The sequence below is a fragment of the Hordeum vulgare genome, chromosome 4H, assembly GCF_904849725.1.
Source record: "Hordeum vulgare subsp. vulgare chromosome 4H, MorexV3_pseudomolecules_assembly, whole genome shotgun sequence".
Classification (NCBI taxonomy): Eukaryota; Viridiplantae; Streptophyta; class Magnoliopsida; order Poales; family Poaceae; genus Hordeum; species Hordeum vulgare.
This window is the reverse complement of record NC_058521.1, coordinates 30,136,708-30,280,886: the sequence shown is the minus strand read 5'-3', so window position 1 is coordinate 30,280,886 and position 144,179 is coordinate 30,136,708.

Genomic DNA, 144,179 nt, shown 5'->3' with positions numbered 1-144,179 from the left:
CCAGAGATCAACCCAGAAGAAGTAGCGGCGGGCTTTCCTCAACTTAAGGATGATGGGTCAGAATTCACCGAAGAGGACTATCAGCGTGTTGTCAAGGACTCCCGTCTGGCAGCGACTTAGCTTGCTGCAAGCCTGGACTTATCAAAATACCAGGCCGCCTATGACAATAAGAACAAGAAGGTCAACCTGCCAACCTTTGTGACGACCAGCTTAACTCCGCGCGGACCCAAGAATCCTTTTGACTTGGACGCGGATCTTTCATCAATCCTGACCGATGAAGATGAATTTGCCGCTCTGTCCAAGTGTAACTAGGTACTGGGTGACTTGCAGATTGAAGTTGGCCAAAGCTCGCAGCAGGCTGATCCAAGGGCGTCAGCAGAATAAATTTTCATTGAATTGGCCATGAGAGCCATGTAATAGGTCACCTTTAGGAATCGATACTGCCTTTGTGATACCTTTAGAAAATCCTTATGTCGCCCTTTAAGGCGATTTGAAATACTTGATCTGCCGTTTGAGGCTTTTTTATGAGGCTTAATCCGCCATTGATAGAGTGATTTTGATCATCAACCTGTTCTAAGCTTTGAAAAACATATGTGAAACCATCTCACTGAATAATAAGTGATAACAAATAGCAGTCGCCACAAAATATTTTGAAGCGAATCAGAAAAAAGTCTGAAAAACCTTGCGGCAATGCTTAGGAAGGTAAAAAATAGTAATTTCGTCGGCTCATAAGGTCGCGACAGGATAGGGCGAGTCAAAAAACTCAAGCGCCACCCAAGATAGCAGTTTCGTCGGCTCATAAGGTCGCGACAGGATAGGGCGAGTTAAAAAGCTCAAGCGCCACCCATAAATGATTTCGTCGGTTCATAAGGTCACGACAGGATAGGGCGAGTCAGAAAGCTCAATCGCCACCCAAGAATGATTTCGTCGGCTCATAAGGTCGCGACAGGATAGGGCGAGTCAAAAAGCTCAAGCGCCACCCAAGAATGATTTCGTCGGCTCATAAGGTCGCGACAGGATAGGGCGAGTCAGAAAGCTCAAGCGCCACCCAACATAATAATTTATAGGCCAAAATGATAATAAAGCTGATCTCAATAAGAGTAAGCCCCCAAGTCGGGAGGCATTTTAATTTTATTGCTTTATAATAAGGACTAAAAAACTTACAAAATGCACAGCTTAAAAGCTCAAGTGTAGTAAGGCCGCAAGTGGGCAATATTCTAGGGGCGAGTCGACTCAGCCTCCGTGGTTGGCCGGTCAGGCCGGAGATCCACCAGATAGTAAGAGCCGTTGTGAAGATTTATGCTGATGACGAACGGTCCTTCCCATGGTGGTGATAACTTATGCATGCTAGCACAACCCTGTATCAGCCGACGCACTAAGTCGCCTTCCTGAAAGGTTCGGCTCTTGACCCGACGGTTGTGATAACGCCGTAAATCCTACTGATAAATGGCCGATCGGGCCGCAGCCAAGTCACGCTCCTCCTCTAAGGCGTCCAAAGAATCTTGACGCGCCAGTTCGTTGTCCTGTTCCACGTAAGCGGCAACTCTGGGCGAGTCATGCCTCATGTCAGTGGGAAGAACGGCTTCTGCCCCGTAGACCAGAAAGAAAGTGGTAAAACCCATGGACCGGTTCGGGGTGGTCCAGATGCTCCATAACACTGAAGGCAACTCCTCAACCCAACATCCCGGGGTTTTCTCCAAAGGAACCATGAGCCGGGGCTTGATTCCCCGTAAAACTTCCTGATTCGCCCATTCCGCGTGCCCATTAGACTGCGGGTGAGCGACCGCAGAAACATCAAGCCGGATATGCTCTCGACGGCAAAACTCCTGCATCGCCCCTTGAGACAAATTAGTACCATTATCAGTAATGATACTGTGTGGATATCCGAACCGGAAGATCAGCTTTTTCAAGAATTTGACCGCCGTCTCCGCATCGCAAGCTCCAACAGGCTCTGCCTCGACCCACTTGGTGAACTTATCAACCGCCACCAGCAAATGGGTTTTCTTGTTAGATGACATTATAAAGGGGCCAACCATGTCTCACCCCCAGACCCCGAAAGGCCGAGTGATGGGAATCATTCTTAGTTCTTGAGCCGACACATGAGCTTGTCGTCCTTAACGTTGGCATCCCCCGCATCGACGAACTATCTATTCTGCATCTGCATGAGCCGCCAACCAAAAGAAACCATGACGGAATGCCTTTGAAACCAAGGAGCGTGACCCGGCGTGATGCCCACAATCACCGGAATGAATGTCATTTAGGATTATGCATCCTTCTTCGAAGGAAACACATCGTTGAAAAACCCCAGAGGCACTCCGATTATATAATTCGCCATTGATGATCACCATGGATTTGCTTCGCCGAACAATTTGGCGGGCGAAAACTTCGTCTGTTGGTAACTCGCCCCGGGCGAGATAGGCCAGATAGGGAAGAACCCAATCCGGCGTGACGTGGAGAGCCGCCACGAACTGAGACTAAGGATCTGGTATCGCCAACTCCTCTGATGTCACACTTACGGAGGGATTATGCAAAATATCCAGAAATACGTTGGGGAGAACCGGCTTTCGCTGGGAACCAAGACGTGAAAGGGCATCAGCTGCCTCGTTAAGGCGCCGGTCAATGTGATCAACCTGATAGCCATGGAAATAACCCGCCACATCGGACACAGCTCTTCTGTAAGCCGCCATCTCGGGGTCTCGAGAATCCCAAGTGCCTGAAACTTGCTGCGCCACCAGATCAGAATCGCCATAACATCTAACCCGCGTAAGGTTCATCTCGTTGGCGAGTCGCAAGCCGTGAAGCAAATCTTCATATTCCACAGCATTGTTAGTGCACGGAAACATGAGTCGGAGGACATAACAGAATTTATCTCCTTGAGGGGACACCAGTACCACACCAGCCCCCGAGCCCTCCAGCTGTCTGGATCCATCAAAATAAATAGTCCAGTATGTAAGATCAGGCCTGTCTTCCGGGGCCTGCAACTCCGTCCAATCATTGACGAAATCAACTAAAGCTTGAGATTTGATGGCTGTGCGAGGGGTATATCGCACGTGATGCGGCCCAAGTTCAATCGCCCACTTGGCAATCCGCCCTGTTGCCTCCCGATTCTGGATGATGTCCCCAAGGGGGGCGAAAGTAACCACCGTGATGGGATGCTCTTGAAAATAATGCTTAAGCTTCCGACTCGCCATAAATACTCCATACACTAACTTCTGCCAATGTGGGTACCGTTGTTTGGAAAGAGTTAGCACTTCGCTGACAAAATACATGGGGCGCTGCACTGGGTATTCCTTCCCTTCCTCCTTCCTTATAATGACCACCGCCACACTTACTGCTTTAGAGTTTGCCGCAATATAAAAAAGCATGGGTTCTTTCTCAGTCGGGGCGGCCAAGACCGGCGGGTTGACCAGTTGCCGTTTCAAGGCTTCGAAAGCCTCATCTGCCTCATCTGTCCAAACAAAATCGTCAGATTTCTTTAGTAATTGATAAAGGGGAATTGCCTTTTCTCCCAGGCGGCTTACGAAGCGACTTAAAGCTGCAATGCGACCCGCCATTCGTTGACTTGGTTAACATTTGCCGGTTTCCCAAGGGACGTGACTGCTTCGATTTTGTCCGGGTTAGCTTCAATGCCACGCTCCGACACCAGGAAGCCCAACAATTTCCCTCCAGGAACACCAAAAACACACTTGGTGGGATTCAGCTTCATCTGATACACCCGCAGGTTATCGTAAGTTTCCTTGAGATCCTCCAGTAGCGTCTCCCCCTGGCGGGTCTTAATCACAATGTCATCGACATAGGCGTGGACGTTGCGTCCGATTTGGCTGCGGAGGCAGTTCTGGATGCAGCGTTGATAAGTCGCCCGTGCACTCTTGAGCCCAAACGGCATGGATACATAGCAAAAAGCCCCAAAGGGGGTTATAAAGGCTGTTTTCTCTTGATCCTCGATGGCCATCTTGATTTGGTGATATCCAGAGTAGGTGTCCAAAAAGCACAAGCGTTCGCATCCCGCCACCGAGTCAATAATCTGGTCGATGCGGGGAAGAGCGAAAGGATCTTTTGGACAAGCTCTGTTGAGGTCCGTGTAATCAATGCACATACGGAAAGTACCATTCTTTTTGAGTACCAAGACCGTGTAAGCCAACCATTTGGGGTGGAAAACTTCCACGATGAATCCGGTGGCTAAGAGACGGGCAATCTCTTCCCCGATTTCCTTGCGTCGTTCCTCGTTAAACCTGCGAAGATACTGCTGGATAGGTTTTGCCTTTGGGTCAACATTAAGATGGTGCTCAGCGAATTCTCTCGGCACACCAGGCATGTCAGAAGGTTTCCATGCGAAGATGTCCCGATTCTCATGGATGAATTCGATGAGCGCGCTTTCCTATTTAGGATCCAGACCCGTCCCAATGGTGAACTGCTTGGATGAATCGCCAGGAACAAAATCAACTGTTTTAGTGTCATCCGTTGTTTTGAATTTGAGGGGCGGCTCAGCATCTGTCGTTGTCTTCTTTAAGGGTGACATGTCAGCAGGATCAACATTGGCCCGATGATACTTGAGCTCTTCTGCAGCGCAGGCGACTTCTGCATAAGCCGCGTCCCCTTCTTCACATTCCTTTGCAATTCTTCTATCACCGTCCACCGTGATGGGTCCCTTAGGACCAGGCATCTTGAGTTTAAGGTAAACATAGCATGGGCGAGCCATGAACCGGGCGTAAGCCGGCCGCCCAAATAGCGCATGGTAGGGGCTTTTCAATTTGACCGCCTCAAACATCAGCGACTCACTCCTGTAGTTATATGCTGTTCCAAATGTGACTGTGGGTCTGACTCGGCCTATGGGGTACGCCGACTTGCCCGGGACGATTCCATGGAATACCGTGGTTGAAGGAATCAAATCCTTCTCCAATAGATTCATCCTTTGGAAAGTGTCAAAATATAAGATATAAATGCTGCTGCCACCGTCCATTAGCACCTTCAACAGGGTGTACCCCCCAACTTGGGGAGCTATGACCAACGCTAAGTCGCCAGGATTGTCAACTCTTGGCGGATGATCCTCCCTACTCCATGATATGGTCTGCTCGGACCAGTGGAGGTACCTGGGAAGTGTCGGCTCAGACACACTGTATGCCCGGTGGCTCACCTTCTTATCACGCCTGCAAGCATTGGTGGTGAAAATGTGGTACTGCCCATTGCTTAACTGTTTGGGGTTGTTGCGAAAGCCGCCGTTGTCATCCTGACCCTGCGAAGCCCCCTGTGGGCGTGGCTGCTGAAAAGCTCCAGGCGGGTTATACCGCCGCTGGTGATGCACTGGATACTGGCCGCTGCTTGGCTGCGAGCCCCCCTGAGCCCCCAGCTCGGGAAAAACGCCAATGGGGTTCTGACGTTGGTTGGGTGCAGCAAACTGCTCCTTTCGTTGGTCCGGGTCACCATTTTGGCTTTTCTTGATCGCCTCCGCCCGAAACTCCCGCATCACGAAGCAGTTCTCCCAGGGATGATTCGCCGGTCTGCCTGCCATGGCATGGTGCAGGCAAGGGCCCTTGAGTAACTCTTCATAGTTACGCGGCTTCTTACCACTGTAACCCCTATTTTTCTTCTGGCGTTGGTTGCCATTGTTGGTGTTGGTATTGGCGACTAAATCCGAAGATTCCTCTTGCTACCTTCTCTTGCCATTGGCTCCCTGATTGTGGCGGTTACGTCCCTGGAATCGGGTATGATTTTTAGATGACTCGCCCTTCTTTGGCGAGTTAGCTTTACTATCCTCACCGGGATCTTTGGTGTCGTTCGCTTCAGCGTATCTAGTGAGGGTATCCATTAGCTCCCCCATGTCTTGGACCTTTTTCTTGAGTCGCCCCAACTTCTGCACCAGGGGTTCGTAGTGGAAATTCTGCTCGAGGATCAACACAGCCTGAGCCGCCGTAATACCGTCTGATGAATGGATAATTTCCGCGACCCGCCGTGACCAGTGGTGGGCCAACTCATCGGGGCGCTGAACGCAGTGCTGCAGATCAACAATCGTCATTGGACGTTTGCAGGTTCCTCGGAAGTTTTTGATGAAGCGCTCTTTCAATTCAGCCCAGGTCTGGACGGAGTTGGGGGGTAAGTTTTTCAGCCAAGTACGTGCTGACCCTTCAAGCATCATTGTGAAGTATCTGGCGCAAACTGATTCGTTTACGTCGAGCATGTCCATGGTGATTTCATAACTCTCGACCCACGATGCCGGCTCAAGGTCCGGGGTGTAGTTAGGCACCTTTCTTGGTCCTTTAAAGTCCTTGGGCATTCGTTTGTTGCGAAGGGCGGGGGCCAAGCATGGCACCCCCACTCGTCCACCGCCCCCCACGAGAGGGACTGGGGCGATTTGGATGTTCGGGAGATCCCAGCCCGGCGGGTTTTGATGATCAGGCGGGTTGTCCCGGGGGACGAGTCGCGGTCCGCTGTTTACAGCGGGCTGGTCCTTTGGCCGACTCCTGGTGTGACTCGCCTGGGGAGTGGAATGCAGCCTATCTAGGCTATGTGAGAACTGGGCGTTTTGAACCACCGCCGTCTTCAACATCTCAATGGTGTTGCTTGCTTCTATCTCGGCAGGAGTATTGCCGTGAATCGGAAGAGATTCCAAATGGCGAGTTGCAGCAAGGACGTTGTCCACTGGGTTGGAAAAGTGACCTTGAGGTGTCCGAAATCGGGGAATGCGATCCTCAATTGGTTGAACCGGCGGGTTAGGTGGTTGGCCCGGTCCTCCCCCTGGGGCGGCTCCCGCACCGGGAGTTCGCAGAGTATCGAACAGGCGGGTTGGGTTGAGATCAGGAGGTAGGCGACCCTGGTGCCTCCGCTGATGGACGGCGTCAGATGCGCGCTGATGTCTTTCGAGCCACCAGTTGTCAGTATCTAAGCGAGTTCTCTCGACGGTAATTTGAGCTTGCCGGGTCTCGATCCTGGCGGACTCCACCTCGGCATCCCGATGAGCCTTTGCCACAGCTTCTCTTAGCTTTGCCAATTCCGTGTTTACTGCCTCCTGGTTTTCTGGTGTGATGGGGGTCGCCATAAGCCTTGTAATTTCCGCTGCTAACTCCACCAAGACAGCGGCTGGGCTTCTAGATGTCTCGCCAGGCCCATCCCCGCTTGCCGGGTTTGGCGAGGGTTGAGTCGCCCCAGCCATGTAAATGGCGATCTCGCGGCGGGTTCGGTCAAGGACTTCGGGGTCCATGGCCAACGAAAAGCCCCCAAGACAATCCCCATGTAGAGACCGGATTGAATCTGAATCGCCCATGGATGATTCGTCATCGGTGTTGACTGGTGTGGTTTCCTGGGTCGCTGAGTGTTCTGGTTCCTCCGATCCCTACGTGAATCCAACAAAGACCGGGCGAGATAGATTTGGCGTCGTTAGTGGGCGGACGTACCTGGCCAGCTCGACGATGTCGGTGGAGATGTCCGGCTCAGGCACGGATGATCCAATCATGCCGATGAAGACGTTGATCTTGCCGAAGGGGACCCTGTAACCAGATTCGATCGAATCCTCCTCAGGCCCCCATTGCAGGTTGTCGATGTAGTACTTCCCACGACGGCTCCGGGTCATGAGCCCCGTCGCGTAGCTCCCAAACCCTGGTAGGGCTCCCTTTGAGAAGTCAACTCCACCGTGCGCAGGCCCCACGGTGGGCGCCAACTATCGTGGTTTTGTCACGGCAGATGTCCTCGTGAAAGGACTTAGTATTGGAGTCATCGGACTTTGGTGGCGACTCAAAGGGGTTGAACGGGAGTGAGACAACGATTTACCCAGGTTCGGCCCCTCGTGAGGAGGTAAAGGCCTACGTCCTGCTTTGAGTTGTATTGATGGAATTTCGATTACAAGGAGGGCGTAACTCGCCAGACCTAGCACTCGATGATTTCTAACCTGCCCTCTTCTTCCCTGGGACTCACCTTTATATACAGGTCGAGTCCCTAGGGTTCACAAAGGTACTTTCCTTTCTACAAACCGTGACTCTTACGATCTCTAAGTCGCCATCTTCCAAAGTTTGGAAACCTTCCCGAAGTCGTAAACCGCCATACAACCTTCAGTCTTGCCAGGCCAAGGCCCGAACCCTGCTGAGATGAATCACCAGATTTGGTGACCCAACCCAACTAGGGTGGGTTATCAATAGATAATATCCCCAACAGGTGCGGTTATCAAAGCCTTCTTAAGTATTTCAAAGGCTTCCTCACAATCCTCATCAAAAACAAAAGGAACATCCTTCTGCAAGAGGTTGGTAATAGGCCTAGAAATCTTAGAGAAGTCTTTAATGAACCTTCTATAGAAACCAGCATGACCTAGGAAACTTCGTATACCTGTGATATCTGTGGGGCAAGGCATTTTCTCAATCGCATCAACCTTAGCCTTATCAACTTCAATGCCTCTTTCACAAATTTTGTGTCCTAAGACGATACCTTCATTAACCATAAAGTGGCACTTCTCCCAATTCAAGACGAGGTTGGTTTCTTCGCATCTCTGTAAGACTCTATCAAGGTTGCTGAGGCAATCATCAAAGGAAGACCCATAAACGGAGAAGTCATCCATGAAAACCTCGACAATCTTTTCACAAAAGTCAGAGAATATAGCCATCATACATCTTTGGAAGGTGGCAGGTGCATTACATAAGCCAAAAGGCATACGTCTATAGGCAAAGGTACCGAAAGGGCAGGTGAAAGTTGTTTTCTCTTGATCAGATTGTGCAACAGGTATTTGCGAGAAACCTGAATAACCGTCTAGAAAGCAGAAGTGGGTGTGTTCTGAAAGCCTTTCTTGCATTTGGTCGATGAACGGCAGAGGATAATGATCTTTCCTGGTTGCCTTGTTCAGTTTCTGGAAGTCTATCACCATTCTATAGCCGGTAATAATCCTTTGTGGGATTAGTTCATCCTTATCATTAGGAACAATGGTGATACCTCCCTTCTTAGGTACGCAATGTACTAGACTTACCCAATCACTATGAGCGACAAGATAAATGATTCCTGCTTCCAGAAGCTTTAATATTTCTTTTCTAACGACCTCTTTCATCTTAGGATTTAATCTCCTTTGATGATCAGCAACTGGTTTAAAGTCAGGATCGGTTTTAATCTTGTGCTGACATAGAGTAGGACTAATACCCTTAAGATCATCAAGAGTATATCCAATAGCAGCGCGGTGCTTCCTCAGAGTTTTTAGTAACTTCTTCTCTTCGCGCTCTGAGAGGAGAGCACTAATAATGACAGGATATATCTCCTTCTCATCAAGATAGGCATACTTAAGTGTATCAGGCAACTGTTTAAGCTCGAACACATGATCACCCTTTGGTGGGGGAGGATCTCCAAGCAGTTCAACAGGCAGATTATTCTTGAGAATAGGATATTGTTCTAAGACAATTTTATCTATCTCATCTCTCTCCTCCATATGCATATCATTTTCATGCTGAAGCAGATATTGCTCTAAAGGATCCGTAGGAGGTACGACAATGGAGGCAAGAGCAATGATTTCATCTCTACCAGACGACTCTCTTTCATGGGTTTGTCTTCCAAACTTGGAGAAGTTAAATTCATGAGACACACCCTCGAAACTAACTGTGAAAGTCGGCTTAATGCAATCAATGTGAGCATTGACAGTGTTGAGAAAGGGTCTACCAAATATGATGGGACAAAAGCTCTCTTGTGCAGTACAAAGGACGAGGAAATCAGTAGGATACTTCATCTTACCACACAGGACTTCTACGTCTCTCACAATTCCCAGAGGGAAGATAGTGTCTCTATTAGTTAGCGTAATAGTGACATCAATGGGTTCTAACTCAGCAGGTGCAATCTCATCTTTGATTTCATCATATAGAGAACGGGGTATTGCACTAACACTAGCTCCCATATCACATAAACCATGGTAACAGTGATCTCCTATCTTAACAGAAACAACGGGCAGGCCAACTACAGGTCCGTGTTTGTATTTCGCGTGAGGTTTAGCAATTCTAGCGGAGTCCTCACAGAATTTGATAACATGCCCATCTATGTCTTCGGCTAAGAGATCTTTGATAATAGCAACACTAGGTTCAACTCTAATCTCCTCAGGGGGTGCAAGTGGTCTAATGTAACCCCTACGTATCACAATTGGAGCTTTAGAATAATCCTTTATCCTAGCAGGGTATGGTGGCTTCTCAGTGTAAGCACAAGGAACAACAAGATCACTAAAAGCTATGATTTTCTCCTCAACTCGATTGGTTTTGGCTATGTTGCTTTCTACAGGAGGGTGATATTTAAACCACTTCTCTTTGGGAAGATCAACATGAGCAGCAAAAGATTCACATAGAGAAGCTACTATCTCAGAGTCAAGTCCATACTTAGCGCTAAAATCTCTAGAAGTGTTTGTCTCAACAAAAGATTTAGCGCAATCAAACTGGAAATTCATACCTGACTCCTTACCTTCCTCCAGCTCCCAATCTTCAGAGTTGCATTTGATTCTCTCCAATAAATTCCACTTGTGATCAATATACTTCTTCATAAAAGAACCAGCACAAGAAGTGTCAAGCATGGTACGATCTTCATGGGAAAGCTGAGCGTAAAAGTTTTGAGTGATGATTTCTCTCGAGAGCTCATGATTGGGGCATGAATATAGCATTGATTTAAGCCTCCCACAAGCTTGAGATATGCTTTCCCTCTCACGAGGCCAAAAGTTATAAATAAAGTTCCAATCACGATGTACTAAATGCATAGGATAGAACTTTTCATGAAATTCCAATTTCAACCGATTGTAGCCCCATGATCCAGCATCATCACATAGCCTATACCATGTCAATGCCTTATCCTTCAAAGATAAAGGAAATACTTTCTTCTTTACCTCATCCTCGGGCAAACTTGCAAGCTTAAATAAACCACAAACTTCATCTACATAGATTAGATGAAAGTCTGGATGTGAAGATCCATCTCCTGTAAAAGGATTAGCCAGCAGTTTCTCAAGCATACCCAACGGAATTTCATAAAAGATATTTTCAGTAGGTACCTCAGGTTGAGGAGAAACTCCTCGTGCTTCTGTTCGTATTGAAGATACCCTGAACAAACTGCTCAAAGGAAATGTTTCCATAGTGACAAGTGATGGGGAACGTTGCATGGGAAACAAAAATTTTCCTACGCGCACGAAGACCTATCATGGTGATGTTCATCTACGAGAGGTGATTTCCGATCTACGTAACCTTGTAGATCGCACAGCAAAAGCGTTAGTGAACACGGTTGATGTAGTGGAACGTCCTCACGTCCCTCGATCCGCCCCGCGAACCGTCCCACGAACCGGCCAGCGATCCATCCCACGATCTAGTGCCGAACGGACGGCACCTCCGCGTTCAGCACACGTACAGCTCGACGATGATCTCAGACTTCTTGATCCAGCAAGAGAGACAGAGAGGTAGATGATTTCTCCGGCAGCGTGACGGCGCTACGGAGGTTGGTGGTGACCTGATCTCGGTAGGGCTCCGCCCGAGCTCCGCAGAAACGCGATCTAGAGGTAAAACCGTGGAGGTATGTGGTCGGGGCTGCCTTTGAAAAGTTGTCTCAAATCATCCCTAATTGCTCCATATATATAGGAGGAGGGAGGGGAGGCTTGCCTTGAGGCTCAAGGAGCCCCAAGGGCTGTGCACCAAGGGGAGGAGGAGTCCTCCTCCAATCCTAGTCCAACTAGGATTGGAAAGTGGAGTCCTTCTCTCCTTTCCCACCTCCTTTTTTTTCTTTCTCTTTGATTTTCTATCCTTGGCGCATAGGGCCCTCTTGGGCTGTCCCACCAGCCCACCAAGGGCTGGTGTGCCACCCCCAAGGCCTATGGGCTTCCCCGGGGTGGGTTGCCCCCCCCCCCCCCGCGGTGAACACCCAGAACCCATTCGTCATTCCCGGTACACTCCCGGTAACTCCGAAAACCTTCTGGTAATCAAATGAGGTCATCCTATATATCAATCTTCGTTTCCGGACCATTCCGGTAACCCTCACGACGTCTGTGATCTCATCCGGGACTCTGAACAACATTCGGTAACCAACCATATAACTCAAATACGCATAAAACAACATCGAACCTTAAGTGTGCAGACCCTGCGGGTTCGAGAACTATGTAGACATGACCCGAGTGACTCCTCGGTCAATATCCAATAGCGGGACCTGGATGCCCATATTGGATCCCACATATTCTACGAAGATCTTATCGTTTGAACCTCGGTGCCAAGGATTCATATAATCCCGTATGTCATTTCCTTTGTCCTTATGTATGTTACTTGCCCGAGATTCGATCGTCAGTATCCGCATACCTATTTCAATCTCGTTTACCGGCAAGTCTCTTTACTCGTTCCGTAATACAAGATCCCGCAACTTACACTAAGTCACATTGCTTGCAAGGCTTGTGTGTGATGTTGTATTACCGAGTGGGCCCCGAGATACCTCTCCGTCACACCGAGTGACAAATCCCAGTCTCGATCCATACTAACTCAATGAACACCTTCGGAGATACCTGTAGAGCATCTTTATAGTCACCCAGTTATGTTGCGACGTTTGATACACACAAAGCATTCCCTCCGGTGTCAGTGAGTTATATGATCTGATGGTCATAGGTACAAATACTTGACACGCAGAAAACAGTAGCAACGAAATGACACGATCAACATGCTACGTCTATTACTTTGGGTCTAGTCCATCACGTGATTCTTCTAATGACGTGATCCAGTTATCAAGAAACAACACCTTGTATATAATCAGAAGACCCTCGCTATCTTTGATCAACTGGCTAGCCAACTAGAGGCTTGCTAGGGACAGTGTTTTGTCTATGTATCCACACATGTATATAAGTCTTCATTCAGTACAATTATAGCATGGATAATAAACGATTATCTTGATACAGGAATTTTAATAATAACTATATTTATTATTGCCTCTAGGGCATAATTCCAACAACAAGTGACAATAAATTTCAGCACAGTATATAAATGTTTCCTTACCAAAGGCACTTCACTCCCCGGCAACAGCGCCAGAAAAGAGTCTTGATGACCCACAAGTATAGGGGATCAATCATAGTCCTTTCGATAAGTAAGCGTGTCGAACCCAACGAGGAGCATAAGGCTCTAATAAACGGATTTCAGCAAGGTAATAACTGCAAGCACTGAAAGTAGCGGTAACAGGTGATTGTGTAGCGAGGTGAAACGTAGCAAGCAAAGAGTAACAAGTAACAAGTAGTAGCAACGGTGCAGCAAGTGGCCAATCCATTTTGTAGCAAGGGACAAGCCTGAACAAAGTCTTATAGGAGGGAAAACGCTCCCGAGGACACACGGGAATTTCTGTCATGCTAGTTTCATCATGTTCATATGATTCGCGTTCGTTACTTTGATAGTTTGATATGTGGGTGGACCGGCACTTGGGTACTGCCCTTACTTGGACAAGCATCCCACTTATGATTAACCTCTCTCACAAGCATCCGCAACTACAAAAGAAGAATTAAGACAAAGTCTAACCATAGCATTAAAGTAGTGGATCCAAATCAGCCCCTCACAAAGCAACGCATAGACTGGGGTTTAAGCTTCTGTCACTCCAGCAACCCATCATCTACTTACTACTTCCCAATGCCTTCCTCTAGGCCCAAATATGGTGAATTTTATGTAGTCTACGTTCACATAACACCACTAGAGGAAAAACAACATACAACATATCAAAATACTGAACGAATATCAAATTCACATGACTATTATCAGCATGACTTATCCCATGTCCTCGGGAACAAAAGTAACTACTCACAAAGCATAATCATAATCATGATCAGAGGTGTAATGAATAGCATCAAGGATCTGAACGTAAACTCTTACACCAAGTAATCCAACTAGCATCAACTACAAAGAGTAATCAACACTACTAGCAACATTACAAGTACCAATCGGAGTCGCGAGACGTAGATTGGTTACAAGAGATGAACTAGGGATCGGTGAGGAGATGGTGCTGATGAAGATGCCTCCCCTCCGACGAGAGGAGTGTTAGTCATGATGATGGCAACGATTTCCCCCTCTAGGAGGGAAATTTCCCCGGCAGGATCGTCCTGCAGGAGCTCTAGATTGGATCTGCTCAAGTTCCGCCTCGTGGCGGTGGCGAAACCACGAAAAAGCTCTCGATTGATTTTTTTCCAGACCAGGACGCTTCATATAACAAAAGAGGGGGCTAGTGGGCCTTGAGGCAGCCCACAAGCCTACCCTGCGCCACAAGGGGGGGGTGGCGGTGGGCAAGCTTGTGGGGCCCTGGTGGCCCCCCTCCGGTAGTTCTTTCGCCCAGTATTTTTAATATATTCCAGAAAAAATCCACGTAAATTTTCAGGGCATTTGGAGATGTGCAGAATAGTGGACTAGGATTTGCTCCTTTTCCAGTCCAGAATTCCAGTTGCCTGAATTCTCCCTCTCCAAATAATCCTTGCAAAATAAGAGAGAAAAGGCATAAATATGGTACCACAAGTAATATAACAGCCCAAAAATCAATAAATATCAACATGAAAGCATGATGCAAAATGGATGTATCAGCTGTCTCGAGGCAAAACTTGTTAGGAAATGTAGTAATCATTCAAAAAAATTCCTACATGTCAACAAGATCAATCTAGGAGATGCTAGCAACGAGAGAGAGAGGGAGTGCATCTTCATACCCTCGATGATCGCTAAGCGGAAGTGTTACAAAGAATGCGGTTGATGGAGTCGTACTCGCGGCGATTCAAATCGTGGAAGATCCTATCCAAGCGCCGAAGCAACGACACCTCCCCGTTGAACACACGTACAACCCGGGGACGTCTCCTCCTTGATCTAGCAAGGGGGGGAGTATAAGTTGAGGGAGAGCTCCGGCAGCACGATGACGTGGTGGCGGTGGATCTCATGGTTCTCCGACAGAGCTTCGCTAAGCAATACGGAGGAGGAGGAGGTGTGGGAGGGGGAAGGACTACGCTAGGGGTAAATGGATCAGGGGTGCCGCAGCCCTCTCACCGCCCATCTATTTATAAGGGGGAGGGGAGAGGGGGTCGCCCCCCTAGTAGAGGGGGCGGCGGCGTCCAAGTGGGGAGGCTTTCCTCCCAAGTTGGTGGGAGGAGCCCCCACTCCCTAGGGTTCCAAACCATAGGTGCCTTGTGCCCTTTGGGGGGCACTAGCCCACTAGGGGCTGGTTCCCACCCATATTAAGCCCAAGTGGTCCTCCGGAGCAGGTGGCCCCTCCCAGTGGACCCCCTGAACCCTTTCGGTGGTCCCGGTACAATACCGATAAACCCCGAAACTTTTCTGGTGACTGAAATTTGACTTCCCATATATAAATCTTCACCTCGGACCATTCTGGAACTCCTTGTGATGTCTGAGATCTTATCCGGGACTCCGAACAACTTTCGGTAACCACATACAATTGCCATTACAACTCTAGCGTCACCGAACCTTAAGTGTGTAGACCCTACGGGTTCGGGAACCATGCAGACATGACCGAGACACCTCTCCGGCCAATAACCAATAGCGGGATCTGGATACCGATATTGGCTCCCACATGTTCCACGATTATCTCATTGGATGAACCACGATGTCAGGGATTCAATTAATCTCGTATACAATTCCCTTTGTCCATCGGTATGTTACTTGCCCGAGATTCGATCGTCGGTATCCCTATACCTTGTTCAATCTCGTTACCGACGAGTCTCTTTAATCGTTCTGTAACACATGATCACGCTACTAACTCCTTAGTCACATTGAGCTCATTATGATGATGTATTACCGAGTGGGCCCAAAGATACCTCTTTGTCACACGGAGTGACAAATCCCAGTCACGATTCGTACCAACCGAACAGACACTTTCCGAGATACTTGTAGTGAACCTTTATAGTCACCCAGTTACATTGTGACGTTTGATACACCCAAAGCATTCCTACGGTATCCGGGAGTTGCACAATCTCATGGTCTAAGGAAATGATGGTTGACATTAGAAAAGCTCTAGCAGACGAACTACACGATCTTCTGCTATGCTTAGGATTGGGTCTTCTCCATCACATCAATCTCCTAATGATGTGATCCCGTTATCAATAACATCCAATGTCCATGGTCAGGAAACCATGACCATCTATTCATCAACGAGCTAGTCAACTAGAGGCTCACTATGAACATGGTGTGGTCTATGTATTCACACATGTATAACGGTTTCCGGTTAATACAATTATAGCATGAACAATAGACAATCATCTGTTGGGTAACGTAGCAAAACTTCAAAAAAAAATCTATGCCATATTCAGATCTTCCTATGGAGAAACCAGCAACAAGAGAGGGGTGAGTGCATCTTCATACCTTTGAAGATCACTAATCGGAAGCGTTGCTAGAACACAGTTGCTGGAGTCGTACTCGCTGCGATTCAGATCGCGGTGTGATTCCGATCTAGTGCCGAACGACGACACCTCCGCGTTCAACACACGTGCAGCCCGGTGACGTCTCCTGCACCTTGATACAGCAAGGAGGAGGGAGAGGTTGGGGAAGAACACCGACAGCACGACGGCGTGGTGGCAATGGAGCGACGAGGACTCCCGGCAGGGCTTCGCCAAGCACCGTGGGATAGGAGGAAGAAGAGAGACAGGGCTGCGCCGAGAGAGAGAGAAATTGTCGTGTCTCCAATGGCCAAAACCCCCACTATATATAGGGGGAAGGGGAGGGTGGCGCCCCCTTAGGTTTCCCACCCCCAAGGGGTGCGGTAGCCCTAGATGGGGCACGAGGTGGCGGCCAGGAAGGGAGGAGGGGGTGGCGCACCCCTTGGTGGGCCTTAGGCCCACCTGCGCTAGGGTTCCCCCCTTTTCCTCTCTTAAGCGCCTTGGGCTGGGTGTGGGGGGCGCACCAGCCCACCCAGGGGCTGGTTCCCTCTCACACTTGGCCCATGTATCCTCCCGGGGCTGGTGGCCCTGCCCGGTGGGCCTCCGGAACCCTTCCGGTGGTCCCGGAACGTTGTCGGTGGTGCCCGAATCATTTCCGGCATCCAAACCCATCCATCCTATATATCAATATTTACCTCCGGACCATTCCGGAGCTCCTCGTGACGTACGGGATCTCATCCGGGACTCCAAACAACCTTCGGTAAACTCGTATAACAATTCCCTATAACCCTAGCGTCATCGAACCTTAAGTGTGTAGACCCTACGGGTTCGGGAGGCATGAACACATGACCGAGACACCTCTCCGGCCAATAGCCATCAGCGGGGTCTGGATACCCATGGTGGCTCCCACATGTTCCACGATGATCTCATCGGATGAACCACGATGTCAAGGATTCAATCAATCCCGTATATAATTCCCTTTGTGTGTCGGTGTAGAACTTGCTCGAGATTCGATCGTTGGTATCCCTATACCTTGTTCAATCTTGTTACCGGTAAGTCTCTTTATTCGTTCTGTAGCACATCATCCCGTGACTAACGCCTTAGTCACATTGGGCTCATTATGAGGATGTTCCATCGAGTGGGCCCAGAGAAACCTCCCCGTCACACGGAGTGACAAATCCCGATCTCGATTCGTGCCAACCCAACTGATACTTTTGGAGATACCCGTAGTGCACCTTTATAGTCACCCAGTTACGTTGTGACGTTTGATACATCCAAAGCACTCCTACGTTATCCGGGAGTTGGACAATCTCACGGTCGAAGGAAAATACACTTGACATTAGAAAAGCTTTAGCATACGAACAACACGATCTAGTGCTATGCTTAGGATTGGGTCTTGTCCATCACATCATTCTCCTAATGATGTGATCCCGTCATCAATGACATCCAATGTCCATGATCAAGAAACCATGATCATCTATTGATCAACAAGCTAGCCAACTAGAGGCTTGCTAGGGACACATTGTGATCTATTTATTCACACATGTATTACTGTTTCCTGTTTATACAATTATAGCATGAACATTAGAAGATTATCATGAATAAGGAAATATGATAATAAACATTTTATTATTGCCTCTAGGGCATATTTCCAACAGTCTCCCACTTGCACTAGAGTCAATAATCTAGTTACATTGTGATGAATCGAACACCCATAGCATTGTGGTGTTGATCATGTTTTGCTCGAGGAAGAGGTTTAGTCAACGGTTCTGCAATAATCAGATCCGTGTGTACTTTACAAATATCTATGACTCCTCTCTAGAACCTAGTCCTGGATGGAGTTGTAGCGGCGTTGGATGTGCTTGGTCTTCCGGTGAAATCTGGGCTCCTTGGCTATAGCAATGGCTCCAGTGTTATCACGGAAGATTGTCATCGGACCTGACACGCTTGGAACCACTCCAAGGTCGGTGATGAACTCCTTCATCCAGATCCCTTCATGAGGTGCTTCTGAAGCAGCTATGTACTTCGGTTCACATGTAGATGCTGCCACGACGTCTTGCTTGTTGCTGCACGAGCTCACTGCCCCACCATTCAAAACATACACGTATCCGGTCTGTGACTTAGAGTCATCCAGATCTGTGTCGAAGCTAGCATCGGCGTAACCCTTTACGATGTGCTCCTCGTCACCTCCATAAATGAGAAACATCTCCTTAGTCCTTTTCACGTACTTAAGGATATTCTTGACCGCTGTCCAGTGTGCCATACCGGGATCACTTTGGTACCTTGATATGTCTCCATCGTATCTACTTTTCTAAACTCTTTTGCCCTTGTTTTGGACTCTAATTTGCATGATTTGAATGGAACTAACCTGGACTAACGCTGTTTTTAGCAGAATTGCCTTGGTGTTGTTTTTCGTGCAGAAATCAAAGTTCTCCAAACGTCCTGAAAATTTACGAAGATTATTTTTGGAAAATATGAAAAATACCTGCGCAAAGATCCACCTGAGGGGTTGGGCCAGTGGGCCACAAGCCCTGCCACCGCCACCCCCCCTGGTGGCGGATGGCAAGCTTGTGGGGCCCACGTGGCTCTGCCGCCCCCAATCTTAGCTCTATAAGTTCACTTTCGTCCTAGAAAAAATAAAAAGAGAAGATTTCGTCGCATTTGCGATACGAAGGCGCCGCCATAACCTGTTCTTCATCTGGAGGGCAGATCTGGAGTCCGTTTTGGGCTCCGGAGAGGGGAAATCATCGCCATCGTCATCATCAACCTTCTTCCCTCTCCAGTTCCATGAAGCTCTTCATCGTTCATGAGTAATCTATTTGTAGGCTCGCTGGGCGGTGATGAGTAGGATGAGATCTATCATGTAATCGAGTTAATTTTGATGTGGATTGATCCCTAGTATCCACTATGTTCTGAGATTGATGTTGCTACGACTTTGCCATGCTTAATGCTTGTCACTAGGGCCCGAGTGCCATGATTTCAGATCTGAAAATATTATGTTGTCACCAATATATGTGTGTTTTAGATCCGATCTTGCAAGTTATAGTTAGCTACTATGTGTTATTTTCCGGCAACCCCGGAGTGACAATAACCGGAACCACTCCCGGTGATGACCATAGTTTGAGGAGTTCATGTGTTCACCAAGTGCTAATGCGTTGGTCCGGTTCTTTATTAAAAGGAGAACCTTAATATCCTGTAGTTTCCTTTTGGACCCCGCTGCCACGGGATGGATGGACAATAGATGGCATGCAAGTTCTTTTCCCTAAGCACGTATGACGACACACGGAATGCATGCCTACATCACATTGACGAATGGGAGCTAGCCACATATCTCTCCGTGTTATAACTGTTGCATGATGAATATCATCCAAACAAATCACCAACCCATTGCCTACGAGTTCGTCCTACTACTGCTGTTACTTGTCTTGCTCTGCTGCTGTTACTACTGTTGCTGCTGTTGTTACTTGCTCTACTGTCGCTTGCTACTGTTGCTACTCGCTACTGTTGTCACTACTGTTGTTCCTTGCCACCGCTATTACTCGTTACACTGCTGCTACGTGCTATAATAATTTTTCTCGCGCCGTTGACGGGAAAGAATAGTTTCCGTCCACGGGCAACTTCTGGCGCCATTGATACGACAGTTAGGAATAGTCTGCCGTCAACAGTTTGTTTCTGACAACGTTGTTATCATACTACTTTGCTGCTAATACTTTGCTTGCAAATACTAATCTTTCAGGTGTGGTTGAATCTGACATATTCAGCTGCTAATACTCGAGAGTATCCTCTCACCTCCTCCCTGGCGAACCAACAAATTTGGTTCGAATACTCTACCCTCCAAAACAGCTACGATCCCACGCGCTGGTGGGCCATCAACAACATTCTTCTAGTTTCGATTGCCGGAGAGTGCTAGCAGCATTCTTCTGGTCCCGTTGCAGGGGAAGGTCTGCTGCCACGGAGTCAGCATTTTTCTGGCGCCGTTGCCATGGAGGTATTGCTATATTCTCTGAGTCACTTGGGATTTATATCTGCTGATCACTATGAAGAATCTGAAGGATCTGAAGACCAAAGTCTTGCCATCTAGCTCTACACTTGATTCACCTTCTGTTATGAGTAAGTTTGCGACATCACCTCCTGCTAGAAATCTTGATATGTCGCATGTGCTTGATGATGCTTATGATGCTACTGCTAGAGATGTTATGCTTGATACTATGCCTGATGATGCTATGCTTGATACTATGCCTGATGATGCTATGCTTGATACCGCTAGAGATGCTATGCTTGATACTGCTTTGCCTGATATTGCTAGAGGTGCTATGCTTGATACTATGCCTGATGATGCTATGCCTGATGCTATGCCTGATGCTATGCTTGATACTGCTAGAGATGCTACTTTGCCTGATGTTCCACTAGGGGTGTTCCTTGATGCTCGTATTGCTAGAGTTACTGCCAATGCTCGTGATGCTTCTGATACTGCCGATACTATTGAGATAGAAGTTGCTTTTGCTCCTGTTAGATCTAGCTCTCCTAGATATGAATTGCCTGATATACCTGAGGGTTACGTTATGGAGGGAGAGATCGCTGAGGATTTTCTTGCGTGTAAGGATGCCTATGACGCTGAGAAATTACTTCTCAAGTGGAAGGAAAAATCTCTGAAAGCTAGGATGAAATACGACCCGAAGTTTGCCACTTCACCTATCTTTATCACCGATAAGGATTATGAATTCTCTGTCGACCCTCAGATAATCTCTCTAGTCGAATCTGATCCTTTTCATGGTTATGAGTCTGAGACGGTCGTAGCCCATCTTGCCAAACTACTAGATATAGCCACCCTTTTCACTAGTGAGGAGAAGATCCACCATTACTACATAATTAAGTTGTTTCCTTTCTCTCTAAAGGATGACGCCAAAGCCTGGTTCACCTCTCTTGCTCCTGGATGTGTGTGTAGTCCCCGGGATATGGTCTATTACTTCTGTGAGAAATATTTCCCTGCCCATAAGAAGCAAGCTGCCTTGCAGGAAATATACAACTTTTCTCAAATCCAAGAAGAGAGTCTCCCACAAGCTTGGGGGAGGCTTGTCCAGCTACAAAATGCTTTGCCTGATCACCCTCTTAAGAAGAACGAGATACTTGATATCTTTTATAACGGACTTACCGATGCCTCTAGAGACCACCTAGATAGTTGTGTCGGTTGTGTTTTTAGGGAACGAACTGTAGAACAAGCTGAGACCCTACTGAATAACATCTTGATCAACGATAATGCTTGGACTATTCCTGAACCACCTCCTAAGCCAACTCCTAAGAAAAGAGGTATTCTATTCCTCAGTCCGGAAGATATGCAAGAAGCCAAGAAATCTATGCAAGAGAAAGGCATTAGATCTGAAGATGTCAAAAATCTACCACCCATCAAAGAGATCCATGGTCTCGATAACCCGATACAGGTAGTAGAAGTGAATTCTCTGCGTAGGTTTGATGAGAGTCATATTCCTTTTGACAAACCTGCTAGCCTATGCTTTGATGAATTTTACAACTTTGTTGCCAAACAACAGAGTTTCAATGATTATGTTAGCAGACATTTGGAACAAAGTACTCGTATGCTTAGCCATTTAAGTGCTTGTGTAGACACAAATGTCAATGATCTGAAGCTTCTGAGTAAACATGCCTCTATGATTACTACTCAGGTAGAACAAGTACTTAAAGCTCAGAATGACTTGCTCAATGAATTAAATGACAACTCTGTCAGAGTCATTACTAGAGGAGGCAAAATGACTCAGGAACCTTTGTATCCTGAAGGTCATCCTAAGAGAATTGATCAAGATTCTCAAGGAATCAATGCTGATACACCCAGTCATCCTAAGGAGAAGAAGAAGGATGATAGAAACCTACATGTCAGTTCACCAAATACTGTTACACCCGAAGAACCTAATGATATTTCTGCGTGTGATGCAGAAACACAATCTCGTGATGAACATGAACCTGGTGACAATATGGACAGTGATGTTCATAATAATGCTCAACCTAGCAATGATGAGGATGTGGAGATTGAACCTACGGTTAATCCTGATAACCCACAACCTAAGAAATACGATAAGAATGATTTCACTGCTAGGAAGCGTGGTAAAGAAAGGGAGTCATGGGTTCAGAGATCTATGCCCTTTCCTCCTAAGCCATCCAAGAAAAAGGATGATGAGGATTTTGAGCGCTTCGTTGAGATGATAAGACCCATCTTTCTGCAGATGCGGTTAACTAATATGCTCAAAATGTCTCCGTATGCCAAGTACATGAAAGATATCGTGACCAATAAACGGAAGATACCAGATCTTGAGATCTCCACCATGCTTGCCAATTACACTTTCAAAGGTGGAACTCCTAAGAAACTTGGTGATCCCGGAGTGCCCACTATACCTTGCTCCATTAAAGGAAACTACGTAAGAACTGCCTTATGTGACCTTGGAGCCGGTGTTAGTGTTATGTCGCTCTCTCTTTATCATAGACTTGAATTGGATAAGTTGACACCCACTGAAATTTCTCTGCAAATGGCCGACAAATCAACTGCTTTCCCTATCGGCATTTGCGAGGATGTGCCTGTTGTGGTTGCTAATACCACTATCTTAACGGACTTTGTTATCTTGGATATTCTCGAGGACGATGCCATGGTCATCATCCTCGGAAGACCCTTTTTAAACACAGCAGGGGCTGTTATAGATTGCAACAAAGGCAATGTCACTTTCCATGTCAACGCTAATGAGCACACGGTGCACTTTAGGAAGAAACGATATCAAGTACATTGCATCAATGCTATCGAAAAGACTTCATCGATTCTTATTGGGAGCTTTGAATGCCCTATTCCTCGTGTCAAGATGAAGTATGATTTGCTTGTTGGGGAGGTACATATCCCCATTGAGGTGACTTAGTGGCTATTCAAAAATTCTCCGTTCTCTCTTGCGATTCGAAAAGGCTTTGTCATGAGGACTTGATCAACCCCATTGACGGAATTCTTTCGATAACCATGAAATGGATGAATCAAAAAGTCACATATCTCTATTATCAGCTTTCATTTTATTTTGCTTAGAAGAAAAAAATGATAGAATTAGTTTAGTTTTCCTGTTTTTTGTTTTAGCGTCCCGGAGAAAAATACCTCGAAAATAAAAGTTATCCGATGGTCCTGAAAATTTTAGTATGATTTTTTTTTGGAATATTTGAAAATTACTGGGCCTGAGAGCTGGCCTAGGGGCCAGACCAGTGGGCCACAAGTCGTGCCACCGCCACCCCCTTGTGGCGGCTAGCAAGCTTGTGGGGCCCACCGGGACCCCCTCCACTCATTCTATCTCGCATCCTCTTCTTCCACCTCCAGAAAAAGTTGTTTCGCAGCTCAAACCCGTGTTCTTGCTCTTTTGGTTGTGATTTTCGATCTCCTTGCTCAAAGCACCATTCTCTGAACCGTTTTGGGGAAATTACTCCTTGGTAAGTGACTCCTCCATTGGTCCAATTAGTTTTTGATCTAGTGCTTTATCCTTCGCGTATTGTTACTACCTTGGTGACCCTGCTCTTGAGCTAGAAATGTTCATTTTAGCTGGTCCCAAGTAGTTTTAGCGCATGTTACGGTCTCTAGGCACTAGTAGGAGTAGTTGCTACAAGGTGCGGTTGGTCTTCATTCACTTTTCTCTTGAACTTCAAAAAATTTAGCAAAAGGAAATTATGTTCAGGAGGAAGTTTCATGGTGGTTCCTCAAGTAAGAAGGGTCCCCGTCTTTCTTTTCGGGAGCCTGAACCTTTCCAACTAAGGGACCCAGCAGTACAACCATGTGAATGGCCTTCCGATGAGTTCATGATCGAAGCAGGTTTCAAGGATGAGTTTGATACACTCGTCCGCAATGCCGGGTTAGAAGAATTCCTCTCAGATAAATGTGAACAGTATGCTATGCTCACTGCCTCTTTTGTGCGTAGATTTAAATTTTCAGTTGGCCGTGACTCATCCATACTGTTTGATCTGTACGATAAATCCTACGCCATGGATTTGGAGGATTTCAATAGGATTTGCGAGATACCCAATGGGGGTAGTATTAATGATCCTTCTAAGTTTTCGGTCAGAGACTTTGTCTCCAGTATAACTGTTGGAGAAACCAAAGATATCATGCAAGCCACCATAGGAAGCATCCATTTCCCTGCCTTGCACTACTTTGCCCTCTTCATAGGTAGGTGCATTAACGGCAAGGGTGCACATTGTCACCTATGCGCTTCTGACCTTAGTATCCTTAAGAGCGCAGTAACAGGTGACAGGAGCTTCAATATGGGAGCTATAATAGCAAGGAGGCTGAATAATAATGCCAGTGAGGGGGATTTCTTTTGTGGAGTTTATGCTACACGCTTAGCAAACTTTCTTAGAGTATCCATCCGTTCAGAAGACCCTCTTCTCCGTACAACATACCTTGATCGTGTCGCTCTAACACACTACCAGTTCCTTGAGAGAGATCATGGATCCCTCCTATACCGCTTGATATTTAACCGGCAACGTGTTTTCCATATTACCCTTCCTGCTCCTGCTTTCTTTGACTTTCAGGTAAAACGAAGATACTACATAACCATAGGAGAGGCAGAGGAGTATGAGAGGGACGCGACGGCTCCTCGACTACGTGAGGCAGCTATTCAGGCAGTGGCTGTAGCGCTCCCGTATAACACCCATTATGATTTTGGGTTTCGCCAGGACCATCCATGGGAGTAGACCAAGCTAGGCCAAAAGCGTAAGATTGGGGGAGAACGTGTTCTCACCGACTTCATATTCATGCTTATGCTTTCACTTTGTTAGCCGGTGTTTACACTTTGCCACTGTATTATCCATGCTAGTTTATTTTCATTTTCTTGTTTTGTGTCCTTTTGAGAAAACCCAAAAAGATTTTTCTTTCTTCTTTTGCATGTTGGGAGCTTTCCCGTGTAAATAGTTTTCTTTTTCTTTGGGTCAAGGTAGAAGATATTGGTTACAATGTTTAGTGGTTCTTGCTTGCATACCTGTTTAGCTTTCAAAGAGCCATATTACTTTGTCTTCTCCTTTGTGTTTGCCTGCAGATTCAGCTTAGTCCAATGCTCTTATTATTGTTCACATCGTTCGATCATGCAAATGAAAGGCAATAATGATGATATATGATGAAGTGACTGAGACTCAAAAGATGGTTGAACTCTATCTATTTTGTTTTTGTAAATATGACTAGCTTGTCCTAGATTCATCTTTGTTGTGAGAGAACCATGTTTGCAATGACAACTTAGAGATCATAGTTTCTGATGCCATGCTTATTTAGCTGAGATCTTATAATGGTTTGTCTTGAATGCCAACAAAGATTTTGAGATGACTATGATGTAGTATGATAGGATGGTATTCTCCTTTGAATGTTTCAAGTGGCTTGACTTGGGGCATGTTCATGCATGTAGTTGAAACAAAATCAACATAGCCTCTATGATGTTCGTGTTCATGGTGATTTGTATCATGTTCATGCTTGCATTTAATGTTAGTCAAACTCATTGCATCTTGATGACTGTTGTCGCTCTCTAATTGGTCGCTTCCCAGTCTTTTGCTAGCCTTCACTTGTACTAAGCGGAATACTGCTTGTGCATCCACTTCCATAAACCCAAAAGTTTTTCCATGAGAGTCCACCATACCTACCTATTTGCGGTATCTACCTGCCGTTCCAAGTAAATTTACATGTGGCACTCTCTAAACCTTCAAGAAATAATCTGTTTTGCATGCCCGACCCGCTCATGTGGTGACAGGGGGCTATTGGTATCTTCCATGCTAGGAGTGTTATCCTCAACATGTGTTTATTCACTGTCATTCACGAGAAAGGGGCCGGTAATTGGAATGCCCAGTTCCACGCTTAAATCGAAAACATAACTATAAAACAAGACTCCCCCCGGATTGATGTTAGTATGGACGGTACCCGATGATTCGGCTAGCCGTGGAGTGTGATTGATTGGTGGTGGGGGAGTTAAAACTTTACTTTTTTGTTTGGGAACCGCCTATAGCATGAGTAGCATGGAAGATATTGAGAACTATTGGTCATTGCATTGACAATGAAAGCAGGCCACCCAAAATTATTATCTCTGTTTTCAAAGCTTGAGCTCTAGCACCTCCGCAAATCAATGCTTCCCTCTGCGAAGGGCCTATCTATTTATTTTCCTGTCGAGTCATCCTCCTCTTATATAAGCACCAATTAGAGAGCACCTCTGTCATTTTTATGCTTTGCTTTTGATTGATATTGAGTATGACTATGACTGGATCTTCGTTGCTATGAATTACAATGTTTAGTCAGCCCTTGATCTTTGAAAGTGCTCTGCTTTTATGTTTTGCGGACTCAGAAAGAGCTAGCGAGGTACCACCTATTCATATTGCTTCATGTTTATTTTTATAGAAGTGTTGGTATTTGAAACTCATTATTATTTGCTCGTTAGCTGATTATGCCATTGATATTAGTTTACCGTGAGACCTTTGTGTCACTTGCTTATGTGGTTAACTTGTGATCTTGCTGAAATTCTGGTTATGAGTTAGACATAGTTGCAACAAAAGATCAAACAGAGTTTGTCAAAGTTTTTATTTCTCTCTCAGTTTGTCAACTGAGTTGCTTGAGGACAAGCAAGGTTTTAAGCTTGGGGGAGTTGATACGTCTCCATCATATCTACTTTTCCAAACTCGTATGCCCTTGTTTTGGACTCTAATTTGCATGATTTGAATGGAACAAACCTGGACTGACGTTGTTTTCAGCAGAATTGCCTTGGTGTTGTTTTTGGTGCAGAAATCAAAGTTCTCCAAACGTCCTGAAAATTTATGGAGATTATTTTTGGAAAATATGAAAAATACATGCGCAAAGATCCACCAGAGGGGGTGGGCTAGTGGGCCACAAGCCCTGCCACCGCCACCCGCCCTGGTGGCGGATGGCAAGCTTGTGGGGCCCACGTGGCTCTGCCGCCCCCAATCTCAGCTCTATAAGTTCACTTTCTTCCCAGAAAAAATAAAAAGAGAAGATTTCCTCGCGTTTGCGATACGGAGGCGCCTCCACAACCTGTTCTTCATCTGGAGGGTAGATCTGGAGTCCGTTTCGGGCTCCGGAGAGGGGAAATCGTCGCCATCGTCATCATCAAGCTTCTTCCCTCTCCAATTCCATGAAGCTCTTCGTCGTTCATGAGTAATCTATTTGTAGGCCGATGGGCGGTGATGAGTAGGATGAGATCTATCATGTAATCGAGTTAGTTTTGACAGGGATTGATCCCTAGTATCCACTATGTTCTGAGATTGATGTTGCTACTACTTTGCCATGCTTAATGATTGTCACTATGGCCCGAGTGCCATGATTTCAGATCTGAAATTATTATGTTGTCACCAATGTATGTGTGTTTTAGATTCGATCTTGCAAGTTGTAGTTACCTACTATGTGTTATGATCCGGCAACCCCGGAGTGACAATAACCGGAACCACTCCCGGTGATGACCATAGTTTGAGGAGTTCATGTGTTCACCAAGTGCTAATGCATTGGTCCGATTCTTTATTAAAAGGAGAACCTTAATATCCCATAGTTTCCTTTTGGAGCCCACTGCCACGGGAGGGATGGACAATAGATGTCATCCAAGTTCTTTTCCCTAAGCACGTATGACGACACACGGAATGCATGCCTACATCACATTGATGAACGGGAGCTAGCCACATATCTCTCCGTGTTATAACTGTTGCATGATGAATATCATCCAAACAAATCACCGACCCATTGCCTACGAGTTCGTCCTACTACTGTTGTTAATTGTCTTGCTGTGCTGTTGTTACTACTGTTGTTGCTGCTGTTACTTGCTCTACTGTCGCTTGCTACTGTTGCTACTTGCTACTGCTGTTCCTTGCCACTGCTACTACTCGTTACACTGCTGCTACCTGCTATAATACTTTTTCCCGCGCCGTTGACGGGAAAGAATATTTTCCGTCCACGGGAAAATTCCGGCGCCATTGATACGACAGTTAGGAATAGTCTGCCGTCAAGAGATCATTTCTGACATGGTTGTTATCGTACTACTTTGCTGTTGATATTTTGCTTGCAGATACTAATCTTTCAGGTGTGGTTGAATCTGACATATTCAGCTGCTAATACTCGAGAGTATCCTCTCACCTCCTGCCTGGCGAATCAACAAATTTGGGTCGAATACTCTACCCTCGAAAACTGCTACGATCCCACGCACTGGTGGGCCGTCAACAACATTCTTCTAGTTTCGATTGCCGGAGAGTGCTAGCAGCATTCTTCTGGTGCCGTTCCAGGGGAGTCATACCTCCCTACCAAACTTATGGCAAGGTTTATATCAGGTCTGGTACACAACATGGCATACATTACAGAGCCCACGGCTGAAGCGTAGGGGACAGTACTCATCTTCTCTCTATCTGCTGCCGTGGTCGGTGACTGAGTCTTACTCAATCTCTTACCTTGCAAAACTGGCAAGAACCCCTTCTTTGAGTTTTCCATATTGAACTTCTTCAATATCTTGTCAAGGTATGTACTTTGTGAAATACCTATGAGGCATCTCGATCTATCTCTATTGATCTTGATGCCTAATATGTATGCAGCTTCTCCAAGGTCCTTCATTGAAAAACTCTTGTCCAAGTAGGCCTTTATGTTCTCCAATAACTCTATATTATTCCCCATCAATAATATGTCATCCACATATAGTATGAGAAAAGCTACAGAGCTCCCACTCACTTTCTTGTACACACAGGCTTCTCCATAAACCTCTATGAACCCAAACGCTTTAATCACCTCATTAAAGCGAATGTTCCAACTTCGAGATGCTTGCACTAGCCCATAGATGGAGCGATGGAGCTAGCATACTTTGTTAGCAATCTTAGGATCGACAAAACCTTCTGGTTGCATCATATACAACTCTTCCTTAATATACCCGTCAAGGAACGCTGTTTTGACGTCCATTTGCCAAATTTCATAATCATGAAAGGCGGCAATTGCTAACATGATTCGGACTGACTTCAGATTCGCTACGGGAGAGAAAGTCTCATCATAGTCACCTCCTTGAATTTGTCAAAAACCTTTTGCGACAAGTTGAGCTTTATAAACGGTCACATTACCGTTCTCGTCAGTCTTCTTCTTGAAGATCCATTTATTTTCTATGGCTCGCCGATTATCGGGCAAGTCCACCAAAGTCCATACTTTGTCCTAATACATGGATCCTATCACGTATTTCATGGCCTCAAGCCATTTGCTGGAATCCGGGCCTGCCATTGCTTCTTCATAGTTCGAAGGTTCACCGTTTTCTAACAACATGATTTCCATCACAGGGTTGCCGTACCACTCTGGTGCGGAACACACCCTTGTGGACCTTCGTGGTTCAGTAGCAACTTGATCCGAAGCTTCATGATCATCATCATTAACTTCCTCTTCAGTTGGCGTAGGCGCCACAAGAACAGTTTCCTGCACTGCGCTACTCTCCGGTTCGAGAGGGGGTACAATTACCTCATCAAGTGCTACTTTCCTCCCACTTACTTCTTTCGAGAAAAACTCTTTTTCTAGAAAGGATCCGTTCTTGGCAACAAAGATTTTACCTTCGGATCTAAGATAGAAGGAATACCCAATAGTTTCCTTAGGGTATCCTATGAATACGCATTTCTCCGCTTTGGATTCGAGCTGCTCTGGTTGAAATTTCTTCACATAAGAATCGCAGCCCCAAACTTTTAGAAACGACAGCTTAGATTTCTTGCCAAACCATAATTCATACGGTGTCGTCTCAACGTATTTAGACGGTGCCCTATTTAAAGTGAATGCTGCAGTTTCCAATACGTATCCCCAAAACGATAGCGGTAAATCAGTGAGACACATCATAGATCATACCATATCTAATAATGTGCGATTACGACGTTCAGGCACTCTGTTACGTTGCGGTGTGCCAGGCGGCGTCAGTTGTGAAACAATTCCACATTTCCTTAGGTGTGTGCCAAACTCGTGACTTAAATATTCTCCTCCACAATCACATCGTAGACACTTCATTTTCTTGTCACGTTGATTCTCAACGTCACTCTAAAATTCCTTGAACTTTTCAAACATCTCAGATTTGTGCTTCATCAAGTAGATATACCCATACCTACTCAAATCATCGGTGAGAGTGAGAACATAACGATAGCCACCGCGAGTTTCAACATTCATTGGACCACACACATCAGTATGTATTATTTCCAATAAGTCGGTTGCTCTCTCCATTATTCCTGAGAATAGATTCTTAGTCATCTTGCCCATGAGGCACGGTTCACATGTGTCAAATGATTCAAAGTCAAGAGACTCTAACATTCCATCAGTATTGAGTTTCTTCATGCGCTTAACACCGATATGACCAAGGCGGCAGTGCCACAAGTATGTGGGACTATCATTATCAACTTTACATCTTTTGGTATTCACACTATGAATATGTGTAACATCACGATCGAGATTCATCAAGTACAAACCATTCAACAGCAGAGCATGACCATAAAACATATCACTCATATAAATAGAGCAACAATTATTCTCTGACTTAAATGAGTAGCCGTCTCGCATTAAACAAGACCCTGATACAATGTTCATGCTCAAAGTTGGAACTAAATAACAATTATTAAGGTTTAAAACTAATCCCGAAGGTAGATGTAGAGGCAGCGTGCCGACGGCGATCACATCGACCTTGGAGCCATTCCCGACGTGCATCGTCACCTCGTCCTTAGCCAGCCTCCGTTTATTCCGCAGTTCCTGCTTTGAGTTGCAAATGTGAGCAACAACACCTGTATCAAATACCCAGGAGCTACTACGAGCGCTGGTAACATACACATCGATAACATGTATATCACATATACCATTGACGTTGCCGGCCTTCTTATCCGCTAAGTACTTGGGGCAGTTCCGCTTCCACTGACCTTTTCCCTTGCAATTGAAGCACTCAGTCTCAACCTTGGATCCATTCTTTTTCTTCTTCCCGGCATCTGGCTTACAGGGCGCGGCAACGGCTTTGCCGTCTTTCTTGAAGTTCTTCTTACCCTTGCCCTTCTTGAAACTAGTGGTCTTGTTGACCATCAACACTTGATGCTCCTTCTTGATTTCTACTTCTGTAGATTTCAGCATCAAGTACAACTCGGAAATTGTCTTCTCCATCCCTTGCATGTTGTAGTTCAGCACAAAACCCTTGTAGCTTGGTGGGAGATACTGGAGGATTATGTCAATTACAGCGTTATCCGGAAGTTCGACTCCAAGCTGAGTCAGACGACCGTGCAACCCAGACATTCTGAGTATATGGTCACTAACAGAACTATTCTCCTCCATCTTGCAGCTAAAGAACTTATCGGGGACTTCATATCTCTCGACCCGGGCATGATCTTGAAAAACTAGCTTCAGCTCCTGGAACATCTCATATGCTCCGTGTTGCTCAAAATGCCTTTGGAGCCCCGATTCTAAACTGTATAGCATGCCACACCTAACCAAAGAGTAGTCATCACTCCGCGCTTGCCAGACATGCAACATCTTGGGCTGCCACGGGAATAGGGGGTTCACCTAGCGGCACATCAAGGACATAATCCTTCTTGGATGCAATGAGGATGAGCTTCAAGTTGCAGACCCAGTCCGCATAGTTGCTACCATCATCTTTCAGCTTTTTTTCTCTAGGAACGCGTTGAAATTGAGGTTGACAGGTGCGTTGGCCATTGGATCTACAATATTTGTAAAGACAACTTTTAGACTAAGTTCATGATAATTAAGTTCATTTAATAAAATTATGTATGAACTCCCACTTAAATCTACATCCCTCTAGGCATCTAAGTGTTACATGATCCATGTCGACTAACCCGTGTCCGATCATCACGTGAGACGGACTAGTCATCGATGGTGAGCATCTTCATGCTGATCGTATTCAACCATACGACTCATGTTCGACCTTTTGGTCTCTTGTATTCGAGGTCATGTTTGTACATGCTAAGCTCGTCGAGTCAACCTAAGTGTTTCGCGTGTGTAAATCTGGCTTACACCCGTTGTATGCGAACGTTAGAATCTATCACACCCGATCATCACGTGGTTCTTCAAGACAACGATCCTTCGCAACGGTGCACACTTAGGGGAATACATTCTCGATTTTTTTTATGAGGGATCATCTTATTATGCTACCGTCGCTCTAAGCAATAAGATGAAAAACATGATAAACATCACATGCAATCATATAGTGACATGATATGGCCATTATCATCTTTGCTCCTTCGTTCTCCATCTTCGGGCATCGCATGATCATCATCATCACCGGCGTGTCACCATGATCTTCATCATAATGATCTCCATCATCATGTCTCCGTGAAGTTGTCACGCCAACTACTACTACTACTACTACAGCTAACCGTTAGCAATGAAGTAAAAGTAGTAAACACATGGCGTTGCATCTCATACAATAAATTAAGACAACTCATATGGCTCCTGCCGGTTGTCATACTCATCGACATGCAAGTCGTGAATACTATTACAAGAACATGATAAACTCATACATCACACATGTAACATCACATCCTTTGTCCATATCACATCACATGTCAAACCCTGCAAAAAACAAGTTAGACGTCCTCTAATTGTTGTTGCAAGTTTTACGTGGCTGATTTGGGTTTCTAGCAAGAATGTCTTCTTACATACATGACAACCACAATGATGATATGCCAAATCTATTTACCCTTCATAAGGACCCTTTCATCAAATCCAATCCGACTAGAGTGGGAGAGACAGACACCCGCTAGCCACCTTATGCACCGTGTGCATGTTCGCCGGTGGAACCTGTCTCACGTAAGCGTACATGTAAGGTCGGTCTGGGACGCTTCATACCACAATACCGCCGGAAAAGAATAAGACTAGTAGTGGAAAGCGATTGGCAAAATCAGCGCCCACAACCTTTTTATGTTCTACTCGTGCAAAGAATCTACGCATAGAAAACCTGGCTCGGATGCCACTGTTGGGTAACGTAGCAAAAATTCAGAATTTTTCCTATGCCATATTCAGATCTCCGTATGGAGAGAGGAGTGAGTGCATCTTCATACCTTTGAAGATTGCTAAACGGAAGCGTTTCTAGAACGCGGTTGATGGAGTCGTACTCACTGCGATTCAGATCGTGGTGTGATTCCGATCTAGTGCCGACCGACGGCACCTCCGCGTTCAACACACGTGCAACCCAGTGACGTCTCTCGCACCTTGATCCAGCAAGGAGGAGGGAGAGGTTGGGGAAGAGCTCGGGCAACATGACGGCATGGTGGTGATGGAGCGACGAGGTCTCCCGGCAGGGCTTTGCCAAGCACCGTGGGAGAGGAGGAAGAAGAGAGATAGGGCTGCGCCGAGAGAGAGAGAAATTGTCGTGTCTCCAATGGCCAAACCCCCCACTATATATAGGGGGCAGGGGATGGTGGCGCCCCCTTATGGTTCCCACCCCCAAGGGGTGCAACAGCCCTAGATGGGGCAGGAGGTGGCAGCCAGGAGGGGACGAGGGGGTGGCGCACCCCTTGGTGGGCCTTAGGCCCACCTGCGCTAGGGTTCCCCCTTTCCCTCTCTTAGGCGCCTTGGGCTGGGTGTGGGGGGCGCACCAGCCCACCCAGGGGCTGGTTCCCTCTCACACTTGGCCCATGTAGCCTCCCGGGTCTGGTGGCCCCGGCCGGTGGGCCTCCGGAACCCTTTCGGTGGTCCCGACACGTTGTCGGTGGTGCCTGAAACATTTCCGGCATTCAAACCCATCCATCCTATATATCAATCTTTACCTCCGAACCATTCCGGAGCTCCTCGTGACGTCCCGGATCTCATACGGGACTCCAAACAACCTTTGGTAACCTCGTATAACAATTCCCTATAACCCTAGCGTCATCGAACCTTAAGTGTGTAGACCCTACGGGTTCGGGAGACATGCTGACATGACCGAGACACCTCTCCGGCCAATAACCATCAGCGGGGTCTGGATACCCATGGTGGATCCCACATGTTCCATGATGATTTCATCGGATGAACCACGATGTCAAGGATTCAATCAATCCCGTATACAATTCCCTTTGTCTGTCGGTGTAGAACTTGCCCGAGATTCGATCGTCGGTATCCCTATACCTTGTTCAATCTCGTTACCGGTAAGTCTCTTTATTTGTTACGTAGCACATCATCTCATGACTAACGCCTTAGTCACATTGAGCTCATTATGATGATGTTCCACCGAGTGGGCCCAGAGATACCTCTCCGTCACACGGAGTGACAAATCACGATCTCGATTCGTGCCAACCCAACAGATACTTTCGGAGATACCCGTAGTGCACCTTTATAGTCACCCAGTTACGTTGTGACGTTTGATACACCCAAAGCAGTCCTACGGTATTCGGGAGCTGCACAATCTCACGGTCGAAGGAAAAGACACTTGACATTAGAAAAGCTTTAGCATACGAACAACACGATCTAGTGCTCTGCTTAGGGTTGGGTCTTGTCCATCACATCATTCTCCTAATGATGTGATCCCGTCATCAATGACATCCAATGTCCATGATCAGGAAACCATGATCATCTTTTGATCAACAAGCTAGCCAACTAGAGGCTTGCTAGGGACACATTGTGATCTATTTATTCACACATGTATTACTGTTTCCTGTTAATACAATTATAGCATGAACAATAGACGATTATCATGAACAAGGAAATGTGATAATAACCATTTTATTATTGCCCCTAGGGCATATTTCCAACATCATCATGAACAAGTAAATATAATAATAACCTTTTTATTATTGCCTCTACGGCATATTTCCAACAAAACCTAGGCAGGAGCACTTTTGCCCTCTGGCGGAGCGATTCCGCGAGAGGAATTTCCCTCCCGGAGGGGGAAATCGTGGCCATCGTCATCACCAACAACCCTCTCAGCTTGGGGAGGCCAATCTCCATCAACATATTCACCAACACCATCTCCTATCAAGACCCTAGTTCATCTCTTGTACTCAATCTTGTACGAGAACATTGGATTGGTACCTCGGTTTTGTCTAGTAGTGTTAGTTACATCTTGTAGTTGATGCTTTATGGTTTATTTGGTGGAAGATCATATGTTCAGATTCATTATGCTATATAGTGAATCTCTGATTATGAACATGTTTATCACTTGTGATTAGTTACTTTTGTTCTTGAGGCCACATGGGAAATCATGTTGCAAGTAGTCATGTGAAGTTGATATTCGTTCTATATTTTGATGATATGAATGGTGTGATTCCCTTAGTAGTGTTATGTGAATGTCGAGTACATAACACTTCAGCATATTTTGGGCCTAAGGTAATGCATTGTGGAGTAGTAATTAGAGGGTGGGTTGTGAGAGTGCTAGAAACTTAAACCCAGTCTATGCACTACTTCGTAAGGGGCTGATTTGGATCCCTAAGTTTAATGCTATGGTTAGAATTTATTCTTAATAGTTTTCTCATAGTTGTAGATGCTTGCGGGAGGACTAATCATAATTGGGAGGTTTGTTATCGTATGAACAATACCCAAGCACCGGTCCACCCACATATCAAATTATCAAAATACCGAACACGAATTAACCCAACATGACGAAAGTGACTAGATGAAATTCATGTGTACCCTCAAGAATGTTTTGCATATTATAAGAAATTGTTCTCCCCCGTCCTTTGCCACAATAAGATTGGGCTATCTTGCTAGACCTATTGTTACTATTTCTACTTGTCACTTGTTATAATTAACTTGCTATCGAACAACTTGTTACCACTATTTTAGTGCTTGCAGAAATTACCTTGCTGAAAACCGCTTGTCATTTCCTTCCGCTCCTCGTTGGGTTCGACACTCGTACTTATCAAAAGGATTAGGATTGACCCCCTATACTTGTGGGTCATCAAGACTCTTTTTTGGTGTCGTTGCCAGAGAGTGAAGCGCCTTTGGTAAGTGATACGTCTCCAACATATCTTTAATTTTTTATTGTTACATGCTATTATATTATCTATTTTGGATGTTTTATATGCATTAGTATGCTATTTTATATTATTTTTGGGACTAACCTATTAACCTAAACCCTAGTGCCAGTTTATGTTTTTTCCATGTTTTTGAGTATTGCACATAAGGAATATTAAATGGAGTCCAAACGGAATAAAATCTCCGGAATGATTTTTCTTGGACCACAAGAAACCTGCCACACTTGGAGAAGGGGGCAGGAGACGCACCGAGAGACGACAAGCCTGCACGGCCCGCCCTAGGGGGGCTGCGCCCCCTAGCTTTTGGACCCGTACAAGCCTCTTAACCCTAATCTTCGTCCTATAAATTCCCTAATATTCCCACAATACCAAAACGACACCTAAAAATACTTTTCTGCCGCCGGGAGCCTCTGTTCCCATGAGATCCAATCTGGGAGCCTTTTCCGGTAATCTGCCACAGGGGGAATCGATCACGGAGAGCATCTGCATCATCTACATTGCCTCTCCGATGATGCGTGAGTAGTTCACCACACACCTACTGGTCCATAGCTAGTAGCTAGATGGCTTCTTCTCTCTCTTTGTTCTTCAATACTATGTTCTTTATGATCTTCATGATGATCTATCGATGTAATACTCTTTACCAAAAAAGCCTTCGGAATGGTTTATCTTTTCCACACATGGTTGCTAAGGTGCAAGTGTGCATAATTGTTTTTTGCTTCATTATCAAACATAGCGTTTGGGACATCAATAGAGATAAGTTTCTTTCGTGACAGAAGGAACTTTAGTGAATAGAGATAAAACATATGTGATTGGAGGAAACATGCTTGGAGAGCAATATGTAGCAGTTTCTGTTTCTACCATTTCAAGATTGGATATGAGACACTTGTTAGACCTTATGGCAAGTTCCAAATAGTAAGGGATCCTACTCGTCATGATATTGCATGGCCTCTATCACACGTAAGTACACTTCCAAAAAGTCATTGATTAGGCTCCAATGTAAATACTTAAGGTTTATTATTTATGAAGAAGATTTGTGTTTTTAGGTCAAAAAACCTATCCCAACCACTCCTACACAGCCTCAAAACAAGGCACCGAACACTGTTACATCTCTGACAATTTCATCAACGTAAATTTCTTCTCACACTACTCTTAAAGCTTATATACTAATATCTTGTGTGTTATCTTTCTTTGACAAGGTAGCCCAAGATTAGAAAAGCAGTGCATTACAAGAACGACGAGAACCTAGAGAAGAATTAGTTTTTAAATGGACAAATATTATGTATTATATAAAGGATTTTTAGCTTCATAGGAAAACTTGGTTCTGGTTGTGTGATCTTTTCTTAATTATTTACAGTTTTCATATGAATATCTAATTTCACAAAGTTCTGAACTAAAGGTGTTTGTTCCTACCAACTGAAATTATGCGAATGAGATGCTTGTGAATGCAATTGGTGATATGGGAGGATCCCTTTATACAATATTTCTTGTCTATGAATGGATGCCTTTACATAACAATATTTCTTGATCATTCTGCACAAGCACGTGTTGTGATAAAGTAACTCGGAAATGATGAAATACAAATTCAAAATAAATCAAATAATTTTTATACTTCAATATTTTCTAGTTATTAAGAAGCTTGTGTATATTTAGAGACAAATATATCGTCTCTGTATTCGTGTGTACAAGAATGAGTTTATGGCCCATGATGAATGAACCGGCTCTATGATTAAAGACGTAATAAGCGCATCTAACAAAACGACTATCCATATCTCAATATGCTTTTGAACCTCCCAATATAGCGATGCATACCTAGATATGCTTTTGACATCCCAATATAGCGTCTCATATCAAGGGAGGCTTTTGGACGTCCCAATATAGTGTATCATATCTAGGGACGCTTTTGGATGTCCCAATATAGCATCCCATGTCATGTACACACGGTTAGCTAGCGTGTCTACATTTTTTCAGACGATCCATAGGGAGACGCTCCAAAGACGCTTTATTTGGTCAACTATATGGTTGTAGAGATGAAATAACACGTCTCTAGCTATGGAATATTACGTCTCTACATTTAATATTTCTTGTAGTGATTAAACGGAGTCCAAACGGAATAAAATCTCCGAAATGATTTTTCTTGGACCAGAAGAAACCTGCCGGACTTGGAGAAGGGGGCATGAGACCTGTTGGGAGACGACAAGCCTGCACGGTGTGCCCCCTGGCTTGTAGGCCCCCTGAAGGCCTCCTAACCCTAATCTTCGTTATATAAATTCCAAAATATTCCCCCAATACCAAAATAACACCAAAAAATAATTTTCTGCCACCGGGAGCCTCTGTTCCCGTGAGATCCAATCTCGGAGCCTTTTCCGGTAATCTGCCAGAGGGGGAATCGATCACGGAGAGCATCTACATCAACTCCATTGCCTCTCCGATGATGCATGTGTAGTTCACTGCAGACCCATGGGTCCATAGCTAGTAGCTAGATGGCTTCTTGTCTTTCTTTGTTCTTCAATACCATGTTCTTCATGATCTTTATGAAGATCTATCCGATATAATACTCTTTTGCGGTGTGTTTTTCGAGATCCGATGAATTGTGGGTTTATGTTCAGATTATCTATGAATATTATTTGAATCTTCTCTGAATTCTTATATGCACAATTTCATATCTTAGCAAGTCCCTTCGAGTTATTGGTTTGGTTTGGCCAACTAGATTGGTAATTCTTGCAATGTGAGAAGTGCTTACTTTTGGGTTCAATCTTGTGGTGTCCTCACCCAGTGTCAAAGTAGGGGTAGCAAGGCACGTATTGCATTGTTGCCATCGAGGATAAAAATATGGGGTTTTCATCATATTGCTTGAGTTTATCCATCTACATCATGTCATCTTACCTAATGTGTTACTCTGTTCCCCATGAACTTAATATTCTAGATGCAGGCAGGAGTCGGTCGATATGTGGACTAATAGTAGTAGATGCAAAATCATTTCGGTCTACTTGACACGGACGTGATGCCTATATGCATAATCATTGCCTTGGATATCTTCATAATTATTTGCTTTTCTATCAATTGCTCGACAGTAATTTGTTCACCCACCGTATTATTTTCCTTCATGAGAGAAACCTCTAGTGAAACCTATGGCCCCCAGGTCTATTTTCCATATTATACTTTCATATCTATAAACCAAAAATAAGAAAAATATATTGCTTCCATTTGTTACTTTTGTTTTACTTTTAGTTCTAGCAATGTTTTATATCTATCTCTATCAGATCTCATCCTTGCAAATAACCATGGAGGGATTGACAACCCCTTTTTAGCATTGGGTGCAAGTGTTTGATTGTTTGCGTAGGTGCTAAGATTGGGGCCTTGCTTGTTCCTCCTACTGGATTGATACCTTGGTTCTCAACAAACTGAGGGAAATACGTATCTACTTTGTTGCATCACCCTTTCCTCTTCAAGGGAAAACCAACGCAAGCTCAAGAAGTAGCAAGAAGGATTTCTAGCACTGTTGCCGGGGAGGATACATAGGAAGATCAAGCCTAGCAAGTACCCATCACAAACTCATCTATTGCATTTACTTTATTTTCCATTTTCCTCTCGGTTTCCTCTCCCCCACTTCTAAAACGATTTTTAGAAAATACCAAAAATATTTGCCTTTTTATTCGGCCTTGTTCCGTTCGTCTTTTCGTTTGATTGCCTGTGTGCTAGATCTGTTCGTTGCCACCATGTCTGAATCTAGGGAGGTTTACATTGAAAAGGATACTAATAATCTTGAAGAGAATAACGATTCTCATAGAGAACCTACTATCAATAATACAGAAAAAATCCGTATAGGTAGCGGCAATATTATTGGAAAATGTGTTATTCAAGATTTCTTTACTAGTGATGGTACACTACCTACTTTAGGAGGGTCTATCCACAATAAAACTAATTGTCTTGCTGACGCCATAACACTACTAATAATTGAACTTGAGAGGCAATTTGTTCGTATGCATCCTTGCATACAAAGGATTTTCCTTGAGTTCTCTAATATTCAGCTTGCTTCCGTTAAGCATGCCGCCACTATATTTCTAGCCCGTGAGTTTAGATTCATCATGAAAGAGGCTAGTGAATTTGTTTCTCATTATAAAATTAATGGTGTATGTCCCCCCATAGAGGAGATCCTTTTTAATCAAGAAGAAATAATGAGATTGTAGTCTCCGGATTATGTTGCTTATAACAGAAATTTGAGAAAAAAGGGTTCCTATTGAGGTTTTGGTTGTTGAGATTTCTAAACCCAATGATAATTTTGCTATACAAAATAATGATTAGAGTTCATACTAAGAGATAGACTTATGACCTTCCACCAGAGGAAAGCCTACAATGATGAATTGATTATACACTATAGAGGGCCGAAGGAGGAACCTATTCCTCCCGCGCTTGATCTTAAGGATCATTATCCTATTAAATTTATCCCTTTTAATTACTTTTGCTTTACACAAAGGAAACTTGTTGCTGAAAGAAGGGAGTATGATATGAGCATTGATGATCTCCCTTACTATTATGACAATAACTAAATGTATTGCATTGCTAGGGGCGTTAAACAATAGCGCTTGTTGGGAGGCAACCCAATTTTATTTTTATGCTTTTATTTTTTCTTATATTTTTTGAGTGTTGCACACATTATTACCTTTGTAATAATTGTGTCTTATTGTTTTAATTAGTGTTTGAGCCAAGTAAGACATTTGGGATGGTCTACGGTGTTTGCAAGTTCATTTTGCCGAAAAAGAAAAAAATTCGCTCTAAGTCCAGGAATTTTGTAAATTCACTGGACAAGGTTTTGATCTAAAACTTCTACACAACATTGATATACAAAATTCCCTTATTGTCCTAATTTTTCAGAATTTTTGGAGTTATATAAGTATTCGAAGTTTATGGATTGCTACAGGTTGTTTTGTTTTCGACAGATTCTGTTTTCTTTGTGTTGTTTGCTTATTTTGATGAATCCATGGGTTGTATCAGGGGGTATGAACCATGGAAAAGTCGGAATACAGTAAATATTACACCAATATAAATAAATAATGAGTTCACAACAGTACCTAAAGTGGTTATTTATTTTTCTTATACTAACACATCTCATGAGTTTTCTTTTGAGTTTTATGTTGTGAAGTTTTCAAGTTTTGGGTAAAGATTTGATGGACTATGGAATAAGGAGTGGCAAGAGCCTAAGATTGAGGATGCCTAAGGCACCCCAAGCCATATTCAAGGATACCAAAGAGCCTAAGCTCGGGGATGCCCTGGAAGGCATCCCCTCTTTCATCTTCAATCCATCGGTAAATTTACTTGAGGCTATATTTTTATTCACCACATTTTATGTGTTGTGCTTGGAGCGTATTGTATGATATGAGTCTTTACTTTTTAGTTTGCAACACCTTTATGCACACATCTTTTGAGAGTGACATGCTGAATCGTGAATTTATTAGAATACTCTATGTGCTTTACTTATATCTTTTGAGCTAGGCAATGTTGCTCTAGTGCTTCATTTATATCTTTTAGAGCACGATGGTGTTTTATTTTATAGAAATTATTAAACTCTCATACCTCACTTATATTATTTTGAGAGTCTTTTAAACTGCATTGTAATTGGTTTAGGTTATGAATTTAGTCGTAATATAATAGGCATCCAAGAGGGATATAATAAAAAAATTCATATTAAGTGCATTGAATATGGTGAGAAGTTTGATTCCTTGCATATAGTTTTGAGATATGAAGATGGTAACATGAGAGTCATGCTAGTAAGAAATTGTGAATTGGAAGAAATACTTGTGTTAAAGCTTGTGATTCCCGTAGCATGCACGTATGGTGAACCATTATGTGATGAAGTCGGAGCATGATTTCTTTAATGATTGTCAACCTTTGTGTGGAGGTCGAGATCGCGCGATGGTTAACTCCTACCAAGCCTTCCCCTAGGAGCATGCGTCTAATACTTTGCTTCGATAACTAATAGGCTTTTGCAATAAGTATGTGAGTTCTTTATGACTAATGTTGAGTTCATGGATTATACGCACTCTCACCCTTCCACCTTTGCTAGCCTCTCTAGTACCGCACAACTTCCGCCAGTACATTAAACCCACCTTCCTCAAAACAACCACCATATAATTTCCTCAAAACAGCCACCATATCTACCTATTATGGCATTTTCATAGCCATTCCGAGATATATTACCATGCACCACCACCGTCCCGTTTTTTTATGACACGCACCATCACTTCCATATTGCTTATAGAGTCATATTTTGTTCTAGATATCGAGTTGTAATCTTTGAGTTATAAGTAAACAAAAGTGTGATGATTTGCATTATTAGAGCATTGTCCCGTGTGAGAAAAGGATGATGGAAGCTATGATTCCCTCACAAGTTGGGATGAATCTCCGGGCTTTACAAAAAAATAAAAGAGGCAAGTGAAGCCCATAAAAAATAAAATAAAAAAGAGGCCGAAGATGCCCACCAAAAAATGAGAGAAAGAGAGAAGGTACAATGCTACTATCTTTTTTCACACTTGTGCTTCAAAGTACCACCATGTTATTCATAGAGAGTCTCCTATTTTTTCACTTTCATATAACTAGTGGAATTTCATATTTTGCACAACCACTTATTTTTCTTTTTGAGCTTTCATGAACTTATAGCTCTAGTGCATTTGTTGCATGGCAATCCCTATTCACTCACATTGATATCTATTGATGGGCATCTCCATAGCCCGTTGATACGCCTAGTTGATGTAAGACTATCTTCTCCTTTTTTTCTTGCAACCTCCACCATATTCTATTTCACATATAGTGCTATATCCATGGCTCACGCTCATGTATTGTGTGAGAGTTGAAAAGGTTTGAGAACATAAAAAGTGTGAAACAATTTCTTGACTTTCATCGGGGTTGTTCATGATTTAGATACTTTGTGTGGGAAGATGGAGCATAGCGAGACCATATGATTTGGTAGGGATAACTTTCTAATTCCATGATATTTCAAAAGGACACAATTGCCTTGTTAGTATGCTTGAAGTGTTATTGTATTTATGTCAATATTAGACTTTTGTTTTGAATCTTATGGATCTGAATATTCATGCCACAATAAAGAATAGTACATGGATAAATATGTTAGTGTCGGGACCCCGATCCTAAGCCATAGGAATCCAGCATGTAACACACAACATCACTTTGCGGTCTCACGCACAGTTAACCCCACGACTGCCACCTTACCTTGGTCGGGACCGTTTGCGTCTTTTGGCTCACGTATGCAATGTGTCGCCGGCATTCCAATGTCAAAGAACTCGGGTCGACATAACTATTTATAAACCCAAGTGGCACATCCGTACAGAGACAGGCATACATAACCCAGCAAAGCAGGTGTCGGTCATCAACGTGTGTAGACGAGTCATAGCAAGCTACAAGGACTCCATTACACCACGAGACATTTCCCCGGAGGGACAGACACAGCAGCTAAGAAGGATACATGCCGGTCAACCAATGTGTCCGAAGCAGTAGGAAGCTACCAAGGCTCAGTGGAATCACAAAGGGGCATTTCTCTGTAAAGAGTACTACTAAAGGTGCACAACTAGGTGTCGAACCCCATACATATCACATCACATCACATGTACACATGACATACTCAATATGCATAGATACAACAATGGCATCACAACATAACCATACAACATTAAAACATTTATTTAGAAGACTCGGATCCTTGCATAGTAAGTTCATAAAGGTAGGGGTCACATAACCCGACACTCAAGTCATACAAACAAAGTCATACAAGCCATGCGCAAGCATTAAAGTTGTCTGAGTACAGACAGATGAAAGTAAAAGGCATAAAGCCTGACTATCTACAGATCCCTTCCGAAAGGGCCAGGTCGTAGCCGGGACACCAGCTACTCGTCATCATCGACGTCTAGATAGAACCCACCAGATGGTTCATGGGTATCTTCTGCAACATTTATTAAGAAAACATGATTACGAAAGTACTCACCAAGACTTTAAGTCAGAACTATCTACTCATGCACAAGTATCAACAAAGGGGGTTGTGGGGTTTCATGAAGCAAGCCAGCTTTGACTCTTGGCTAATCTATACTACGACTTTAATTATTTTTGAACAAGTTTTGATAAGTCGTACACGAGTCCACTACCACCACAACAATACACTATCATGGTTTCTTTCCTGTCTCCCTATGAGAATGCCATCCATGATACTCACATTTATCTTGATAATTTTATGACTAGCAATTAAAGTTATCTATGAACAACATATGTCTCCAAGTAGTCCATATCAGCGGACGCGGCTATTCGAATAGATCATAACCCTGCAGGGGTATACTTCTTCAGACATGCTATCGCCACTTATTGCCATGTGCACTTTACACACCTCGGCAACCTTCAAGCGGAAGCCCAGCGAGGGAGTCGCCCATGATCGTTAACCACGCTAATACCTAGTCCAGATTTATCGCATATTTGAGACTGAACCCGCACGGAAGTCCGGCAGAAGTTTCCGCTACGGCCCCAAACGATGTGCGCAGGGTTCCCAAGCCCATCATCCGAGTGCTACTTGGTACACCGTGCCACTGCCTACCGCGTCACAGTCCACCTCTAAGGTCGGCACCGTGCATGGCCTCCAGCATGACTACAAACACCAGAAACTACTTGCAACTCATGGACCGAGTACTAGGCGATTAATAAGCCGAGCGGGGTCATATTTCAGGGCACAACATGTGGTAGTAGCTAGTCTTGGGTCACATACACAGAACTCAGTTCCTAAGAATGGTTCCAATGAGACAACCCGCCATGTACTCCTACACAACCTCTCATCGGTACCTTTACCAAATCAGGTTCAACACTTAACCTTTGTCACTAGAACACATTTATTCACTCTAGTCCATCACCGAGATTAAACCGGCCTGACACAAATCTAAGCATAGCAAGCATAGCAGGTAAGCACATCATGGCTCAAACATCTACCAGGTATGCTAGGTTACAAGGTTTAGCTATATACTATGACAAGGACAGGTCATGCAGAGGAACGGGTTCAACTACCGAGGCGAAAGCATTTATCATGATGTGTCCTAATGCAATAAATGAGAGCAGGAGCGAGAACATGGGTATTTATCGGAATGCTCAAAAGGGGTGCTTTCCTTGTGGATCAGCGGAAGGATACACTCCTTTAGTCGGATACTCCTGAGTATCCTGTCGAGCGGAGCCTACCGAAACAAAGAATCACAATCAATACACGAAAAGTGCAACAATATGATGCATGAACATGGCATGACATGGATATGATGGATGAGCTAATGCATCTTTAAGTAAGTTGATTGCAGCTGATTTCAATCAAAGATTCAAATGCCACTTCAAATAAGGTATTTTCATATACCCTTTTAATTGATTTGACCTGATGCTTAGGCATAACTTGTTCTATCATGCATGAAAATAGCATCATTGGATTCTTTGGATTTTTTTGATAAATTTTCATATATATATATATATATATATATATCACTTTATTCTGAGTAACAGATTAATTTCTATGATTTTCAGAAGTTTTGAACTATTTCTGAAATTTTATTAATCACAGAAATTCAATTATTGTGCCAGCATGACATCGGCATTGCATCATCTGGTCAATCTGGCCGTTGCTGGTCAAACCTGACCAGTGGGATCCACTGGTGAGTGACTCAGGCCTTAACTGAAGTTAGATTTAAACTAATTAGATAGTTAACAGGGCTGGGCCCACTGGTGAGTGACTGTTTAGAGTTAAACTAATTAAATTATTTAGTTAGCTAATCATTTGACTAACTAGAGGTTGGCCCACCTAGCAGTGACCCATGGAGGTCAAACCCCCAGTCGCTGGGGTCAACTCCATTGGCAGCTCCAGGGACGGCAGAGGGGATCGGGATTTCTCCTGAGGCGACCATTTGGCCGGCGGAGGCCACATTTAGAATGGTCACTCGCCCGCTCGTCTAATGGGACACGCTAGAGGGCTGAGATGGCCGGAAATGACTCCGGCGACGAGCTCAGCAGCTGCCGGAGCTCGAGCCTCGTTGGGCTCGTTGAAGCAGAGCAAAAAATGGCCGAAGCTAAGTACCTACTTTACCTACACGACGTTGTGAAGCTGTTGGTGGCCTCGGTTCGACCAACCGATCACCGGAGCCTCACCTGCGATGAGCTCCCGCGGCAGATCTCGTTGGGCTCCGATGAAATCAATGTCTATGGCTCGGGGTTGAAGGGGAAAACGAGGGGAATGGAATCTAGGGCTCACGAGGGGTGCAGGGGCGTCGAAAATGAGCTCGTGGATGGCCTGGAGACAGCGAATCAACGACGGCGACCTCGGTGACCGGAGGTAGACGACGACGGCGTGGCGGCGATTTTGGCAATGGAGAGCTTCTGGCGTCATGTGGCTTGACGAAGAGCAGTAGCAGGTCATGGCAGAGCTTCTGAGCGGCTTGCTACCTCTTGAGCTTGCGTTGGTTTTTCCCTTGAAGCGGAAAGGGTCATGCAGCACAGCAGCAGTCACTACAACAGGACAGACCTTTGGTAACACCGTCTTGTGTTACTACAGGCCCAAAAGTGTGTTACTAGGTCAGAGAATAACACAATTTGAAATGTGTTCCATTAGGCCATGTTACTGAGTGATGTTGACTGTTACACATAGTAATTGTTACCATATGTTAAAAATAGTGTTACAATTATAGTATAGTAACATGCATATTATGTGTTACCAAACACACTCGTAACACATTTTTGTAGTTATAGTAACACCCAGAGTAACACATTTTCACAAATGTACAACATTGATGGTAACATGTTTTTCTAACTCTAGTAACACAAGCAGTACACATCAACTAGTAACATAATATCGGACTATCGTAACACTATAATTTATAGTAGTTAAGTACTGTAGTAACAAAATTTTGTAACTATGGTAACACTACTATATCAATATGGTAACATAATTGGTGTATTTTTTATTATTAATCACAAAATTCAGTACCTCTTTTATTGAATATAAATTTATTTAATAAAATTGATGCAATTGCACAAGTGGTTGATCAGTTTATCATTATGCCAGCAGCATCAAAATGGTATAGAAATAGAAGCACAACACATATAGAAATCCTCAATATGAAGATACTGATTAAGAATATACAAGTGTATGATACATATGCATTACAATAAAGATATCATTCATATCATTTTGAGCATAGAAAACACAACTATGAAGAATATTACACCATAGAATTTGCATCAACAGGACGAAAGAAAAAGAACTTGTGGATGATATTACATTTTTCAATATATCAATCTAAACTACGACTATTGATAGATAAAATCTTCAGATTTTATTTGCTTCCGCATCCGAGAATTCAACCGTAACTCAATTATCCTTCTCTCGAATCTGTAAAAGAAAATTGCACGTTAGATATATGTGATTAAATACACACAAATATGATTTCAAAATGTTGAAGAGAAGCTTTAACTTACAAAAGTTGAAGGCCATGCAATTAAGTATCCTGAAGAGAACGCTTCACCAATTGTCTTGCAATCAGAAACTTCCCTTACCAACTCCTCATTATCAAGCAAAGGTTGATCTATGCGCACAAGGGCAAATTCAGCACCTAACTCAATACCACACACCTTAGTTCTTGGATCAGTACTACAAACAGTACCATACGCAACATTCCTCTTGTTGGGATATATTGAAGTCTTCAAAACTACTTTGGCACCAGCCTAAATTATGATCAATATTAGCATTCAATGACAATGATAATACAATTTACATGAACAATGTGAACCAGTGGCGGAGCTAGCACTTTTGTAAAGCCTGGGCACGTCGCAAACGCAAGGGGCTGAATGCATTATTTGAAAATGATAGTCACTATTTTTTTGTGGAAGCACGGTAAAAAAAGCATGCTATACCACCGCTAATAGTGCGCTATAGAGTATAAAGAATTGTGTTGCTAAACTGACCAATGTACAATGTCTTGTTAATAGCATGCTATAACACGATATAATATGCTAATAGGATATTTTTAGGGACGACACTATTTTGTATAGCATATTATTTTCTTTGTTTGAAAACACACACACACACATACAGACCTTGTACGAAAGCACGCCACACTCTCAAATTCGCCTTAGTGAATCTTTTAAATACAGGTAGAATGGCATTAACCATGGTTAAATATGTAAATTATTTAAATTCTTATTGAGTAATCTAGTATCTCTAATATCTGCAATAATATTCAAAACACAAACATGTCTTATATTTGAACTAGAAGAAATATTGCTACGATGCATCACCATGTGAACATTTGTTGATGTAAATGAAAGTAAGGAATGGGGTTCTGATTTTTCTTCTTCTAATTTAATATAACATCATTTGGATTTCAAATTGAGGAGCACAAAAAAAGAACTAATTGAGGAGCCCAGCCAACACAGTTATGATCGATACATTGATTTTTCCATCTACTGTTTTGGGTACACCTGCATATCGGTCGCAACTCCCACATCCAAGCCACCACGTTTTTTAAGCATCCCAGCCACTACGTGAGCCCTTGCAAGGTAGATCATGTGGGCGCTCCTAGGGAGATATATGACAAGTTGCTAAGCCAGCAGATCGTGTGCATTTAAAAGTCTGAGCTTTAGTTCGCTCATCATGGAGCCTAGGCACATTCTGACCATGTTCCTACGTTTTATTCCACTCCTCTATTTTCTATTCCAGTGTTCCGAACAGGGTGAGCTGGTTGTGCATTCAAATCTACGGGGTGAATAGTAGCATCCTATTTACCCATAAATAAATTGGTAGTTGGAGCACACTTCTACACAAGACTACAGGAAACTGACTTTGTGCATGACCATGTAACTGTAGGTGATTAATCTGGTCGTACACTACCATACTTGCATATAGCAGATCAAACAAATACATTGGTTTTTTAAAAACTGTGTTCCAAACTAAGCCTTACTTGCATATAGAAGATCAAACAAAACTTGTATCAAAATTAAATTCTCAAGCAGGCATGATAACGTGGTTTGGGTTGGGAATTTGGCTGCAGTAAACCATGGCCCCTAGCGGATATTTACCTTGATGGTAGATGTATGCCTTTTTCTTGAGCGAGCCAAGTGCGGATGTTCAGTTCTAGTACCCTGTTGGTTCTGTCTTGAAAAAGATTCACCCGTAGGATCCCTCATTTCCCTCACCTACCAAGAGACAATATATTAGATGGAAGGGTATTGATATCTTGAAGCTACAGAAACTTGCAACTTCAAACTCAACAGTCCATAGAAATAACCTCTGGCACGGAATCAATAACAAGGTTGTGTGGCGATGATGAATTTTCTTGAATTTGTAATTGGTTAACATCATGGTCGCCAGCCTAGTTCCATGATACAACAACGGTAAGCAAGTAACTATCTTATATTCTATCTTTGTGATATTAGTGGGAGTAAGTGTAGGTATAACCTTTTCGTGCAAACAAGGTAAATTATTATCCTCAAAAATGTCGTGTTGCATAGACGAGCGCGCCTCAACAGGTCCATTGCATTGTATTCTCTACAAATTGAAATATTAATACAAAGGTTTCAATTGACAAGCAATGATATAGACATGTATTAACATTACCTTTCTTTGACGATGTAGTATTGGTAACCGAGAAATACCATTAGCATTTGATTGGAGGGTTTCCTACAGAACTAACAAATCTGAGTAAACTATTGACAAAAATGCATACAAAAAGTGGGATAAAGAAGTCCTTTACCTCTTCTGCTTCATTATTCACATTGCCTTCTTTGTTTTTCATATGTTCAATAATTTGGTCTTGCCTTTTAATATGTCCCTTCATCTTTGCTATTTCCTCCCAAACATCATGTTCAACTTCATATGGTGAACCATCAATTGTAGTCATATTGATGTTCTTCAGATACCGTGGTGTCCAACCATATACTTGCTTAGGAGTTGGAAGCAAACCCATGCCATGCACTTGTCCAATCTTTTCTTTCCCTAATACTTCCTGCAGGGCATCACCTTCCCATGCAACTCTTCCATTCAAATTTTGTGCCAACTCTGGTCGCTCAGTTATTAGATTCTTTGATCGATCCTATAAGACAAGAATCATTCATATACTGCTTGTTAGATTGAACTGTAAGTTGATCCCAAGAGCAATTAGATAATTTCTATATTAATTATGTACCAGACGCTCATTTCTATCTATATTTTCAGCATTAGCATCATCCTTCTTCTTGTGAGTTGCTAAATAAACCTCTGATCTGTGTGGTCATTTCTTTTCAGGATCAGCTTGCCTCTACAAAACAGAAAGAACACCCATATGACAAAAGAGACAGAGAAAAACAATTCAATAATGAAGATTACTCACCATGTCTTCACTCCAACAAGCAAAACTCTTTGTGCCAGCATTATGTGTATTCTTCACGAGGGAACGACTAATTATGTTCTTCTCAGCAAGGGCATGTTATGATGCAATCATATCATAATTGCAACTTATAAGATCAGCCCAAGAACTCACATTTAAATTTCAAAACAGGAAAGTACAGTATCACATTCATTACCCTTCCTTTTTTCGATTTCCAAAATTTAACAAGCCCACGCCATTGATCGATGTTCACATCTTCTGGACAGAGCTTATACAAAGCCTTACGCTTGATGTTTGGATTTTTTTCAATGGCGGGTTTGAAGAAAGCATCTTTCAAACTAGACTTATATTTCCTCCAGTCTCTTCCAATCGATTTGAGTATCCATTTTTCACATGAACTAGGATATACAAACTTTCTCTGGAAGTACAAAATAAAGAATGAATGTAAATAGACATGTAGACCACATTACAACTAAAGTGGACAAATTAGATATAAATAGAAGGACAACAAATAGCATATTTGTTTCCTTGTCAATTGTGAAGTACCTGCACACACTGAAGTATTGTTTCCTCACCACTATTCTTCTTGACACCACGCCAATCATTTATGTTTAGTGGGCAAAATCCTCCGTTTCTAGCTATCGTGCCCAGAAACTTCCCCAAGATTGCACCTTCATCTCCTATAGGCTGGCTATTTTCATTGCATTTTACAACTATTCTTTGCCCCTTTGGCATGTTCCAGACAATTGGCAAGCTTGTTCTCTTGCGCTTGCGTACTTCCTTGTCTACTACAAGATTAATGAATAATATTAGTAATTAAATGACGTCCGCCATTTATTCTATCGATACTCAGCATATACAAGTTAATTAATAGAAGTAAAATATGTAATAGGTAGTTACCTTGATTGTGATCTTGACCCTGTTCATTGTCCAATGCTTCTGATTCATGACCTGGTGCAAATTCCTCACCATTGTTGCAACCCCCATCGTCATCATCACACTGGTCAGTAACCTAAATCACATTCAACCTTTTTGACCTACGCAACGGTCCTGCAGAACAACCATTCAACTTTTATTACAACAATTATAACAGTCAATACAGATATGTAATAAATATGGTTCAAGAGGGATACTTTGCGGCCTTTTCATAGTAAGTTTCCATGTCCCTTCCCCTTCAGCATAGACACCACCTTCCCGTAAGAGAACACTCTCATTCGAATGGTTAGATAGAGCAATATCAAATTGCTTGCTAGGTGGAGCAACATCATCACCAGCTTTCTCCTTAGACACATACAGATGGACATCTTTCACAATCTCAGGGTCAGACAACATCTTCATTACATGACTTTGATCATACATGTGAACAAAGTAGGGGCTACCTAGATGGGGTTTTATCACATAATACAGAAAATGAATTTCCTGAAAGCCAACTTCCTCGATCATCAAGATTAAGTCATAATACGATACATCACGCCTCATCATGGATCTTTGTAAAATTTTGGTTTCCTGATTTGCATCTTCATAGTGCAGGTATATGGCCAACATGTCCCTCGCCATCCTAGATATATATTAACATGTCAATCAAAGGAACTCAAAAAAGCTTGCATCGGTGCAACCAGAAATAATTAGTACAAGAAAAATAACAATTCTCCAAAAGAAACATAATTACTTCAAAAAGGTATCGATGTTCTCACTTCAGCAAAGAAATCAGTAGTTGCCATACCAACAGAATTCTAGGTTGCTTCCAGTAATTAAGGAGCTGGTGAGATTACTTCCGAAAACGTCTTATGAAATCTCTCTTTGCAACCGAGATGTTGTAACCTTTAACCAGATTAGTTACTTAATGTTGAACCTATTTTATCCATTTACATGTAGCATAATCCGAAAAGGTCTTAAGATTGTTTATGCAGTAACCATTTTATAGATTTCGGAGAATATATATGTACAAGTAAATTTAATGTACTGAAGTCAAGCATGTGGCTACCTCCATTTTCCACTTTGACCTATATGAAAGCACTTGGATATTCATGCTGGGCGGAGGATTTGCTGAAATTTGTCATTGATAATTTTGTGAGGAAGCTGCTACTAGAACTTTTGCGATGGTGCAAGTATTAAGCATTTTCTCTGATCCTAATTTCAGTCATTTGATCTAATGGTTTAATTTACACGGGCAAAACTGTTGCAGTAGATCGGCTGCATCCAGAATCGACGAGCAGAGTACACACTACAGAATCAACGAGGAGAGTACATCCAGAATCGACCTAATTATTTGTCTATGTATGGGCTGATCACACAATTAGCTACGGCAATTAGGCATCTGCAGTACAGTGCCACCCCTGCGTCGGTTCAACAAATGAAAAAAACAGATCATGGGATAGGGTATGACTGCCGCCCCTGCATCTACAGTACACACTGCTGCCGTCAAATCCAATGAGGAAGGAGGGGGTGGTGCTTCCGCTATCAGATGGCGGACATGTGCGACGACCATGGGCGGCAGCCAGCCTGGGAAGGTGAGGGCGCGGGGTGGAGCCGCCTAAAGGAATAGATGAGGAGGATGGCGGAGAGGATCTGACCTGCGTCACTGGGAGCTCCCGCGCCTGTGTTCGCCTCCTCTGTCGCGCCTCTGTTCGCCTCCTCTGTCGCGCCTCTGACGCAGATGGAGGAAGCGGCCCCGATGCGTGGGTTGAGGCGGGGGTGGGAGGGGCGTTGCGCAGGTGGCGGCCGCCCTGAGCGCTGATTGTGGATGGATTTGAGACACAGTTTATATAGCGTTTTTAGTTAATTGGAGGGAAAATAGGCGCGAAAGGTATAATTTTTGTGCAATGGGACATGGAAAACTGGAGGGAAAATTGGATCTATTTTATTTATCCAAGGAGAATTAGAGGGTTTTTTTCCCGTATAGTGTTGTTGACATTGAAAAATAAAGTATATTTTACATTTTATTTATTATTGATTGAAAGATAAATTAGATATATTAAATAGTAATGAATTTACAAAAGCATCGAGCTTGTCGTGTACGGACATTGATTGAAAGAGAAATTAGATAACATGTGCTAAATAACCTATAACGTGAGTTTTCTTGGATAACTAGTTGATAAAAAAGCATCGAGCTTGTCGCATATGAACATTGGATGATGAACGCAGTGCAATGGTGTTGTCATGAACAACGACGACCGGCTGACAAATCTCGCTCATGATCAGTCATCTCGACCAATATCACGTCATTCGTAGACACCTTTCCATTAAAAATATGACTGGCATGCAACACCCACGGTTTAAAAACTCGATCATATCACAAAAAGAAAACTTGTGTCCTCGTACGTTGGTTCAAAAGACTCGACTTACCGATCTGAGAGTGGCATGGCAGAAAGGTGTGACCACAAGGCCGACATGGAAGAAAGTTACGACCACGAGGTCGACGACTAAGAGCACAAGAGGTGGTGCTAGAAAGTGGCGACGAGGATATCTGTCGGGTACGACTGGCTACCGATGGTGTTATCATGATAGATATGAGAGTTTGGCACATCGAACCAGTCCCCTTCCACAGCGGCGGAGAATTCATGAATAGGAGACCAAGTACACCCATGGTCTAAAAACTGATCATGCTTACAACAAGACCAAAAAAATGAGAACACCCTACCTAGATGGTTGGTTAAAGAAAAAACATTAAAATTTGGCCGATTGATCTCACTTCAGATCGGTCACCTCGAACAAGACCGCTTCATTCCCACAAGACTGTTGGGGAACGTCGCATGGGAAACAAAAAATTTCCTACGCGCACGAAGACCTATCATGGTGATGTCCATCTACGACAGGGGATTTCCGATCTACGTACCCTTGTAGATCGCACAGCAGAAGTGTTAGTGAACGCAGTTGATGTAGTGAACGTCCTCACGTCCCTCGATCCGCCCCGCGAGCCGTCCCACGAACCGTCCCACGATCTAGTTTCGAACGTACGGCACCTCCGCGTTCAGCACACTTATAGTTCGACGATGATCTCGGCCTTCTTGATCCAGCAAGAGAGACGGAGAGGTAGATGAGTTCTCCGGCAGCGTGACGGCGCTCCGGAGGCTGGTGATGATCTAATCTCGGCAGGGCTCCGCCCGAGCTCCGCAGAGACGCGATCTAGAGGTAAAACCGTGGAGGTATGTGGTCGGGCTGCCTTGAAAAAGTTGTCTCAAATCAGCCCTAATTGCTCCATATATATAGGAGGAGGGAGGGGAGGCTTTCCTTGAGGCTCAAGGAGCCCCAAGGGCTGCGCCAGCAAGGGGAGGAGGAGTCCTTCTCCAATCCTAGTCCAACTAGGATTGGAAGGTGGAGTCCTTCTCTCTTTTCCCACCTTTCCTTTTTTTTCTTTCTCTTCTTTTGGTTTTTTCTTTCTCTTGCGCAAGACCGCCTTGGGCTAACCCCACCTACTTCGTGCGCCACCCCCAAGGTCCTTGGGCCCTCCCGGGTGGGTGGTCCCCCCTCCCGGTGAAGATCCGAAACCCATTCGTCATTCCCGGTACATTACCAGTAATGCCCAAAAACCTTCCGGTAACCAAATGAAGTCATCCTATATATCAATCTTCGTTTCCGGACCATTCCGCAAACCCTCGTGATGTCTGTCATCTCATCCGGGACTCCGAACAACATTCGGTAACCAACCATATAACTCAAATACGCATAAAACAACGTCGAACCTTAAGTGTGCAGACCCTGCGGGTTCGAGAACTATGTAGACATGACCCGAGTGACTCCTCGGTCAATATCCAATAGCGGGACCTGGATGCCCATATTGTATCCTACATATTCTACGAAGATCTTATCGTTTGAACCTCAGTGCCAAGGATTCATATAATCCCGTATGTCATTCCCTTTGTCCTTCGGTATGTTACTTGCCCGAGATTCGATCGTCAGTATCCGCATACCTATTTCCATCTCGTTTACCGGAAAGTCTCTTTACTCGTTCTATAATACAAGATCCCGCAACTTACACTAAGTCACATTGCTTGCAAGGCTTTTGTGTGATGTTGTATTAACGAGTGGGCCTCGAGATACCTCTCCGTCACACGGAGTGACAAATCCCAGTCTCGATCCATACTAACTCAACGAACACCTTCGGAGATACCTATAGAGCATCTTTATAGTCACCCAGTTACGTTGCGACGTTTGATACACACAAAGCATTCCTCCGGTGTCAGTGAGTTATATGATCTCATGGTCATAGGAACAAATACTTGACACGCAGAAAACAGTAGCAACAAAATGACACGATCAACATGCTACGTCTATTAGTTTGGGTCTAGTCCATCACATGATTCTCCTAATGATGTGATCCCGTTATCAAGTGACAACACTTGCCTATGGTCAGGAAACCTTGACCATCTTTGATCAACGAGCTAGTCAACTAGAGGCTTACTAGGGACAGTGTTTTGTCTATGTATCCACACATGCACTGTGTTTCCAATCAATACAATTATAGCATGGATAATAAACGATTATCATGAACAAAGAAATATAATAATAACTAATTTATTATTGCCTCTAGGGCATATTTCCAACAGTCTCCGACTTGCACTAGAGACAATAATATAGTTCACATCACCATGTGATTCCAACGAATCCAACACCCATATAGTCATGGGGTCTGATCACGTCTTGCTCATCAGAGCGGTTTTAGTCAACGGTTCTAAAACATTCAGACCCGTGTGTTCTTTACAAATCTTTATGTCATCTTATAGATGCTGCTACTATGTGCTATTCGGAAATACTCCAAATATCTACTCTACTATACGAATCCGTTTCAATACTCATAGTTATTCGGATTAGTGTCAAAGCTTGCATCGACGTAACCCTTTACGACGACCTCTTTAACCACCTCCCTAATCGAGAAAAATTCCTTAGTCCATCAGTTACTAAGGATAAATTTTGACCGCTGCTAGTGATTCAATCATGGATCACTCTCTGTACCTCTCAACAGACTTTGAGTCAAGGCACACATCAGGCGCGGTACCCAGCATGGCCTACTTCAGATTCTACGGCCAAGGCATAGAAGACGACCTTCGTCTATTCTCTTTATTCTGCCGGGGTTGGGTTTTGAGCCTTACTCAAATTCACACCTCACAACGCAACCAAGAACTCCTTCTTTGCTGATCTATTTTGAACTCCTTCAAAAACTTGTCAAGGCATGGATCTTGTTGAAACTTCCATTAAGCGCTTTCGATCTATCTCCATAGATCTTTGATGCTCAACGTTCAAGTAGCGCAATCCAGGTACTGCTTTGAAAACTCCTTTCAAACAACCTTGTATGCTTTACAGAAATTCTATATTACTTCTGATCCACAATATGTCAACCACATATACTTATCAGAAATTCTATAGTGCTCCCACTCACTTCTTTGGAAATACAAGTTTCTCATAAACCTTGTACAAACCAAAAATCTTTGATCATCTCATCAAAGTGTATATTCCAACTCCGAGGTGCTTGCACCAGTCCATTGAAGGATCGCTGGAGCTTGCTTACTTGCTAGTATCTTTAGGATCGACAAAACCTCCTGGTTGTATCACATACAATGTTTGCTCAAGGAAACCGTCGAGGAAACAATGTTTTGACATCCTATGTGCAATATTTCATAAATAATGCAACAGCTACTAACATAATTCTAACAGACTTTTAGCATCGCTACGAGTGAGAAAGTCTCATCATAGTCAGCTGTTTGATCTTGTCGGAAACATCTTTGCGACAAGTCGAGCTTTTCTTAATAGTGACTTATCACCATCATCGGCTGTCTTCCTTTTAAAGATCCATCTTTACTCAACAGTCGTATGACCATCAAGTAGTTCTTCCAAAGTCTACACTTTGTTTTCATACATGGATCCTCTCTCGGATTTCATGGCTTCCAGTCATTTGTCGGAATCCGGGCCCACCATTGCTTTCTCCATAACTCGTAGGTTCACTGGTGCTCAACAACATGACCTCCAAGACAGGGTTACCGTACCACTCTGCAGTAGTACGCGACCTTGTCAACCTACGAGGTTTGTAGTAACTTGATCCGATGCTCGATGATCACCATCATCAGCTTTCACTTCAATTGGTGTAGGCACCACAGGAATAACTTCCTGCACCCTGCTACACACTGGTTGAAGTGATGGTTCAATAACCTCATTAAGTTCTACCACCCTCCCACTCAATTATTTCGAGAGAAACCTTTCCTCGAGAAAGGATCCGTTTCTAGAAACAAACACTTTGCTTTCGGATCTGAGATAGGAGATGTACCCAACTGTTTTGGATATCCTATGAAGATGCATTTATCCGCTTTGGGTTTGAGCTTATTCGAGTGAAACTTTTTCACACAAGTGTCGAAGCCCCAAACTTTCAAGAAACGACAGTTTAGATTTCTCTAAACCTCAGTCTATACCGTGTCATCTCAACGGAAATACGCGGTGCCCTATTTAAAGTGAATGCGGTTGTCTCTAATGCATAATGTGACGCCCTCGATTTAATCGTACGCTAATCATACAGGCAAATGCGTACGATCAAACCCAAGGACTCACGGGGAGATATCACAACACAACTCTAGACACAAATAAAAATAACATCAGCTTCATATTACAAGCCAGGGGCCTCGAGGGCTAGAATCCGAAAGCTCGATAAACACACGAGTCAGCGGAAGAAACAATTATCTGAGTACAGACATAAAACAACATGGGGTGCCTTAGAGAAGGCTAGCACAAAAGATACAACGATCGAACGAGGCGAGGCCTCCTGCCTGGGAACCTCCTAACTACTCCTGATCATCAGCGGCCTCCACGTAGTAGTAGGCACCGTCGGGGTAGCAGTCGTCGGCGGCGGGGACCTCCATCTCCTGGGCTTCATCATCTGGTCGCAGCAAACGGATCCAGGGGACAAGGGGGAAGCAAAGCAGCGGTGACTACTCAGCCAAAGTACTCGCAAGTCTTACATCAGAACTATTCTAATTATGCATCAGTATCAAAGAAGAGGGTTATGTGTGGACTGACTGCAGCAATGCGAGAATAGAGAGAGAAAGCCTAGTCCTATCAAAGACTAGCATCTTCAGGGTCTTGCAGCAATAGACGAGAGTAGAACACGGTTAAAACATTAATAGTCATATTGTTACAGCAATATTAAAGTGAGGTCACGCCTAAAGATCCTCCCTCGACTCCCTGCGAGGAAGCAATCCCGAGGTAACTAATTCCAGTTAAGTAACAATTGTAGTTGTATAAGATCGGGGCACAACTCCAAGTCGTCCAGTAACCGTGGACACAGCTATCCGAATAGTTAATTTTCATCCCTGCAGGGGTGCACCACATGTCCCGTCACGCTCGATAACACTCTGGCCGGACATACTTTTCTGGGTCCTGCCCGGCCTCGGAATATCGACACGTCGCAGCCCCACCTAAGACTAATCAGAGAGGCCAGCCCGCCGGTCTAAATCCTAAGCACAAAGGGTTCGTGGGCCCAGTTCCCCTTCACGCTCCTGCACGTGGCGTGGGCGGCCGACGTCAGTCCTAGCATCCCTTAATCACAAGCGCGATGCATCTCGGGATCACTCGGGCGCGCGCCGCTACACTGCTCGCATCTGAAAAGCTTCGGCTGATACCGCGACGCCGAGTACCCATAATTCTTCCCGCGTAGCCGGTTAGTGCGAAAAGGTCTCCGACCAACCCAGATCAAATACCCAAATCCATTAGCATTTTAATTAGGCCAGCAACACAGTCTCGCGGGAAACCACCCATCTTACAACTAATCACCGAAGATCCCAGTAACATGGTCGAGTAACTGTGTGGTTGTAACATCGGGGGGAATCCGAGGTATCACCCTCGTTGGATTCCGAACGATGTACCCGTCAAGGTGGGCTTAGAGGAATCACCCTCGGGGGTCCCACACTCGCGGGGTTGGACGACAGAGGCATCATCGGGAATGGTGAAAGAGGAATCACCCTCGATAACCACGACCGACTAGCTATACTACAGAGATATCATCAGGAGTACTTAGCGAGGTGTCACCCTCGGTACCCGATAGTATCCCTGTAGCGTCATACAACGAAGGGGGGTGAACGTGCTGTGTCGGGTCTGGCTCGTCGATCAGAGATCGAGATTTGAAAACAAGCGGAGCAACTGAACTACGGGGTCAGAGGGGATGACTGCTCCACCTATACTAAGCATATTAAAAGTACAGGACTGAAAGTAGCAGTTCATCAAAAACAGGCTATGCATCAGATATAGGAGCTAACTACAACAGTAGCAAAATACTAATGCAAGCAGTAGGAAGAAAGACATAGGCGATATAGGAATGATCAAGGGGAGTTTGCTTGCCTTGCTGCTCTGCGGCAAAGGACTGATTGACAGGGTCGTAGATGTACCCGGCAGCAGCGTCAGTCTCGGGGTCTACCGGTAAGAAGAGGGGGAAGAAACAATAAATAATAGCACCGATGCAACACAAAGCATGACATGGAAAGAAGCAGGCTAGACATGAGCTAACGCAGGAACATCCGTCATAGACGGGTCGGAAGAATATCTGACGATATTTTCCGGGTCTCGGGCTACTACCGGTTATACTGGAAACGAAGGAAAAGTTCCAAGTTTGCTATGCTAGGGACGCGTGACAGACGAACGGACCGTGTATCCGGGTTCGTCTCGCTCTGCTGATCAACTTTCATGTTGAAATTATTTCGATCTGACTTACGGATTATTTAACATTAATTTTCAAAGTTTTATTAATTATTTAGGAATTAAAAACAGATTTAAAAGATTTAATAAAATCCTATTATGACATCATCGCGATGTCATGCTGACATCAACATTTGACCGGTCAACTGACCTGCGGGTCCCGAACGTCATAGGCACAAGTTTTTATTAAGATTAATTATTTATTAATCAGATTAATTCAACGAGGGACCCACGTGTCATACTCTAATTATGTTAATTAATTATTTTAACTAATATATCTATTTATTTATTTATTTCAGAAAAAACATTATTTTTATAATTTATATTAACTCTCGCGTGGGGCCTCCCTGTCATAGACAGCGGGTGCATTGGCCCCACCGGTAAGTGACCCTAGGCCATTTACTCATCTTTTTTATTAGATACCTAACCGTGCAAATACCGTATTCCTCTAAATATCCATATACGCAAATACATACATCACATCTCATACATACATACATACATACGCATTTAATACATCATTTATTCTTTTTATTTTATTTTTTCTCTCAAAACTCTCATCTTTCTCTCTATTAACAGAGACACAAAACTCTCTGCTAACACAACCTAGAGGAACCAAATATTCAAATCCTCCTACCGGAGTCTACCGTTGACGGATCGAGGCCCCGTTTGCCGGAACGGAACCGGGGCGGTGAGGAGATCGACATGGTGGGAGGAGCCCGAGGAGGGGCTCACCGACGGTGACGGGACGGTCCGGTGAAGCCGGAGTTCGCATGAAGGTGACGGTGGAGACGGGCGTGGTTCCGGTGGTGAAGAGGACGGTGATGATGGTGGTGACGTGCCGGCGAGGAGGAGCCGGCCGGAGGTTCGCCGAGAGGGGCCCCGGTGAGGAGGGGCCCCCGGAGATGGAGCCACCGATGGTGACCGGCGGGAGGAGGGGCTCGGCCGACGGGGTTCCGGGGGGCGGCCGGCGAGATGGAGGGCCGAGGGGGGGGCGGCTCGCCGGCCGAGAGGATGAGGGGCCGCCGGGGGAGGATGATGAGGGGAGGGGGTCGCCGCGGGAGGGAGGGGGCCGTGAGGTGGGGCGGCTCGGTGGAGGATAGGTCGTGGGGAGGGGGGCCGCCGGGGGGGAGGAGGAGGCCGTGGGGAGGGCTGCCGGCGGGAGGAGGTGGAGAGGCGGGGCCGGTGCGAGAGGGAGACCGTGGTGGGAGGCGAGGTGGGGAGGGATCTGGGGGAGGGAGACGACGTGGGAGGGAGACGAGGGGCGAGTGGGAGGTGTCGGTGGGGTATCGTGGGGGGGGCTGGGGCTCGTGCGCTCGGGAGGGAGAGTGAGCGAGCAGGGGAGGGAGTCCCTGGCGGCGGGGTGGGGGAGTAGCGAGGCAGGGGGGTTCGCTAGGGTTTGGCCCCCCAGTTGGGCCGGTCGGTGGTGGCTAGCTGGGCCACCTCGCCCAGCTGGGCCGGGGGGGAAGGGGTTGGTCCTTTTTTATTATTATTATTATCTATTCTAATCCCTTTTATTATTCTATTCTTATTTACTTTCTTTTATAATTTATAATTTATACTTTTAGTCCTTTCTTTTGTTTATTTATCTTCATTTACTATATTTCTTTACTTATTTTGTTAAAGCTCCTTTCTTAATATATCGGGATCATCAATGATTCCAAAAGTACCCGACTTGATATTATAATCTGTTAGGGAATCTTTATAACTCCCCGACGTTGTTATCTCAACAACATAAAAATCTTTTCACGTTTGACTTAATCCCGAAGCTTCGAATTATGATTCGATTTCAACCATCACGAGAACATTGATATAGTTATCGATGACGTGGCACCATTAGCGTAGGATCACTGTAGCTTAATTACAATAATCACTGTAGCAAAAGTCGAGGATGTCACAATTCTCCCCTACTAACAAGAATTCTCGTCCCGAGAATTAAGGGGTAGAAGGCAAGAGTTCGGGGTATCCATCACGAAGATGATTCTCGCGTTCCCAAGTGGCTTCTTCTCTAAAATGATTTGACCACTGCACTTTAAGGAACTTGGTGACTTTGCGACGAGTCTTACGTTCAGCTTGGTCGAGAATGCGGACCGGATGCTCTTTATAAGAGAGGAGCTCAAGCATGTCACGATCCACTGCTCAAATGGGATCCCTGAAGCAGCGGCGGAGCAGAGACACATGGAAGACATCGTGAACATGACAAAGGTTTGCCTGCAGTTCCAATTGATAAACCACTTTTCCACGCCTTTCGACAACAGTGAAAGGACCAAATAGCGAGGAGCTAACTTATCCTTGATCCCAAAACGATGTGCATCTCTCATTGGTGTGACGTGAAGATCAGCCTTTACGCCAGGTTGATATACCATATATTGATGATGACGGTCATACCGACTCATCTGACGAGACTGAGCAACCTTCAGATTGTCATGAAAAATGTGGGACTTGATCTTTAGTATGTTGGATAATATCCGGACCGAAGAGTGATCGGTACATTGAACGGTGGCTCGAGAATTTCATACGAAGCCAAGTGTAAAGGGTACTTTGGGGTCAAAGATGTACAGGAGAGTCAGGTTTCAATCCTGTGGAACTTTGGGTTATGGGTCCACCATGTGGGCCGAGAGTAGACAGAGGGGTGACATACTATACGGTCTTGGTAGCAAGACATGTTAGAGGGTAACCTGTCAGTAATGTTGGTAACAACGTCAGTACCATGGGCGGGGAACGAATAGAACCATTTTCCTGCTCGTTGAAACGAGGCGGGCCAATAGGCAAGGTTCTGTCCACCGGCGGCTACCGGAATGTTATCCACAATAGTAACACGGTCTTACTGACAGAGTTGTACACCAAGAATTTTACCTAAGCAGGTAATTAACACTGCTTAGATAAGTTATGCCACAATAAAAATCAAACAGACCAATGGGAAGGGAAAATGTGTTCACACACACAAATATTAGAGTATACCATCCCCGAGGAAATCATAGAGTATGGTATACATGATAGGTCATCCAGCACATAACCATCTTGGTAAAGAGACAAGAAGAATCAACATGTTTATCCATACCATGCGGTTTGGATAATTGATCAGGAACAATTTAGCATCGCGCTTCCAATGTTCCTGTTGAAATTTAAATTACCACATCCATGCTTTGGGGTAGTATCGACATGGTCATCAGATAAAGGTTGGACTTATGGGTATACAAGAGGAACCAGGAGGGACAACTTATAAAGCTAAGTCATACAATTTCCTCATGGTAGAATGGCGAACCTTACATATGGAATGATTTATAACAATAGGTCCTCCGACCCAGTGTGCCAGACAAGACATCACTGTACCGGTTTACCTAAAGACCAAAGTTATAATTATTGGGAAAATGCCACGACCATCATATCTGCCCGAGATTCCGATCTGGTTGGGGTTAGGATTCCTCAGACTCAAGATGCCTGAGGAGAAAAATGAAGATGCAAGATTCTCATGATATGAACTACACAAGCAATTCTTGAATCAAGAGTTTGATTTAATACATATGAACACAATGTCAAGACATTCGTGCCCACATAGAATTTGTACGTAAAAATGCAACTGGGTTCTCATTTGGACACCATCATCGAGGATAACAAGGCTCCATGTGTAAGTATGGATTAGCTCTTATGAAAGAACTTCTTTTCCTTGATCAAATCAGTCAGTAGCTTGACGTGCTAAGAGAAATTATATGGAGTGAGGATAGCAAATCTTCAAAACATATAACACTTCGCACATGCGTGAATGATTTGGTATTACACGAGAGGAAGCGAAACAAAACTTTCCATATTCACGGCGGAAAGAGTGCACGTGAACTTTGGGAAATACACTCCTACTATCCACATATTCTTCATGAGCTAGGCACAAGGATAATGATTTCAAGAGCTTCATCGTGGTACATAGAGGAGTTGAGGGTGTGGCTGATAGGCTCAACAGCAATCCCTTAAGGTTTTACCAGTGTTGAACTTCCAAAATTTATAATATTAAGGAGATAGCATTTATCAAATCAAATGGTATAATGTCGTATGCTCGAGGGAACAACAACAATTAAACATTGGTCGAAGGGTGCACTCGGAAATACGGGTTGAGTAGCACAACCAATGCTAAAATGATGAGTCAACACCCAACACACCAAGAAGGAAACAATCAGTTGTTAACCTCAAGGGGATAGGGTTGACAGAAGTATGGGAACCACACATCAGAGTTCATTTGTCGGTATACCGGTTAGAAACAACACGGGACCAAGAAATGAATGGTGATGGCAAGAAGTATTACTATATCAAGAATTCTTAATACGCGTGCAATTTTCACGACATTCTTGACATACCAGATAGTAATACTCCAAGGTAGAAGATAACATAAGCTGGACAGTGAGTAACACAAAGGACAACATAAAACATGAACACGTTTGTGTTGGAGGGAAAGCAACACGGGTGTCGATGATAATACAATCATCGAGGGAAAAGGATGGTATTTCTCGACATGCATTCAATTGATACCCTCCAAGAGCTCCAAATGCTGATGGTGATCACGACACATTTGTCGAGAAATTTTATGAAGATGTAATCGTTTAGCGACGACATCAAGCAAGGGAATGATGAAGCAAGAGGTTGTCGAAAACACAGATAAGACTGCTCGCTTAGAATTGAGATTGCCTTTCAAGACAACCAACATGAGGTGGAAAGCTCGATGCAAGCTTAACGCACAGTTGGTATTGTGTTCCAGGGATGAAGGGTATAGATAGCAAGGTCGAGCTACAACATGACGATGACGATGTAGCTTAACAGCTTGGAATGACATGATCAAGTACAAACTCGTAAACAAGGAAGATTACTAAAAATTGTTGAATCGTAATGCGTACTCGATTCAGTTATCGATGTACTCACGTGTCCAACAACTCAAACACGAGGCACCTGGAACTAAGAAAGATATCATAGTTGATGAGGAGCTCACAAGAAGTTCCATAGCTCCACGATATCCTCGAGCTACAAGGAATAATACTCGAAGGTAGATCAACTTTACGGTTTGGACCGGCGTGTCGATCTGAAGAAGACAAGTACTTTAACTCGTCCGCGAATGAAATCAAGGTACGACAACATGGTCGGAACCACGACTGCAAAGGATAATATCACAGATCCCATATTTAAACTACAGAATGAATTGATTATTTATACGAGAAGTTTCTATGATAGGATCAGCGTCGTTTCCATGGGCATGAACACAAAGTTCAAGGTCGACTCCCACTTCATCAATGCATCACCTGCCATTTATCCCTCGCCTTGGATCAAGTTGTAGCTTGAAAGAACATTTGGCAAAACACCAGAAGAGCAAGACTTGTGAAAATTCTTCAGGTCATATTGATTAAGGAAGGCACAGGTTCAACCCATCGGGGCATCTTAGGAACATATACCACAAATTTCAAGAGTACATAACACATGCTTGAAGAGCATGGCTAACAAGGCAGATGATGCAACTCGTCAGAAGGAGGAGACACAATTTACCAAATGCATCATGTGTCAAGGGAAACAATCACAAGAATTTTCTAAAGCAAAGGATGTCGTCGGATAATAACTCAAATGAGTCTGGCAATCCACAAATGATCTGATGTGAGTATCGGTACTCAATCAGAGGGGATAAAATGCAAGGCATCGGATTATAGAACACCTGAAAAATACTGATACTTAACTACCAAAGGAATTAAGATTTCCAGTTTGGTGTATCATAATCAGATCCTCCGATCAAATACAAGTTGAATAGATTTAGATGGACAACCAATAAAAATTGATTTGTCGAGAACCAGCTCTGTCTGGAAGGACGTCTGAGCCGATAGATAATTTATGAGCCACAACAGATGATCGTGTGCATTCACAGAAAGGTAGAATCAATCAGATCACAGGGAAATCACAAAGGATTTTAATGAATGCTGCTAGAAATATGGATTTAACCATAATGCAAGCAGGTGAGAAAGGCCATGAACGTTAGGCTACGGAGGATTTCGGAAGACCGAATAGTAAGTCGAAGAACTTTCGAAACCCATGACAACTGATGATAGACGAATCCCCGATAAAATAATTCATTGCATCTCGTAAACAAGAGCAATAGGAGAAAAAAAGTATGAACGACATTTGTATGTAGTCATCCGTAGTGGTTGACGAAGGAAGGGGAAATTGCAGAAACAATGAACACAACAGCTCAAGAGAACATCGAAGAGTAACTGCAGTTCTTCTAAGGGATAAAGCCATCGTCTGGAATACGGGGCTCTTCGGGATGAAATATTCACGAGAACCTAATGTTAGAGTTAGTAAAATCTTTAACCCAAAAGAGAAGAGAGAGTAGAGCCCAGAGTATAGGAAAGGAGTAAAAGATACTAATACCACCCAATTGAGATGTGGGCCCATAACCCACAGGTCCCAGGATCGAAACCTGGCTCTGATACCAACTTGTGACGCCCTCGATTTAATCGTACGCTAATCATACAGGCAAATGCGTACGATCAAACCCAAGGACTCACGGGGAGATATCACAACACAACTCTAGACACAAATAAAAATAACATCAGCTTCATATTACAAGCCAGGGGCCTCGAGGGCTAGAATACGAAAGCTCGATAAACACACGAGTCAGCGGAAGCAACAAATATCTGAGTACAGACATAAAACAACATGGGGTGCCTTAGAGAAGGCTAGCACAAAAGATACAATGATCGAACGAGGCGAGGCCTCCTGCCTGGGAACCTCCTAACTACTCCTGATCATCAGCGGCCTCCACGTAGTAGTAGGCACCGTCGGGGTAGCAGTCGTCGGCGGCGGGGACCTCCATCTCCTGGGCTTCATCATCTGGTCGCAGCAAACGGATCCAGGGGACAAGGGGGAAGCAAAGCAGCGGTGACTACTCATCCAAAGTACTCGCAAGTCTTACATCAGAACTATTCTAATTATGCATCAGTATCAAAGAAGAGGGTTATGTGTGGACTGACTGCAGCAATGCGAGAATAGAGAGAGAAAGCCTAGTCCTATCGAAGACTAGCATCTTCAGGGTCTTGCAGCAATAGACGAGAGTAGAACACGGTTAAAACATTAATAGTCATATTGTTACAGCAATATTAAAGTGAGGTCACGCCTAAAGATCCTCCCTCGACTCCCTGCGAGGAAGCAATCCCGAGGCAACTAATTCCAGTTAAGTAACAATTGTAGTTGTATAAGATCGGGGCACAACTCCAAGTCGTCCTGTAACCGTGGACACGGCTATCCGAATAGTTAATTTTCATCCCTGCAGGGGTGCACCACATGTCCCGTCATGCTCGATAACACTCTGGCCGGACATACTTTTCTGGGTCCTGCCCGGCCTCGGAATATCGACACGTCGCAGCCCCACCTAAGACTAATCAGAGAGGCCAGCCCGCCGGTCTAAATCCTAAGCACAAAGGGTTCGTGGGCCCAGTTCCCCTTCACGCTCCTGCACGTGGCGTGGGCGGCCGACGTCAGTCCTAGCATTCCTTAATCACAAGCACGATGCATCTCGGGACCACTCGGGCGCGCGCCGCTACACTGCTGGCATCTGAAAAGCTTCGGCTGATACCGCGACGCCGAGTACCCATAATTCTTCCCGCGTAGCCGGTTAGTGCGAAAAGGTCTCCGACCAACCCAGATCAAATACCCAAATCCATTAGCATTTTAATTAGGCCAGCAACACAGTCTCGTGGGAAACCACCCGTCTTACAACTAATCACCGAAGATCCCAGTAACATGGTCGAGTAACTGTGTGGTTGTAACATCAGGGGGAATCCGAGGTATCACCCTCGTTGGATTCCGAACGATGTACCCGTCAAGGTGGGCTTAGAGGAATCACCCTCGGGGGTCCCACACTCGCGGGGTTGGACGACAGAGGCGTCATCGGGAATGGTGAAAGAGGAATCACCCTTGATAACCACGACCGACTAGCTATACTACAGAGATATCATCAGGAGTACTTAGCGAGGTGTCACCCTCGGTACCCGATAGTATCCCTGTAGCGTCGTACAACGAAGGGGGGTGAACGTGCTGTGTCGGGTTTGGCTCGTCGATCAGAGATCGAGATTTGAAAACAAGCGGAGCAACTGAACTACGGGGTCAGAGGGGATGACTGCTCCACCTATACTAAGCATATTAAAAGTACAGGACTGAAAGTAGCAGTTCATCAAAAACAGGCTATGCATCAGATATAGGAGCTAACTACAACAGTAGCAAAATACTAATGCAAGCAGTAGGAAGAAAGACATAGGCGATATAGGAATGATCAAGGGGAGTTTGCTTGCCTTGCTGCTCTGCGGCAAAGGACTGATCGACGGGGTCGTAGATGTACCCGGCAGCAGCGTCAGTCTCGGGGTCTACCGGTAAGAAGAGGGGGAAGAAACAATAGATAATAACACCGATGCAACACAAAGCATGACATGGAAAGAAGCAGGCTAGACATGAGCTAACGCAGCAACATCCGTCATAGACGGGTCGGAAGAATATCTGACGATATTTTCCGGGTCTCGGGCTACTACCGGTTATACTGGAAACGAAGGAAAAGTTCCAAGTTTGCTATGCTAGGGACGCGTGACAGACGAACGGACCGTGTATCCGGGTTCGTCTCGCTCTGCTGATCAACTTTCATGTTGAAATTATTTCGATCTGACTTACGGATTATTTAATATTAATTTTCAAAGTTTTATTAATTATTTAGGAATTAAAAACAGATTTAAAAGATTTAATAAAATCCTATTATGACATCATCGCGATGTCATGCGGACATCAACATTTGACCGGTCAACTGACCTGCGGGTCCCGAACGTCATAGGCACAAGTTTTTATTAAGATTAATTATTTATTAATCAGATTAATTCAACGAGGGACCCACGTGTCAAACTCTAATTATGTTAATTAATTATTTTAACTAATATATCTATTTATTTATTTATTTAAGAAAAAACATTATTTTTATAATTTATATTAACTCTCGCGTGGGGCCTCCCTGTCATAGACAGCGGGTGCATTGGCCCCACCGGTAAGTGACCCTAGGCCATTTACTCATCTTTTTTATTAGATACCTAACCGTGCAAATACCGTATTCCTCTAAATATCCATATACGCAAATACATACATCACATCTCATACATACATACATACATACATACGCATTTAATACATCATTTATTCTTTTTATTTTTATTTTTCTCTCAAAACTCTCATCTTTCTGTGTGTTAACAAAGACACAGAACTCTCTGCTAACACAACCTAGAGGAACCAAATATTCAAATCCTCCTACCGGAGTCTACCGTTGACGGATCGAGGCCCCGTTTGCCGGAACGGAACCGGGGCGGTGAGGAGATCGACATGGTGGGAGGAGCCCGAGGAGGGGCTCACCGACGGTGACGGGACGGTCCGGTGAAGCCGGAGTTCACACGAAGGTGACGGTGGAGACGGGCGTGGTTCCGGTGGTGAAGAGGACGGTGATGATGGTGGTGACGTGCCGGCGAGGAGGAGCCGGCCGGAGGTTCGCCGAGAGGGGCCCCGGTGAGGAGGGGCCCCCGGAGATGGAGCCGCCGATGGTGACCGGCGGGAGGAGGGGCTCGGCCGACGGGGCTCCCGGGGGCGGCCGGCGGGATGGAGGGCCGAGGTGGGGGCGGCTCGCCGGCCGAGAGGATGAGGGGCCGCCGGGGGAGGAGGATGAGGGGAGGGGGTCGCCGCGGGAGGGAGGGGGCCGTGAGGTGGGGCGGCTCGGTGGAGGATAGGTCGTGGGGAGGGGGGCCACCGGGGGGGGGAGGAGGAGGCCGTGGGAAGGGCTGCCGGCGGGAGGAGGTGGAGAGGAGGGGCCGCTGCGAGAGGGAGACCGTGGTGGGAGGCGAGGTGGGGAGGGATCTGGGGGAGGGAGACGACGTGGGAGGGAGACGAGGGGCGAGTGGGAGGTGTCGGTGGGGTATCGTGGGGGGGGCTGGGGCTCGTGCGCTCGGGAGGGAGAGTGAGCGAGCAGGGGAGGGAGTCCCTGGCGGCGGGGTGGGGGAGTAGCGAGGCAGGGGGTTCGCTAGGGTTTGGCCCCCCAGTTGGGCCGGTCGGTGGTGGCCAGCTGGGCCACCTCGCCCAGCTGGGCCGGGGGGGAAGGGGTTGGTCCTTTTTTATTATTATTATTATCTATTCTAATCCCTTTTATTATTCTATTCTTATTTACTTTCTTTTATAATTTATAATTTATACTTTTAGTCCTTTCTTTTGTTTATTTATCTTCATTTACTATATTTCTTTACTTATTTTGTTAAAGCTCCTTTCTTAATATATCGGGATCATCAATGATTCCAAAAGTACCCGACTTGATATTATAATCTGTTAGGGAATCTTTATAACTCCCCGACGTTGTTATCTCAACAACATAAAAATCTTTTCACGTTTGACTTAATCCCGAAGCTTCGAATTATGATTCGATTTCAACCATCACGAGAACATTGATATAGTTATCGATGACGTGGCACCATTAGCGTAGGATCACTGTAGCTTAATTACAATAATCACTGTAGCAAAAGTTGAGGATGTCACACATAACCCATAAACGATAGTGGTAATTCGATAAGATACATCATAGCATGCACCATACCAAATAGTGCATGGCTATGACGTTCACACACATCATCACACTATGATGTTCCAGGTGGCATGAACTGCGAAACACTTTCCACATTGTCTTAACTGCGTACCAAAACTCGTAACTCAGATATTCATTTCTATGATCATATCATAGACAGTTTATCCTCTTGTTGCGACGAACTTCACTCCTGAGACAGAATTGAACCTTTCAATATTTCAGACTTGTGATTCATTAAGTAAATACTCTTGTATATGCTGAAATCGTCATTGAAGTAAGAACATAATGATATCCACTGCGTGCCTCAGCACCCATTGGACTGCATACATCAAAATGTATCACTTCCAACAAGTTACTATCTTGTTTCATCTCAATGAAAACAAGGCCTTGCTCCTGTGGCATGATTTGCATGTCACTAGTGATTCAAAATCAAGTGAGTATAAAGATCCATCAGCATGGAGCCTCTTCATGCAATTTATACCAACATGACTCAAGCGGCAGTGCCACAAGTAAGTGGTACTATCATCATTACCTCGTATCTTTTGGCACCAATATTATGAACATGTGTAACACTACGATCGAGATTCAGTAAACCATTGAAGGTGATTTATTCAAGCAAATAGAGTAACCATTATTCTCTTTAAATGAATAATCGTATTGCAATAAACACGATCCAATCATGTTCATGCTTAACGCACGTACCAAATAACAATTATTTAGGTTTAACACCAATCCCGATGGTAGATGGAGTGTGCGACGTTTGATCATATCAACCTTGGAAACACTTCCAACACGTATCGTCACCTCGCCTTTAGCTAGTCTCCGTTTATTCCGTAGCTTTCATTTCGTGTAACTAATCACTTAGCAACCGAACCGGTATCCAATACCCTCGTGCTACTAGGAGTACTAGTAAAGTACACATCAACATCATGTATATCAAATATACTTCTTTCGACTTTTGCCAGCCTTCTTATCTACCAAGTATCTAGAGTTGCTCCGCCTCAGTGACTGTTCCCCTCATTACAGAAGCACTTAGTCTCGGGTTTGGGTTTAATCTTGGGTCTCTTCATTAGTGCAGCAACTGTTTTGCCGTTTCACGAAGTATCCCTTCTAGCCCTTGCCTTTCTTGAAACTTAGTGGTTTTACTAACCATCAACTATTGATGCTCCTTCTTGATTTCTACTTTCGCAGTGTCAAACATCGCGAATCGCTCAAGGATCATTGTATCTATCCTTGATATGTTATAGTTCATCACGAAGCTCTCACAACTTGGTGGCAGTGACTTTGGAGAACCATCACTATCTCATCTGGAAGATTAACTCCCACTTGATTCAAGCGATTGTCGTACTCAGACAATCTGAGCACACGCTCAATGATTGAGCTTTTCTCCTTTACTTTGTGGACAAAGAATCTTATCGGAGGTCTCGTACCTCTTAACAAGGGCACAAGCATGAAATCACAATTTCATCTCTTTAGAACATCACTTATGTTCCGTGAAGTTTCAAAACGTCTTCGGCGCCTTGCTTCTAAGCCATTAAGTATTTTGCACTGAACTATCGTGTAGTCATCAGAAACGTGTATGTCGGATGTTCACAGCATCCACAGACGACGCTCGAGGTGCAGCACACCGAGTGGTGCATTAAGGACATAAGCCTTCTGCGCAGCAACGAGGACAATCCTCTGCAAAGTTTGCTACTATCAACTTTCTACTAAATTTTCTCCAGGAACATATAAAAACAGTAGAGCTATAGCGCAAGCTACATCGTAATCCGCAAAGACCATTAGACTATGTTCATGACAAATAGTTCAATTAATCATATTACTTAAGAACTCCCACGCAAAAAGTACATCTCTCTAGTCATTTGAGTGGTACATGATCCAAATCCACTATCTCAAGTCCGATCATCACGTGAGTCGAGAATAGTTTCAGTGGTAAGCATCTCTATGCTAATCATATCAACTATACGATTCATGCTCGACCTTTCGGTCTCATGTGTTCCGAGGCCATGTCTGCACATGCTAGGCTCGTCAAGCTTAACCCGAGTGTTCCGCGTGTGCAACTGTTTTGCACCCGTTGTATGTGAACGTTGAGTCTATCACACTCGATCATCACGTGGTGTCTGGAAACGAAGAACTGTCGCAACGGTGCACAGTCGGGGAGAACACAATTTCGTCTTGAAATTTTAGTGAGAGATCACCTCATAATGCTACCGTCGTTCTAAGGAAGATAAGGTGCATAAAGGATTAACATCACATGCAATTCATAAGTGACATGATATGGCCATCATCATGTTCTTCTTGATCTCCATCAACGTGTCGCCATCGGGGTTCTCGTGCTACTCATGCTATTACTACTAAAGCTACGTCCTAGCAATATAGTAAACGCATCTGCAAGCACAAATGTTAGTTTAAAGACAACCTTATGGCTCCTGCCGGTTGCCGTACCATCGACGTGCAAGTCGATATTAACTATTACAACATGATCATCTCATACATCCAATATATCACATCACATCATTGGCCATATCACATCACAAGCATACCCTGCAAAAACAAGTTAGACGTCCTCTAATTGTTGTTGCATGTTTTACGTGGTGACCATGGGTATCTAGTAGGATCGCATCTTACTTACGCAAACACCACAACGGGATGTATGAATTGCTATTTAACCTCATCCAAGGACCTCCTCGGTCAAATCCGATTCAACTAAAGTTGGAGAACACGACACTTGCCAGTCATCTTTGAGCAACGGAGATACTCGTAGCGATGAAACCAGTCTCTCGTAAGCGTACGAGTAATGTCGGTCCAAGCCGCTTCAATCCAACAATACCGCGGAATCAAGAAAAGACTAAGGAGGGTAGCAAGACGCACATCACCGCCCACAAAAACTTTTGTGTTCTACTCGAGATTACATCTACGCATGAACCTAGCTCATGATGCCACTGTTGGGGAACGTCGCATGGGAAACAAAAAATTTCCTACGCGCACGAAGACCTATCATGGTGATGTCCATCTACGAGAGGGGATTTCCGATCTACGTACCCTTGTAGATCGCACAGCAGAAGCGTTAGTGAACGCTGTTGATGTAGTGGAACGTCCTCACGTCCCTCGATCCGCCCCGCGAACCGTCCCACGAACCGTCCCACGATCTAGTGTCGAACGGACGGCACCTCCGCGTTCAGCACACGTATAGCTCGACGATGATCTCGGCCTTCTTGATCCAGCAAGAGAGACGGAGAGGTAGATGAGTTCTCCGGCAGCGTGACAGCGCTCCGGAGGTTGGTGATGATCTAATCTCGGCAGGGCTCCGCCCGAGCTCCGCAGAGACGCGATCTAGAGGTAAAACCGTGGCGGTATGTGGTCGGGCTGCCTTAAAAAAGTTGTCTCAAATCAGCCCTAATTGCTCCATATATATAGGAGGAGGGAGGGGAGGCTTGCCTTAGGGCTCAAGGAGCCCCAAGGGCTGCCCCACCAAGGGGAGGAGGAGTCCTCCTCCAATCCTAGTCCAACTAGGATTGGAAGGTGGAGTCCTTCTCTCTTTCCCCACCTTTCCTTTTTTTTTCTTTCTCTTCTTTTGGTTTTTTCTTTCTCTTGTGCAAGACAGCCTTGGGCTGACCCCACCTACTTGGTGCGCCACCCCCAAGGTCCTTGGGCCCTCCCGGGTGGGTGGTCCCCCTCCCGGTGAAGATCCGGAACCCATTCGTCATTCCCGGTACATTACCGGTAATGCCCGAAAACCTTTCGGTAACCAAATGAAGTCATCCTATATATCAATCTTCGTTTCCGGACCATTCTGGAAACCCTCGTGACGTCCGTGATCTCATCCGGGACTCCGAACAACATTCAGTAACCAACCATATAACTCAAATACACATAAAACAACGTCGAACCTTAAGTGTGCAGACCCTGCTTGTTCGAGAACTATGTTGACATGACCTGAGTGACTCCTCGGTCAATATCCAATAGCGGGACCTGGATGCCCATATTGGATCCTACATGTTCTACGAAGATCTTATCATTTGAACCTCAGTGCCAAGGATTCATATAATCCCGTATGTCATTCCGTTTGTCCTTCGGTATGTTACTTGCCCGAGATTCGATCGTCAGTATCCGCGTACCTATTTCAATCTCGTTTACCGGCAAGTGTCTTTACTCGTTCCGTAATACAAGATCCCACAACTTACACTAAGTCACATTGCTTGCGAGGCTTTTGTGTGATGTTGTATTACCGAGTGGGCCCCGAGATACCTCTCCGTCACACGGAGTGACAAATCCCAGTCTCGATCCATACTAACTCAAAGAACACCTTCGGAGATACCTGTAGAGCATCTTTATAGTCACCCAGTTACGTTGCGATGTTTGATACACACAAAGCATTCCTCCGGTGTCAGTGAGTTATATGATCTCATGGTCATAGGAACAAATACTTGACACGCAGAAAACAGTAGCTACAAAATGACACGATCAACATGCTACGTCTATTAGTTTGGGTCTAGTCCATCACTTGATTCTCCTAATGATGTGATCCCGTTATCAAGTGACAACACTTGCCTATGGTCAGGAAATCTTGACCATCTTTGATCAACGAGCTAGTCAACTAGAGCTTACTAGGGAGAGTGTTTTGTCTATGTATCCACACATGCACTGTGTTTCCAATCAATACAATTATAGCATGGATAATAAACGATTATCATGAACAAATAAATATAATAATAACTAATTTATTATTGCCTCTAGGGCATATTTCCAACAAAGACTACCCACGTAAGCTATGACAGGCATGGGAGAAAGCCGAGACCACAAGGCCAACGACTTTCGATGGGTGGTAAGAGCAAATGCAGTGGTGCTACAAAGTGGCGATGAGGTGTGGGTGAGCGTCGACGGTGCTACAACAACATATATGGGAGGTTGGCACATCAAACCGGTCCCCTCCTTCCTTCCACCTACATGGTGATAGTGAATAAGGAAAGAGGATAATAACTACACCCATAGATTAAAACAATAACCGTATTTGCAGTTGACCAAAGAAACATGCAACCTTGATGGTTCGTTAAAGAAAAAACATTCCAATTCTGTCGAGGAGGTAAGTCGGTTGACTTTGCATCCGTCAACCGAGTTCATGGACGAAAGCTAGGCAGCTGTCACGATTATGGGTCACGGCAACCATCTCTCCGTGGACCTTAGTTTAGAAAAAGGACCCTGACTGACCACATGGTTGGAAAAACCAGAACCAATAACCTACAGTTAGACTAAGCTCCATGCACCTTCTGCACAATCCATGTGAATAATTTACGGGTTTATCCCGAATAGGTGGATGTTCATCTACTTTCGTCCCTTCCGTCGCCGCCTTTGCTTCCACTGTCACACACAATTGCCCTTTCCGCGATGGTCATCGCTATGTCTCGTGTTCAGTAAGTCGAGCCTTCCGACTCGTAGAACGAGCGAGCATATGGGCCGGTCCAAGCGCGCCGGAAACACCTACCTGTTCCCTGGTTTTTTTCATGGTTTTTTCGCTTTCTTTTTTTTACCATTTATGTACTTTAAAAAAATACTTCAAAAACACATTTTAAGGTCCGGAGCAAGGAGCCTCACGTCAGTTAGTTTCGATTTAGATTAATTGTGATTTACCATTTCGTCCGCTCGCATCCGTTTAAATCGGGGTCGATAGAAAAATCAACCCAACACGCCGACCTAAGAGGACGCATGTCCGCTTTTTGTTCGCCGGTCGACTAAAATCATTAACAGAGCGAACAGCCGACCGAAACGGACAAAAAATAGACAAAAGCGTCGTCCCTTTGGGTTGGCTGGTTGGTGTTGCTCTATAAACTCCCTTAAATTATGGCTAATTAACACAAGATGTAATCCATCGTTAGTTTGCATGTTAAGCCATGAGCTTCCAAAGTACTCCCTCCGTTCCTAAATATAAGTCTCTGTAGAGATTTCACTAGTGGATTACATACGGATGTATATAGACATACTTTAGATTGTACATTCAATCATTTTGCTCCGTATGTAGACACATAGTGAAATCGCTTAAAAGACTTATATTTAGGAACGGTGGGAGTAAGATTTGTTAGCCATGCAAAAAAAAATGCACGGAAACGATGGTGTAGCTTCGACCAGACATGATAGGAATCTATCAAATGTATGACACGAGACACGCACATGACCAGACTGTCCCGATTCAATCGACCCCATTTCCCTAACCTAGCTGCTAGCTCCCTCCCCTGATTCAGCCTCCCTCGCCTCGTCCCTCAGTCCGGCTTAGGCGGCCAGGTCGGCCCTCTCCTTCCTCTCTCGCCTCACCGCTCGGTCCCCTCCCCTCCGGGCTTCGACCTTTCCGCTGCAGCTTCCAAAATCGGCCGCCGCCGCCCCTCCGCCCCTTCTGCCCGCCCTAGCCCGGTGCTGCGACACCGCCCCGCGCTGCCGCTTCCAAAATCGGCTGCCGCCGCCCCTCCGCCCCTTCTGCCCGCCCTAGCCTGGTGTTGCGACGCCGCCCCGCGCCACCAGGAGCCCAGGACCAACACGCCGGGGCGCCGTGCCACCAGGTGCTCAGGGCCAACACGCCGCGTCTCCAGCATCCAGCTATTCCAGCCATCCCTGTGGCTGCCTCCCTCCGCTCCTGACCAGGATGTTGGTATATGAACTCTCTCTTCTCCACTCTGTTTACTAATTCTACTATTCTATAACTGCATCTTTATGTCATATGTCAACTTGTGAAGTTTGTCAACTACTGGAATTAGAGATATCAGGGAAAGGAACTAGAGATTATTAGTGTATATGATGAATGATGCTGCTGTTCACATTGTCTTGATTGTCCGATTGGAGCTGATGTTTGCTAATTGCTAGTATATGTGTAGTTGCTGGTTACTCTGTATTTAATTACATTTTTTTATCTATTGATTGGAGTTTTAATTAGTAATATGGCTTAATAAGTCTGTTTAAGGAATTATAGGAATACATGTTAGTTTTGTCCCTTGTCACTCAGAGCAGAAACTGAATATCTTTTTGTTGGACCGCACTACCGAGCGGCGCCGCACCCAGGCCTTCCCGTGTGGTGGCCACGTTGCCAGCCTGGCATCCAAACACACCGCACGGGGCAGGTGTCGCAGCCCACCCTTTCCTCCTTTTCTGTCTGAAGCCCCCACCAGCACCATAAATATCTACCTCCCCACCACCAATCCCAACCCCATCTCAGATCCCCCTACCCCCCCCCCCCCCACCGTGATTTCTTCCCCCCCTGTCTTCTTCCTCCCTCCACAAAAGCCCACTGGCATGAACATACCCAGCAAGAAACAATACCAACAGAAAAACATCAAGAAAGAGACAATTTCTGGAATTGTCCAAGCTTAGTTTTCAGATTAAGTATTACTTAGTTGTCAGGTTACTAAAAGTAGTTGTCAGGTTACTGATTACCAGTTTTCGAGAAAAATATATGCACAAACTGTGATTTCCTAAAAAAATGTAACTAAAACTGGTTCTGTATGTTATGCAGATCGTGAGACTGTCGGTACATCACGCACTGTGTTGCCGGCAAACACCGACCAAACGCTGGATGCATCGTCTAATCACACCCCAAACGATGACAATGCAAATGAGGATGAAGGAATGTCGGAGGTGATGTCCATGCCACAGCAACCCACAGCCATGATGAGATTTGACACTCTTGAGGATGGTGAGAAACACTACAAAATGTATGCGAGGCAGAAAGGTTTTGGAGTAAGGTATTGTTTCCGAAAAAAGTCATAGGCTAGTGGTGAACTGATAAGAGCATCACTTGTCTGCCATAGAGCTGGGTTGAAGATCAAGAGGAAAGTAGACACCCAAAACCCGCAACCTATTGCACCTGAGAGGAGGAGGAATACAACTGAAAGAACAAACTGCCCAGCCCGTATGTTTGTGAAGCGAAGAGATAATGCCTGGGTTGTAACAGAAATAAATGACGACCATAACCACCCTCTCATAAAGAAATGGTCGCTGACAGGGTACCTACGATCACATAGACATATCCCTGAAGAAGAACAACAGTTTGTGAAGTTGCTTCATTCGTGCAATCTAGAACCTTCTAGACAGATGCAGTTGTTGACAGAGTTGCATGGCCAACGTGAAGCCATTGGTTACACTGACAAAGACTTGGCAAATTTGCTGGCAAAGTTCCGGGCTGAGCACAAATACACTGATATGCAGGACACGATTGAGTACTTCAAAAGTAGTCAACAGCTTGATAAGACTTTTTTTACAAGTACAAGCTTGATGATGAAGATAAGGTCTAATGCATTTACTGGATTGATGGTTCAGCGAGAAGGACTTACAAGTTTTTCAGTAATTGTGTCTCTTTTGACACAACATACTTGACCAATATATACAAGATGCCTTCTGCCCCGTTTATTGGTATAAACAACCATGGACAGTCAATTCAGTTTGGGTGTGGTTTTGTTAGGAACGAGCTATCGACAAGCTTCGTTTGGCTATTTGAGACATTCCTAGAGGCAATGGGTGGTTTGGCTCGAACCAATATCATAACTGATCAAGATTTTGCCATGAGGTCTGTTATTCAGGATGTTTTTCCCAATACAACGCACCGAAACTGTTGTTGGCACATAATGCAAAATGCAACTGAGAAGCTTGGTGCATTCCTAGCGAAACAGCCAGAGTTGCAAGCTGAGTTCAATGATTGTGTCAACGACAGCTATGCTCCTAAGGAGTTTGAAGCAAGGTGGATTGCAATGGTTCAACAACATGGGGTTGCAGAACACCCAGACTTTGTTTATTTGTATGAGAAACGAAGGTGTTGGGTGCCTGCCTACTTTATGCACAAGTTCTACCCCTTTCTCCAAACCACACAAAGGAGTGAAGGCTTCAATGTTGTGCTCAAAAAGTATGTCAGCCCACAAAACTCAATAATGGTCTTTATTCGCCAATATGCTGCCATACAGGAGAAGATAATGTGTGCTGAGAGCAAGCAGGATGCAGACACAACAATCATAACAGCTAGGAAGTGGAGTTACAACCCAATTGAGCTCCAAATGTCAAGTATCTATACGCGCAATATTTTTCTTAGGTTCCAGGGGAGATGCAGTCGCTGTTGTCTTACAGCTGTAAGCAAATGGGTGCCCAAGAATACATGGTTGACTGCATTGCTAAGTTTGTCCCAGGATATGGCAACAAGTCCTTTAAGGTTCATGCAAATGTTGAAGAAGGGTTTTATATGTGTGAATGCTCCAAGTATGAGCGTGATGGGATCGTCTGTTGCCATATACTAAGGGTAAAAACACATCCTGCTTCCTGCGTTTTGTTTTCCATAATTGTCATGTTCTCCCACCTGTTTTCCTACTTGTCAGATTTTGTAGGCTGTTTTGTGGGATTTGCTAGGTTCTCCAAAAATGACTTATGTATTTACTACCTTGTACATTTTTGCAGATCATGGTCCAGCTTGGTGTTACCACGTTGCCAGCGGCATACATACTCAAGAGATGGACATGGCTTGCGGAGGAAATGCTCGTTGATATGTCATCACAAGTCCCTGGCAAGGTGCATGAGATGCCTGAGGAGTCGGTGATTCTGATGAAAACAACCCTCATGAAGAATGAGTTTGTCTCGCTTGCTAAAGTTGGGTGCCGAACAGCTGATGGTCGGAAGATAATAGGTACACACTTGAAGGAGATTAAGAGGGAACTTGTTGCGCTTGCGAAAGAATAGAAAAAAAGAGGATCAAGGGTTGATTTTGCTGCAGTTTCTTCAGCAACTGCTGCGAGTGCACCATCTATGTCAAAGTATGCTGCTCAACCTGCTCATTCTGCCCTAATTCATGGCTTCAACAACCAAGGCCGTTCTTCCTGTGGAGTGCCTTTCGAGCCAAGCATTATGGGGCATGGTGCTACAGCTGCGAGTACACACACTATGTCAAACACTGCTACTCCATCAGTCTATACTTCCCCAGCTGCTGCTTCCTCCAACAACCAAGGCCGTTCTTCTAATGCAGCTGCGTTCGACCCTCAAATTCAGGGCCAAAGTGCTTTGTTGGCTGCTATGAGTGCACCAGTTATGCCAAATCCTACTGCTCCGGGTGTATACTCTGCCCAACTTGGTGCCTCCACAAGACAAGGGCATTCAACCTATGTAGCTCCTGCCGAGCCAAACATTCTAGGCTACGGTGCTACAGCAACACCTGCAACTACACAACCTGTGTCGAGATCTGCTGCTCTAGGTGCATATTCTGCCCGAAGTGCTTTGCCGGCTGCAGCAAGTGCGCCAGCTACGCAACCTATGTCGAGATCTGCTACTCCAGGAGTCTATACTGCCCAAGCTGCTCCTTGCTCCAACAACAAAGGCCATTCTTCTCGTGCAGCTGCGTTCAAAACCCAAAATCAATGCCAAAATGCATCCATGAGTGTTATGAGTGAGAGTGCATCCGCTTGGCCAATGGCTCCTGCTACAACTGTTATTTCTACCCCAGTTGGTGGCTCGAACAACCAGCATCATTCTTCGCATGTAGTTGCTCCTGAGCCTATCCTTCGTGACCCAAAGAAGTCAAACACAAAAGGCCGCAAGAGGAAGAAGTCGTTCCAGCACCCATTGAACATTGGGAAGAGAGAGAAAAGGACTTGTCGGCTGTGTGGATCGGTCACGCATGATGCGAGGACATGCTTAACGAGGGAACCCCCCCCTCCAAACTGAAGAAGACATGTTTTTCTTGATGCATTGTGTAATTTTCATTTTGTTTATATATAATAATATTCTGGATGTTCTTTATATATGTAATTCTGAATGCACTATGTTCTGCGAGGGGATCGAACCTATTCTGGATGGTTGTAGCATGGCGTACACGAGCCATGTAATCTGATAAATATATTTCAGCTGGCAAGCAAGTACTACTTGGTGGCTGAGTGTAAGCACTCGTGCATCACATGACAATGCTTTACGAGACAAAACACGATAATTAGGTTAGAATTAAAATGACAAACACATTAAATTTCCGTGACAAGTGTTTGTAAGCACCGACAAAAGATTTATGCGATAACATCAAAAAATATGGCAATTAAATTAGTTTTTTCAGGCAAGTAAGTGCATAATAATATGGCAAAAGTGAATGGAACAATGTGGCAAGTGTTGTCTACTCTGGTGCATGACAGTTTTAACAAAAACAGATGATTACTAGTCAACTCATGCAAGGAATTTAAATGAGTTACTTACCTCCAAAATAAAAAAGGTACTAGTTCATACATTGTGTTTTACTTACCTCCCGGACAGTTGTTGTCAAGCCGTTGTTTCCACTTTTTGTTTTTGTTGAAAGGAGCGGTGAGCCATTTGTTGGCTGTTATCTTCTTTATTTTTTGGATTTCCTCTTTCCGAATTCGAGGCACATTTACACCATCCCACTTATCAAGATATTCCAGCATGTAGAAGCCACAGTGCACACTCCTATTTGTGCTTGCAGTTAAAAAAAACCAGTGTGAGATAGCTTTTTCCAAACTTATGAGTGAAAATGATATTTGCAGTTTGTAGTTGCAAAAAATGAAGGGCTCAAGATTTACGCTCATGATATACCAAGTTCAAAATTGATTAGTTGTCATATTGTTAAAATAATAGTTAACTGATTACTATTCTTAGTTGTCAGATTTTACATTAAACATTTTACACATAACAAACTACTTAGTTGCCAAAAAAAGTTTGGCATACTGCGATTGTTCAGTTACCAGATTTAAACAAAACCTTACTTTCCAAATTATAAAAATAAAAAAGATAAAAAAACATTTTACTCACCTTACAGCCTGTTTTGGGGCGTCAATGATCTCGAGTTCGTAGTTTTCAATCTGAACCCTCGACTTATGGTAGTATAACTTCCATGCTTCCTTGATTATTCTCATTACAACGTTTGCGTGGTAGATGAGACCAATGTTTCCTTTGCTGCGAAGTGAATCTAACGCCTCAAACCTTTGAGCAGTATTGTTGATGCATAAAACATACCAGTGATGTCCTGCCACTTCTTTCCCTCCCATTTCTTCAATAACAGGGAACATGATCTGTGGGAGCACATGAAGAAGAACAAAAAAACATTAAACATATAGCATTTGTATTTTATATAGCTAACTAAAAAGTAAAAATTTGCAAACACATGCATTTTTGTCCCACATCATGTAGAATTTGTTTCAGGTTGATGAAAAAAATGAGTTACTTACTAAATTCTGGCAGCTAAGAGCAAAGTCCTACTTCCTTTCGAAAATGTTAGTCACTATCTTCTTACTATGCGTGCCTTGCAACAAGAATTTGGCCACTAAGTGTGAGAGTATCAACTTTCCCTCAACTTTGTTTGTTTCCTGCAGATACTCTAACCCAACTTCGGCACAATTAGTAGATAACTCCCCTGTGATGTAGGTTGAATCAGCGAGATCCCATGTGTACACCCAGTTTTTTTCATACTTGATGATGATCACGCTGCATATTTGTGGTGAACCAGTCATCAAAAAAAGCAGCATAAAAAAATACTATAAAAAGAGTGAGAAAGGCAAGAAAAACAGAAATGGGGAAGCAAAAAAAAAAAGAAGCAGACAATTACTTTTTGATCGATGAATTTCCATTCTTTTTATATTTTCTGCTCAACATTAGCTTCTTATATATCTTCTTCTTCGCTGGTGACATTGATATCATCATCGTATGGCGATAGCTTAAAGCGAGACGGCTTCTTCACTCTTCCCTTATGGGGGTTGGTCTTTGGTGTCACACTTTGAACACCAGTCTCGCCTTCCATGTTATTGCTTCTCGCTGCTCCAGCTGTTGTTGCTGTTGCACACTTTTTCTTAAAGAAATCTTCGAGATGCCTCTCATAGTCGTCAAGCTCTTCAGCTAGATCAGCATTGATTTCGTCCTGATCTCCAGTGGCTAGAAATGCAGTCAGCTTGTCTGACAATGGATACTCGACCATCTGCAGGCCTATTTCAACTACTACAAGGAACAAAAAAAAGCAGGACAAGCATAATATTAATATGGGAACTAGGTATTTTTGTAGCATGGGAAGTAAGAACTTTTAGCAGGGCAGGCATAATATTAATATGGGAACTACGTATTTTTGTAGCATGGGAAGTAAGAACTTTTAGAACTGGAAACTACATATTTCTCGCAACTAAGAACTTTTTAATCTGGAAAAAACAAGCTATTAATTCTGGCAACTAAGAACATTTAAATCTGAAAAAACAAGCTATTAATTCTGGCAACTAACAACTTTTGTATCTGGAAAAACAAGCTATTAAAACTGGCAACTAAGAAGGAACTAGGTATTTTTGTAGCATGGGAAGTAAGAACTTTTAGCAGGAGAGGCATAATATTAATATGGGAACTACATATTTTTGTAGCATGGGAAGTAAGAACTTTTAGAACTGGAAACTACATATTTCTGGCAACTAAGAACTTTTTAATCTGGAAAAAACAAGCTATTAATTCTGGCAACTAAGAACTTTTAAATCTGGAAAAACAAGCTATCAATTCTGGCAACTAACAACTTTTGTATCTGGAAAAACAAGCTATTAAATCTGGCAACTAAGAACTTTTTAATCTGGAAAAACAAGCTATTAATTCTGGAAAGTAGGATGCGTTTGTAATCTGGCAACTAAGCAAATTTTGAGCTTATTTTTTGATGAAAAATAAAAAATGGCGACTCAGCACAAATAAAACTGACAAAAAGTGAATTATGTATGATCATGTTCCGAATACCTGTTGGTTGGGCCCATGATAATGGCATTATTTCTAAAGGATTGCCTGCATCAAGATGCTCATAATCTATGTTCACTTCATTGGTTGGATTTGATAGAATAGGTGAGAGACCAAGGGAGAACGAAGGAGGTGTAAATGCCCCAGGACGGTTATCTCTAGCCTTGTCTGATGAAGAACCATGACTCCTCTTGTTTGCATTCGTTGCTTGCGTCTTCGGAATAGCTCATGTTGAATCATATTACTTGCCTTGAAACATCCCTAGCCTTTTTGCAGATTCTGAAAGATCTTTTATTACATTTAATACATGTTCTGGAATGGGAGTTGACTTGCCATCATTAGTCATGTGCCGCGAGATCCTTTTACCAAGTGGCGATATCCTAGTTGAGCTTGAAGAAGATCCGGATCCAACATGCACATTTGTATTGACTGCTGGAGAAAGGATAATAGCTGCAGACTTGCTTTCACCGATTTCTGCGGGTTGTGTTGTTTGGCTGATTTCTGGAGAAACTACAATAGTTGTGCTACTGCTACTTCCATCTTTGACTAATGAACGCATTCGGATTCTGGCTAAGTGTGTTGTAGCCACATCAACTCCTACTTTGTTCCCGCTGTGCATGTTTGTATCAACAGTTGGCGACAAGATAATGGTGGTGCACTTACTTTCTCCAATTCCAGTGCTTGGTTGCGTTCTTGGGCTCATTTTTGGAGAAATTGTAGTAGGTGTGTTGTTGCTGCTTCCATCTTTGCCTGGTGAGCGCATTCGGATCCTTCCTGAGCGTGTTGTAGCCAAAAAACTTGTTGCTTTGTTTCACTGCTACATGATGATGATTGTTCCATTGGTGCGTGAGAGACATCAGCGCCGGTGACGTTTGAGGATGTTATCCGTGCAAGCCGTGGTGATCTCCTTGTTGCCTGTCGTTTTGGTGAAGGCTGCTTCAATGTTGCAGTGCTTTTTCTGTGAAACAAAAACATGCAAAAAAAAGAAAAGAAAAAAGTGTTAGAAGAAACTGATAGTCAAATGCATTTTGAAACACCTCTTTTAGTTGATGGCAAACTATACGTGGTTTTCGGAAAAATAGTGTTGCTGACCTCTTTATTGAAACATTCACTCCAGCTTGTTGTGCATGTTTGCGCTTCTTCTCCCCATCTTCTTGCGTGGATTCAGGACACTTCCTGTCGGATAAAAAAAGGAAAAAAAATATATAAGTTGCCTTAAAAAGCAGATTCAGGCAAGCTTTTGTAAACTAACGACTTACAAGCTTATATAAGACAACTGAGTGTAATTAATACTAATAAACATAACAAAAAGAACACGTAGCATTCAGAGTACTCGAGAAAGACTTTTATGAGACAACACGACAACTGGATAGAATTCAGACTGACTAATCCAGCAAAAAAACACCGCAAACCACTAGTTTTTTACAAAAACAAGTGACAAAGCATTATGAGACAATATGACAACTTGGTACAATTAAGATAACAAGTACAACAAATCATTTGTGGCAAGTGGACTTTATAAAAAAAGCATTGACAAGCTTCATGAGAAAATATGACAACTAGTTATTATTAAAATGGAAATTACAAACAAAGTGTTTGTGACAAGTGGATTTTATAAGCAATGAAAAAGCATTATGAGACAACAAAAAAGCGAGTTTATAAAAAGACTGGCAACTGAGTTGTCATTTTTTAATGCCAAGCATTGACAAAAGCTTATATAAGACTACACGGCATCTAGGTAGCGTTAAAAATGACAAGCACATTTTTTTTGTGGCAACTAGATTGAAAAGAACCAACAAAGCTTTGTATGAAACAACACTGAAAAATATGGTAATTTGGTCATTTCTCTCAGGCAAGTAAGTGGTTGATAATATGGAAAGTGGGTTAAAGAATGTGGCAAGTTCAGACTTGACTTCGCTGTTGCCTACAGTAAACAAGTGCATGCAGTCTGCCATGCATGCTTCAGCGAATTAAAATCTATATATGACAAGTAAACACAAGAAAAACTACCTCCTTGGCGTCATCTTTATAGGACGTGCATTGATCTTCCTTAAGTCTTTGCGAGTATTTCTCTCCTCGAATTGCTACCCACATGTTTCTTTCAGTAGTCCGAGCTCTTTCACAATGATGCGCTTAATCTCTTCATGTGTTCTCCCATCACCCTGTTCTATATCAGCCGGTCTTGTGCTTTTCAGTTCGCACAGCCTATTAGCAAGCCCTGTTGCGCTGTCTCTAATCTTTTCCTCCAACTCCTGGCTGTTCCCCTCGGATATAAGTGAAACAAGTGTATCTGCAGGGGAATTGTTATCTGGACTGCACATATCGCTGTCAGATGGGAGGTTCAGATGTGATGTTGATCTTAATGGAGGCTTGGTGTCAAACTGTGCAGATGGATCCCCACTTGATGTGTTGTCACAAACTTCTGTCTCACGAGCACCACCAAAGAAATTTGCTCCGTGAGATGGATCATACGTCGTGTTCTCCATTTCACCTCCAAATCTCTCACATTTTTTGTCAATGGTGATTCGACATTGCCTCTAGTGATGTCCTCCTCTCTGCATTAGTGTTTTGCGGGGAAAAAATGGTAAGTGTGAAAATGACAAGTGGCACACTAATTACAACTTACACATTTTATATGGCTAGTTGTCGGGTTACTTTACCTTGTCACCCTCTTCTTTTTGTCACGTTCAATATCCATGTTGTGCTCATTTGTGTCATTATCAGATTCTGATGAATCTTTGGACGATGTATCATCACTTTCTCTTGCCTCGGTGCCCCTTTTTATTCTACTTGTAGTTGTATTTCTGGTTGCGGGTGCCGTCAGTCCCTGCACGAGCTCTATAAGGAGTGTGTCAACCCCTGATGCAAACTGATTAAACAATGTGCCAACCCCTGATGCAAACTTGGTGATAACTGTGGTAGCTTTGAGCTTATCTTGTGAGGAGAAAAAATACAAAAAAGCATTATTTTTAGAGAAAAAAATACACAAAAAATACACATACATATGAACTCAAAAAGTCCTTGCCGCAGAGAAAAAATGCACATCCATATACACAAAAAAAATTGTTACACTTTCAGGGCAACTAGGATGTATATTTTGCTTCATCCAGGTTTCGAAGGCCCCAGGTCCCCCAAACAGATCAAATCTGTTGTGACTCTCCTCTCTAAATTCTCCCTTCAACTGCATGTGGGTGCATAAAAAATGTAAAAAACAGTTGATTTTCCATGAGACATTTATCCTATGGAAGTACAATTCTAAAAATGAAGCTATTGTCATAAATGTGGAAGGAGACAAAAAAGAACCTGAAAGTTGCCAAAACTGGGTGGATCATGCTCCAGCATGTCCATCTCAGCGACAACATCGACATGTGTCTTGGACCATGCATTCACTGTGTACGGGGTGTCAGGTAACTCAAGCTCCATGCCATCGCAATCCAAAGCATCAAGATACTGTAGCTGTGGATGCAACAAATAATACGAAAAGAAACAAATCAGTTAAAAACTGATTGCCAGATTCAAATAAACATAGTTGTCAAATATATATAAGCTGGTTGTCACATATATACACACTAACTGCCAGATTTTAAAAAAATCCATAGTTGCCTGGTTTTTGGGTACAAAAACAGATACAAAAAAAAGACAAAATGTAGCTGGTCCACGACAAAATTATTCGTTGGGTTTGTACTTTTGATTTTGGATTGTCACTCACCATGCAGTAAAGAAGGCATCCTTTTGTGAACTTGCCCTTTGAGAGGTGCTCATGTAGCTGGGCCACAACAAATTTGCACAAGTTGAGCCTGTTTGCCTGGTAAATGTGTTCCTTTTTGAAAAAACAAAACAAAAAAGAGTGTTAGCAAAAAAATCAGCAAGAAATAGAAAAAACTCTCATAAAGTAGACTTTTACCAGCATGGGGTAGCACTTGTTGCTGATCCTTGTATCCGTTGTAGGAGCCAACACGGTTGAGACGATATAAATAAGCCAAAACTTCTTAAAACTAGCATCACCATTGTTGTTGTTGATGATTGCAGTAGCAACTGTCGTGATCTTTGGCCTGCTGCCATCGCCTGGAAACAAAGAACTTGCAATTTCATCTTCATTGTCGTAGTCAGCTTCATACTTGATTTCGATATCTCCACGAGGAATGCCCAAAATCTTATGAACAGATTCCTCAGTTAGTGGGATGAACCCATGTCTAGGCACAACAAAACCTTTCCTCCCTGAGTGGTAATGCCTAGTGAACCATGTCACAAGGGTGTTGTTTAAGTAGCCACACTTGATGTCAAGGAACGCTCCAGTACCCATGTCTCAGATAGCAGCATGTTGATCTTCATTTATGTGCTTGTATAGCTTGCAAATATCCTGTGGTGATGCCCTATTTCGCTCAGTACCGTCAATGTGGCCCTGAGAAAAACAAATAAAAAATGGTAACTATGAACTATTGTTTTGGCAAATACTATAGGAAAAAAAGTGGCAGCTGCTAGAAAACAATGTGCTGACGTAAGAAAAATAAAAGGCGAGTAATAAAAATGTAAAACCAGAAACCTTATTGACTGCTCCCCTACCACCTACACCGTGTTCCGTCTAGTTCCTCTTTCTCCTTGGCATTTTCAGAAATCCCTGTTTCATTTAAAAAAACAAAAAAATGGTAATATTAAGGCAAACCTATATGAAAACTCGAAAACACATAGGTTGTAACTGTGTAGTGGAATCGCTAGCTTAGAACTGACATAAGTAAGTAAGTATAAAATAATCTCGTGATTAAGCATGATTAATATGACAATAAAAATACTTGTAATCTAACAACTAAGTAACTGTGATGTGATGACTAAACAACTGACAGAAAAAAATGTGGTGACTAAAAATGTCTAGTATGGCAATTAAATGCTCTAAATACTGGAACTAATTATTATAATTTGGCAACTAAAAACACTTTAAATCGGACAAAATAATAACTGATGCGTGCAGTTGGGCTTGAACTATGGGGTGAATAGTGCCTACCATACTACCCAGTGCCTACTACTGTGTCTACCATGCTATATTTTTTAACTTTTGTGCTCCTTATCATTCCTTTTTGAATGCATGAACTGCTTTTCGGTTTCAACACATGCTTCTGTTATGAGCAGGGGAGCATGATCCTCACAAAAAAGCTCGATAGCGGCCGCCGCTCAGGAAGGCGTGGGTGCGGCGCCTCTCTGTAGTAGCGTCCATTATTTATATCTAGTTGCCGTGTAGAGGATTAGTTTGTCAGATTTGCAAAAAAAATTGATCGTCAATTTTAACATGCTTACTTGCCAAATTATTTATATTCAGTTGTCACATAAAAAGGCCATTCTCAAGTAAGTAAGCCGCATGCATTTCAGGGAGGCAGGCAGATCATTGCAGTGGGATCATGCAGGATGCCATTATTCAGAAAAAAAGGGGACCTTGCTTGCTGCTTTAACAAGGAGGGATGGTCGAGCAGCACTGAAGCAACACGCAAACAGCAGTTCATGTACTCGATTCTAACTGAAACTGACGAGACAGTCAGTAGCGTATCCTATCCACGGATGAGATGATTTGAGAGGGAGGTTACTGGACAGTGTTGGCACACTTGTCACTCCCTCCTTTACTTGCTTGCTTGCTTGCTTACTACTATTACCTGTCAAGTGAAGTGATCCATCATCGATGTATGTATGCTGACATTAACTGAAGATGTACTAACGTCTTGTGGACAGCACCTGTAATTAACTAACTAGCTAACTAACTAACGTTTGCAGACGAAAGCATGTGCCCGGGGCCTGCGCAACCTCGCCGCCGCCGCCATGCCCCCCTCCGCCTCACGACCATCCCCACCCAAACCCCTCCTCCCTACCTGCTCGAGCTGGCCGCCACCGACAACCTGTAGTCAGTAGCAGATACTTTCGTCTGCAGTCAGTATGACCGTCCCTATGCCATACTTTCGTCTCTGTTCGACCAGTCGGTCTCATAGTCAGGCAGTCCAGGAGGACAACCTCTCCCTCGTCACCGCCTCCCCATGGTACGGCCCATCCACAAAATCAAGCAACAGGAGGGCGCCCCATCTCGCGCTCCACCTGCACACCCCCCGCCATTGTCGCCGCACTCTACAGAAGCACCACCGTCCTCTCCTACGTCCTCTCCATCGCCCCCTCCGACGCCCCCGCCTCTGCCTCCGACGGCACCACCCCGCTCCTCCTCGGCCACCAGGGCCGCGCCCCTCCCCGCCCCACGCTGCCCGCCTCCTCCTCAACGCCGGCGCATATCGTCCCCCATCCCTCGCACTCGACCATCACCTCTCCCCACCATCACCACAAAACAGACTCACCACCAGCCCCACCAACAAAAAATCCTCCACCAGCCCCGCCTCTGCCTCCGACGGCGCCACCTCGCTCCTCCTCGGCCACCAGGGCTGCGCCCCCTCCCCGCCCCACGCCGCCCGCCTCCTCCTCAACGTCGGCGCATCATCATCCCCCCTCCTCGCACTCGACCATCACCCTCCCCACCATCACCACAAAACAGAGTCCCCCACCAGCCCCACCAACAAAAACTGCTCCACCAGCCCCCGCCTTTGCCTCTCACGGCGCCACCCCCGCTCCTCCTCGGCCACCAGGGCCGCGCCCCCTCCCCGCCCCATGCCGCCCGCCTCCTCCTCAGCGCCGGCGCATCATCATCCCCCCCTCCTCGCACTCGGCCATCACCCTCCCCACCATCACCACAAAAAAAGAGTCCCCACCAGCCCCGCCATCACCTCCAGGAGGACCAACAATAAGGGCTACTCCTCGGCCTCCTCCAACTCGGCCGTCGCCCAGACGGAGGACATCAACGTCGGCGTCTTCGCCACCGACGACCAACCCCGACGACGGATCCCTACCGAGAATGAGCAGTAACTACCGGATAGAAAAGCACTCACCTGAGTTCCTCGCCCTCCAGCGCCGGCGACGGTTGCAGATCCACCCTACGCCGCACTGGATCCCCCTTTCCTCGCGCCGAATCCGCAGTTCGTCGCGCGGGGATCACCGGATCCGCCTCTGATTTTGCCAAACTGACTCTCGGGGGCAACGGCTTGTGAGGAGAATGGGGCGCGGATAATGAAAAAAAAAACGAAATTTGAACAGTCCCCCGCCTGGGGGCGTAAAAAAGGGTGGGCAGGGTCGGGGCGGTCGGTCGTGCGCTGGCAACCACAAGATTCTACACGAATCTTTGAAAGCCGCCCGCCGCACGGGAGGCCAGAGGTGCAGCGCCTCTCAATAGATTTTCCCCTTTTTGTTACACAGTATATCGATGGAATTAAAATCTATAAAGGAGCTATTGCTTTCTCCTAGACAAAGTGAGGACTACATGCGTCAGTTAGTGCAAGATGTTTTTTGTGAACCTCCAATGATATAACCTGAAACCCCAAATCCATCTAAACGGGTTTACAGAACAATCTAGCTAAGTACTACGTATATGAATTGGAACAATCTAGCTAAGTTCTGGAAGGCAGTAGTATTGTTGCTGCTACTATAGCGTGTACTGTTGATGCGAATCCCAACATTTTCAACCATTGGATGGACTATATCAACAGCTGGGATTGATTCGTGGTCTTGAAGTTTAAAAGTTTCAAACTCGTACACTATATAATAGTATAGATATAGATAAACCCAATTTTCTGTTTTTTATTGCTTTTCAATTTCTTCTGATCCATCTATTAATGATGATCCCCAGGATTTAACAAGAGCAGCGGATCATCATCATCATCCAGTGCTCTATGAGGTGATTGCCGAAACTTGAGCTGGGCGAGGAAGTGTTGTAAACTGTTTTTGTACCAGCAGTTTGGCGTAATAGCTGGGCAGTGAATTATAGGAATCAGAAAAACTGCTCAGCCAGTAGTATTTTTATTTGGTAGTATGGCCCCAAATTGATGAACTGGTTGGAGGTTATGGCCCCAAATTGCTAGCATCCTAGTTCATAATTTTTCATGTATGGAGAAAGGATTGCAACATTTGCTGATGCCAGGGACACAAAACAACTTGTCCTCAGCACGGTGATTTACCTGAGTAACCGGGAAAAGAGGCAAGATGCAGCAATTGTGGTCTGACAAGCCATAGAAAAAACACTTGCACAAATCCTCTTGGTGGGAAAACGACTGCAATTCAGGCATATCAATTGTTTTGTCCCAGTGGCTGATATAGACATAACTAGTTAGACAAATTAGGAAATGAGTTGTGGAGATGTAAAATGAGATTATTTTTTTGTCATTGATGTAGACCATGATTAGTTTTAGTATTAAGTTAGAAATGGTGATGTGGATTATTGGAATACTTATTTGATTAAACTGAACTCGTTAGTACTGGAAAGATGTAGAAGCTGATGATCAGTACTGGAAAGATGTAGAAGCTGAAGGTAGGTGTGTATCAATAAACTATGGTTTCTCATTGGATGGGTGCGCATGTAGTTGAAACAGCACACGGTCGTCTGGGCTCCGTCTGCGCCAAACGTTTAGCAAACGGCCATACCGAATTTAATGCTGCTTAGACGTGGGTCATATAATTGTTCCAAAAAAGGGAGATGTCCGTGAATACATTTGAGAATACATGAAAGAACACACATCATGAGAAAAGTGAGCAGTCAAGATTTCAGGTGCATCTGGACCTGAGAGCAAAAATGGATTTCCGGTGGCTTCTTTTCTTTTAAAGTATATGTGTGCTTTGAAGTTGTTGGTCAGAGATTGTTCTGCTCATGCCTCTTGAGAGCGACGTTGGTCCGATCTATTATCTATGCTAATCCTTTAGTTATATAATCACAGGCTCGCCTGACATCCTTTAAAAATGCATGGCCTGATCGATTAGCTGTACTAAGCGTGGAAGTAAATCAAAAAGACTCACGCAGAGAACCAGACACCGCGGCTCACTGTCTCCTGAGGCGCGTGACCTTCCCATCCTTTTCTATCTTACCATCGATCTCTCTGAACAACTTCCCATCGATCTGATGATCTCTTATCCCTTCGATCCTTTCTCTTGATCTATTTTTGTTTTCGAGGAAACCTTTTCTCGATCTCTTGTTCCATCCCGCCTGACGCCTAATGCGAGGAAAAGGAGAGCGAGGCCTCGCGCGACCTGCCAAATGTCGCCGCTGAGGTGTCTGATGGGTCCCGTGAATTTTTTTTCTTTTGAATACTTTTGGAGGCAATTTTCTTTTGAAAAATTGCATGACTTTCTAGTTCACCCTCGACTGATCACAAAAATCGAACCCAGATAGTATTGGGTCGTTGGCCATGCGGCGGTTCAAGGTCAATGGTCTGATTCCTAGTTTCACATGCTTTTTTAATTAATTGAAGAAACACAATTTTTAATAACTTACCATTTTTCGTTGAAACACCGACACACCTTAAAAACCCGGACGAGGCCTTGGTTCCTTCTTTTCTCCGGTCAGACCGCCGGTCCAGTTATTAAAACGGTGCCCAAATTTAAGCTCTCGTGTGTTGTTGGTATTCCACTCCTTTTTGTGAGTATTGACATCGAATAATAAATTTCATATGATCATTTCAAAGTGTGCATTTCACATTCATGGTCACTGAGTCATCCTAAAGTTCACATAAAAATATGGTCAATACACTGCAACTGTACCAAAAATAGTGTGGTATTTACCAACCAAACTGTATTGTTTTTTCATACCATATTACCAAAGAATGCGAAACTATTTACCAAGATAAGAACATATTTATGAAAAATCGTATTGACACATGGGCCCTATGTGTCAAAGGTATTTGTGATCTATGTATGAAGTTGATTCTAGGTTTTCTAGTCCCCCTTATAAATAATAGAGCATGTAACACTATATATCAGCCATGCTTATGTCGTACTAACACGTAACACATTTGAGTAACACATATTTATATGTTACCATATCAAAATCTATGTAACACATTCCATCAACACATAATTATATGTTACAGTTGTAATATTGATGTAACACATTTTGAGGTATTATATAGTCTGTGTTACTGCCTGTCGTTGGACACAAAATGATGTGTTACAACAATTTCACTTGTAACACATTTTTCAATATGTTACATGATTGTGTTACTTAAAGTATGTTTTCTTGTAGTGAGTAAGTATTTCCCTCAGTTTGAGAACCAAGGTATCAATCCAGTAGGAGTATCAAGACAAGTCACCAATGTACCTGCGCAAAAACAAACAAACGTGCACCCAACGCTATAAAGGGATTGTCAATCCCTTCACGATTAATTGCAAGGTGAGATGTGAAGGTGGAAAGTGCAACCAAGTAAAAGTGTAGAGCTGAAAATATGACGTGAAGTAGACCCGGGGGCCATAGTGTTCACTAGAGGCTTCTCTCATGATAGCAAGTATTACGGTGGGTGAATGAATTACTGTTGAGCAATTGATAGAACCGTGCAAAGTCATGATGATATCTAAGGCAATGATCATACATATAGGCATCACGTCCGAGACAAGTAGACCGATAATGTCTGCATCTACTACTATTACTCCACACATCGACCGCTATCCAGCATGCATCTAGTGTATTGAGTTCATAACAAACATAGTAACGCCTTAAGCAAGATGACATTATATAGAGGGATAAATTCATGCAATAGATATAAACCCCATCTTTATACCCATGATGGCAACAACAAGATGCGTGCCTCGCCTACCCCTTCTGTCATTGGGTGAGGACACCGCACGGTATGAACCCAAAACCAAGAACTTCTCCCATTGCAAGAATTATAGATCAAGTTGGCCAAACGAAACCCACAACTCGAAAAGAATTACAAGGATACGAAATCATGCATATAAGAGATCAGAGGAGACTCAAATAACATTCATAGATAATCTGATCATAAATCCACAATTCATCGGATCTCGACAAACACACCGTAAAAGAAGATTACATCGGATAGATCTCCATGAAGATGATGGAGAACTTTGTATTGAAGATCCAAGAGAGAGAAGAAGCCATCTAGCTACTAGCTATGGACCCGAAGGTCTGTGGTGAAATACTCACGCATCATCGGAGAGGCAATGGTGTTGATGAAGAAGCCCTCCGTGTCCGAATCCCCCTCCGACAGGGCACCAGAAAGGTCCCCAGATGGGATCTTGCGGAGACAGAAGCTTGCGGCGGCAAAAAAGTATTTTCGTGGCTCTCTCTGGCAGTTTTGGATTTTTAGAGAATTTATAGGCAGAAGAAGTAGGGCAAAGGAGCCATGTGGGGCCCACAAGCCTGGTAGGCACCCCCCAGGCCGCGGCTAGGGGGCTTCTGACCTCTCCCGGGGTCCTTTTCCTTGGTTCTCAAGTTCCCCGCGTATCTTCTGTTACGGAAAAAATCATTCCGAATGTTTTATTCCGTTTGGACTCGGTTTAATATTCTTCTCTGAAAAGGGTCAAAAACACGGAAAAAAACAGGAACTGGCACTTGGCACTGAGTTAATAGGTTAGTCCCAAAAAAGATATAAGATAGCATATTCATGCATACAAAACATCCAAAGTTGACAAGATAATAGCATGGAACCATAAAAAAAATTATAGATACGTTGAAGACGAATCAAGCATCCCCAAGCTTAACTCCTGCTCGTCCTCGAGTAGGGAAGTGATAAAGACTGAATTTTTTGATGTGGAATGCTACCTAACATATTTGTCCTTTGTAACTTCTTTCATTCGGCATGAATGTTCACATCCATAAGTTTCAAAACAAGAGTTTACTATTGACATGAAAACAATAATACTTCAAGCATACTAGCAAAGTAATCATGAACTTTTGAAATAACAAGGCCAAAGAAAGTTATCCCTACAAAATCGTATAGTCTGGCTATGCTCCATCATCCCCACACATTGAATTTAAATCATACACAACCTCGGTATTGGCCAAGTAATTGTTTTTGCACTCTTACTATCTCAAACTTTTTCAACTCTCACGCAATACATGAGCGTGAGCCATGGATATAGCACTATAGGTGGAATAGAGTGTGGTGGAGGTTGTGAGGCAAAAAGGAGGAGATGGTCACATTGACTCGGCATACCAACGGGCTATGGAGATGCCCATCAATAGATATCAATGTGAATGAGTAGGGATTACCATGCAATGGATGCACTAGAGCTATAAGTGTGTGAAAGCTCAAAAGGAGAACTAGTGGGTGTGCACCCAACTTGCTTGCTCACGAAGACCTAGGGCAATTTTGAGGAAGCCCATCATTGGAATATACAAGCCAAGTTATATAATGAAAATTCCCACTAGTATATGGAAGTGTCAAAACAAGAGACTCTCTATCATGAAGAACATGGTGCTATTTTGAAGCACAAGTGTGGAAAAAGATAGTAGCATTGTCCCTTCTCTCTTTTTCTCTCTTTTTTTTTCTTTGTTTGGGCTCTTTGGCCTCTTTTCATTTTTTTGGTGGGCATCTTTGGCCTCTTTTTTTATTTCCTCACATGGGACAATGCTCTAATAATGATGATCATCACACTTTTATTTACTTACAACTCAACACTTAGAGCAATGATGACTCTATAGGAAATGCCTCCGGCAGTGTACCGGGATGTGCAACGATCTAGCTTAGCATATGACGTTGAAACATCTCGCTAGCTATCTTACGATCATGCAATGGCAATACGAAAGTGGCGGCACAAGTCATGAGACAGAACGGTGGGAGTTGCATGGCAATATATATCGGAATGGCTATGAAAATGCCATAATAGGTAGGTATGGTGGCTATTTTGAGGAAGGTATATGGTGGGTTTGTGCACCAGCGAAAGTTGCGGCACTAGAGAGTCTAGCAATGGTGGAAGGTGAAAGTGCATCTATACCATGGACTCACATTAGTCATGAAGAACTCATATACTTATTACGAAAGTTTTATTAGTAATCGAAACAAAGTGCTAAATGCATACTCCTAGGGGAAGGGTTGGTAGGTGTTAACCATCGCGCGATCCCGACCGCAACACAAAGGATGACAATCAATAAATCAATTATGCTCCGACTTCCTAACATAGTGGTTTACCATACGTGCATGCTACGGGAATCACTAACCTCAACACAAGCATTTCTAGATTCACAACACCCTACTAACATAACTCTAATATAACCATATCCATATCTCAAAACTAATTAAGAGGAATCAAACTTCTCTTTACTAATCAATGCACATGAATATGGAAGTTTTTATTATGTCCTCTTTGGATGCCTATCATCTTTAGGACTCTTTCATGGCACACGCCAACTACCAAGTTACTCATAGAGAGCACTCTCAAAAAGATATAAGTGAAGATAGAGAGTTCTTATTTCTCCAAAATATGACACTGTCGTGCTCTAAAAATATCTAAGTGAAGCACTAGAGCAAAGTTATCTAGCTCAAAAGATATAAGTGAACCACATGCGAGCTAAATTGCCTAACTCCAAAGATATCAGTGAAGCTCAATGAGTATTCTAGCAAATTCACGATGAGTGCATGTCTCTCTCAAGCAAGTATGATTGTGACACAACAAAAAAAAGAAAAGACTCCTATAATACACGACTCTCCAAGCAAAACACATATCATGTGGTGAATAAAAATATAGCTCCAAGTAACGTTACCGATGGATTGAACACGAAAGAGGGGATACCTTCCCGGGGCATCCCCAAGCTTAGGCTTTTTGGTGTCCTTGGATTTTCTTGGGATGCCTTGGGCATCTCCAAGCTTGAGCTCTTTCCACTCTTTATCCCATTGTCCATGAGAACATCACCCAAAACTTGAAAACTTCACAACACAAAACTTTAAACAGAAACTCGTGATATCATTAGCATAAGAAAACAAACCACCACCTCTTTAGGTACTGTAGCAAACTTGATTTCTATTTATATTGGTGTTATATTACTGTACTCTCACTTTTTCATAGCTAGTACCCCCCGATACTATCCATAGTTTCATCAAAATAAGCAATCAACACAACAAAAACAGAATCTGTCAAAAACAGACCAGTTTGTAGCAATCTGTATACTTCGTATACTTCTGGTATCTAAAAAATTCTGAACAAATACGACAATTAGGGAAATTGGCATATCAACCAGCAGCAAGAAGAATAAACTCAAAAGCTCTTTCTGGATAGGAAATAAAAATAATTTCGTGAGTGCAAAGTTTCTGTGTTTTTCAGCAAGATCAAACAACCATCACCAAAACTAGTCATAAAGGTTCTACTTGGCACAAAAACAAAAAGGAACACAAAAAACACAATCGTAACAGAATTATGATGGTGTGGACACAACAAAACAGAAAGCAAAAAAAGCAAAGATAAATTCATTGGGTTGCCTCCCAACAAGCGTTATTGTTTAACGCCCTTAGCTAGGCATAAGGCGATAGAATCAAGTGTCCTCGTCTTTGGTGCTCAAACCATAAGTAGCCCTCATCATGGATTCATAAGGCAATCTTCTTTTCTTTCTAGGAAAGTGTTCCATGCCCTTCTTTAATCGAAATTGAAATCTAATATTCCCTTCCTTCATATCGATGATAGCACCAATAGTCCTAAGGAAAGGTCTACCAAGAATGATGAGACATGTCAGATTGCAATCAATATCAAGCACAATGAAATCTACGGGTACATAGTTCATATTTGGAATAATAAGAACATCATTGATCCTTCCCATAGGTTTCTTAACAGTAGAATCCGCAAGATACAAATTAAGAGAGCACTCATCAATCTCGTTGAAGCCTAGAACATCACATAAAGACTTTGGAATCGCGAAAACACTAGCACACAAATCACACAAAGCATTGCATTCATAGTTTTTAATCTTGATTTTGATAGTAGGTTCCCACTCATCATGAAGTTTTCTAGGAATAGAAACTTCCAACTCAAGTTTCTCTTCAAGAGATTTCATCATAGCACCAACAATATGATCGGTAAAGGCTTTATTTTGGCTATAAGCATGTGGAGAGTTTAGCATGGATTGCATCAAGGAAATACATTCAATCAAAGAGCAACTATCATAATTGAATTCCTTGAAATCAAAGTAGTAATTTCATCACTACTCAAAGTTTTGATATCCTCTACTCCACTTTCAGTGCTTTTAGCATCAAGGTAGATAGACTTCGAATCATTGGGGTGTTTTTCAACCAAAGTGGATTCATATCTAGCCCCATAATCATTAGGTTTGACATTAGAAAACAAGGATTCAATAGGAGTCACACCAAGCACTTTAAGATCTTCGTGATTTTCATCACGAGAACACGCCTTTTTAAGCCATTCATGTCTAGCACGAATTTGGGCGGTTCTTCCTTTACTCTCATTCATGGAAACACGCATAGCTTTCAAAGTTTCATCCATATTAATCTTGGCAGGAGCACATCTCAATTTCAAAGCATCAATATCAAGAGACATTCTATCAACGGTCCTAGCCAAGTCATCAATTTTGAGCAGTTTTTCTTCTATGGACGCATTGAAAATCTTTAGCGAGTTGATAAACTCTTTAATATTACTCTCAAGATCAGAGGGTAATTTATTGTAATTTCCACTAGCATTGATTTAGGAATTGCCAAAGTTATCAAAGGGATTACTAGGAAAAATCCTAGGAATAAAGTTACCTCTATAAGCATTGTTGTTGCCAAAATTATTCCTACCAACAAAAATAACATCCAAGCTCTCATTGCTATTCTCAATCAAGGAAGACACAAGCATATCATTTGTATCTAGAGGAGCACCTTTACTAGGAAACAATTTCATTAACTCATCCATCTTAGCACTCGAAGAGTTAATTTCTTCTATAGCATGCACTTTTTTACTAGTAGGTGACCTTTCAGTGTGCCATTGAGAATAGTTTGTCATGATATTGTCTAGGAGTTTTGTGGCTTCTCTTAATGTGATTTCCATGAAAGTTCCACCGGAGGCGAAATCCAAGATATTTCTAGAAGCAAAATTCAAACCAGCATAGAAGATTTGTATAATCATCCAAAGACTTAGGCCATGAGCGCGACAATTTCTAATCATAAATTTCATTCTCTCCCAAGATTGTGCAACATGTTCATGATCTAGTTGCTTAAAATTCAAGATATCATTATGGAGAGAGATAATCTTAGCCGGTGGAAAATACTTGGATATATAAGCATCTTTACACTTGTTCCAAGAATCAATACTTTTTTGGGTAAAGATGAAAACCAAGTTTTTGCTCGATCTCGTAATGAGAACGGAAATAGCTTAAATTTCATCACATCATTATCCACATCTTTCTTCTTTTGCATATCGCATAACTCAATGAAGGTATTAAGATGGGATGCGGCATCTTCACTAGGAAGGCCAGAAAATTGCTCTTTCATAACAGGATTCAGCAAAGTAGCATTGATTTCATATGATTCCGCACTAGTGGCGGGAGCAATCGGAGTACTAATAAAATCATTATTATTAGTATTCGAGAAGTCACACAATTTGATGTTTTCAGTCATGGTGACTTCAGCAAGCAGACAAGCACACAAGCGAACAAAAAGCAAGCGAAAGAAAAGGGCGAACGAAAAAGGCAAATATTTTTGTAAATTTTTGTTTTTCAGAAGTGGGGGAGAGGAAAACGAGAGGCAAAAGGCAAAAAAAAGTAAATGCAAGAGATGAGTTTGCGATAGTTACTTGGATAAGCATCACTTAGAATAGTCCCCGGCGCCAGAAATTGACACGTTGAAGGAAGACTATTCTTGACTTGATACTCCCCAGCAACGGCGCCAGAAATTCTTCTTGCTTCCTCTTGAGATTGCGTTGGTTTTTCCCTTGAAGAGGAAAAGGTGATGCAGCACAGCAACAGTATGTATTTCCCTCAGTTTGAGAACCAAGGTATCAATCCAGTAGGAGTATCAAGACAAGTTACCAATGTACCTGCACAAAAACAAACAAACTTGCACCCAACGCTATAAAGGGGTTGTCAATCCCTTCACGATTAATTGCAAGGTGAGATCTGAGGGTGGAAAGTGCAACAAAGTAAAAGTGTAGAGCTGAAAATATGATGTGAAGTAGACCCGGGGGCCATAGTGTTCACTAGAGGCTTCTCTCATGATAGCAAGTATTACTGTGGGTGAACAAATTACTGTCGAGCAATTGATAGAACCGCGCAAAGTCATGATGATATCTAAGGAATGATCATACATATAGGCATCACGTCCGAGACATGTAGACTGATACTGTGTGCATCTACTACTATTACTCCACACATCGACCGCTATCCAGCATGCATCTAGTGTATTGAGTTCATAACAAACAGAGTAACGCCTTAAGCAAGATGACATGATGTATAGGGATAAATTCATGCAATAGATATAAACCCCGTCTTTTTATCCTTGATGGCAACAACACGATGTGTGCCTCGCTACCCCTTCTGTCACTGGGTGAGGACAGCGCACGGTATGAACCCAAAACCAAGCACTTCTGCCATTGCAAGAATTATAGATCAAGTTGGCCAAACGAAACCCACAACTCGAAGAGAATTACAAGGATACAAAATCATGCATATAAGAGATCAGAGGAGACTCAAATAACATTCATAGATAATCTGATCATAAATCCACAATTCATCGGATCTCGACAAACACATCGCAAAAGAAGATTACATCGGATAGATCTCCATGAAGATGATGGAGAACTTTGTATTGAAGATCCAAGAGAGAGATGAAGCCATCTAGCTACTAGCTATGGACCCGAAGGTCTGTGGTGAACTACTCACGCATCATCGGAGAGGCAATGGTGTTGATGAGGAAGCCCTCCGTGTCCGAATCCCCCTCCGGCAGGGCAGCAGAATAGTCCCTAGATGGGATCTTGCGGAAACAGAAGCTTGCGGCGGCGAAAAAGTATTTTCATGGCTCTCTCTGGCAGCTTTCGATTTTTAGAGAATTTATATGCGGAAGAAGTAGGGCAAAGGAGCCACGTGGGGCCCACAAGCCTGGTAGGCACGCCCCCCCCCCAGGCCGCGGCTAGGGGGCTTGTGACCTCCCTCGGGGTCCTTTGCCTTGGTTCTCAAGTTCCCCGCGTATCTTGTGTTACGGAAAAAATCATTCCGAAGGTTTTATTCCATTTGGACTTCGTTTAATATTCTTCTCTGAAAAGGGTGAAAAACACAGAAAAAAACAGGAACTGGCACTTGGCATTGAGTTAATAGGTTAGTCCCAAAAAAGATATAAAATAGCATATTCATGCATACAAAACATCAAAGTTGACACGATAATAGCATGGAACCATAAAAAATTATAGATACGTTGGAGACGTATCACGGCTCACGGACGAGAAAGGACGACAAGGGCGAGCTAGCGACGACGAGATCGTGCGGTGGTCATGGCGGGCAGAGAGGGGGAGAAGAGGAGAGGCGAATGAGGAGAGGGAGAGAGCGACGGGGACGGCTCTTGGGGTCTATCCCCCTTGCCAGGCAGGCACGCGGTTGCGTGCTGCAGCTAGGGCGAGCGGCGGCCACCTCCTCCTCTACCTTCTGGCAAAGGTGGAAGACGACAGGAGGGGGTAGATGGGCCGGGCCTGAGCGCCACGTAAGGTTTTCCCTCTTTTTCCTTTTTATTCTTTTATGTTTTCTAATTCTGACATTTGTTTAATTTGTTTTGGGTCCAAACCTAGACCAAAAATACTGATATTAATTATGGGGGTATAATTGAATTATTTCCCAGCTCCATACATTAATTCAGCATTTTGTAATACCTAAAATAGTTATAGATATTTGTTTTGGCAATTTTTAGTGGCTTATGTGGATTAATTAAAATGCCAAAAGTGTTTGAAAAATAAAGTTCATCCCTGTAATGTTGTTGCCAACATTTAACAGAAAATATGGACATTTTTAAGGACATTTTGAGTTGGTTTATTTAGGGTGAGGTGCTAGGTTTTCTCAATCCCCAATTCATTTTTAATTCAAAAAAATGAGGCACCCCCTAACTAGGTACTGATGGAAATCTCCGGCAACAGTGCCAGAAAAATGATGTTTAGCAGATCTCTAGCAATGGCTGGACGAATGCTATTCTCGATTGCTCAACAATTAGAAATTGTCTTGCAATAACCCACCAGCGCGTGGGATCGAGGCAGTTTTCGAGGGTAGTATTCAACCCAAATTTGTTGGTACGCCAATAGGAAGTGAGAGGATACTCTCAAGTATTAGCAGCTGAATGTATCAGATTCAACCACACCTGAAAGATTAATATCTGTAAGCAAAGTATCAACATCAAAGTAGTATGATAACAACGGTGTCAGAAACGATCTGTTGATGGCAGACTATTCCTAACGATTGTATCAATGGCGCCAGAAGTTGCCCGTTGACGGAAATTGTCTTTTCCCGTCAACACCGAGTGAACCAGAATTGTAGCAGGTAGCAGCAGTGTAACGAGTAGCAGCAGTAGTGACAGCAGTAGCAAGTAGCAACAGTAGCAAGTAACAGCAGAGAAAGTAACAGCAACAGCAACAGTAGTAACAGTAGTAGAGCAAAACAAGTAACAGCAGCAGTGGGACAAACTCGTAGGCAATGGGTCGGTGATTTGTTTGGATGATATTCATCATGCAACAGTTATAACACGGAGAGATATGTGGCTAGCTCTCGTTCGTCAATGTGATGTAGGCATGTATTCCGTGTGTCGTCATACGTGCTTAGGGAAAAGAACTTGCATGACATCTATTGTCCATCCCTCCCGTGGCAGCGGGGTCCAAAAGGAAACTACGGGATATTAAGGTTCTCCTTTCAATAAAGAACCGGACCAACGCATTACCACTTGGTGAACACATGAACTCCTCAAACTATGGTCATCACCGGGAGTGGTTCCGGTTATTGTCACTCCGGGGTTGCCGGGTCATAACACATAGTAGGTAACTACAACTTGAAAGATCGGATCTAAAACACACATATATTGGTGACAACATAATAATTTCAGATCTGAAATCATGGCACTCGGGCCCTAGTGACAAGCATTAAGCATGGCAAAGTAGTAGCAACATCAATCTCAGAACATAGTGGATACTAGGGATCAATCCCCATCAAAACTTCCTCGATTACATGATAGATCTCATCCTACTCATCACCGCCCAGTGAGCCTACGAATAGATTACTCACGAACGATGAAGAGCTTCATGGAATTGGAGAGGGACGAAGGTTGATGATGACGATAGCGATGATTTCCCCTCTCTGGAGCCCAAAACAGACTCCAGATCTGCCCTCCAGAAGAAGAAGAGGATGTGGCGGCGCCTCCATATCGCAAATGCGACGAAATCTTCTCTCTTTATTTTTTTGGGACGAAAGTGAATTTATGGAGCTGAGTCTGGGGGCAGCAGAGCCACATGGGCCCCACAAGCTTGCTAGCGGCCACCAGGGGGTGGCGGCTACAGGGCTTGTGGCCCACTGGCCCATCCCCTCGGTGGATCTTTGCGCGGGTATTTTTCATATTTTCTAGAAATATTCTCTGTAAATTTTTAGGACGTTCTGAGAACTTTCATTTCTGCACAAAAACAACACCAAGGCAATTCTGCTGAAAACAGCGTCAGTCCAGGTTAGTTCCATTCAAATCATGCAAATTAGAGTCCCAAACAAGGGCAAAAGAGTTTGGAAAAGTAGATACGATGGAGACGTATCAACTCCCCCAAGCGTAAAACCTTGCTTGTCCTCAAGAAACTCAGTTGACAAACTGAGAGAGAAAGAAAAACTTTGACAAACTCTGCTTGATCTTGTTGTTGCAACTATGTCTAACTCATAACCAGAATTTCAACAAGATAACAAATTAACCACATAAGAAAGTGACACAAAGGTCTCACGGTAAACTAATATCAATGGCATAATCAGCTAACGAGCAAATAATAATGAGTTTCAAATACCAACACTTCAATCAAAACAAGCATGAGGCAATATGAATAGGTGGTATCTCGCTAGCTCTTTCTGAGACCGCAAAACATAAATGCAGAGCACTTTCAAAGATCAAGGGCTGGCTAAACATTGTAATTCATAGCAACGAAGATCCAGTCATAGTCATACTCAATATCAATCAAAAGCAAAGCATAAAAATGACACAGGTGCTCTCTAATTGGTGCTTATACAAGAGGAGGATGACTCAACAGGAAAATAAATAGACAGGCCCTTCGCAGGGGGAAGCATTGATTTGCAGAGGTGCCAGAGCTCAAGCTTTGAAAACAGAGATAATAATTTTGGGTGGCATGCTTTCATTGTAAACAGGCCCTTCGCAGAGAGAACGCAATGACCAAGAGTTCTCAATATCTTCCATGCTACTCATGCTATAGGCGGTTCCCAAACAGAAAAGTAAAGTTCTAACTCCCCCACCACCAATCAATCACACTCCATGGCGACCGAATCCTCGGGTACCGTCCATACTAACATCAATCCGGGGGGAGTCTTGTTTTACAGTTATGTTTTCAATTTAAGCGTGGAACTGGGCATTCCAATTACCGACCCCTTTCTCGTGAATGACAGTGAATAAACACATGTCGAGGATAACACGCCTAACATGGAATATACCAATAGCCCCCTGTCACCACATGAGCGGTTCGGGCATGCAAAACAGATTATTTCTTGAAGGTTTAGAGAGTGGCACACGCTAATTTACTTGGAACGGCAGGTAAATATCGCAACTAGGTAGGTATGGTGGACTCTCATGGAAAAACTTTTGGGTTTATGAAAGTGGATGCACAAGCAGTATTCCGCTTAGTACAAGTGAAGGCTAGCAAAAGACTGGGAAGCGACCAACTAGAGAGCGACAACAGTCATCAAGATGCAATGAGTTTGACTAACATTGAATGCAAGCATGAACAAGATATAAATCACCATGAACACGAACATCATAGAGGCTATGTTGATTTTGTTTCAACTACATGCATGAACATGCGCCAAGTCAAGCCACTTGAATCATTCAAAGGAGAATACCATCCTATCATACTACATCATAGTCATCTCAAAATCTATGTTGGCAATCAAGACAAACCAATATAAACTCTCAGCTAGTTAAGCATGGCATCAGAAACTATGATCTCTAAGTTGTCATTGCAAACATGGTTCTCTCACAACAAAGCTGAATCAGGCATGACAAGCTAGTCATATTTACAAAAACAAAATAGATAGAGTTCATACCAGCTTTTCCAGTCTGAGTCACTTCATCATATATCATCATTATTGCATTTCATTTGCACGATCGAACGATGTGAACAATAATAGGACTGCTCGCGCAAAGGACTAAGCTGAATCTGCAGGCAAACACAAAGGAGAAGACAAAGTAATATGGCTCTTTGAAAGCTAAACAGGAATGCATGCAAAAGCCACTAAACATTGTAACCAATATGTTCTACCTTGACCCAAAGAAAAAAAACTATTTACACGGGAAAGCTCCCAACAAGCAAAAGAAGAAAGAAAAATCTTTTTGGGTTTTCTCAAAAGGACACAAAACAAGAAAACAAGAAAACGAAAATAAACTAGCATGGATAATACAGTGGCAAAGTGTAAACACCGGCTAACAAAGTGAAAGCATAAGAATGAATGTAGGGTCGGTGAGAACACGTACTCCCCCAAGCTTAGGCTTTTGGCCTAGCTTGGTCTACTCCCATGGCGGGAAATAACCAGCTCCGGGATACTCCGGAGCAGACTGTGGATGCCACTGCTGTGTGAGCTCCTCTGGCTCCCACTGATAAACTGGCGTCTGGTACTCGACTGGCGGCTTGGGCACGGGCACCTGTGGTTGGGCCAAGCCCCAATATGCGTAGATGTCCGAGGGCATAATAGTGTACCTGCCTGCATGAAGATCGAACAAAGAAGGAGCAGGCAAAGTAATAGTCTCTCGAGTACCCTGACTAAATACCAGGTTATAAATCATCCGTCTACAAGCATCTCTATCCAGAAAATCATGGCAAACCATGCTATCATAATCCAGATATTTCTCAGGGAGAAGCATCTCTCCTTCCTCTCCTAGTCTAACGGGTATCTCAAAGTGTGTGGCAATATGGGTATCATAGATACCTCCATAGACGACACCCTTGGAACGGTTGGTGTTCAACCGCTGGGCTACTATAGCACCTAGGCTATAAGTCTTATCGTTATAAAGGCCTTCGCGCAAAACCGCAAGGTCTGGAGAACTAAGTGATCCAGCCTCCCCACGGCCAATCAGACATTTTCCCACAAATAATGAGAAGTACCGTAGTACAGGAAAATGTATGCTAGCAATTCTAGCGCGAGACACTCCTCTCTTCTCTCCAACAACAATAGTACCAATGAAATCCTCCAAGTCCCGTGGACGAGGGTCACGAATATCCCCAACATAAGGTAATTTTCATACATTGCAAAAATCCTGTAGCGTCATGCACTGGGGGATATCGTACAACATGAACTCAACCATGGGAGGATTCTTCCTCGGATAAAAGTTGAAGCTTTGAACGAAAATATTGGTGAGGAGGAGGTATTGTGAGCACTTATCTTCAACGAACGCAGTAAGACCTGCGTTCTCCACCAAGTAATAAAAGTCTTCATAAAGCCCAGCGGCGCGCAAAAATTCATCACTTGGCCACTCGCACGCTCGAACTTCTGTGACTCGAGGAACTACGTACTTGGGGTGGTTCTTCTCATCCTCCTTGGGGTTACGGCTTGAAGAGCCTCTTAAGAACCTCCTCATCTTTTCCTTTTTCTAGGTCTGAAAAATTCTGGAATTTTTAGAGACTTCGAAAGAAAAGTGAATAAAGATTAACCCAACTCGTAGCAACTACTCCTACTAGTGCCTAGATACCGTATCACGCGCTAAAACTACTTGGGACCAGCTAAAATCAACATTTCTAGCTCAAGAACAGGGTCACCAAGGTAGCAAGAATACGCGAAGGATAAAGCTCTAGAGCAAAAACTAATTGGACCAATGGAGGAGTCACTTACCAAGGAGTAATTTCCCCAAAACGGTTCGGAGAATGGTGCTTTGAGCAAGGAGATCGAAAATCACAGCCAAATGAGCAAGAACACGGGTTTGAGCTGCGAAACATTTTTTCTGGAGGAAGAAGAAGAGGATGGGAGCTGGAATGAGTGGAGGGGGTCCCTGTGGGCCCCACAAGCTTGCTAGCCGCCACCAGGGGGCGGCGGCTGCACGGCTTGTGGCCCACTGGTCTGGCCCCCAGGCCAGGTCTCAGGCCCAATATTTTTCAAATATTCCAGAAAAAATCATACTAGATTTTCAGGACCATCGGAGAACTTTTATTTTCGAGGTATTTTTCTCCGGGACGCTAAAACAAAAAACAGGAAAAACTAAACTAAATCTATCATTTTTCATCTAAGCAACAGAAAGTGAAAGCTAAAAACAGAGGTATGTGACTCTTTGATTCATCCATTTCATGGTCATCGAAAGAAATCCGTCAATGGGGTTGATCAAACCCTCATGACAAAACCTTCTCGAATCGCAAGAGAGAACGGAGAATTTTCGAATAGCCACTAAGTTACCTCAATGGGGATATGTATCTCCCCAACAAGCAAATCATACTTCATCTTGACACGAGGAATAGGGCCTTCAAAGCTCCGAGTGAGAATCGATGAAGTTTTTTCGATAGCATTGATGCAATGTACTTGATATCATTTCTTCGGAAAGTGCACTGTGTGCTCATTACCGTTGACATGGAAAGTGACATTGACTTTGTTGCAATCTATAATAGCCCCTGCAGTGTTTAAAAAGGGTATTCCGAGGATGACAGCCATGGCATCGTCCTCGGGAATATCCAAGATAACAAAGTCTGTTAAGATAGTGGTGTTAGCAACCACAATAGGCACATCCTCACAAATGCCGATAGGGAAAGCAGTTGATTTGTCGGCCATTTGCAGAGAAATTTCAGTGGGTGTCAACTTATCCAATTGAAGTCTACGATAAAGAGAGAGCGGCATAACACTAACACCGGCTCCAAGGTCACATAAGGCAGTTCTTACGTAGTTTCCTTCAATGGAGCAAGGTATAGTGGGCACTTCGGGATCACCAAGTTTCTTAGGAGTTCCACCTTTGAAAGTGTAATTGGCAAGCATGGTGGAGATCTCAAGATCTGGTATCTTTCGTTTATTGGTCACGATATCTTTCATGTACTTGGCATACGGAGACATTTTGAGCATATGAGTTAACCGCATATGCAGAAAGACGGGTCTTATCATCTCAACGAAGCGCTCAAAATCCTCATCATCCTTTTTCTTGGATGGCTTAGGAGGAAAGGGCATAGGTCTCTGAACCCATGGCTCCCTTTCTTTACCATGCTTCCTAGCAGTGAAGTCATTCTTATCGTATCTCTTAGGTTGTGGGTTATCAGGATTAACCATAGGTTCAATCTCCACATCCTCATCATTTCTAGGTTGAGCATTATTATGAACATCACTGTCCATATTATCACCAGGTTCATGTTCATCACCAGGTTGTGTTTCTGCATCAGACGCAGAAATATCATTAGGTTCTTCAGGTGTGACAGTATTCGGTGAACTGGCATGTAGGTTTCTATCATCCTTCTTCTTCTCCTTAGGATGACTGGGTGTATCAGCATTAATTCCTTGAGAATCTTGATCAATTCTCTTAGGATGGCCTTCGGGATACAAAGGTTCCTGAGTCATTTTGCCTCCTCTAGTAATGAATCTGACAGAGTTGTCATTTAATTCATTGAGCAGGTCATTCTGAGCTTTAAGTACTTGTTCTACCTGAGTAGTAATCATAGAGGCATGTTTACTCAGAAGCTTCAGATCATTGACATTTCTGTCTACACCAGCACTTAAATGTCTAAGCATACGAGTACTTTGGTCCAAATGTCTGCTAACATAATCATTGAAACTCTGTTGTTTGGCAACAAAGTTCTCAAATTCATCAAAGCATAGGCTAGCAGGTTTCTCAAAAGCAATATCACTCTCATCAAACCTACGCAGAGAATTCACTTCTACTACTTGTATCGGGTTATCGAGACCATGGATCTCTTCGATAGGTGGTAGATTTTTGACATCTTCAGATCTAATGCCTTTCTCTTGCATAGATTTTTTGGCTTCTTGCATATCTTCGGGACTAAGGAATAAAATACCTCTTTTCTTAGGAGTTGTCTTAGGAGGTGGTACGGGAATAGTCCAAGCATTATCGTTGATCAAGATGTTATTCAGGAGGATCTCAGCTTGTTCGATAGTTCATTCCCTAAAAACACAACCGGCACAACTATCTAGGTGGTCTCTAAAGGCATCAGTATGTATGTTATAGAAGATATCAAGTATCTCGTTCTTCTTAAGAGGGTGATCAGGCAAAGCATCTTGTAGCTGGATGAGCCTCCCCCAAGCTTGTGGCAGACTCTCTTCTTGGAGTTGATCAAAGTGGTATATTTCCCGCAAGGCAGCTTGCTTCTTATGGGCAGGGAAATATTTCTCACAGAAGTAATAGACCATATCCTGGGGACTACTCACACATCCAGGAGCAAGAGAGGTGAACCAGGCTTTAGCGTCATCCTTTAAAGAGAAAGGAAACAACTTAAGGATGTAGTATTGGCGGATCTTCTCCTCACTCGTGAAAAGGGTAGCTATATCATGTAGTTTGGTAAGATGGGCTACGACCGTCTCAGACTCATAACTGTGGAAAGGATCAGATTCGACTAGAGAGATTATCTCAGGATTGACAGAGAACTCATAATCCTTATCGGTGATAAAGATAGGTGAAGTGGCAAACTTCGGGTCGTATTTCATCCTAGCTTTCAGAGATTTTTCCTTCCACTTGAGAAGTAATTTCTCAGTGTCATAGGCATCCTTACACGCAAGAAAATCCTCAGCTATCTCTCCCTCCATAACGTAACCCTCAGGTATATCAGGTAATTCATATCTAGGAGAGCTAGATCTAGCAAGAGCAAAAGCAGGTTCTATCTCAATAGTATCGGCAGTTTCAGAAGCATCACGAGCATTGGCAGTAACTCTAGCAATATGAGCATCAAGGAACACCCCTAGTGGAACATCAGGCAAAGTAGTATCTCTAGCAGTATCAAGCATAGCATCATCAGGCAAAATAGTATCAAGCATAGCATCATCAGGCATAGCATCTCTAGCAGTATCAGGTAAAGCAGTATCAGGCATATCATCTCTAGCAGTATCAGGCATCACATCTCTAGCAGTATCAGGCATAGCATCTCTAGCATTATCAGGCATAGCAGCATCATAAGCATCATCAAGCACAGGCGACATATCAAGATTTCTAGTAGGAGGTGATGTCGCAAACTTACTCATAACTGAAGCTGAATCAAGTGCGGAGCTAGATGGCAATTCCTTACCTCCCCTCGTAGTTGATGGCAAAACTCTGGTTTTTGGATCCTTCAGATTCTTCATAGTGATCAGCAGATATAAATCCCAAGTGACTCAGAGAATATAGCAATCGCCTCCCCGGCAACGGCGCTAGAAAAATGCTGATGGCAATCTCCGGCAACAGTGCCAGAAAAATGTTGTTTAGCAGATCTCTAGCAATGGCTGGACGAATGCTATTCTCGATTGCTCAACAATTAGAAATTGTCTTGCAATAACCCACCAGCGCGTGGGATCGAGGCAGTTTTCGAGGGTAGAGTATTCAACCCAAATTTGTTGGTACGCCAATAGGAAGTGAGAGGATACTCTCAAGTATTAGCAGCTGAATGTGTCAGATTCAACCACACCTGAAAGATTAATATCTGCAAGCAAAGTATCAACAGCAAAGTAATATGATAACAACGGTGTCAGAAACGATCTGTTGACGGCAGACTATTCCTAACGATTGTATCAATGGCGCCCGAAGTTGCCCGTTGACGGAAATTGTCTTTTCCCGTCAACGCCGAGCGAATCAGAATTATAGCAGGTAGCAGCAGTGTAACGAGTAGCAGCAGTAGTGACAGCAGTAGCAAGTAGCAACAGTAGCAAGTAATAGCACAGCAAGTAACAGCAGCAGAGCAAAACAAGTAACAACAACAGTGGGACAAACTCGTAGGAAATGGGTCGGTGATTTGTTTGGATGATATTCATCATGCAAGAGTTATAACACGGAGAGATATGTGGCTAGCTCCCGTTCGTCAATGTGATGTAGGCATGCATTCCGTGTGTCGTCATACGTGCTTAGGGAAAAGAACTTGCATGACATCTATTGTCCATCCCTCCCGTGGCAGCGGGGTCCAAAAGGAAACTACGGGATATTAAGGTTCTCCTGTTAATAAAGAACCGGACCAACGCATTAGCACTTCGTGAACACATGAACTCCTCAAACTATGGTCATCACCGGGAGTGGTTCCGGTTATTGTCACTCCGGGGTTGCCGGGTCATAACACATAGTAGGTAACTATAACTTGCAAGATCGAATCTAAAACACACATATATTGGTGACAACATAATAATTTCAGATCTGAAATCATGGCACTCGGGCCCTAGTGACAAGCATTAAGCATGGAAAAGTAGTAGCAACATCAATCTCAAAACATAGTGGATACTAGGGATCAATCCCCGTCAAAACTAACTCGATTACATCATAGATCTCATCCTACTCATCACCGCCCAGCGAGCCTACGAATAGATTACTCACGAACGATGAAGAGCTTCATGGAATTGGAGAGGGACAAAGGTTGATGATGACGATGCCGATGATTTCCCCTCTCCGGAGCCCAAAACGGACTCCAGATCTGCCCTCCAGATGAAGAACAGGATGTGGCGGCGCCTCCGTATCGCAAACGCGGCGAAATCTTCTCTTTTTATTTTTTCTGGGACGAAAGTGAATTTATAGAGCTGAGTTTGGGGGCGGCGGAGCCACGTGGGCCCCACAAGCTTGCTAGCCGCCACCAGGGCCCATCCCCTCCGGTGGATCTTTGTGCAGGTATTTTTCATATTTTCCAGAAATATTCTCCGTAAATTTTCAGGACGTTCTGAGAACTTTCATTTCTGCACAAAAACAACACCAAGGCAATTCTGCTGAAAACAGCGCGAGTCCAGGTTAGTTCCATTCAAATCATGCAAATTAGAGTCCAAAACAAGGGCAAAAGAGTTTGGAAAAGTAGATACGATGGAGTCGTATCAGGTACCAAGTAATGAAATCCAGGGATGTGATAATTAGGTAGCATTCCTCATCAAAAATTCTGTTTTTATCATTTACCTACTCGAGGACAAGTAGGAATTAAGCTTGGGGATGCTTGATACGTCTCCAACGTATCTATATTTTTTTATTGTTTCATGCTATTATATTATGTGTTTTGGGTGTTTTATGTGCATTAATATTCTATTTTATATTATTTTTTATACTAACCTATTAACCTAGAGCCTAGTGCCAGTTTCTGCTTTTTTCATGTTTTTAAGTATTGCAGATAAGGAATATCACTACAACAAAAATACCATGTATGGTCGCTTTTTTGTTCGTCTCTATGCCCATAAACACTACTGACCTAAAGACACTTTTTAAGACGTTTACATAGCACCACAAGCTTTTTCTTATAAACAACCTTTAAGAATTATTATTTTCTATTTTAATTCGCTTAGAGACGATTTGTGAGATGTTTTAATGTGTGACTCTATTCTTACAAACAATTTGTGAGACGTTTTAATGTGCGACTCTATTCTTAGAGATGGAATATGAGACTTATGTGCGTCTTTATTCTTAGAGACGAATTATGAGACGTATGTGCGTCTCTAGAGAACATTCGTGATATGTTTTGATGTGTGATTTTTCTTATCTTAGACTTTAGAAAACGTTAAATAATTATATTTTTTAAACTCAGAGAGCTATTAAAATTAGATGCACGAAACTTTGAATAAATGTGATTTCTTATTTGATTGTCACCTTAACCATCTCCTCTCCATATATTCTTCTATCGAAAATTGGAAGATTTGTCATGACTTTCTTTGCACTTTGATGATTTGCCCCTGTTTTCATTGACACTAACTTTTTCCCACATTTTTGCCGAACTTTGAAGATTTCCTCCTTTTAACCCGTTTACACTATTTTTCATATAATGCAACTGAACTGATTATTAAAATACCCCTTGAATCAAAGCCACCTAAATTATTTCAACTGAATCGATTCAAAAGAACTAACTTTTGTTCGTTCCCTGCATTTCTTCCTTCATGCCCAAACATGGCAACTCGCTATACTGCTCTTGTCCCCTCGTCTATCGGACGCCCTAGCTGCCATGTTGTGCTCCCTTTTCCTGTGATGTGCAGAGCTTCCACGGCACTTAGAGGTAGCCGATTAGCGCCTAAAACAATGGTCACCACGAGCGCCAATATTAGCACTCGCCTCGCCGTCCGCGAGCTCCCATAACAGGTCGGGCTGCCAAGGTATGCTAGCAGCACGGGCACCCCGCGAAGGAGATCGCTACGACGATCGGGGGCTTCCACAACACGTTGAGGTCGGGGGCTCGTGCCCATGCAGGTCATCGTCGTGATTCGGTCGGGCTGGGAGAGGTGAGATGGGACTCAGTCGGGGCTGGGGTTAGGTCATCTTGATTGCAGGGACATTTTAGACATTTCATGGTGGATCGATCTTGTCATGCACAAATCATCAAAGTTTTGGAAAGGTGTGCCAAAAACAGGACCGGGCCGGCAAAATCGGAGTCCGTGTGCTAAACTAAAAAATAGGGTCGACTATAGACTATAGTAGAAAACTAGAATGAAACAATGTACCTCCTCGTACCAAAAATAAGCGTTGTTGATCTAGTATAAAATTCTTACTAATATACTACTAAATCTGTGACATTTATTTTGGGATGGAGGAAGTATATGTTATGCTATGTCACATAGCAATGGGATGGATAGAGAATCTTACACATTCAACACTTTGTTGCTTAGGCCTTGTGGAGATTGAATTAAATCAGTTTTTCCTTGCACGTTTTGGTAACTAGATTATTATTATTTTGCAATGAAAACATGACCTAGATCTCAGAAAACTTAAATGTCAAATACACAAAAGATAAAAATAATAAAATTAAGTTTAATGTATTTGTAAAACTCAAAAATCAGAAGTCCGAACTAATAAAATCATGAAAACAATATAATTAGTTAAACTCAGGCTACAAATCTTGGTCGATGGAAAAGGAGTTCCATCAAATCGCGCATGCCTTCGTGGTGCTCGGTCCGGAGCGAAGGATCCATCTCAGACTCGAGCACATGGGAGTGCAATCTGTGTGCCTGCATAGGGCCTCCAACTCTCAAGGGCCCTTGATTTTGCAAACATTGATGCAGACTACGTAGAAGGTAGCAAGGCCAGTTATAGAGTTATGGTTAATCAATTCGGCTGGGAACCCTTATGTTTGGCATCTTGCTGCATCCACAACGTGCGAGGAAGCAACAACCGCTCGGTTGCTTGATGTTTGATCCTCCTGTCCAACCGTTCGTCTCTCGAGTAGACGAGCCGCAGCGCAGACGGATATCGAGCCCATAAAATTGGAGGCCCTATGCTAAACTAAAAAATGGTGCCAACTACAGACTATAGTAGAAAAGTAGAACGATATAATGTACTTCCTTCGTCCTAAAAATAAGCGTTGTTGATCTAGTATAAAATTTATACTAATATAATACTAATTTTGCGTCATTTATTTTAGGATGGAGGAAGTATATATTATACTGTGTCACATAGCAGTGGGATGGATGAAGAATCTTACACATTCAACGCTTTGTTGCTTAGTCCTTGTGGAGATTGAATTAAATCAGTTTTTCCTTGCACTTTTTGGTAACTAGATTATTATTATTTTGCGATGAAAACATGACCTAGATCTTGGAACACTTAAATGTCTAATACACAAAAGATCAAAATAATAAAATTAAGTATAAGGTATTTGTAAAACTCAAAAATCAAAAGTCCAAACTAATAAAAACGTGAAAAAATAATATAATTAGTTGGACTCAGGCTACAAAGCTTGATCGATGGGAAAGGAGTTCCATCAAATCGCTCATGCCTTTCTTGTGCTCCGTTGGGAGCGAAGGATCCATCTCAGGCCCTGGCGCATGGGAGTGCAACCTGTGCGTTTGCACACTGCCTTCAACTTCAAGGGACCCTTGATTTTGCAAACAATGATGCAGGACTACGTAGAAGCTAGCAGACCCACTTATAGGGTCCTAGTTAATAATTTCGGTTGGGAACCCTTATGTTCGGTCTCTTGCTGCGGCATTTCCTATTTGAGGTCACATGCGTTAGTTAACGTGCATTTTTGTTAACTGGCGCGTGTGGTGTTCGTAAATGAGCCGACCCATCTAGGTGTCTTTTCACATTTTTTCTTAAAAAAAGTACGAACTTATTTTAATACAGATGAATATATTTAAATTTCAGCGAATATTTTTTTAGATTTTTTTTAATATTGATGAATTTTTTGAATTTTCATGACAATCTTTTTTCAAACGGATAAACTTTTTAAAGATTTATTAACCTTTTTGTCATTTCAATGAACTTTTTAAAAAATACATGAACTTCTTCTGATTTTTTCTGAATTTTCACAAATTTATTAAACTTTTAAAAAATAAATAAACTTTTTCTAAATTGGATGAACTTTTTTTAATTTTAAATGATTTTTTTCAAGTTGATAAACTTTTTTCAAAATTGATGAAACATTTTAACAATATGAATTTTTTTCAAATGGATGAACCTTTTTCCTTTAAATCTGTAAACTTTTTTGATTTCATATTTTTATTTTTTTAACAAAAAAAATATAACAACTGTGCAGCATGCTAATGGGCCGACCCATGCTAGCAGCGATGCAGGCGCCGGATAGTTAACAGGCGCCTGTAGCGCTGCATAGGAACTCCCTCTTACTGTATGCACGTCGTGCGAGGAAGAAACAGCCGCTCGATTGCTCGATGTCCGATCCTCCTGATGAAGTGTGCTTCAGGTTCAGTTGTCCAGTTTGGATGCTTCTTTCTGCTAGTTTAGAAAATGAAATTTGTCTAGTCAATATTTTAATATCTTTTGCAAGTGCACAGCGTCGACTTTGCATGATTGAGATCCCAGTCATCAAAAGAAATTACAGTCAACAAAAATGGTGAAACTGGAAAATCGTATTAAAAAACAAAAGCACTAAATGACATTTGGTAAAACCAGTGAAGTTTTGAAGTAACTACATTTTTTTGTGTTATTCTTAAAAAAATGGAATGGCCATGTATGGACATTACATATATAAAACAAATGGGGGCAAAAAATCAAATTCAGAAATGTTCGCGAGATTGGAATTTTTGTAAAAAAATATTAAAGAAGTTCGGGGCTTCCAAAAATGTTCATAAATTTGAAAAAAGTTTACCAATTCAAATATATAAATTCACACATTCAAAAGGAAATTAAATTAATAAAATCATGACTGTGAAAAAAATCAAGTGTTTGAAATAGTATTGTGAATTTGAAAAACGTGTACATCTTAAAAAAAACTGGAAAAAAAATGAAGGGGTTCGTGAATTTGAAAACAGTTCATAAATTCAAGAAATGTTCACTAACTTGAATTTATTGTGAATTTGAAAATAATTTGTCATTTCATAAGAATATTCACGAATTCAAAAAGTTCAGTAATTTGAAAAAAGTTACAAATTTGGGAAAAATTCAGAAAAAATAGAAGGAAAAGGGAAATAGAAAAAAAATAAAAACAAAACCATTTAAAAAAATAAAAGGAAAACCAGGAAATAAAATAAACCATGGCCCAAAAAACCTAAACGAGATAAAGAAAACCCACGTGCACTGAGTCGTGGTCCATTAGGGCGGGCGATCGCATGCGCACGACCTAATGGACCACGACTAACAACATATTCAAGTCGTTGTGCTGCATTGAAGCGGTGTCGGTCCGCCTGTCTCGTTTATTTAAGCATGGTACGAGCGTCGGCCTGTAAACACCTTATGTCCTCTCAACAGCATGTTGCCTACCTCCTCTTATCTATGCTCTCTATCATTGTCGCTCCTCTCCTCTGTGTTATGATGTGCAAGTAGGAGCTAAGCAGTTTTGTTTTGCGCGCAAGCAAGTGGATCTGGCTCTCCTGGCAAACCTGGAGCTCCTCCTCGAGCGGTCGCCCCTACTATTTTATCATTAAATCGACCAAAGTGGCCTCCTTTATTTATGCATCTCATGTCTCGATCCTCTTCTCCTTCGTCTCCTTACTTCTTTCCTGTAGGCAATGCACTCTAAGTGTTTGTTGAATTGTTTGCTTACATAGAATTCAATTCTGGCAGAGTTTCTTTAAAATGTGTTAGCAACGGTTTGGTCCAATCAAATTTAAATGGCAGAAGTCAATAATATTACAAGTGGTGTTACATAGACTGGCCTAATCACACCAGGCTAGTAATTTTCACTTTCTAGCATATAAGATATGTGTTGGATACTAACCTCAAGTGGTGAAACTGAAGCTCCGGGTTTATCAGATGAGCAAGAGTTAGTACAAAAGTAACATGATGTTGTATAATCACCTAATATTTTCTGGATGATATTTCAAGGGTGCAAGATGAGACACTATGTCTAGGTTAACATTGTAATCTAGAGACGATCCAAAATGCTGCTGAAGTGGCATATGCTAGAATCCATGGGAAAACAGTCATAATTCTGAAGGTGTACTGAAATTGAACCATCCAAGTGTCATGTTGACTCCACTTGGGGTTGACAGCAAAGAAAATGATTCACTATCCTTTTTTGGTAAAGGTTATGGCAGTTGAATCAACCACTTGTAGATATTTAAGTAGGAGAAGTGCATCACACCTCAACGCAATGAAGGTACATTAAAGCTAAAATTGGCATTAGCTGCGTATCATCCGTCTTTTTTTAGAGAAAAGGCATGAGCCCGACTTTATAAATAAAGCCATCACGCAGAGTAACAAACCACATAACACCACGAGTCTCAACCGCCAGCCAGGGCCAAACGAGAAGCAAAGAGTAAGATACATGGCATGCGAGCCAAACCCACGACACGCAGGCCGGACAACAGCAAACTCCAAGAGAAGGAAGAACAACAACCAAGCAGTCAGCCACCCCGAGATTTAGACATCAGGCTCCTACCACGAAATGGAAGATGCCGAGGCCCGAATCTTAGATAGCAGCAGGGCTATGATGTTAATTAGTATGAGTTGTGCTTCGTTGCATTTAGTGAGACAGAACAATATTAAGAGGGGATATGTTAATGATAGAGTTCAGTCTAATCAAATGGATAATTGGAAGGATAAGAAAGAGAAAACCTAACCTTAATACTAAGTTAGTTAGTCAGCTTGATGCTACTATGCAAGACAAATCTGATAGCTTGTGTATACTGTAGGATTAGTGTTCAAGAATTAGAAGGGAAGAATCGAATCTGTTTTGGCATTTTATATAGCTGAGCTGATCTACCTGTTTTGGCATTTTATACAGCAGGGCTTGTCTTCGTTGTGTCATGAGAAATAGCACACAACAACCCAGAAGAGCCCATCTAATCCTTGTCAAGGTTCTAGATAGCAAGGTTTGTTAGAACTGGAGATGTGCATATAGGTTATAGACAGAGAGAATAGACCTTGCTATCCCCATCTACAACGCCACCATGTCAACATGAGCAGAATCTGCTGCACTGGTTTCTAATAGAAAATAAACCTACAACGATAACCTTTGTAAGAACCGAAAGAGTCTAGTGGATGGAGGGGTAGTAGAGCAAACAGTAAAAAAACTAAGGACACATGTCAAACTCGGGAAGAAATAACCACTTTGGGAATTCATGGCTGGAGTATATCAGTATGTGGTGCAGTGGACCAGGTTACTCACTGTGTAAACGAACACTTGTCCAAACTGAAGGGGCATTGTACTGACACACGCAGCCCACTGACTTAAAGAAGCCATCCCTCTGAAGTTTTGCATTGAACGTTCCGTGCTGCAAAACGTGTCGATTCACTATTTTGTATCATGTTTGATTCAGTACTGCCATTCGTATGCACCTGCGTCCACACATATTCTTGTATTACCTACAACCCGTCTGACTCTTATATCAATATCTCTAATTTAGCTACATATCCCAATGTGTGTGGGCATGGTCCAAATTTCGGAAAATATAGCGCCCGGAGCCAAACGCCAGCCTCCGGCTTGTATAGGCCATTTTTGCCGGAAGATCACCTTATTCAAGGCTAGAATCCAATATGTACCATTTGCTAGAAGTAGAATCTCTTTAAAAATAGGTGCCAACATGTTTCTATCTAATCTTACTATTTGCTAGAAGTAAATTCTTTGTATCATCAATTTGTACCAATATGTTTCTGTTATAGACCTTAACATATGATCTAAACATTGTTTGGAAAGGATACTATGCTTTGAAGCCTTAACATCCCAGAGTAGGCTGCTGAAAGTTTACAAGGCCCTCCAGAGATTGATGGTCTATGACCAAAAAAGCCTCCAGAATGGTTTATCTTTACCACACATGGTTGCTAAGGTGGGCGTGTGCATAATTTGTTTTTGCTTCATTATCAAACATAGCCTTTGGGCCTTCAATAGAGATAAGTTTCTTTCCAAAAGAAGGAACTTTAGTGAATGGAGATGAAACATATGTGATTGGAGGAAACATGCTTGGAGAGCAATATGTAGCAGTTTCTGCTTCTACTGTTTCAAGATTGGAGATGAGACACTGGTTAGACCTTATGACAAGTTCCAAATAGTAAGGGATGCTATTGCTCATGTTATTGCACGACCTCTATCACACGTAAGGACACTTCCAAAAGATCATTGATTATGGTCCAATGTAAATACTTAAGGTTTATTATTTATGAATAATATTTGTGTTTTTAGGTCAAAAAACCAATCCCAACCACTCCTATAGAGCCTCAAAACAAGCCACCGAACACTGTTACATCTCTTACAATTTCATCAAAGTAAATTTCTTCTCACACTACTCTTAAAGCATATATACTAATATCTTGTCTCTTATCTTTCTTTTAGAGGGTATCCCAAAATTAGAAAAGGAGTGCATTGCAAGAACGACGAGCAACTACAGAAGAATTAGTTTTTAAATGGACAAATATTATGTATTATATAAAGGATTTTTAGCTTCATAGGAAAACTTTGTTCTCGTTGTATGATATTTTCTTAATTATTTGCAGTTTTCATATGAATATATAATTTCATAAAGTTCTGAACTAAAGGCGTTTGTTCCTACTAACTGAAATTGTGCGAATGAGATGCTTGTGAATGAAATTGGTGATATGGGAGGATCCCTTTATACAGTATTTTTTGCCTATGAATGGATGCCTTTACATAACAATATTTCTTGATCATTCTGCACAAGCACGTGTTGTGATAAAGTAACTCGATTTGAAATGATGAAATACAAATTCAAAATAAATCAAATAATTTTCAAACTTAAATATTATGTAGTTACAAAGAAGCTTGTGTATATTTAGAGATAAATATATCGACTCTGCATTAGCGTGTATAAGAATGTGTTTAGGGCCCATGATGAATGAGCCGGCTCTATGATTAGAGACGTAATAAGTGCATCTAATAAAACAACTATACATATCTAGATACATTTTTGAACGTCCCAATATAGCTCCGCATGCCTAGATATGCTTTTGACATCCCAATATAGCGTCTCATATCAAGGGAGGCTTTTGGACGTCCCAATATAGTGTCTCATATCTAGGGACCCTTTTGGATGTCCCATATAGCGTCCCATGTCATGTACACACGCTTAGCTAGCGTGTCTACATGTTTTCAGACGGTCCATAGGGAGACGCTCCAAAGACGCTTTATTAAGTCGACTATATGGTTGCCTAGAGATGAAATAACACGTCTCTAGCTATGGAATATGACGTCTCTACATTTATTTTTTCTTGTAGTGATTAAATGGAGTCCAAACAGAATAAAATCTTTGGAATGATTTTTCTTGGACGAGAAGAAACCTTCAAGACTTGGAGAAGGGGGCAGGAGACCTGTCGGAGACGACAAGCCTGCATGATGCGCCCTAGGTGGGGCTGTCTTGTGGCCCCCCTGTAGGCCTCCTAACCCCAATCTTCATCCTATAAATTCCCAATTATTCCCCCAATATGTCACACCCTGTTTTTCACCGCCAATGTTTTAAGTTGCAAAAATCAGAGCTTGTTAAAACTTTTTCTAATGATGTTGTGAATGCTATGAATGCTTTGTATGAATGTATGCTTGTTTGCTTGTTGATCCAAAACCCATGATAAATTTATTTATTTTTTTGAATTTCCAAAACTCTTTTCTTTGACACGAGATCACCTCTACCTTGTTTGGGTTACACTACTAGCTCATGATGCCTAGTAGCACTCCCAACCAAAGTTGGTGATCTGAACTCAAATACTATTATTATTTACCTAAAACATTATTTAATGATTTAAAACATTATTTTTCTATTTTAAATGCATGTCTGTTTGTAAGGCCAGGAATGATATTCCCACAAGGAAAAATGCTTCTCTACCTTAGAAAATTCTGAGTAAAATCATGGAAACTCAGAAGGACATATATTTTCCATATATAAGATTTTCAACCCTATTTTATATTATAATTATTTGAATAAAACCCAGAAAACCATTCATGTCTGTTTTAACCTTTTTAGATATTTCCAAAGGAAATACTCTCAATAAAATCCGATTAAATTACAGGAGCCTCCCCAAGCCATATTTGGTGCCCACATAAAATCTCACATTGATCCAAGGTGGGGAAGGTCACCAAATGAGCATAAAACACTCTTTGTCCAGGATAGAGTTGGAACAACTCTACATAGCAAAGTTTGTCCAATGGGGCTGAAACTTTGCAGGGGTGTTTGGCACCTCAAATGAGGACTCCACACAGAAAATTAAGATTTGCAAGACTCTGTTTAGTCACACTCCCTTTGGAGAGGACAGATCTGGCCACTTTGATGCATTTTCAAGTTTACAAAGCTAAACTTCTTCAATGGAGCTCCAAATTGGTGAAAACCCCTACTTTAACCCCAAGACCAAACCTGTTAAGTTGCAGTTCCAGTGGTGGAGTGGAAGCACCCCAAACCACTGTCGAACACCTTCTGACTGGAAGGTAAAAACCCACCTAGCCACTGTTTTACCCAATGTCAAAGCCTCAAACTTGGTGTATTAGTGCCTCAGATCAACCTAAACACCCAGTCAACTGGCCTCTCCCTAGTTCAAAGCACAAGTGACAAGAACCCCAATTTGTGCCACAGATCAGGGCTGACAACACTAGTGAAACCTGTCCCCCTTGAGCAGCCAGTGCTCTCACTAGCACACAACGGCTAGAAACAGTTCCAGGAACACCCAGGACATGAGGGACACGTCTAAAAAGCCCGAGAGCACGCCAGCATGCCGGGGCATGCCAAAACTGCGCTTTGGACAAGCTACAGGGAGCCACCGAGAAGGGGACGACGCTCCCGGCCGGTTCCAACCTCCCCCGAAGTGTCCAAGACCTCCCCCGACAACCCCTCTGTGTAAAGAAGTCGCCAGGGACCCTCCTCTCCCGCGCTAGAGCTCGGGCAATGCGTGCCCGCGCGCACCCGACTCGGCCGAGCATGCACAGACGCTGCAGCTCGACCCCACACCTTCTCCCTCTGTGGCCGATGCTTTAGAGCGTCCCAAACCATGTCCGGAGACCGTGGTTTCGCAGCAAGCTCCTCATGTGCACGCACGCGCGCCATGGTGAGTCACCGGCGCACCGAGTCTGCTCACCGTCGCGAGCCTATAAATAGGCCTCCCCGGCGGATCAACACCCCTCCAGCAGCCTCTGCACGACCACTAGCTCCTCCCTAGCGATCCAATCGAGCTCGCAGAGCCCCGGTGCTCCAGATCGACCGAGGCCCCTCCGCCTCGGAGCTCCGGTCGATCTCCGGCTACACGCCGGCTCCTGCGACACTCGACCCACCAAAGCACTCCCGTCGACACCACGAACCTTTCCCCCAACTGCCCCGAGCGATTCTGTGCCCCTAGCTACCAGTTCAACCACGTCCTGAAACCCCTCCGCCACGGCCACCTCGTCGCCGGCGACTCCAAGCCTCTCTGGCGCTGTCCCGACCACCTGCAGGTAGGCGGAGGCACGCTGAACCCATTCCTGCCCTTAGCTAGGCCCAAGGACGACGGTAGCCTCGCTGGAGTTCATCTCCTCCTCCCTGGCCGGTGGTAGGGGAAGAACCCGACAGGTGGGCTCCACCTGTCGGTGTCCTGGAGCAGCCCCCGTGCGCAGCCACAGCTGCTGACCCCAGGGGCCCGCACGTCAGGTTCAAACCTGGCGCGCGCGCGCGCCTGGCAGCCTGCTGGCTGGCTGGGCCGTCCTGCTTCCCAGGCCAGGTTTTGGCCTTTTTATTTTATTTTTAAAACAGAGACAAAAATGATTTTTGTAAAAGTAACTACCCAGTGGAAAAATATAATTCTTCCACTGATATTTTTCTAAAAATGAGTAGTATTTGATTCTGCCATTGTTGACATTTTTCAAAAACAGAATCTGTTTTATAATAATATAAAGGCATTAAAAGCAATAGTTTGCCCCTGTTTAGTAATTATTAAAAATGCTTAGCTAGTAAAAACTAAGAGAAGATATTTTTCAAATTAACAACCTGAATTTAACCAAGTTTTGCAACATTTTTAAAAGTGATTTGTGATCTGTTTTTGTGTGAGCTATTTCTTATTTATTCTATTCTCGACGATAGAATTACCGAGTGACGAAGGATTTGGAGCGAAAGACCTCGAAGACCCCGGATACCTAGCTGACCAAGGCAAGTAACCCTTTGACCATGACTTGAGCATATAAATTGATGCATGCTAGAATAGCAAGTACTTTTCCATTGCATGTGATCATAGTGCCGGTTCATCATTGGTGTGATGGTACCGAAGGCTTCTTCGAAGCACTTGCATGATGGTGATGTTATACATATGGCTCCTCGGAGCACAAGCATGATGAGCTTGATCCTTCCATCTATGAGGATCATGCTACTATCATGTTGACTAGTAGAGTTAGAAAACCATTGCATGAGCATGATGATGAGTTAAGTCAAAGGTTTATGAATACCCCATCGGGTGCCACTAATGCCCGAGGGTGATGATGAGATGGGTGGTCACTTTTGGTGAAGTGGTGCACCGGTGTTTTGTGTGAGTATGGTTTCGGAAATGGGATTAGATTTATGATGTGTCGACCGTCCCAACCTCACCTGTGCGACCACGTTACCCCTTTATGGGATGGGGCTTTGTTGATTACTCTGGTCGGTACTAGCAAAGAGCCACATTACTAGTGGCGGGAGTGATTGTCGTCACTCTCGTGATGGGATCGTGCCAGGAAGGGCGACTATGCCATTTTTATGGGTTCCAGGCACACCGTTGGTCCCCGCATGGTTGATACTGTCGAGAGTTGGTGCTCGTAAGACGTACAACATGTGGGCTGGGTACCAATCGAGTGGACCTCTTTGTCTAGTATCGTCAGGGGAAAGATATGATCGGGTACTTACCTCGGGTATATGTGATATGCCGCGAGTTGTGGATGACACGGAAGTTTCCCGGTTCTCGTGGGTACAGCGCGCAACCTCTACAGAGTGTCAAACTATTCGAATAGCCGTGTCCACGGTCAAGGACAGTTGGGTAATCCTGCTTAAACTACGTCCAGCGTTTCCACATAAACCAAGTGTGAGTGAGTGTGTGTGGTGTTAAAAAGGTGTTGTTATGGAAATAATAATATGACCAAGTTCGGTGACTTGGCATATAGGTTGAACCCGGATGGTTTAGCCCTCAGTTGATACATTGAGGTTACGACCAAGTTTGGTGACTTGGCATTTAGGGTGAACCCGGATGGTTCAACCCTTATCAGATATGTTGATATCTGTAACATGCTCTTCAAGAGTAATTCTTTAGCTTGATGTATATAAATGATCATCCCACCAAGTTGCATTTCATCAAAGCTGCATGTTATTGTTGTACTTCACTTTCATTGTTCATATCATGGGCTGTTTGCGAGTGCATTCAAAGTACTCATTGGCTTGCCACTGGTTATATTATTGACCAGACATGGAAGGACCGGAGTTTGGCAATGAGAACGTCTTCGGAGATGGACCTGCGATCTAGGACGCTTCCAAGTCAGAATGCCTGTCGGTGTAGGCTTGATGGCATGGGCACCCGCTTAGCCCTTATGAGTTTCCGCTACCCGTTGTACCCGTTTTAATTGGCCTTAGGCCCTGCTTGTGAACCTGACCCTTCGGTCATCTGATGTAATATTCGGTATTTGGATGTAAGACTCTATTATTCAGTATCTGTGTTCAGTGAGCATTGATCCTTGGGGTCACTTGGCACGACGATCTCGACTTACTAGTCGGGGTCCCCATAGAACTGGTATCAGAGCCATCCTGACTATAGGAAGCCTTATGTAGCATGGACGTTAGCCGAAAACGATTAGTACAGCAGCCTTACACGATTTTGCACCTAAAACCTTTTGATTCTCTCTCTCTCCTATATCTTGTAGATGGCCGCCGTACCTGAGACGCTTCTGGAGACCGACTTTCCCCTACTCCTGGTGGATAGTCTCGAGAAGTGCCACATACGCCGCACGCCCATCTTCCTCTACCACGAGCACTGGGTCAACGCCGACACTAAGGATATCACGTGGACGTGATAGTGAAAGCTAACGACTCCCCATCTAGTTGGTTCTTTGAAGGACCACAAATGGGGGAACTGATGCTGGTAGTGGAGACAGCCGCACGAGAGGCGCTCGTGCGTCTCCGTGATATCCTCCCTGAGATGGCTGATGAGCCCGCTACTCGTCACCTACCTTTTATTAAGGAAGGAGTGGACGGGAGTTGGATGCTCACCCCATCGTCTGAGGACGGGATGCCATTAAGGTTTCAGACCTACTTCAGTCTCTCATCCGACACCCTAACGCACCTTCTGGTTAATATTGCTGCCATTTATTTACTTTTCTTTTACTTTTAGTTCTAGCAATCTTTTATATCTATCTCTATCAGATCTCATCCTTGCAAATAACCGTGAAGGGATTGACAACCCCTTTTTAGCGTTGGGTGCAAGTGTTTGATTGTTTGTGTAGGTGCTAAGATTGGGGCCTTGCTAGTTCCTCCTATTGGATTGATACCATGGTTCTCGACAAACTAAGGGAAATATGTATCTACATTGTTGCATCACCCTTTCCTCTTCAAGGGAAAACCAACGCAAGCTCAAGAAGTAGCAGTAAGGGGAAATTGGTAAGGGAAAATTTATATTACGTGCTGAAATTTACTATTACTTGTCACTATGGAAAGTAATGCTTTGAGGGGCTTGTGTAGGCAAACGTTGCATGGGAAACAAAAAATTTCCTACCCACACGAAGACCTATCATGGTGATCTTCATCTACGAGAGGGAGATTTGATCCACATACCTTTGTAGATCACTCAACGGGAAGCGTTAAGAAATGCGGTTGATGTAGTGCTATGTCTTCACAATCCGTTCCTCGAACCGTCCCACGATCCGTCCCACGAACCGTCTCGCGATTCGTCCCACGATCCGTTCCGATCTAGTGCCGAACGGACGGAACCTCCGCGTTCAGCACACGTACAGCTCGATGACGATCTCGACCTTCTTGATCCAGGAAGAGAGACGGAGAAGTAGATGAGTTCTCCGGCAGCATGACGACGCGCCGGTGTTGGTGATGATCTATTCCTACAGGGCTCCGCCGGGGCTCTGCAGAAATCTAATCTAGAGGAAGAACTACGAGGTGTAGGTTTGAGTTGCACGTAGCAAAGTTGTGTCGCAAACATCCCTAAACCTCTAGTATATATAGGAGGAGCCAAGGAGTGGGGCAAAGCCCTAGGGCGCCGGCCAAAGGAGGCCTTCGTTGGGTCGGACGAAGTGGGAGGGAGGAGTCGTTCTCCAATCCCACTTGGATTAGGACTCCTTCCTTATTTTCCCACCTCTTTTGGATTTTCCACTTTTTCCTCGTGGGCTTTCCTTGGATGACTTTGTCAGCCCATTATACCTTATTGTACATCCAATAAACCCACGTGGACCCCTTGGGGGCGTGGTGGGCCCACCCACTGGGCTCCCGGAGCCCATTCGTCATTCCCGGCACACTCCCACAATGCTCGAAAACCTTCCGGAATCCAAACACCAACTTCCTATATATCAATCTTTGTTTCCGGACCACTCCGGAAACCCTCGTGACGTCCGTGATCTCATCTAGGATTCCAAACAACCTTCGGTCACCAACACATATAACTCAACTAAACTAAAACGTCACCGAACCTTAAGTATGCACACCTTGCGGGTTCGAGAACTATGTAGACATGACCCGAGACACTCCTCGGCCAATATCCAATAGCGAGACCTGGATGCCCATATTTCTACGGATATCTTATCGGTTGAACCTCTGTGCCAAAGATTCATATAATCTCGTATATCCTTCCCTTTGTCCTTCGGTATGTTACTTGCCCGAGATTTGATCGTCGGTATCCCTATACCTATTCAATCTCGTTACCGGCAAGTCTCTTTACTTGTTCTGTAATACAAGATCCCATGACTCACACTTGAGTCACATTGCTTGCAAGGCTTGTGTGTGATGTTGTATTACCGAGTGGGCCCCGAGATACCTCTTCGTCACACGGAGTGACAAATCCTAGTCTTGATCCATGCTAACTCAACGGACACCCTTGGAGATACCTGTAGAGCACCTTTATAGTCATCCAGTTACGTTGTGACATTTGATACACACAAGGTATTCCTATGGTGTCAGTGAGTTACATGATTTCATGGTCATAGGAATGAATACTTGACACACATAAAATAATAGCAATAAAATGACACGATCACATGCTACGTTCATAGTTTGGGTCTTGTCCATCACATGATTCTCCTAATGATGTGATCCCGTTATCAAGTGACAACACTTGTCTATGGTCAGGAGACCTTGACCGTCTTTGATCAATGAGCTAGTCAACTAGAGGCTTACTAGGGACAATGTTTTTTCTATGTATCCACACATGTATTTGTGTTTCCAATCAATACTATTATAGCATGGATAATAAACGATTATCATGAACAAGGAAATATAATAATAACTAATTTATTATTGCCTTTAGGGCATATTTCCAACAGTCTCCCACTTGCACTAGAGTCAATAATCTAGTTCACATCACCATGTGATTTAACGAATCCAACACCCATACAGTTTTGGGGTTTGATCACGTCTTGCTCGTGAGAGAGGTTTTAGTCAACGGTTCTGAATATTTCAGATCCGTGTGTGCTTTACAAATCTTTATGTCATCTTATAGATGTTGCTACTATGTGCTATTCAGAAATACTCCAAATATCTACTCTACTATACGAATCCATTTTACTACGCAGAGTTATTCGGATCAGTGTCAAAGCTTGCATCGACGTAACCCTTTACGACGAACTCTTTAATCACCTCCATATTCGAGAAAAATTCCTTAGTCCACTAGTTACCAAGGATAACTTTGACCGCTGTTTTAGTGATTCAATCCTGGATCACCTTTTGTACCCCTTGACAGACTCATGGCAAGGCACACATCAGGTGCGGTACACAGCTTGTCATACTTTAGAGCATACGGCTAAGGCATAGGGGACGACCTTCGTCATTTCCCTTTCTTCTGCCGTGGTCGGGTTTTGAGTCTTAGTCAAATTCACACCTTACAACACAGCCAAGAACTCCTTCTTTGCTGATCTATTTTGAACTCCTTCAAAAACTTGTCAAGGCATGCATTTCATTGAAAGTTCTATTAAGCGTCTTGATCTATCTCTATAGATCTTGATGCTCAATGTTCAAGTAGCTCTATCCAGGTTTTCCTTTGAAAAATTCCTTTCAAACAACCCTTTATGCTTCATAGAAATTCTACATTACTTCCGATCTACAATATGTCAACCACATATACTTATCAGAAATTCTATAGTGCTACCACTCACTTCTTTGGAAATACAAGTTTCTCATAAATCGTGTACAAACCCAAAAGCTTTGAGCATCTCATCAAAGCATATATTCCAACTCCGAGATGCTTGCACCAGTCCATAGAAGGATCGCTGGAGTTTGCATACTTGTCACCATCCTTAGGATTGACAAAACCTTCTGGTTGTATCACATACAACCTTTCCTCAAGGAAACCGTCGAGGAAACAATGTTTTGACATCCTATGTGCAATATTTCACAAATAATGCAGCAATTGCTAACATAATTCCAACAGATTTTTAGCATCGCTATGAGTGAGAAAGTCTCATCATAGTCAACTCTTTGAACTTTGTCAGAAACATCTTTGCGATAAGTCGAGATTTTCTTAATGGTGACTTTTCACCATCATCGTTTGTCTTCCCTTTAAAGATCCATCTTTACTTAACGGTCCTACAACCATCAAGTAGTTCTTCCAAAGTCTACACTTTGTTTTTATACATGGATCCTCTCTCGGATTTCATGCCCTCCAGCCATTTGTCGGAATCCGGGCCCACCATCGCTTCTCCATAGTTTGTAGGTTCATTGTTGTTCAACAACATGACCTCCAAGACAAGATTACCGTACCACTCTGTAGTAGTACGCGACCTTGTCGACCTACGAGGCTTGTAGTAACTTGATCCGAAGCTCAATAATCACCATCATCAGTTTCCACTTCAAATTGTGTAGGTGCCACAGGAACAACTTCCTGCGCCCTGGTACACACTGGTTGAAGTGACGGTTCACTAACTTCATCAAGTTCCACCACCCTCCCACTCAATTCTTTCGAGAGAAACCTTTCCTCGAGAAAGGACCCGTTTCTAGAAACAAACACTTTGCTTCTGGATCTGAGATAGGAGATGTACCCAACTGTTTTGGATATCCTATGAAGATGCATTTATCCGCTTTGGGTTCGAGCTTATCAGAATGAAACTTTTTCACATAAGCATCGCAGCCCCAAACTTTTAAGAACCGACAACTTAGGTTTCTCCAAACCATAGTCTATACTGTGTCATCTCAACGGAAATACGCGGTGCCCTATTTACAGTGAATGCGGTTGTCTCTAATGCATAACCCATAAACAAAAGTGGTAATTCGATAAGAGACATCATAGTATGCACCATATCAAATAGGGCGTGGCTATGACGTTCGGACACACCATCACACTATGGTGTTCTAGGTGGCATGAACTGCGAAACAATTTCCACATTGTCTTAACTGTGTACCAAAACTCGCAACTCAGATATTCATCTCTATGATCAGATCGTAGATAGTTTATCCTCTTGTCATGATGAACTTTACTCTCAAATAGATTTAAACTTTTTCAATATTTCAGACTTGTGATTCATCAAGTAAATACTCATGTATCTACTCAAATCATCAGTGAAGTAAGAACATAATGATATCCACTGCGTGTGTCGTGGTTTTGTCACGACAGATGTCCTCGTGAAAGGACTTAGTGAAGGAGCCATCGCACCTTGGTGGCGACTCAAATGGGGTGAGCGAAAGCGAGACTCAGATTTACCCAGGTTCGGCCCCTCGTGTGGAGGTAAAAGTGTACGTCCTGCTTTGTGTAGATTGATGATGGTTTCGATTACAAGGAGGGCGTAACTCGCTTGACCTAGCTCTCGATGATTTCTAACTTTCCCTATCTCCCCCAGGGACTTGCCTTTATATACATGTCGAGGCCCTAGGGTTCACAAGAGTCCTAGCCATGCTACAGATCGTGGTTTTCCATATCTCTGAGTCGTCGTGCTTTTTAAGACTGGAAATCTCCTTGGCGGCCTATCCTCTGCATCGCTCCTGAACCGCCATCCGGCTCCTGGGCCCGTGGACCAAGTCTTGTATTACCAAAGGATGAGTCGCCCCTTTAGTGACCCGGCCCAGTTAGGGCGGGTTACACCGCAGGTAATATCCCCAACATTAGGCCCCAGATTGACTTGAATTTATTCACGCCAATGAACTTCTACTCACTTTGGGGCGACTTGTATCACTCCTATCTCTTGACGAACGACAAGCCGCCATCCATCATGAATTGTTTGAGCCGCCAAGCTGTTTTTGATGACATCACCTTTTCCCTCAATTTCAGGACTTAATGACGCAACCACCCAAAGGATCTTTCTCTCTGTCATTTGGTTATCCCAAAAATCCAGGCGCCATCATTGCATATTTTCAATTTGTCTCCTCTATTCCCGCGCCTGCCGCATCGTTCCCAGCGCCCGGCCTTTAAATAACCGCGAGCACCGTCACCTACCCCCACTTCGTCTTCCACGCGCTTGCGCCTCTGTTCCTTTGCGCTCCCGAAGCTCCGTCCCGAGCCATCGTGGTCCGGAAGCCTCTAGGCCAACCGAAGGCGCAGGATCCGCCGCAAATCTTTCGCATCCTCCTCCGGGGATCGTCCTTCTTTCTCAAGTAAGCACTTTCCCCCCATTAGGGTTAGACCTCGTCGCCATGTCCATCTAGGTTAGCTTCGGAATGCAATGATGATCCCCTTTCTATTTTAGATCCATCAATCATACTTCCGATAGATCCTCCGTAGTAGTAAAGCACGGTAGCATCGCCGCATCTGCTGGTTATTTTGATGTTTTGACTTCATAGATTCATACGACACTCCTGTTGCATTCTTGCATTCGTAGTCTTCGCAGTTTCCTCAAGCATTATCTCTTTAATTTGATCCACCCGTAGATCCGTATTTCATTGCTTGCTTTTAGAAACTTGTTTATACTACTCCGGGAATATCCCTAAGGAAAAAATCCTTTCTGAATCGCCACTCGCCATCTTCCACCACAGCGAGTTAGAACATTGCCAAAGCAATCCTTTGATTGCCGAAGGGCGAGTCATAACGCCTTCGTAGACATACCATAAATCGCTCAACTAGCGAGTTAGAATATCCTCATATCCAGGTCTTTGGTCACCTAATGGCGAGTCATAAGGTCCCTACAGACATATCGTAGATCCCCAACTGGCGAGTTACCACGTTTTATGGTCCTTAATGAGCCGCTTTGTTCCTTCTTTTTTGTAGTCATGGTTAGCATCTCGAAATGCGATTGGCTACCAACCAAGATTAATGACGCCTTTGTCGAGAAATATGTCAAGTCGGGTCATCTTGATTGTAAGGAAGTCATTGGTTGGCGGACCGCCCCAGGAGAGGTGATTCCCAATCCTGCCGAGGGGGAAGTAGTTGTTTTCATTGATCATCTTGAACGAGGCTTCAAACAGCCCGGGTCAAAGTTCTTTAGAGACACTATGCATTTCCTCAATGTTCACCCTCAGGATCCGGGACCCAACTCCATGAGTAACCTCTGTCAATTCCATGTATTTTGCGAGGCATATCTGCAGATAGAGCCCACAGTTCCACTATTTTGGAACTTCTTCCATCTGAAACGCCAGACCGAATTTTCCAACGGGCCCAACTTGGAACTCGGGGTAGGGGTCAACATCCAGCAGCGCCACAAACGTGGGTTTCCGTCTGTCCTCCTGCCCAGCCATCCCAAAGGCTGGGCCGAGTCTTGGTTTTATTGTCGTGACACTTCTCCTCCCGGTGAGAACCCACTTCCGGGTTATAGAGAAGATCGCTTACCCATGGACTTCAAGTTTCCAGAGAAACTTACCGAAGAAGAAGAATCGGAATTCATCCCCATCTTCTCCGAGCTGGGGTCTTTGACCAATAATGGGCTCACCGGGGATGACCTATTCCGTTGCTGGGTGGAGTGGAATATTCTTCCTTTGAGTTGCCGGGATGGTCTGATGTGCGAGTACGATGGCAGCGTGAACCATCCCCAATGCTTTTTTCATAGAAGACTCCCCGAGCAAGACATTGTTGACATAATCAAGAAGTTAACCGGCGAGTCCTTAGAAAACTGTGCCAAGGTCGGGCTCAAGCCTTTCTGTCTCTCCAACCCGGCTCCACCAGTAACAATCTAAGTCGCCTCCTTTTACCTTTTCAAGATATGTCCAATGTTCCGGGCTTGAAATTTGATTCTATCCACCAGAAAGGTGATGCCTTTTGGTCTCGAAGGCCAAAGGTGACTGTCCAGAAAACAACTAAACCGCCGCCGAAGAAGAAGAAGAAGACGAGCAAGGGCAAAGCCGCCGTCAAGGAGTCATCCGTCGTCGGCGAGTCCCAAGCCGGCGAAGAACAGTCAGAGGTAAAAATTTACCCTTTTGTTTATCATCATTATGTTCCGACTTATGCTTATATCTTGTTACCTTTATGCATAGGACTATGGCTATCAGAGCCAAGATGACGTGGTTGAGGTAATTTCTATTTCTTCCAACTCAACTTCCTCTTCACCTAGGCCGGCCAGGCGGATTTGTGGAAAAGTTCCCATGTCTCACCCAAATGCTTGTCTGGACCTTGATTTCCTTTTGAAGAAGGCGAAGTATGCTCCCAAACGTAAAACCCGAAGCCGTTCTCGTGACTTAGTTTCCGGGATACCTGAAAATACAACCGGTCAGAAGCGCACAAGTGAGGTATACTCCTGTTGAACACACTCTCCTCCTTGTAGAAAAATGTGATTCACAACTTATTCACTCCTTGAACTTTTATTCTTTCAGGTGTCTCCTCCTTCATCTGGCGACTGAGTGATGTCAGCTCTTCCGCCAATGATTCGTGTACAAGGGTAAGTTATTTTATTAACCTTTTTCCTTCCCAATAATGATATTTCTCTAACTTTGACGTCTTCATCTCAGAGCACAAGCAAAGAAGAGAAAAACTGGCAACTTGTCTTCTGCTCCTAAGACGACTGAGGTGTTAGGCATGAGCACCTCCGCCCCAGAGTTTGATGAAGACCAAGCGGCGGCTCGTGATGATCATGTGGATGACATTCCTGACATCCGGATCGACTCTCCAGGTCCTCTAAAGGAAACCACTGAAAATGTTCACCCACCCAGCTCTTCCAAGGCGACTGAAGATCCAGATACCGTAATTATTACTGGTACTAGCTACTCCAAACCTGTAGTGGCGGTTTTATCCAAACATGCATCAAAAGAGTCCCATCCTTCCGCAGAACAAGATATCACTAAGCTGAAGCTTCCTCATTAAGAGAAGCTCGAATTTGAACAACTCTGCTTTGGCTTCGTAAGTCGCCTGGAGACAAGTTATGAAATGGAGAAGACTTGATCAACATGGTGAGAGTCAAAGATGAGGTGCATCCTTTATTATGTGTACTTCCACCCATTAGCCTTCCAAGAGACTAGTCTTGCTTGATGAAATTATGTTTGTTGCAATATCTGGTAGACCCATATCTGTCCATAGCCCCCAAGGGCCGGGTCATCTTTTGAAAGATGAACCTGGCCTTGAATTGATAGAAAAACTTGAACCTGTAGCCCCCAAGGGCCGGGTCATCTTTTGAAAGATGAGCCGGGTCTTGTATTAGATGAAAAAACATAAACCTGTAGCCCCCAAGGGTTGGGTCATCTTTTGAAAAATGAGCCGGGTCTTGTATTAAATGAAAACTTCAACTTGAAGCCCCTAAGGGCCGGGTCATCTTTTGAAAGATGAGCCGGCTCTTGTATTTTGTATGACTTAGAATATAATCATACATTAGCCCCAAGTGTCAGGGATGTTGCTTGCAACAGTTCTGAAACTTGTCTCCCAAAATTTGTTTGCAGGAATCTGTGACCCGGGCCGAGTCATCTCTTGCCGACTTTAAGAAAAGCTTAGCCGAACAGCAGGATGCTTAGACTGCATCTGAAGAAAAATATCGGTTGGCCCTGGCAAACATGGATAAAATGAAAGCTGACCACCAAAAATTTGAGAAGAAAGCCACTGCTGATCAAGCCGCCATCCTGAAGCGGGTGGAACAAGCCGAAGCAAAGCTAGAAGCCGCCCTACACGAGATCTCCGGGCTAAAAAAGCATCTCTCCAACATGACCCAAGCCATCTTTGGTAAGTAGCCATTTCCCTCGTTCGAAAAGAGAAGTCATAATTTAGTTTGCAAATATTGATTGTCATTGTTTATCCTTTGTAGGTCTGCGAGCCGCCAATCTCCAAAATGACTGCATCCTGAAGCTGAAGGCGATTTACACCTTTACGGAGCAGTTGTATACAGGGAGCATGCTGACGATGAAGGCAGTGATGGGCAATGATACGACTCCATCTATCTACTTTTCCAAACTCTTTTGCCTTTGTTTTGGACTCTAATTTGCATGATTTGAATGGAACTAACCTGGACTGACGCTGTTTTCAGCAGAATTGCCTTGGTGTTATTTTTGTGCAGAAATCAAAGTTCTCCAAACGTCCTGAAAATTTACGGAGATCATTTTTGGAAAATATGAAAAATATCTGTGCCAAGTTCCACCTGAGGGGGTGGGCCAGTGGGCCACAAGCCCTGGCTCCGCCACCACCCCCCTGGTGGCGATGGGCAGGCTTGTGGGGCCCACACAGCTCTGCCGCCCCCAACCTCAGGTCTATAAGTTCACTTTCGTCCCAGAAAAAGAAGATTTCGTCGCATTTCTGATACGGAGACGCCGCCACAACCTGTTCTTCATCTGGAGGGCAGATCTGGAGTCCGTCTTGGGCTCCGGAGAGGGGAAATCGTCGCCATCGTCATCATCAACCTTCTTCCCTCTCCAATTCCATGAAGCTCTTCGTCGTTCGTGAGTAATCTATTCATAGGCTCGCTGGGCGGTGATGAGTAGGATGAGATCTATCATGTAATCGAGTTAGTTTTGATGGGGATTGATCCCTAGTATCCACTATGTTCTGAGATTGATGTTGCTACTACTTTGCCATGCTTAATGCTTGTCACTAGGGCCCGAGTGCCATGATTTCAGATCTGAAATTATTATGTTGTCACCAATATATGTGTGTTTTAGATCCGATCTTGCAAGTTGTAGTTACCTACTATGTGTTATGATCCGGCAACCCCGGAGTGACAATAACCGGAACCACTCCCGGTGATGAACATAGTTTGAGGAGTTCATGTGTTCACCAAGTGCTAATGCGTTAGTCCAGTTCTTTATTAAAAGGAGAACCTTAATATCCCGCAGTTTCCTTTTGGATCCCGCTGCCACAGGAGGGATGGACAATAGATGTCATGCAAGTTGTTTTCCCTAAGCACGTATGACGACACACGGAATGCATGCCTACATCACATTGACGAACGGGAGCTAGCCACATATCTCTCCGTGTTATAACTGTTGCATGATGAATATCATCCAAACAAATCATAGACCCATTGCCTACGAGTTTGTCCTACTGCTGCTGTTAGTACTGTTGCTACTGCTGTTACTTGTCTTGCTCTGCTGCTATTACTACTATTGCTACTGCTGTTACTTGTCTTGCTCTGCTGCTACTATTGCTACTACTGTCGCTTGCTACTGTTGCTACTTGCTACTGCTGTCACTACTCCTGTTCCTTGCCACTGCCGTTACTCGCTACTTTGCGGTTACTACTTTGCTTGCAGATACTAATCTTTCAGGTGTGGTTGAATCTGACATATTCAGCTGCTAATACTTGAGAGTATTCTCTCATCTCCCGTCGTGCGAACCAACAAATTTGGGTAGAATACTCTACCCTCGAAAACTGCTACGATCCCACGTGCTGGTGGGCCGTCAACAACATTCTTCTAGTTTCGATTGCTGGAGAGTGCTAGCAGCATTCTTCTGGTGACATTGCAAGGGGAAGAACAGCTGACATCAAGCATTTTTCTGGCGCCGTTGCCGGGGAGGTATTGCTATATTCTTTGAGTCACTTGGGATTTATATCTGCTGATCACTATGAATAATCTGAAGGATCCGAAGACCAAAGTCTTGCCCTCAACTACGAGGGGAGGTAAGGAATTGCCATCTAGCTCTGCACTTGATTCACCTTCAGTTATGAGTAAGTTTGCGACATCACCTCCTGTTAGAAATCTTGATATGTCGCCTGTGCTTGATGATGCTTATGATGCTACTGCTAGAGATGATATGCTTGATACTATGCCCGATGATACTATGCCTGATACTGCTTTGCCTGATGATGCTACAAATGCTATGCCTGATACTGCTTTGCTTGATGATGCTAGAGATGCTATGCTTGATACTGCTAGAGATGCTATGCCTGATGATGCTATGCTTGATACTGCTAGAGATACTACTTTGCCTGATGTTCCACTAGGGGTATTCCTTGATGCTCATATTTCTAGAGTTACTGCCAATACTCGTGATGCTTCTGAAACTGTCGATACTATTGAGATAGAACCTGTTTTTGCTCCTGTTAGATCTAGCTCTCCTATATATGAATTGCCTGATATAGCTGAGCATTACGTTATGGAGGGAGAGATAGCTGAGGACTTTCTTGCGTGTAAGGATGCCTATGACGCTGAGAAATTACTTGTCAAGTGGAATGAAAATTCTTTGAAAGCTAGGATGAAATATGACCCGAAGTTTGCCACTTCACCTATCTTTATCACCGATAAGGATTATGAATTCTCTGTCGACCCTGAGAAAATCTCTCTAGTCGAATCTGATCCTTTTCACGGTTACGAGTCTGAGACGGTCGTAGCCCATCTTGTCAAACTACACGATATAGCCACCCTTTTCACTAATTAGGAGAAGATCCGCCACTACTATATCCTTAAGATGTTTCCTTTCTCTCTAAAGGATGACGCTAAAGCCTGGTTCACCTCTCTTACTCCTAGATGTGTGAGTAGCCCCCAGGATATGGTCTATTACTTCTGTGAGAAATATTTCCCTGCCCATAAGAAGCAAGCTGCCTTGTAGGAAATATACAATTTTCTCAACTCCAAGAAGAGAGTCTTCCACAAGCTTGGGGGAGGCTCGTCCAGCTACAAAATGCTCTGCCTGATCACCCTCTTAAGAAGAACGAGATACTTGATATCCTCTATAATGGACTTACCGATGCCTCTAGAGACCACCTAGATAGTTGTGCCGGTTGTGTTTTTAGGGAACGAACTGTAGAACAAGCTGAGGTCCTACTGAATAACATCTTGATCAACGATAATGCTTGGACTATTCCCGAACCACCTCCTAGGACAACTCCTAAGAAAAGAGGTATTCTATTCCTCAGTCCCGAAGATATGCAAGAAGCCAAGAAATCTATGCAAGAGAAAGGCATTAGATCTGAAGATGTCAAAAATCTACCACCTATCGAAGAGATCCATGGTCTCGATAACCCGATAAAGGTAGTGGAAGTGAATTCCCTGCGTAGGTTTGATGAGAGTGATATTCCTTTTGATAAACCTGCTAGCGTATGCTTTGATGAATTTGACAACATTGTTGCCAAACAACAGAGTTTCAATAATTATGTTAGCACACATTTGGAACAAAGTACTCGTATGCTTAGCCATTTTAGTGCTTGTGTTGACAGAAATGTCAATGATTTGAAGCTTCTGAGTAAACACGCCTCTATGATTACTACTCAGGTAGAACAAGTACTTAAAGCTCAGAATGACATGCTCAATGAATTAAATGACAACTCTGTCAGAGTCATTACTCGAGGAGGCAAAATGACTCAGGAACCTTTGTATCCTGAAGGTCATCCTAAGAGAATTGATCAAGATTCTCAAGGAGTCAATGCTGATACACCTAGTCGTCCTAAGGAGAAGAAGAAGGATGATAGAAACCTGCACGCCAGTTCACCAAACACTGTCACACCTGAAGAACCTAATGATATTTCTATGTCTGATGCAGAAACACAATCTGGTGATGAACATGAACCTGGTGACAATATGGACAGCGATATTCATAATAATGCTCAACCTAGAAACGATGAGGATGTGGAGATTGAACGAACGGTTAATCATGATAACCCACAACCTAAGACATACGATAAGAATGACTTCACTTCTAGGAAGCATGGTAAAGAAAGGGAACCATGGGTTCAGAGATCTATGCCCTTTCCTCCTAAGCCATCCAAGAAAAAGGATGATGAGGATTTTGAGCGCTTCGTTGAGACGATAAGACCCATCTTTCTGCAGATGCGGTTAACTGATATGCTCAAGACGTCTCCGCATGCCAAGTACATGAAAGATATCGTGACTAATAAAGGGAAGATACCAGATCTTGAGATCTCCACCATGCTTGCCAATTACACTTTTAAAGGTGGAACTCCTAAGAAACTTGGTGACCCCGAAGTGCCCACTATACCTTGCTCCATTAAAGGAAACTACGTAAGAACTGCCTTATGTGACCTTGGAGCCGGTGTTATGCCGCTCTCTCTTTATCGTAGACTTGAATTGGATAAGTTGACACCCACTGAAATTTCTTTGCAAATGACCGACAAATCAACTGCTTTCCCTATCGGCATTTGCGAGGATGTGCCTGTTGTGGTTGCTAACACCACTATCTTAACAGACTTTGTTATCTTGGATATTCTCGAGGACGATGCCATGGCTGTCATCCTCGGAAGACCCTTTTTAAACACGGCAGGGGCTGTTATAGATTGCAACAAAGGCAATGTCACTTTCCACGTCAACGGTAATGAGCACACTGTGCACTTTCCGAAGAAACGATATCAAGTACATTGCATCAATGCTATCGAAAAGACTTCATTGATTCTCATTGGGAGCTTTGAATGCCCTATTCCTCGTGTCAAGATGAAGTATGATTTGCTTGTTGGGGAGATACATATTCCCATTGAGGTGACTTAGTGACTATTCGAAAATTCTCCATTCTCTCTTGCGATTCGAGAAGGTTTTGTCATAAGGATTTGATCAACCCCATTGACGGATTTCTTTCGATGACCATGAAACAGATGAATCAAAGAGTCACATACCTCTGTTTTGAGCTTTCATTTTCTGTTGCTTAGAAGAAAAATGATAGAATTAGTTTAGTTTTTCCTGTTTTCTGTTTTAGCGTCTCGGAGAAAAATACCTCGAACATAAAAGTTCTCCGATGGTCCTGAAAATTTAGTATGATTTTTTCTGGAATTTTTGAAAATTACTAGGCCGGAGAGCTGGCTTGGGATCCGGACCAGTGGGCCATAAGCCCCGCCACCACCACCCCCTGGTGGCACAGGGCAAGATTGTGGGGACCACAGGGACCCCCTCCACGCATTCCAGCTCCCAGCTTTTTCTTCCACCTCCAGAAAAAATTGTTTCGCAGCTCAAACCCGTGTTCTTGCTCATTTGGCTGTGATTTTCGATCTCCTTGCTCAAAGCACCATTCTCCGAACCGTTTTGGGGAAATTACTCCTTGGTAAGTGACTCCTCCATTGGTCCAATTAGTTTTTGCTCTAGTGCTTTATCCTTCGCGTATTCTTGCTACCTTGGTGACCCTGTTCTTGAGCTAGAAATGTTGATTTTAGCTGGTCCCAAGTAGTTTTAGCATGTGATACGGTCTCTAGGCACTAGTAGGAGTAGTTGCTACAAGGTGTGGTGGGTCTTCATTCACTTTTCTCTTGAACTTCAAAAGTTTTAGCAAAAGGAAATTATGTTCAGGAGGAAGTTTCATGGTGGTTCCTCAAGTAAGTAGGGTCCCCGTCTTTCTTTTCGGGAGCCCGAACCTTTTCAACTAAGGGACGCACCAGTACAACCATGTGAATGGCCTTCTGATGACTTCATGATCGAAGCAGGTTTCAAGGATGAGTTTGATACACTTGTCCGCAATGCCAGGTTAGAAGAATTCCTCTCAGATAAATGTGAACAGTATGCTATGCTCACTGCCTCTTTCGTGCGTAGATTTAAATTCTCAGTTGGTCGTGACTCATCCATATTGTTTGATCTGTACGATAAATCCTATACCGTGGATCTGGATGATTTCAATAGGATTTGCAAGATACCCGATGGGGGTAGTATTAATGATCCTTCTAAGTCTTCGGTCAGAGACTTTGTCTCCAGTATAACTGTTGGAGAAACCAGAGATATCACGCAAGCCACCATAGGAAGCATCCATTTCCCTGCCTTGCACTACCTTGCCCTCTTCATAGGTAGGTGCATTAACGGCAAGGGTGCACATTGTCACCTATTCGCTTCCGACCTTAGTATCCTTAAGAGCGCAGTAACAGGTGACAGGAGCTTCAATATGGGAGCTATAATAGCAAGGAGGCTGAATAAAAATGCCAGGAGGCTGAATAATAGGTAAATCGAAGATACTACATAACCATAGGAGAGGCAGAGGAGTATGAGAGGGAGGCGACGGCTGCTCGACTTCGTGAGGCAGCTATTCCGGCAGTGGCTGCAGCACTCCCGTATAACACCCATTATGATTTTGGGTTTCGCCAGGACCATCCATGGGAGTAGACCAAGCTAGGCCAAAAGCTTAAGCTTGGGGGAGTACGTGTTCTCACCGACTTTACATTCATGCTTATGCTTTCGCTTTGTTAGCCGGTGTTTACACTTTGCCACTGTATTATCCATGCTAGTTTATTTTCGTCTTCTTGTTTTCTTGTTTTATGTCCTGTTGACAAAACCCAAAAAGATTTTTCTTTCTTCTTTTGCTTGTTGGGAGCTTTCCCGTGTAAATAGTTTTCTTTTTCCTTGGGTCAAGGTAGAAGATATTGGTTACAATGTTTAGTGGTTCTTGCATGCATACCTGTTTAGCTTTCAAAGAGCCATATTACTTTGTCTTCTCCTTTGTGTTTGCCTGCAGATTCAGCTTAGTCCAATGCACAAACACTCTTATTATTGTTCACATCGTTCGATCGTGCAAGTGAAAGGCATATGATGAAGTGACTGAGACTGAAAAGCTGGTATGAACTCTATCTATTTTGTTTTTGTAAATATGACTAGCTTGTCGACCCAGATTTAGCTTTGTTGTGAGAGAACCATGTTTGCAATGACAACTTAGAGATCATAGTTTCTGATGCCATGCTTAGTTAGCTGAGAGTTTATAATGGTTTGTCTTGAATGCCAACATAGATTTTGAGATGATTATGATGTAGTATGATAGGATGGTATTCTCCTTTGAATGTTTCAAGTGGCTTGACTTGGCGCATGTTCATGCATGTAGTTGAAGCAAAATCAACATAGCCTCTATGATGTTCGTGTTCATGGTGATTTATATTTTGTTCATGCTTGCATTCAATGATAGTCAAACTCATTGCATCTTGATGACTGTTGTCGCTCTCTAGTTGGTCGCTTCCCAGTCTTTTGCTAGCCTTCACTTGTACTAAGCGGAATACTGCTTGTGTATCCACTTCCATAAACCCAAAAGTTTTTCCATGAGAGTCCACCATACCTACCTATTTGCGGTATCTACCTGCCGTTCCAAGTAAATTTGCATGTGCCACTCTCTAAACCTTCAAGAAATAATCTGTTTTGCATGCCCGAACCGCTCATGTGGTGACAGGGGCTATTGGTATCTTCCATGCCAGGATTGTTATCCTCGACATGTGTTTATTCACTGTCATTCACGAGAAAGGTGACGGTAATTGGAATGCCAAGTTCCATGCTTAAATCGAAAACATAACTGTAAAACAAGACCCCCCCCGGATTGATGTTAGTATGGACGGTACCCGAGGATTCGGCTAGCCGTGGAGTGTGATTGATTGGTGGTGGGGGAGTTAAAACTTTAGTTTTCTGTTTGGGAACCGCCTATAGCATGAGTAGCATGGAAGATATTGAGAACTCTTGGTCATTGTCTTGACAATGAAAGCATGCCACCCAAAGCCGCGTATCTCGTTCTCAGGACACGACGGATGGAACTAGCTACAGGTGCCAAACCTCGAGTTTCCTCGTGGTGGCCCCGCAGGCAGACCGTTTGGGACCAACACCATCAGCACTGGCCCCTCCTGTTTATGTAAAATTACTCCTCGGGTAGCGCTAACTCCCTATGCATTTCAATATTATCAAGTTATTATGTTGGGCAAATAGTACCAATGTTGGGCCTTGCCAGACCAGCTTTAATCTAAAACGAATTATCAAGGGGGTCCCCATAACA